The 132,500-nt window shown below is 42.7% G+C and overlaps 2 protein-coding genes across 3 annotated transcripts; both read left to right on the top strand.

Annotated features, from left to right (window-relative positions):
* The first annotated feature begins 25,912 nt into the window (after nucleotides 1-25,912).
* On the top strand, nucleotides 25,913-36,129 carry fgf8a (fibroblast growth factor 8a). Its single transcript, XM_085476812.1, has 5 exons — nucleotides 25,913-26,515; nucleotides 26,619-26,655; nucleotides 27,381-27,561; nucleotides 29,335-29,441; nucleotides 35,033-36,129. Exons 1-5 carry the CDS (start codon nucleotides 26,484-26,486, stop codon nucleotides 35,297-35,299), a joined length of 624 nt encoding a protein of 207 aa, XP_085332938.1. The 5' UTR covers nucleotides 25,913-26,483; the 3' UTR covers nucleotides 35,300-36,129.
* Nucleotides 36,130-48,994: 12,865 nt separating this feature from the next.
* Nucleotides 48,995-91,506, top strand: fbxw4 (F-box and WD repeat domain containing 4). Of its 2 annotated transcripts, none has more exons than XM_085476814.1 (9): nucleotides 48,995-49,116; nucleotides 52,226-52,321; nucleotides 52,557-52,742; nucleotides 53,321-53,453; nucleotides 55,073-55,158; nucleotides 71,453-71,518; nucleotides 80,344-80,484; nucleotides 90,670-90,811; nucleotides 91,278-91,506. In XM_085476814.1, exons 1-9 carry the CDS (start codon nucleotides 49,010-49,012, stop codon nucleotides 91,410-91,412), a joined length of 1,092 nt encoding a protein of 363 aa, XP_085332940.1. In that variant the 5' UTR covers nucleotides 48,995-49,009; the 3' UTR covers nucleotides 91,413-91,506. The 2 variants fall into 2 exon arrangements, with proteins under 2 accessions (XP_085332940.1, XP_085332939.1); XM_085476813.1 differs by having other exon boundaries at nucleotides 49,049-49,380.
* The last annotated feature ends 40,994 nt before the right edge of the window (nucleotides 91,507-132,500 follow it).

Here is a 132,500-nt window from a genome sequence, read left to right on the forward strand (position 1 = left end):
GATCACTAGACTAATATTACGTTACTTGCTCTTCAAGTGAATCAACAAATGGCGAAATGAAAAGCCGAACAAATGCTATTTTTTTAGAGATTCTTAGCTTACGTGTGTTTATTTCATATTCTCAGTTCTTACCCTCCCCGACTAAATCGGTTTCAGTTATGTACTGAAATATAAGAATGGACATTAGAGGCTTCTTTCAAAGAAAAACTCAGGTAAATGTTATTTTATATATTATGCTTTGTATGTTGTTCAGTATATTTCTATGCAAAACAAGGCTATGTCCACACGTACACGGGTATTTTTGAAAACGCAGATTTTTCTATGTGTTTGAACCTTTCGTCCACACGTAAACGGCGTTTTTGGTCACTGAAAACGGAGATTTTTAAAAACTCCGGGCAGGGTGGATATTTTCTAAAACTCAGTTTTTGCATTTACGTGTGGACGAGAAAAATGGAGAAAACGCAGCGTCAAAGATGTGCGCCTTTTTTGACGTCACACTGCGCCACGTTATTGTTTCGGTGAAATGAATTTCTACAATACTGTTACTGTTAATTCTACTCTCTGCATTGTTTAAATGCTTACATATACACACAGTTACTGTCCCTCCACACGGTTCTGCTTCTATGCCCCAGCTTTGTTTACTTTTTCCCGCCGACTTCTGATTGGCCAACATTTCTACACAGTTAGGAATATAGCGCCACCTGCTGCTTTGGCATGTTCCTAGCAGCGTTTTCCTTCATTTCTGCCTTTACGTGTGGACGGGATTATTTTTTTAAACGGAAGCGGAAAATCTCCGTTTTCAAAAATACCCGTGTACGTGTGGATGTAGCCCAAGAGGGGTTTCAGTACACAGCAGGATATTCACATTTGTAACCAGATATTTACACTTTAGGGAGAAAACATAAAACATTTTTACTGCACAACATCAATTTAGAGTAAACTTTTGTTTTAGATAAATATTGAAACATCTTTTGAATTAGTTAAATGTCAGAATAAAGAGAGACAGAGCTTCTATTTATTATCACTTTGATCCAATTTAGGAGCACATATACACTAAGTTTGTTAATTAATAAGAAACTCCAGACGATTCCATTCTGAGCTGAAGAAGCTTCTGATAGGTTAGTAGAGTCCATGTGAGTAAATCGGTGGCACAGCTGTGGATGCATATAAGGCAAAACACAGAGCCTGTTTCTGTGACATGGGAACATCAAGAGATGTCAACAAAACACCAGGAGAAGAATTGTGGAGCTGCATAAGTGTGGCTCAATTTGAATACAATTTGGTGCCATTTACAATTAAGAAATACAGACAGTTTCTCTCTTTACGCTTAAAGTTAACAAATATGTTTTTTATATTTATCAATCTAAAGAAATAAACATTTAGTCTGATTTGATGTTACAATTTTTTTTTTTTTTTTTGTGTCCCGTTTGGATCTTTAGCATCAGAATTGTTGTCTTAAGGCCAAGAAAGATGCCAAGCGGATTTATTTTACCAAGTGGATCATCATGGCCTTGCCATATTGGTCCATTTGATTGACCTTTATTATAATTATGAATTTGTTTTATTTTCAGTTGCTACAAACGGGACAGACATGACTGGGGGACAGGGAGAGAGAATGAAAGAAAGAGGGGGAGAGAAAGAAAACCAAAGGGGAGAAGAGACGGTGAGAAGGGGGGGAAGAAAGAAAAAAAAAAACCCAAACAAAACACCTGGATCACCTGTATGGAGAAAAAAAACAGAAGAGAAAGCAAACAGCAAAGAGCAACATAATAAAAAAAACGGCACAATCACAATAAACTAGCTAGCAGTAGATAACAGTAGATACTAAATAATAAACGATATTGTGCAGCACGCAAGATAGACAGCGTACAATGTGCTTTGAGGCAGCAGCCAAGAAAGGTGTAGTCCGCGTCTGTGAATACCCGTGTGTACACCTGTGTGCATACCTGTGTGGATCAGCATGCTTGCATTCCAAAGGTTTCTCCATGTAACGATCTGCTAGGGAGTGTGGGGGGGCCACAGCCCCGTCCTCCAGGGCATGAAGCAGGTATGGAGGAGATCAAAACTCCAGACATCCAGAGGCCCCCAGAACACAAGAGACCAAGGAAGACCAACAGAGGGGCAGCCGCGCCACTGTCCCAGAAAGAGCTGAGGAGAGTCCCAGATGAGGGCTCACTCAGCAGCCGCGGAGCAGAAGCCAGGGGGAGTTGCAGTGACGCGCCCGTGAGCTCCGCCGGCAGCCAGCTGTGCCTGAGTGACCGAGCCCCAGGCCGAGAGGCCGGGGGCACCCCACCTCCGAAGTGGCCCGAGCGAGCCCCAGGCTTGATGTTACAATTAAAAAAGTGTTTTTATCTGAAGAGTTTGTAAATATCTGGTTTCAACTGTATATTTGATGATTGTCAGCACAAAGAGGGAGAGAGAGGGAGATGGAGAATGAGGACAGAACAGAGATGAACAAGAGCAGGTGAGACACACCTGTTAGTCAAATGGTTGTTTACCAAAAGTATCAGCGTATCACAGGTCCTCATGTATCTCGTACCCAGTGTTTCTTTTTAGGTTTGTTATTTTTCAAATTCTACATTTATTAAGTTATGCAGGCTTGTTTGCACAACAAGGCTAAATAATTATATAAACTTTTCTCAATCTAAATATTGTACTTTGGTAGAATTAAAAAAAATAGTGTAGTGCAGGTCTATGATGATTTTTAGTGCTGCTATCATCTAGTTCTGATTCTGGTTCTGTCTTGGTTAAGTCCTCAGTAGTCCTGATTTAATTCTGGATCAGTTCTGGGTCTGGTTGAATTGGGGTTTAGTCCTCGTGTCTTGATGCAGCCCTGACTTTGTTCTTTCTTGCTGCTTAATTAAAAAACTAGTTTAAGGTGTCCTGCACATGTGATATATATTTTTCCCTATATGAAGTCATTCTTTTTTGAACAAAACTCAAAACAGAGCCTATTAATCTTTCAGTCATTTCTTACCCCCCCCCCCCCCCCCCCCCCCAAAAAAAACAAAAAACAAAAAAAAACCAACCAAATCCCACATGCATACTACCCTTTTGGGCTAAGCCCCGGGCGTTTCAAATGTCTGGCTCCGCCGCTGGTTCCCAGTAGTGCTGATTCCCAGTAGTGCTGATTCCCTTTCTCTTTCTCTCATCTATATGTCAGTAATCATTTGAATAAGAAAATATTTTATTTAATTACAGTGTTTAATCGGATAGTTTATATTGGTCTTCACACGCCACAGTGAAAATAAATGAGATGGAGATTTAAATGTCTGTGACTCTCCACCATTTGGTTTTAGACCTAAGGAAGCTTCTCTGATGTGACGTGAAATGATACTTGAAGTCCAGAACTTCAAGTTGTTTCCAAGTTCCTCAGGCTGATACCAAAACATTAATTTGGCAATTACAAGGCCCCGCCCAAAGATGACTAAATGAGTGGTGTATAAACACTTAGTCTTAATGCTCAGTGCATTAAGGGAAGCCCCGAGCAGTTAGGCCTATTGCAGCCTAAAATGATTCAGGGTCACCTGGTCCAGCCCTAAGACATGTTTTAACTAAAAGGGAGGTTCTTAGACTAATCGTAAAAGTGGAGAGGGTGTCTCTCTCCCAAATCCAAACTGCGAGCTAGTCCCACAGGAGAGTGTCCTGAAAGGTGAAGGCTCTGCCTGCCCACTTACTTTTAAACATCCTCGGAACAATAATTAAGCCGTTACGTTATAATTAAGCCCCCCCATCCTTCTTACACACAAACCCCAAGGTCATCTAGCACAAACCAGCTCCTCCAGAGGCCTGTTGTTAGAATCATTTCAATATTCGGAATATATTTGCTTATTCATTATCTTGCTTAACCTATATTAGATTATTGTCTGATTAGTTTCAATGTAAAGAATGATTCTGTGCTTCATGCATGATGATTGGCTAGAGACACGTTTCTTATCTTCCACATTCCTACAGCCAGTCTGACACACACAGACACTGATCGGCCAGCTTTAAGGTGAATCACAGCAGTACTCACAAATCCAGATATAAAATCTTTTACAACTGCTCTTAACCACAAACCACAACATGATGTTGACCTGCTAAGAACTGTAACTATATGTGAGCTAAGAGAGGGTTTCCGGTTGTGTTTGTAGATTTGCTGCTATTGGGAGCCTGGAATTGTTCAAAACGTCTTAGCAACATTTACTGGATATAAGGGGCCAAACTCCTGATAAACACCATAATGATGTGATTTGGTTTATCTGCTTAAATTTTCATCCTATTAAAGAATTAATAATTAAAGAAGACCTCTGCTCAAAATCTGTCATTTTTGCAAAATTAACAACACCTCAATTTCTAATATAAAACCAGCTCACAGAAACAAACAAAGGGGGGGGGGGCACACTGAGGGAGATACTTACGAAAAGTTATTATAGTAAATAATGCGACTTTTTACAAGACTTCTCAGTTCTTTCATCCTTTCTTATACTTGGTGGATACCTGATTGATTTTAAGCTGCTGTCAACTAAATTTACCATTTCATTATATTTTTCACCGTCAAAGCTCAACAGCAAAGGAAGGTTTGTAACCTTCACATTTAAAATGAAAAGAGTTCGGATTGAGGCTTGTACGCATCATCAAGAGAAGAAGAACAGCTTTTTCTTTTTAAAAGAAACAACAAAGCTTACAGGGTAACATGCTGCATTTCAGAAAGAAACATCGACATAAATAAAAGGCCAGTTCCCTCTGTTGTGTGTCACAGATCTGCAGTGAGAGAAGCAATATTGGAATTGAACCTATTAAGTGGATGAAAAGATGCGCTTGTATGCAAATAACAACAAGAAAAAACCTAAACTGAAGGCACGGTGTAATAGTTTGCAACAGTTTCACTGCACTGGAAACAAGGGCAGGTGTCACGATGAAAGAAGTGCACACTGCCAGTTACAACACGTTACAACACATACATGTTGGTCTGTACGTTACAGGTGCTGTTCTGCAAACCTGTGCAGTGCATCGGATCTACAGCGAAGGCCAGATTGTGTTACCTTTGTGTTAACTGGTCCTGGTTCAGTTTTCAATGATAATCTGCACCGCCTTTGCCCTGGGGCCACAGACAGGCTGACATGTTAACAAGGCTTCCCAATAAACATCTGAGGGCTGACTCCTTCACTGCTCGCATGTTTATTCTCCTGCGTCATCAAAGGCAGTCGTATATTGACCGTAGCCTTTCATTCCTCAATGTGTATGTGTTAGGGCCTTGTTCTACCTGTTAGCTTTGATGTCTAGTGTTGTGAGAGTGAAGATGTAAAGTTATTGTCAGGGTCAGTTTAATGATTAACCATTTACTGGTTTCCCAAAAAAACTGATGTGCTTTCAAGCATTTCATTTGTCAGTTGTATAAAACTGCTAATAAATATTTTACATAGAAATATTTGCAGGCCATAAAAATTGGCATCATAATTTAGTTTAATGAATAAACTATTTCAGAACTAGTCCTAGATCACATAATTGGTCTTGTCAGTCAAAATCAAGTCATATCCCTATTTGTTTTTATATTGCAGCTGCAGTGTTCTGTAGAAGGCTTTGTTAATTTCATTATATTTGCTAATCTAAAACGAATATACAAATATTTCCAAACATAAGCTCTCCAAGTGTCCAATGACTCTGTGGTTCAGCAGTGCAGAGTTGTAGGAAAGTCCAAGGTGCAATTCAAGAAATCCTCCATCTGGCAAACAGCATTTCCTGTTAGCGATATCAACATGTGGAATTCCTTACCTATAAAGCTGGACCCTGAACGAAGGGGAGATTTTCTTTAACCCGGTCATGAAAAAACTGCTGTAACTTGTTTGATTGCACTCCAATCAGTGTCCTGTGCTAGTGTGTCTGCATGTTTGTATTTGTTATATAGACTGAAACTAAGAAAAGTAGCTTAGAGTATGAATGCTGCCGAATGTGGCATGGTTCATTCAACACGTGTCCCTAAACAAATCAAGCGTAAGAGTGAAGATGTTGTAGATATAAGTATTCAGGCCAACAATGACGACATATTTTATAAAATACATACTCTGTATTTTGACCAACACACGTTTTTTCCAAATGCAAATAATTCAGTTCACAATAAGTAGTCCCCATTAAACACAGTATTTTTGTAACAATCATACTGGAGCTACTTCAGGTAATTACTGAGAAAACTCTATATATGAGCCACAACATTAAAGAGAGTGCTATTTATCCGAACTTAGTCATCACCACAAACATAATTACATTATATATCCACCCTGTATGTAGTGGTGTAATGACTGGAGACAGATGAAGAGGTGACTTGTCCTGAACTACACTTCACTGCCACTAGAGGCCGTTAATGACACAGTGTGTGCTGCGAGGACAAAAGAGCAGCAGGTGGAAATGAAACGTGTGACAGCATCTTTACAGTTCAGTCACACTGCTGCTAACTGCACCAGGCTCTCAGGCAGCTTCCCAGCATTATTCACGTCGTTATTGTTCTGCAGGGTCACAAAAACATCACCAGAGCCACCTCCATTCACTCTCCTTTCACTAGTAAATGTGGCACAGACGTGCTATTATTTTGTTCGTTTACAACATTAAAAACCCAGAGAACAACAAATCATCAATATACAGTTCAATACCTAAAGCGGCTCAGTGTCTGTGACTTGAAGTGCCTCAGCCCTCCTATTGTGCAAGGGGAGTTTGCTTTAAAGTGTATTTGAAGTCATTGTGCCCTTCAGCACTTCATTGTATTCTAAGTTCTCATCTCAACAAGTAGTAGTTCACAACTACCTGTAATGTTGGATCCCCCAACAGCCCTCAAAAAGAAGACCTGAGTGTCAGCCTCTTTGAATAACAATGCAGTTTCACAGTTGTGACCCCGTGTAAGGAATCCAGCAGTGGGTCTATTGGGCCCTCTGAGAGCTCTTTATGGTCACTAATGCACAAAACACAACAATAGCAGCCTCTCTAGTTTCTCCTATGATGGATGTAAAAGTACACTTCCCTCCTTGGGTTGATTGGCTGTTAACAGCGGCTTCTTTACATGTTTAAGGCTAACATCTAAATGTTTGATATCACATTCAAACTCAACAACCTTCAAAGCAGATATAGTTCCAGATTTGTTTACACTCGTGCACTGCAGCCTCAAAACGTTCAAACGTTACCTGACAGATAAGCCTGTCAACATGTTCATGACATTTACATAGTGAATGGTCTTCAGAGTACAAGTCTGTGTGAAGGAAAATTACAACAATTTCCACTGATGGGAGACAATTGCAGGTGGTAGTATGTTCAGTTGACAGCTAGAAGGTGGTGATGTTCTCAGTAGCTATAATGGTGTTTGACAGCTCTCACAAACAAAAACACGAGCTGGGGGACACTGCATTCAATGACACACAACAGTTTGTTCTTTTAATTCTGTTTGTCTAGAGAGAAATAGTCAAATATAATGTGGATATTTGAATAGCACTGAAGAAACTGCACAGCAGAGGACATCAAAGCTCGAATGAGTAAACATGTTGAAGATCAAAAGGTTATTTTGCTCTTTTTCCAAGAGTTTTAGTTGAGACTCCCGAGACAAGTTATCAAAACTTTAAAATGATCAAATAATTTATTAACTTGTGTTTGTGGATGACATGGTCTGTACAACAGCACAACAAAGGCAAAAGCAGTTAGTGTGGGTTTGGCCCAAAGCGCTGCGGTCAGAGGTGTGTCCGACCTTGTTGGGTGCAGCTCGGTCCACGTAAAGGCCAGCACAAACTGACCAGGTCTAACCTATGATTTCAACAATGGCCACATTCTGAACCTGGCCAAGACGATCTGTGAGGTTGACCTAGGTGAACTCTGAAGCCAGGATTCTATCATAAAAAACAACGTTTTTCTGGATGAGGTCCCAATGTATGCTTTGAGAAATGTGTAACATGAAATGAGGAACACAAACACAGGGTCAGAAGCTCAGAAACAAATCAAATACACTGCTGTGGACATCGGACTTGGCTGTAGCTCGTTTTGTCCAACTCACTTGGATTTAATACCAATGACTTCCTTAATAAAAACATTAAATACAGTAAAGTAACTGAGTCGGATCCATCCAGGTGACTGGTTAGGAGACTTTTTATGATTATGTATTCAAGAGTTGGGAGTTCGCCTTGTAATCGGAAGGTTGCCGTTTCGAGCCCCGGCCGATGGTGCGATATGGCAGCCTGGCTTCTGTCAGTCTGCCCCAGGGCAGCTGTGGCTACAACTGTAGCTGCCTCCACCAGTGTGTGAATGGGTGGATGACTGAGTGTGTAAAGTGCTTTGGGGTCCCCAGGGGGGACGGGCCATTTACCATTTACCATAAAAAGTCTCAGTCAAGTACTGAGACTTGACTCAGTCAATAAAAATAAAAACACCAAAGTGTTCAACACAACTTCCATTAATTGGATGTTTGTTCATTAGTTGACTTTGAAGTCTTTGAATGGAGCTTATTTCTTCTTACCTCACACACACACACACACACACACACACACCACACACACACACACACCACACACACACACACACACACACACACACACACACACACACACACACACACACACACACACAGGTATTCAGGCAACACCCTGTCACATGGCTGCACTTCAGCATGAATATCCAAAAATAAGGGCCTAAGTCTAAAACGACATTCTCTTCCCTTTCTAGTCTATATTCTTTTTTCCTGATCCAGCTTCGTGTGTTCCAACCAGTGTTTTTTACCCTTGGAAAAGAGAAGACATCTCATCACAATTTGTCCAAATCACAGCTCAGCCCTTGCGTAATGAGCAGGCCACCACAGCTATGATGATTACAGCACCAGCAGTGGCCAGGAGGCCACAATAATGACTGGTGGGAGCTGGCAGGATTGGTAGGAGGAAAATGAGAGCAGAAGAGAATATGAAAGCTCAATGTGTGGACGAATATAATAAATGTGCTGCTTGTCACTGTATTTTCTATACTTTTGTGATAAAAATCCAGTGACATCATTGTTGATGTCATCAAGGTTAATGCAAGCAGGAAACCAAAGGTTACCACATGAGGCCAGACGTGATGGCGTTTCAAAGGGACAGCAGAGGGAAGATAAAGAACTGTATTAATGCAAAATTCTTGTTTTCTGGTGCTGGAACCAATTCTTAGAAATCAGGGCCTCTGTGGCTTTGACCACGTTTAATCTGTCTTGTGCTTAGACTGCAATATGATGTCAGTCCAGTTTTCATGTCCTTTGTGAAAGCAGTAACAGCCAGCACTAAGTAGCAGTACTTCTTAATTGTACAGAAGTGACATTACCAATAAGTGTGATGTGTCACATGACCCTCTTCCTATTGAAAAGACAAAAGTTGTATCCAAGATGGCTGACTTCTAAATGGCCACCATGGTCACCACCCATCTTGAGGAGTTTGCCCCCTCACATATACTAATGTGCCACAAACAGGACTTTAGAATAGAATAAAATAGAATAGAATAGAATAATTCTTTAATTGTCCCACGAGGGGAAATTTGGTTGTAACAGCAGCCAGAAAGACACATATACCAACCATTAATATCACCAACCATTCCCATGTTATTACGGTGTATCCACATAAACGGCCCACCCTGTACAATGAAATTCTAAGGCATAATTTAATTTTCCTCAAAATGTTTTTGACTGATTCATAATTGTTGCAAATAAATCGATAAAACTGGCCAAAGTTGAAATACTGAAGGGACACAGCTGGAGAGAGAACGCCTGAGAGGCTGGCAGGGCTCTGCAGATGATGGCGGGGATCCACAGACTGGAGACAAACAGCACAGTGCGGCTGCAGAGCAACACAAACACATGACCACACACACATGTGTCTATGCAGCGTTTCCGACTCTACAAAAACTGACATCACCTATTTCAACTATGTTGCTATGCTGAACCTCTCCTTCCTCTCACAGTCACACACAAACACACACTTTCTGCTCGTTGATTTTCCTTTGCACCGATTCACAATCCACTTTGTTGACACACTGTGGCAATTCAATTCACTTTTATAAGCTATTGAAAAACCTTTTTCTCGCCATCAGAGGTGGATCTGCTGTGTTTCAGAGCTTGTCCTGCTGTCCGACCGCACTCCTGCAGCAAGGAGTAGAGACAACAAAGGTGCATGAATTTAAATACTTGGGGTCAACCATTTAAAACGACTGACAGTAAATGAACCAATACTTATATAGCACCTTTGTACTCAATCGAAGCTCTCACAGCACTTGCTACCACAGCAGTGTTATCTAACATTCACTCATACTCCAGTGGGGTCATTTTCTTGCCCAAGGATACGGGCATCAATCCACCAACCTTTTGACTACTATACAACCCGCTCTACAACCTGAGCCGCAGCTGCCAGAAAGTTCACACGTGTGTAGACAACTTAAAGTAGCTGGAGACAAGTGTCAGGGGTGCTTTGTTACAGAAGGGTAGCAGTGAGACTGAAAGTGTGGTTTACAAGATTGTGGTGAGACCTGCTATGATGTATAATTTGGAGATGACGGCACTGACAAAAAGGAGGCTGAGCTGTAAGTGGCAAATCTGACGATGTTAAGATTTTCACTGGGAGTGAAACGATGGACAGCAATCAGAAATGAGGATATCAGACACAAAGCTCATGTTGAGTGTTTGGAGACAGTTAGAGAGGCAAGGCTGAGGTGGTTGGGACATGTACAGAGGAAGGGTACTGGCCATACTGGACAAACAATATTAGATATGGAGCAGCCAGGCAGGTGGAAAAGAGAAAGACCAAGTGGACTTGGAAAGGGGTTGCTGTGACAGAAGAAGACAGGGGGATATGGTGAGATGGGTACAATCATGAAAATGTTATGATCCACTGTGGTGACACTAAAGCGAGCAGCTGTAAAAGGACGAAGAATCGTTTAAAAAAACTGAACAGAATTCATTGAAATACAAAGTCTTCAATGATGGCAGGAAGTGGGACCCTGATGGTGGCAGAGGTGAAGTAGATAACTGCTGTAAGGCCAGGACTAGGTAGATGGGAAGGGAAGGAGGCAACATGCATCGTTCTGTTAGCTTCATCCAAGCCGACTGATCCATAAACATCCCTCAAATATAGACCTTTACTAGATCCTGGTTGTCCCTTAGAAGACCACTGTGTGTGTCTTTGTGTGTGTGTGTGTCTTTGTGTGTGTGTGTGTGTGTGTGTGTGTGTGTCTTTGTGTGTGTGTGTCTTTGTGTGTGTGTGTGTGTGTGTGTGTGTGTGTGTGTGTGTCTTTGTGTGTGTGTGTGTGTGTGTGTGTCTTTGTGTGTGTGTGCGTGTGTGTGTGTGTGTGTGCGTGTGTGTGTGTGCGTGTGTGTGTGCGTGTGTGTGTGTGTGTGTGCGTGCGTGTGTGTGTGTGTGTGTGTGTGTGTGTGTGGGGGAGTCAGCACAGACTCTGCTGGGGTTCTTTCAGTTCTCTGATGAGGCCTTTTTTACATATTCATTCTGCTGCAGTTCAACAAAAGGAATAGTTTGCCTTTCTCTCTGTTACTGTAGTGCAGTGTGTGTGTGTGTGTGTGTGTGTGTGTGTGTGTGTGTGTGTGTGTGTGTGTGTGAAAGAGAGACACACTGTGTAACACATTTTTAAAAACTGTGCAGTGTAACCAATTTTAGCGCTATGACCTCAATGAAGAGTAAAATTTTCTCAAACCTGTCCTGCAACGATAACGATCCTTGTGTGCATTATTCCAGTGAAAAGAGATTCTAAACGTTTCTTTTGTTAATTCTATCATGACTTTGGGAACGAGCAAAACGAAATATTGCCAAATATTGTGAGAGGGTTCAGGTCAATTTAATTCTACTGTTTGTAAATATGTATGCACACAGATGAAGGAAACAGCCCAAAGATATATTCATGTTGGCTTCTCCTTTAAACAGCCATGCAGCTTCATGCACCGTCTCAGTGTCTGAGGGGTCTCTAATGAGATATGGTGGGAAAATAAAACTTTTCCCAGTTTAACAGTTTCACATTTAGATTCATAACGCTGAGAACAAAAAGACACATTTATTATGTCAGGCCCAGAGGGACGCTGTCCCATCCCTGACTCATTTGCATCATTCTTCATGTTGGGCAGAGAGAGGGCTGACAGCTGTGTAGATAACAGGTCCCTAGTTGCTGTAGTCAGGGGATTTGATTGGCAGCTAGGGGGAGGGTTGATTGATAAGGACTATCCCCTGCTATTCCTGTGACAGCTGCTGTCAGAGGCGACTCATCCCAAATCAAATGTATCAACTAGTACAGCCCACTTCCTACCCCCAACAAACACACATGAACACACACACACCAAGAGAACAGCCAAAACATTTAGCTTACCATCACATAGCAAATCCTTTATCTTGGTCTGTCTTACAGTTACAGAAAGATCAGTGAAATAATTCCTTCCTGTTAGTACTGGATAGGAGGCATATGCTCTGGCACGATCTGATATCCTCGTGTTGGTGTTGTTCCCAGATCATCATACTAAATGTTGTTCCAGGATCAACACTGCAAGTGACCAATCAAGAATGTTGTGACGTCATACTTTTGCGACTTTGGGAAAAACCAGCGTAAAACAAAAAACTGTACTTAAGCTGCGAGAAACCGCCTCTGTCCGCCGATCAACGGACCCTGACCCTGACCCTTTAATAAACAGTAAGCAGAACTGATATTGTCCTTGCAACATTGGAATTTCATAAATGCACGAATGGCTTGGCGCGCAAAAGAATAACGTCACAACAATGTGATTGGTCACTTGCAATGTTGAACCTGGAACAACATTTTCATGATGGTCTGGGAACAACACCAACACGAGGATATCAGATCATCCTATGCTCTGCATTACACATTTGGTTCATAAATAAATAAATTTTAAAAATTAAATATTCGTTTTTTGTTTTAAAGCATACGTAGAAATCAATATTGTAATCCTCACGTTTCTTTAACAGTACTGGTCACTTTAGATTCCTTTGGTAGATTTTTTAAAATGAAGAAGACGTGTTTGCAACTTCAGAGTTTTCACTTCTCAGCCTCGTTGGGAAGGTCTGTGCCAGAGCTCTGGTGTCAAACCGTGGATCAGGGAGGAACAGTGTGGAACACTGCACCAGTTCTTTGTTTAATATGGGGGTCAGGCCCCTTGTTGAATAGTACCAGGTCCACACACAGGCACTGAGAGCTCGGTCCACATTTCATCCACCATTTATTACTTATTTATTACCATTCTTTGTCACCAATTCTTAGTCGTAATCATTTTTAGCCATAGCTGTAAAACCTGAAAGGTTTGGTGGTCTTAGCATCTCGTCTTTTTGATGATCTGATTTTTGTCTGCCTCACCGAGGAACATCTTTCAGCTCATACCAAGAGTTTGTAACCAAGCATGAAGCAGTTTAGATGAGAATTAGAACCTCAAGGTCTGAAGCCATGGCTTTCAGTTGGAAAAGGGTGAAGTGTCCACTTGAGATTGGGAGAGATGTTGTACAGGTTTGTTGTGGTGAACAGAGAGCTTAGTGTAAAAGTAAAGCATAGCGTAAAGTATAGCGCTTTTCTAGTCCCTAAGGACCCCAAAGCGCTTCACACTACATTCAGTCATCCACCCATTCACACACACATTCACACACTGGTGATGGCAGCTACATTGTAGCCACAGCCACCCTGGGGCGCACTGACAGAGGCGAGGCTGCCGGACACTGGCGCCACCGGGCCCTCTGACCATCATCAGTAGGCAACGGGTGAAGTGTCTTGCCCAAGGATATTTGGCATGCAGCCAGGAAGCAGCCTGGGATCGAACCACCGACCTTCTGATTCGACATCGCATACTCGCCATGTCACCATGAAGGGCCCTTGCCCATGGAGGCCTGGGGCAACCTCCTGCACTGCAAACCACAGAGGGCATAACCAGCGATCCCAATTGCGTTCATCCTTGTGAATGATCTTGACCCCAAAGACCACATTTCGGCCACAAGAAAAAAGACAACTATCAGACAACACACTATGTGCAAGCACATGGTGACAGTGGGAAGGAAAAACTCCCTTTTAACAGGAAGCAACCCATGGCAGAACCAGGGTTCTGCCCTTACTATAATATTATCATAAAAGAAAGTTTGAACCTAATCTTAAAAACTGAGGGGTTGGTACTCCCCCTAATCAAATTGGTTCCACAGATGATGGGTGTGGAACCCAAAGGCTCTGCCTCACGTACTACTTTTAGGAACCACAAGTGAACCAACAGTCTGAGAGTGAATTGCTCTTTTGGGGTACTATAAGATGTTTAAGATAAGATGGGATGTTATCTCAAGAGCTTGTAATTGAGGAATTGAAGGATTTTAAATTTGATTCAGTGCAGAGCCAGTGACGAGAGGCCAGTATGTAATGAATATAGTCTCTGTTTCCTGCTCAGTACCACTTTGGCTCAAGTGACGGTTTTTCAGGGATTTTGTAGGACACATGATGAAAATGAATTACAATAGTCTAGCCCAGAAATAATAAACACATGAAGTAATTTTTCAGCCACACTCAGAATTTTTCTAAGTTTGCAAGAAAACAATGCAATATATTTGTTTAATATGCACATGGAAGGACATATGCTCACAGTGTTCCTGGAGGCCAAAGTAATGCCATACAGGGTAAGTATTTGGGTAGTCACCGTATTACACAGAGCAGTTTGACTAATTGGCTTGTTATCTGGTTTCATGGTAGGATTTCTGAATTTCAGCCACCTCCTCTATCTGCCGGTGGTACATACCGTGCAGCGGCCTGTCCTTCCATGATGGTTCCTCCTCTCCCTACTCTTTCTTGGGTTTCTGCTGCCTGAGCCCCCAGGCTCCTTCCTTCCGCTTAGTGCACAGCCTCAGGGTGCTGGACTTGGGGTGAAACCCTCCATGCATGGTTAGGAGCTTTCTTGTCTTGATGTCCGTGGCTTCTATTTCCTCCTTTGGCCAGCTTATTGTCCCAGCAGGGTACCTGATCACGGGCAGGGCGTAGGTGTTGATGGCCCGGATCTTGTTCTTACCGTTCAGCTGACTCCTCAGGACTTGCCTGACCCTCTGCAGGTACTTGGTGGTTGCAGCTTTCCTAGCGGCCTCTTCATGGTTCCCATTCGCCTGCGGGATCCCCAAGTACTTGTAACTGTCCTCTATGTCTGCAATGTTGCCTTCTGGTAGTTCAGTCCCCTCAGTTCTGACTACCTTCCCTCTCTTTGTTACCATCCGACTACACTTCTCCAGTCTGAACAACATTCCAATGTCATTGCTGTATATCCTGGTGGTGTGGATCAATGAATCGATGTCTCGTTCACTCTTGGCATACAGCTTGATGTCATCCATGTACAGGAGGTGGCTGACAACTGGTCTGTAAAGTTCAGTATGACTGTGGTACATAATACAAAGGAATAAAAATTTGTGAATAACTTTACTTAAATGTAAATGGCCTGCATTTGTATAGCGCTTTTCTAGTCCCTAAGGACCCCAAAGCGCTTCACACTACATTCAGTCATTCACCCATTCACACACACATTCACACACTGGTGATGGCAGCTACATTGTAGCCACAGCTGCCCTGGGGCGCACTGACAGAGGGGAGGCTGCCGGACACTGGCGCCACCGGGCCCTCTGACCACCACCAGTAGGCAAACACGGGGTTAGTATCTTGCCCAAGGATATTTGGCATGCAGCCAGGAGGCAGCCTGGGATCGAACCACCGACCTTCTGATTAGTGGCTGACCTGCTCTGCCACCTGAGCTACAGCCACCCATCAAATGTAACTTATAAAACAAATAAAAGTACAAGTTACAGACTTCCTAAGTAAATTCTCTCCCATATGAAGTCCAAGTGCTGGTTTTCCTGTGTGGCTGTCTGATGCCACAAAGCTGACTCAGAGCTGTGACCATGACTGTGGTATGGAACGGATGTGGGTGTGTCCTCATCTCCCAGAGGAGTCCAAACTATCATCAAACAGACCTACAGACACACAAACACATTTAAAAATGTTTAAGTGTTTTAAAACAACCAGATTATCGGCAGTGATTTTTAGACCTCTATGAAAATTATTTCAACAAAATCCTTTTTTCTATTTGGAATACAAAAATGGTTTTTGGGATTGTGTTTTTATTGAGAATTTGTGAAGTATTTATTGATGTAGAATTCATTTTGAAAAATTTACTTAAAAATTGTGTTTTTATTTTAAATTAAATTATTAAATAATACATTTATTAAGTAATGTTTGAACAAATAAAATAAGTTAATAAATACATTTGTAAATTTATTTACATATACATCATTTATTTTACAATTCATTATTTAAGCACCAAATTCGAACCATGTGGTCCTCCATACAGATGAGCCTGGGACAACAGAATTCATTGCTGAAATGGCTACAAGTAGTTGCTGCTGCAAGGTGGTTGGTACCTGTTGAGGTGACAATCCTTGAACTAGGGGACACAGGGCATGAAGATGGTCATCAAGCTGAAGAAAAAGCTAAACAATCGCTGTTTGCGTCTGGGAAACCAGAGGTGTGGGAGCTTGGTTTGTATTGCTGGTAGGAAGTTACAATAATTCCCAGTACACTTCCAGCTGGAGCCAATTATAAACGGAAGTTTTAGGTGCTCCTCTCTGCTATTTGCAGATTATGTGGTGATTTTGGCTTCATCAGGCAGTAACCTCCAGCTCACACTGTGTCAGATGCAGCTGAGTGTGAAACAGTGGGAATGAGAATTAGCACTTCCAAGTTTGAGGCCATAGTTCTGAGCAGGGAAAGGGTGGAGCAGCCACTCCAGGTTGGAATTGTCCCAAGTGGAGTAGTTTAAGTCAAGTCTTGTTCAGAAGTAAGGGGAGATTGGAATGGGACATTTACAGGATCACTGTAGATTTACTGGTTAATTCCTGCCCTCACCTGTGACCACAAGCTTTGACAAGACAAAACCTCTTTGGAATAGCTGCAGGTGGTTGAAAAGGCTGAATAAGTCTTCAGACTACTCACATGTTACACTTATTTAGCTACACTGCCTCCCCATTAACATCCACTGTTAGAGCCCTGTGTGGACACGTACCGAAATCCGTAAATTTAACATCCATGCAATTCCAGCTTTTGTTGTTACTTTAAGGAGGTCCTTAAAGTTGAGTAACAACTTATGCATATCACTAGTGTGTTGCTGCAGTAGGGTTAGCTACACAGAGGGTTAATTTGATTGTTTTCATGTTTTGAATATATTAACAACTTGTGTTTTTCTTATTCAGAAGCCGAAGACCTAAAGTGGAAGTGATTGGGTGTCTTGGTGTTGGGATCTTCCATGTCCTTGTCTTCATCTGGCTTCCCATTTGCACACTGGTAAACCACAGCTCTGAATCAAGGAACAGTATATGTGCAGCTGAATTAATGGCTCTTTTAGTTTAATGTCTGTTTTAAATTGATGTCAATAAAGTAAGAGAGCTGTTGTCACTCCCTACTCTTAAGGGATTAATTGAACGATCGAGAAGCTCAAACTCTGTGCACGATATCCTTCTGTCCCACATTATCAAGGAAGGTTTTGTGGAAATTGGGCCTTGCATCTTATTTTTAATGAATTTATCATTGTTAGTGGGCTGTGTCCAGACTGCTTTTAAACATGCGGCAGTGCACCCTGTGCTTAAAAAAAGTAACCTCGATCAGAAAGACCCTGCAAATTATAGGCCAATCTCTAAACTTCCGTTCGTATCAAAAATTTTAGAGAAAGTCGTCTTTCTCCAAATACAGGCCTACTTAGTAGCAAATAATATCACTGACAAATTTCAGTCACACCATAGTACTGAAACGGCCCTGCTAAGCGTCTACAATGATCTTCTTGTATTTGCTGACTCAGGTCGCCCTGCCATTCTCTAATTAACCTGGGTGTCTATTTGGACAGCTCCTTTAAGCTCGATGAGCAAGTGTCATCTGCAGTTAAATCTGGCTTCTTTCAATTGTGCCAGATTTCTAAAGCTAAGCATTATATACCACACAGGGACCTTGAAAAACTTATCCACGCTTTTGTGATCCAATTGATGTAATGACACCCAATTACGCCAATCGGAGGTCACTAAAATCAATATTGAATCGGTGTGCAACTTTGCCAAAACAATGTTGGGACTTTTAACAGTGTAGTTTTCTCTGGTCCCCTCCCCAATCAGACCAGGAGTGACATGTTTAGCTGCATGTTCTCCTTAAATTGCTGGCTGTCTGAGTGGTGTCCCAGAAACGATGTGGGCTTCATAGATAATTGGGGACCCCCAGCTCCCAAACACACTACAAACAAACTAAAAATCTGAAATAAACAACTTAAACATAAAAAAATAAAATAAAAACACAAAGAAAGAACAATACAGTATCCACATCTGAACCAAAGAGTAACACAGTGAAATGTGGATTATTAAATATTAGGTCTCTCTCCTCCAAGTCTCTGTTAGTACATGACTTAATAATTGATCAACAAATTGATTTACTCTGCCTTACAGAAACCTGGTTGCAGCAGGATGATTATGTTAGTTTAAATGAATCAACACCCCCGAGTCATTCTAACTACAAGAAACCTCGAAGCACAGGCCGAGGGGGAGGTGTGGCAGCAATTTTTCACACCAGCCTGTTAATCAACCAAAGACCCAGACAGACTTTTAATTCATTTGAAAGCCTGATGCTTAGCCTCGTCCACCCCAGCTGTAAACTCAGAAACCAGTCTTACTTGTTATCATCTATCGTCCACCTGGGCCTTACACAGAGTTTCTCTCTGATTTCTCAGACTTTATATCTAATTTAGTTCTGAGCTCAGATAAAATAATTATTGTGGGTGATTTTAACATCCATGTAGATGCTAAAAATGACAGCCTCAACATGGCATTTAATCTGTTATTAGACTCAATTGGTTTCTCTCAAAATGTAAAAGAACCCACCCACCACTGTAATCACACTCTAGATCTTGTTTTAACATATGGCATAGAAACTGAACATTTAACAGTGTTTCCTGAAAACCCTCTCCTGTCTGATCATTTCCTGATAACATTTACATTTACAATAATTGATTACACAGCGGTGGAGAGTAGACTTTATCACAGTAGATGTCTTTCTGAAAGCGCTGTAACTAAGTTTAAGAATATAATCCACCCACTGTTATCATCTTCAATGCCCTGTACCAACACAGAGCAGAGCAGCTATCTGAACGCTGCCCCAACAGAGGTCGATCATCTTGTTAATAATTTCACCTCCTCACTACGTACGACTCTGGATACTGTAGCTCCTGTGAAAACTAAGGTCTCTAATCAGAAGTACCTGACTCAATTAGAACATGCTGTAGGTATTACAGGTACTGCACTGCAGTGGTTTGTATCATATCTATCTAATAGACTCCAATTTGTGCATGTAAATGGAGAGTCCTCTTCACACACTGAGGTTAATTATGGAGTTCCACAGGGTTCAAAAGCTTACTTCAAGGTTCCTCACAGCGTTACTGGAGGCCAAGGTAATGCCATCCAGTAACGCTGTGAGGAACCTTGGAGTCATGTTTGACCAGGACATGTCCTTCAAAGCACATATTAAACAAATATGTAAGACTGCTTTCTTCCATTTGTGCAACATCTCTAAAGTTAGAAATATCCTGTCTCAGAGTGACGCTGAAAAACTAGTTCATGCATTTATTACTTCCAAGTGATGCAGGACTCGAGACTTTCACAATTAGAAGTGCGTTTATTGACAGTGCAACCACCAGGTTGGCTCCGGGGATCCAGGTAACCGTTAACAAACATCCAGTCTCCAGCACTCTTCACCCTCACAGAACACACGCTCACCACAGTCCAAGAGGGAAGGGAATAATCCAGGGAGAGGAAAAATGCGTTAGCACACAGAAGCACGACAATGAAAGCACGAGGTGGTTACTGGCTACACTAACTACAGGGAGTGCAGAATTATTAGGCAAGTTGTATTTTTGAGGAATAATTTTATTATTGAACAACAACCATGTTCTCAATGAACCCAAAAACTCATTAATATCAAAGCCGAATGTTTTTGGAAGTAGTTTTAGTTTGTTTGTAGTTTCAGCTATTTTAGGGGGATATCTGTGTGTGCAGGTGACTATTACTGTGCATAATTATTAGGCAACTTAACAAAAAACAAATATATACCCATTTCAATTATTGATTTTTACCAGTGACACCAATATAACATCTCCACATTCACAAATATACATTTCTGACATTCAAAAACAAAAGAAAAATAAATCAGCGACCAATATAGCCACCTTTCTTTGCAAGGACACTCAAAAGCCTGCCATCCATGGATTCTGTCAGTGTTTTGATCTGTTCACCATCAACATTGCGTGCAGCAGCAACCACAGCCTCCCAGACACTGTTCAGAGAGGTGTACTGTTTTCCCTCCTTGTAAATCTCACATTTGATGATGGACCACAGGTTCTCAATGGGGTTCAGATCAGGTGAACAAGGAGGCCATGTCATTAGTTTTTCTTCTTTTATACCCTTTCTTGCCAGCCACGCTGTGGAGTACTTGGACGCGTGTGATGGAGCATTGTCCTGCATGAAAATCATGTTTTTCTTGAAGGATGCAGACTTCTTCCTGTACCACTGCTTGAAGAAGGTGTCTTCCAGAAACTGGCAGTAGGACTGGGAGTTGAGCTTGACTCCATCCTCAACCCGAAAAGGCCCCACAAGCTCATCTTTGATGATACCAGCCCAAACCAGTACTCCACCTCCACCTTGCTGGCGTCTGAGTGGGACTGGAGCTCTCTGCCCTTTACCAATACAGCCACGGGCCCATCCATCTGGCCCATCAAGACTCACTCTCATTTCATCAGTCCATAAAACCTTAGAAAAACCAGTCTTGAGATATTTCTTGGCCCAGTCTTGACGTTTCAGCTTGTGTGTCTTGTTCAGTGGTGGTCGTCTTTCAGCCTTTCTTACCTTGGCCATGTCTCTGAGTATTGCACACCTTGTGCTTTTGGGCACTCCAGTGATGTTGCAGCTCTGAAATATGGCCAAACTGGTGGCAAGTGGCATCTTGGCAGCTGCACGCTTGACTTCTCTCAGTTCATGGGCAGTTATTTTGCGCCTTGGTTTTTCCACACGCTTCTTGCGACCCTGTTGACTATTTTGAATGAAACGCTTGATTGTTCGATGATCACGCTTCAGAAGCTTTGCAATTTTGAGACTGCTGCATCCCTCTGCAAGATATCTCACTATTTTTGACTTTTCTGAGCCGGTCAAGTCCTTCTTTTGACCCATTTTGCCAAAGGAAAGGACGTTGCCTAATAATTATGCACACCTGATATAGGGTGTTGATGTCATTAGACCACACCCCTTCTCATTACAGAGATGCACATCACCGAATATGCTTAATTGGTAGTAGGCTTTCGAGCCTATACAGCTTGGAGTAAGACAACATGCATGAAGAGGATGATGTGGACAAAATACTCATTTGCCTAATAATTCTGCACTCCCTGTAGAGTGAGTACAATGATGCAGCAAAGACTGCAGCTCAGCCATCACCTAAAGTAGTGGCAGCAGTGATGAGGTCAGGTGTCAGTTGCAGGTGGCTAATTGTCAGCAGGGCCCTGTTTCAGGAAGCCGGTTTAGAGCAAACTCTGAGTAAGTATACCCTGAGTTAACGAAAACTCTGGGTTTTCGGTTTCACAAAGCGAGTTCAGATTAATTCTGAGCGAGTTACTATGACGACACACTCCGTGAAGCTAACCTGCCCCCTAGCAGGTTAGCTTCAACTAACCCTGACTTTCTCCGCCTCTTTGTCAGAAACCTGACTGTAGGAAGTGTCAGACATGGCGTGCCCCTTCCTTGAAGAGCCAGTAGATGTTGAAGCCCAAATTCTCCGCAGAGCTCTCCGCCGGGAGAGAGTGATCAGAGCGCGTTCGGACATTTTATCATTTCCTGATGATTTCCTGTGTGAACGTTACCGTTTTTCAGCACAATCTATAATTTATTTGAATAACATCCTCAGGCCTAATATTGCTCATGTGACACATCGCGGACATCCTCTCAGTTCTGTACATATTATTTGTATCGCACTTCGGTTTCTTGCAAACGGGAGCTTTCTGTATAATATTGGTGACGCTGAGCACGTTTCCAAGGCTACCGTCTGTCGGGCAGTCAGGAATGTTACAGTTGCACTGAAACGTCTCCTGTACTCGTCTGTGGTGTTCCCCGGTCATAGACCCACAAGATTTATCAAAGAGGGATGCCACAAAATTGCAGGTATCAGGATGAACGAAACTTAATTCATGATGTGGTGATACTTGAACTACTACTTAAATTTTACATTTATTCTCACGGTTCCCAGGCGTGATTGGCTGTATAGATGGCGCTCACATTCCAATCATTGCTCCTTCAGTAAATGAAGGAGACTATGTGAACAGGAAGTCTTTCCACAGCATTAATGTACAGGTACATAGTTCCCTGTAGCATTTCAAACTAACAAATTATTTCATTATAGTAATGGATGCTAATTTGTGTTCTCTGCACTGTGAAGATCATATGTGATGCTGCCAACATTATCACAAATGTGGAAGCCAACTGCTCAGCCTCTGTGAGTGGTGGTGGTGGAGGACCCCCACCTGTTTTTCGGGCCTCCGCTTTTTTTTTTCTGTTGGCTATAACGGGTCACATTTGAGCATACAGAGTAAGCAAATATGTACTTGTAATGTGCTCAGATAATTTCAATAAGTGCTTACAGAGGGGAAATTAATGTAGCCTCTAACTGCAATTGATTTACATCGGACAAACAGACCAAGCACTATGGCTCATAATACAATTACACCACCTGTTTGGACTATATTTTTATATTTCATCTTTACTTGCTGCCAGGAACGTTTGGGGCCTGTTGGGTTGCACCTGCGCTCACATCACATCACAAAATCAAATGTATGAAATAAAAAATAAAATAATATAATAAAATAACGTGTTAAATGGGTGGAAATCCCTCGATCAATGTTTAAATTAACACTCACGCATTGACTCTGTCGGCTATGTTTTGCCGTGCATGCTCCCTTTCTTTTGCAGCTGAGGCTGTGTTACTTTTTTTCCGTGGAATTTGCATGTTATCAGCATATGCTGCCATCAGAATTTCGGCCTCAAGCGCTGTAAAATACATTGACCGCGCCTTCTTTCCCTCTGTCTCCATGGTGACTCGCTTAATCTGTGCTCCACTAATCAGGGCTTTATGTATCCTCGTGCGCGCGTTTAACTTGGGGTTAAAGCAACTCCGCGTTGACTGAACTAATTGTTATCAGCCTTTCTGAAACCGAATATTCCGAGTTGGACAGTTCGGGGTTACTCAACCCTGAGTATCATTTTTCACTCTGAGTTTTCTAAACCGGCTTCCTGAAATAGGACCCAGGTGTCTTGGCCAAAGGCCAGACAGAGAGAACAAAAAATAAACAAAGAGAAGACCAAGAGGGAGAGAGAAGCAAAAGGACCAAACTCCAGCAGGGAGCCAGGGAGGACCATGAAACTGTAGGCCAATTGCAGCATAACTAAGGGAGGATTCAGGGTCACCTGGTCCAGCCCTAACTATATGCTTTAGCAAAAAGGAAAGTTTGAAGCCTAATCTTGAAAGTAGAGATAGTGTCTGTCTCCTGAATCCAAACTGGAAGCTGGTTCCACAGAAGAGGGGCCTGAAAACTGAAGGCTCTGCCTCCCATTCTACTTTTAAATACTCTAGGAACAACAAGTAGGCCTGCTGTGAGAGACTGGCGTAATCCATTATTGTAAATTTAAATTTAATTAGTAAATAATCAGACAAAAGAGGGTTTTTGTGGAATACTGTTAAATGTTTCTATGCCACTTGTTAATTGTGACAGTTGGTAGGACTCAGGGGTAACCTGCTGTAAGGCAGAGTGAATCCATACGTTGATCAACTATTAATTCACGTTCTAACAAGGACTTACCTAATGTTAATGATTGGTTTGTTTTGTTTTGTTTGTGGTTTTGACTGATCTTTTTTTGTAACTGATCCTGATCGCCAATGTTAGGGGAAGTGAATCTACATAACAGAAAGATACCCTGCATATGTTGAACACAGACACTGATCTGATTACTGGAAGATGCTTAGGAAGGCACTCATCTGTCAAGGCTGGTTAAATGTTGAAGGAACGAAGAAAAAGTGATACCACAAACAAGCACATAAACTTTGGCAAATAACAGACTAAAGTTAACAACATCTAATAAAGGCAAATGTTTAGTAGTGAAAAGGATAGAGGGGGTGATAGGGGGTCCCTGAAAAGCCTGAGACTTCGTCATCTTCTTTTTTTGGCTGTCTTCAGGGGTCACCACAGCATCCGCTGCCATCCCAGCATCCTCCTCAGTCAGACCAACTCTTTGCAAGTTCTGCACTACCAGTTTTCCTCCTTTCTTCTTGGCCAGCAGCTCCATATTTCACTTTCTCTGACCAAAATATTTGCTATCCCACCTTTGTACATGTTCAACCCATCTTCACCTCGGCTTTCTAATTTTGTCTCCAAACTCCTCAACCTGACCTGTCCCTCCAATATACTCATTTTTTTATCCTGTCGTCTCCGGTCTCTCCCAATAAAACTCCTAGCATTTCCACCGTCTTCAAACCACAGCGCTTTCATAAATGCAATGGTGTGTCTGTGATCACAAGTGGAAGAAGAGGAGAGAGAGGAAGAGAAAAGGGGGAAGGGTGTTTGCCCCCTGCAGGGCTGCTGATGGATGCAGGGCCCCCAGGGTTAAGGGGAGGGCAACAGGACCCTGAGCCAGGACACAGAATAGCAGCTACCTGCCACTCATCTAACACAAATACTGACACAAATACACATAAGGACACATGCAAAAAGTTTTATTACAGTTTTCAGCCACAATACACACATTACCTCACACACTGACCCATGTAATGTTTCAACTGAGGTTACATGTTTAACTTGTCGCTGCACACAGATGTATATCCACATGTGCGCACATCCACGGAGCAGAGGAGGCTAATGAGAGGGAGGGGAGGAAACAGAAAAACAAACTATGTGCCAACATGAAGCCTGTCAGTAGAGCAGATAATAGATGAAATGTCACTCTCTTTTTAAACTGTCATTCAGTATACTGTCACTACGAACACTGGGGGCAACCAGTGTTTTCCTACACCTAATAATTTCTGCTGCAGCACCCACTGGTGGCTTCAGTCTGTATGACATGCTTCACTGAAACCATCTTCTTTCAGTGGCTGGGGGGCTTTGGTCTAATGAGGTTTAAGGGTGTTCTTAACAAAAACTCATCAGAGCAAACCTGGACATTACTTATAATCTAAAAAAAAGAGGAATGACTCCACCTGATCTAATTAACCCGCACCTCCTCATCCAACCGCCTCACACATCAAAGCAATATAAAGTTCTCACTGGCCATTTTAAGTCTTTAAGGGCTTTCTTAAATATAACTCGGGAGGCTGTGAGGTGCGAAGGTCACATGCTGCTGTCTGCTTTGCCTTAATGAACCAATGTCTCCCTCTGCCATGAGATTAAGGCTTTAAAAGCCAGATAGTCACTGCAGTCTAGTTAAATGTTGCAGGAAAGAGAGGCTGTGGTCTTTATCAGATTTTGTTTTCTTTTTTAATTGTTTGTATTTGTATTTGGGTGTTTTTGTTTTGGTTTGTTTGTTCAATGTTTGCATCCCAGAACTGATCAACGCGAGCGTCTGCGGGGTCATCAAATCGCCTTTGTGACAAACAGGTAAAGCCCGCAGAAAAGTGTTCATCACCCTGATGCCTTATTGTAATTTACTGTATTTGTTTGGTGGTTTTAATTTTTCATGCAGTCCCTAGGGCAGCCAGGGCTCCTCCTCGCCTCTTTGTTCCTCAACAAAGTCCGGAGCGCTACTCAGGTAAAGAGATGTTTCGCATCAAGGCAAGGGAGGAAAGAGTGGGGCTGGGGGTGTGGGGGGTCGCTTTTGTTCTGTAGAAAAAGGGGGCTTGTTCTCAGTCTGCCATTTTTACCGGGGGTGTGTGAGCACTGAGCGAGAGGCTTGACACGGGAGCTTTGCGGGATGAGAGCAGAGAGAGGAGAGTCCTGTCTGTAGTCCAGCCATAGCCGAGCGGAGCTGCAGCATCGAGCCAGTGCAACAACACCGAGTAAGCTCACTCTGCAAACACACCTGAAGGCCGTAGAGGACCCACGAGGATTTATAAAGCAGGAGGAATATAGTGACGGGCTGTACGTAGAAACAAGAAAGAAACTTCATCGCAGAGCTTTTCTTCTCCAAGTGCACTTTGGGTAGCTCTGTGACAGACGCGGGCAGCTATACCTTAGTGACACATTATGAGCACTAACTGCCGTTTCAACTGAGCAAGATTTTGTCGGCGAAGGTCACAGATGTAATGAAGAATGTGTCCCTTGTGCTTTTTTAAACCTGTCTGTCAGCGCATCTGACCGTTTTCTGGATCCCTTTGAAATCTTTGGACTTGGTTGCTTATTTTGTAGATTGTGTGCTCTTATTAACGGATCCTAGTAAAAATTGACTTCATCCAACATGCGACCCATCCCATCCAGGTTCAGCTGTGTGTGAGTGCTGTCCTGCTTAACCTCGACTCTTTACGCACTATTAATGTTTTTCCACGCAGCCCCGTATTAAGTCACTGAATGCACGGTATTCTTTCTTTTGCAGGTTCCTGCACTTATTTGCATTGTTCTACTACGCGCAGGTATGTCATTACTACAATTTGTCTTTAAAATACTGCAAATTATTTTAGTTGCAAAAATAAGAATTAGGTTAAAAACCGTCAGTCCAAGCGAGCGATGCGCAGCAATCATAAAGAGAGGGGGAAAGGTAACATAACATGTTGTAATACGGCAGTATCGAATGGCTCCCACGGCGCGCGGCCTGCTGACAGGTTGCTGATGAACATATTGGCCCTGGCACAAGATGCTCGGGCACAGATTGGGGGTTGAAAGATCCAACGTTTCCGTTACTTCCACTCATTCCATCACAGCGGAACGCGACGGAGAGAGAGTGCAGTGAAAGAAAAACACATTAAGAACGAAGTTAAAGTAGTTTCATAATATTTCACACCATGATGAATGAGTAGTGGAGCTTTTATTTCAATCATACGACGTCTTTTTTTCTTCTTCTTCTGGGCATTGCGGCGCGCATTCTCCTGTATGCACAACCTGTTATCACACCGTGCGTCTTTTTGGAACCTGTTAATTTCATCTGGCAGCCGCTCTTCTGGAACTTGTTACAGTTACCCCCCACCACCACCCCAAAACACAAACAAACAAAAAACCCAAAGAAAGAAAGAAAGAAGTGAGAAAAACAAACGGACGCGTTTTCTCTCTGCGCTTCAGTCCCGTCAACGACCCGAAGCCGCGCGACCGACCTTGTAAATTTTAAATAAATAAGTAAGTAATGCCGTCTAATTTCTGACAGGTAACCAATCAGTCCCCGCCTAATTTCACGCAGCATGTAAGCGAACAGAGCAAAGTGACGGACCGCACGAGCCGCAGGTTGATCCGGATCTACCAGCTTTACAGCCGGACCAGCGGCAAACATGTACAGGTCCTGCCCAACAAGAAGATCAACGCCATGGCCGAGGATGGAGATGCGCACGGTAAGAGAAATCCAGTAACTCCTGCTGTAATAACTGCACCGACAACTCTCTAAAATCGCTTTCACACAGCGCAGAGGCCGCGGAACCTGATTTATCTGCGTTCATTTAGGTAGATTTCAGTTACTTTTAAACATTACCATAATTTGTGCTTATCAAACTATAGTCTTACAAATGAAACCTGGTTCATTCTTTTTTAAGCTTCCGAAGTATTTGACATATTTCACAATTGTTTGTTTGGTTTTGTTTCTCACTGTAATTCAACCATGTTAACAGTGAAAGGTGGGCCACTGTACTATATGGAAATTAAGAGAGAACATTAACATAGTTGCAAAATCACCTTTTGTATTTAAATGTCTGAAATTATTTTAAAAGAGTAAGATCCTTTAAACATCGTCAAGTACATTACGTGCATTATAAATGTGTCAGTTCGTTTCAATCATTAATCCCGGAGCCGTGTGTTTCTGTCTTGTCTGAAGATGCTTAAATTTCCCAAGAAAGGCAATGATATCAACATTATCTTCTTTTTTTACTCAATACTAAGTATTATTTACTTAGTATTGAGTTACTTACTTGTAGCCTCTTTGCACTCTATCTGAATTCAGTCTGTACTATTCGAGGGGAAGAGGCCTAGAAAAATTGTCCAGTTGGCTGTGGATGGTGCTGGAGGCGATCCTCTAGAGATCATGCAGATCTGGAAGAGCTATTAGAAGCCATCCTACTTATGCCTCCTGAACATTTCCTGCATAGTTCTTGCTCCCATGTCAGCCCCCACCTTTAACCCTTCTCTGTCCTGCCTCAGAATCTAATGGGCCTCATCGAGCTTTACACTCTTTGTTTTATTTCGAGTCTTCCATGGAGCTAATCTACTTATTCTTTAAGCATCAATAGTGTTTAGTGTCCTTCTTACTACTGTCTGTACAGGAGTCTAAAATGTTGCTGCTGCAGAATGTGTGTGTGTGTGTGTGTGTGTGTGTGTGTGTGTGTGTGTGTGTGTGTGTGTGTGTGTGTGTGTGTGTGTGTCCGAACTAGGATCACCTGAAGTACATTTTTGAATGAAAGAGAAAGTGAGAAAGGGGAAGTCTGTGTGCTTTCTACATTCTCTCTGCCCATCGTTCAGCTCAGCTGTAACTGTTGCTTCTCAATAGTTAATCTATTTAAAACAATGTGACTGTTGAAACATTGATTATTTAATGTTATAGACAATCTGCTGTTGTCTTAAGGTGCTCTGAAATAATATGTGTGTGAATGTCAGAGGAATGCACTGCAAACCCAGGAGATATAGAAATACGGTGCACTATTTCAACAGGAGAATTTACTAATATTTTTTGTATTTGGGTAAAAAAGTAACATAAACATGAAAATCCTGTATTTCCTATGTCTTTCAGTACTTTTCAGGATATAGAGATAAATGTGCCGCTCTATGCATGAGGTCAGTGCTGAATTATTTGAAAAGGGAGTCTTAATGAGACTGCCAGGATCGCCTCTTTAGGTTTCAAAGGCTCAGGAGACACGTGGTTTTATCATTTTGCAAAAATTCCAACTTGCATGAATCCCCAGGAATGGTCCCATAGGCTTCCCTGTGAATGAGAGTGTGTATGCTTGGAAATACATGCAAGCGTTTTTGTGTGTGTTTTTGATTCATTTTTTCTGGTTGCATAGTCTGCAAAGTCATTTATTCAGAATTTAATGTTTACGCAAAATGTCTAACAAAAGGCACAGAAACCATCTCTGTGTTGTAGTTGCTGACTGAACTCTTTTGTCTGATCTCTGTAGCTAAACTCATTGTGGAAACAGATACTTTTGGAAGTCGAGTGCGCATCAGGGGAGCTGAGACTGACCTATACATCTGCATGAACAAGAGAGGGAAGCTCATTGGCAAGGTGAGGCTCAAAGCTGATTTCAGCCAGCTCATGCTCCAACGACTCACTAGCTGATTCTAAATGATAATGGATGGAGCAGTACAGCTCAAGAAAATACTGCTCCATCCACTGCTTTAAGCAGACCTCAAGAGAAATTTGCAGAGATCAGAGAAATAAAATAGATTTCTTTGATATAAAAGAATAAGACTTTGACCATATGACTGAAAGGGTCATGTATCCAGGGTCCAAATGGCCTAGCATGTCAGAGAACAAGTCATTTGTTTGTCACATTAAAGAAAATTATTCCATATTAGTGATGCTTTTAATCAATAACATCAGCAACAGTCATTTTTGATTTACTCGTTTTATTTCATTATTTTTTCTGTGAATAAATCGCATTAAAAGCAAAACAAAGACTAAACCTGGAAACAGCTTCTTCCTCACACTAAATGTCAGAGTGACTATTATCCTGGTCAAAAAAAAAAAATCATAAAATTAATGGCGCATTAGAAAAAATAATAATACTAATTGATTAATTCTATCAATCAAGCTAATCTATAACATTATTTTATTAAGTTCAGTGCAATCCCATTTCATTTCACATTCATATATTATACAGTAAAGATCCCACAATATTAGAGAGACAACCCTAACAACCCCATGAGCAAGCAGGAAGGAAAGTTTCCTGTAACAAAGAGAAACAGGCAGAACGAGGCTGCCTGTGGGGGTGAGGGGAAAGAGACCCATGGTTTAAAATTAATTACTAATGATTACATACAGTAGTGGTGTCCAAACACATGAAGAGTGAAAAAGAAACACTGCATCATGGGAAGCCCCAGCAGCCAAGTCCCATTGCAGCATCACCTCATCCAGCCCCGACTGCGAGCTTCATCAAAAGGAAAACCTTTAAGTGTACTCTTAAAAGTAGGGATGTCAACCCAGTCCAAACTGGGAGCTGGTTCCACTGGTTGGTTTAGGGAAAAGTTTAATAATCTGAGTTTTGATCAAACAGTGGTCAACATTATTTAATGCAACAGGACGAGCACAGAACCAAACACTTTATCAAGTCTAGTAATAGTGGGAAAGTAATTATCGACGTTTACTCAGAAAGCTTAATCACAGAGACGTGTCGATATCAATACGAGGAGTTTTTTAAAGTTGCTGTACAGAAAGATAAATCTGTGGGACAACTATGAATATGTTTTTAAAAACTGGTTAAAAGAAATTCATGGACTCATTGATAACTGAAGCTGACTTTATGTGATCCTGACTAAACTTATTTTAAAGTAAATAAGATGTCCAAGCTTTACAAAAGGCTTTTTTCATAGACAATGAATTATCTAAATATATACATTAATGTTAAATTATCATTATTGCATTTTTACAGGTAATTTATTGTCAATACAGAGTTATAATGACACTGGCACTGAAAATAGTCCAGACTGAATACACTCCCACAGTTTTGACAAAACATACGCTGTGTGGCCGGAAGTGTACACACAATTATTATAAATGTTATGGTAAATTTGCTTTTAACAGTTTCTTTGAACTGTTGATTTTCCAAAGTGGAATGAATGTACAGAACACACCTTCAATCATTTTAAAAAACAAGAATTGGGTTTGAATTTATTTGGGATTTTCTCCAATCCACACATGGCCAAAAGTAATCGTATGGACTCAAATATAGATGCACACTCACTTATGTCTTTTAATTTGACAAGGCCCAGGCCTTTTAAAATCACATTAGTGATCAGGACTGACTACAGCTGGTAGTTTCTCTTTGCAACATAAAAATAACTTGCTTGAGAGCAACGCTTGTAACAATGTGTCTAAGGAGCTCAGTGAAGATTTGCACAAAGTGGGAGGGTCTCTTGGAGCCATTTCTAAACAGTTGCAGATTCCATGATCATCTGTTCAAGCAGTTATATGTAATTAGTGATTTAGATGTGTCATCTTTCTGGAAGTCCCAGGAGAAACCCAAACTTTTGTCCTCAGATAGAAAAGAATTTGCCCAGGATATTCAGGAACAACCAGGACTCAAGCCTGCCATAAGTGAAAGCTGCTGCAATGCCAGCATCACCGCCCATAATGAAACCAGCTTTACATTGCCATGGACGGAGACTGTGACAACACCTTCAAGCTTAACTTGAAGCAGGATTCACTGGGGCTGTTTTACTGCCAGTGATACTGGTACGTGGCACAAAATGGGTGAAATAAAGGAGAAAGAGGATTACCTCCTAATTCTTTAACTTTACATCATATCGACAGATGTTGGAAACTCAGACACAGCTGGGTATTCCAACAGGACAATGATCCCAAACACACATAAAAACTGGTTTTGGAATAAATAAACTAGGCTGACATTAACATGGGCTATACATGGGCATGTGGACTATACTTAAAAGTCAGGTTCATACCAGTAAACCAGCCAGATAAGAAAAGTGGTCAAATATCCAACCAGAATTATGTTAGAAGCTTGCTGATGGGTATCAAAAGCATTTTGGTCCTATTCCAGGAAACAGGTTTAGCTAACGACCCGAGATGAGGGGAATTCTGGGTTCTCAGTTCCAGAACGAGAGTTAACTTTAACCCTGAGTCACTTACCAGGGTAACAGACGCTGCGACGTAACCTGCTCGCGGGCAGGTTCTCTTCTACGAACCGAGTTTCTCTCTGACTCCTCCCCTCCTGCTGCACCTGCACCAGCTGGTGTGAAGTTGAGACTGAAGTGATTTCAAAACTTTAAAACTGAACTAAATGTATTAAAGTGAGTTTTTAGTAGACTGATTAGAACACAGATCTGGCGGTGGTACATGCCGTGTAGGGGCCTGTCCTTCCATGATGGTTCCTCCTCTAACTCCTCTTCTTTCTGGGGTCTTGGGAGGTGTCAGTAACTTCTTTGTCCTGCTTTGGCCAGTTTATTACCCCAGCAGGGTATCTGATGACCAGCAGTCAGTGTTGATTGCCCAGATTGTTTTCTTCCCATTCAGCTGACTCCTCAGGACTTGCCTGACTCTCTGCAGGTTTTTGGTGGTTGTGGCTTTCCTCTTCATGGTTTCCATTTCCCCGTGGGATTCCCAGCTACTTGTAGCTGTCCTCAGTGTATGCTTTCTGGTAGTGCAATCCACTCAGTTCTGATTACCTTCCCTCTCCTTGTTGTTCTCCGATCCGAATGACATTCCGATGTTGTTGCTGTAGATCCTAGTTTGATCCATACAGCTTGATGTCATTCATGTAGAGAAGGCAGCTAACGATTGCACCATTCCATAGTCAGTATCCATAATGATCTCACTGAGGCAGAACAGGCCTATGCAGAACAGCAGTGGGGACAGGGCTCCTCCTTTGTAAATCCTGCACTTGATGGTGACCTGTGCAATTGTCTTGAACTTGGCCTGTAGTGTTGTTCACCACATTGAATTCCTGATGAAGGTTCTTAGGGCCCTGTTGGTCTTGTACAGTTCAAGCCATTCCAGGATCCCCGTGTCAGGGATTGAATCAAAGGCTTTCTTGTAGTAAATCTCGGTGGTGCAGCGACTGGTCTTCTCTGCTCTGTCTTGATGAGTCAGCTGAATTGGAAAAGCAACAACCGGGCAATCAGCACCAATGCCCTGATGGTCATCAGATACTTTGCTGGAATAATAAGCTGGTCAGAGGAAGCGATAGCACCCTGTGACATTAAGACAAGAAAGCTCCTTACCATGCAAGGAGGGTTTCTCCCCAAGTCCATCACCCTGAGGCTGTACATTAAGTGGAAGGAAGGAGGTCGAGGACTAGTGAGTGTCAAAACCACTAGGATAAAACAACAAAGACCAATGAGTACACCAGGAAGATGGCCACAACTGATCGTGTGCTTAGTGAATATGTCAGGCAGCAAAAACCAGAGAAAGAAGAGAAGCAAGAACAGGAACCATCATAGAAGGACGAGCCCCTGCACGGCACGTACTACTGGCTGATACCGAAACATGCTACTAATGGCTGAAGAAAGCTGGACTGAAAGACAGCACAGAGGCACGAATCAAAACAGCACAAGAACGAACTGTAAGCACAAGATCTATAGACGCTGGACCCTAACTCACCAGACAAGAGCCCAGGAGCAGGCTGTGCAGATACCCCGGAGACAATCCAGCACACAACCACAGGATGCAAGACGCTAGCACACAGGGCACATACGCATAACCCAGTGGCCGGTATAGTAGACAGGAACATCTGGGTTCTTTTTTTTCCTGATTCTGAAGGACATGGCGTTCATCTGCTCATGTTTTGCAGATATTTTTACATGTGCCACTTCTTCTTTTATCCTCCACTTGTCCAGTTTCTTCAACTATTTCTTCACACCATGCTGAGATATGCCAACATTTCACTTAATAGCTCTTTGGGAATCATCTTGTTGGTGCACAACTATTACTTTATGGTTCTTAAATTGTTATCTTTGGCATTTAGATTCAACAAAAGACATGGAAACAAACTATGTGTTTTTGTAAATGGTTGCTAGTAACAACATGCTTAAAGATACAACTGAAAAACTGGTTCTTTTTGAAGCTGGCCGTTATTTGTAGATACAACGCTGGTTTAGCCTTTTTTATGCTCGTATTATTCATAGGTCAGTGTTAGGTGGCCTAACAGACAGACTGAAAATGACTGAAGAAGACCTTCGGAAAGCCCATAGAGTTATTACTAAGGACCACTTTTAAAAGTTACAAAAGTCTGGCTCTTTGGAAGGGTTAGAAATAAAGAAATGCAGGCTGGCTCAGGACTCTTCCACAATACTGCATTTAACGTTGTCATGTGAGATGTGTCTTAGTGGGTGACTGCCTGACCTCTCTCACTGTGATGGCTAATAAACAGAGCTGCCAGCCTTTCTGTAACCCTACCACACACACACACGCTCCACCCACCCAGCACCCTACCTTGAACACCATCTGCCCCAAGCTACCGGCCCAGTCACCACCTACCTCACCCGCAGTATATGTGTGCGTGCATATGCGTGTGTGTGCTTGTGTTGAAGAATTGACAGAAAGTGTGTGTTTTCAGTGTGTGTACAGGAGTGTGCCAGGACTATTTTTAACACACTCTGTACAGTAGGCCAGGACTGCGTGCTAGTGCAGTTTCAGAGAACTACACTGTACACTTTGTCTCATCTTTTTTTACTTTATGATGTTACCAACTGGACATCACACGTTCATCCATACGTCACCCATCTTTCATAGCCTGCCTTTTATTGTCGTAAAGACCTGATGTAACCTGGAACTTAAATTCAATGGGATTCACTGAACTCTGCAGACCTGGGGGTGATGTGTGTTTAAGCATCTACTGATTGTTATTCTGGCTGACCAGAGCTGTTAAATTTAACCACAAATGCAACAGGAAGTCAAACCTGGAATGAAAGTGACACTTAGGGTCTGATTAAGGCTTCATGACAGGAAGGTGTGCGCTGCTGCAACTGACCCACAAGGGTTGCTGGAGGTCTGTTGAAGGGGGAGAATAGTGATCTTCCTCTGTTTGATTTGTAATGACTGTAGCATACGCTGCACATTTGAGGGGAAGGTTTTCATTCTGCAAATCTTTAACATCTTTTGTGAATATCCTCTTTTTTCTGTCATTTGTGATTTTGCAGAAAAACGGACAAGGCCGTGACTGTATCTTCACCGAAATCGTTCTGGAGAACAACTACACGGCGCTGAAGAACGTCCGTTATGAGGGCTGGTACATGGCTTTCACTCGTCGGGGGCGTCCACGGAAGGGCTCACGGACACGCCAGCACCAACGTGAAGTCCACTTCATGAAGAGGCTGCCAAAGGGGCACCAGCCCACCCATCCGAGCCACCACCGGCCTTTTGACTTCATCCACTACCCTTTCAGTCAAAGGACTAAGCGTACGTGATACCCGTCAGAGAATAAAACGGAAAAGTCAGAGAAAAAGGAGAACCTGACTGGATTTCTCTTCTCTCCCCAAAAACCTCTGGAGACAGTTTTATACTGATAAATATGATACCTTGATGAGTAGTTTATTTTTTGTAAAGTAAAAAAAGCCACACAAAGACAAAAAACATATATTTTTGTACTCCGGATTTTTAGTACTGACTTGTGTAAAAAAGTAAAGGAAAAGAAAAGTTTGTTTTTAATCCTCATGACTCAGTGTTTGACTTTTTGAGGATATCGTTTTAGTAGAGTGCCCTGTGTTGATTATTGTTCGTTGTTTTTATCAGTGGAGTCACTTCTTGGACTCTTGCCTGCTGCTCAAGGAGACTTGAAGGACCCTGATTGACCTCACTGCCAGGGAACGCTATATTCAGACACACAAACTGTCTCGTAGTGTACAGGAGGCAACAAGGACTATAATCAGAATTATTTGTTGGTAACACTGCAGTCCACACTTTTTGCTGGGCGCTGCGTCCTGACTGGGATTGCTCATTATCTCGCTCACACAGTTCAACCAAACAGACATTCACTAGCATTGAATGGAACAACATGGCAGCTATACTTGATATTCACAGGCTTGTGTTCTGACTGTTTTGTCTCGATGTGTACAAAATGCATTGAAGTGTAAGTGTAATCCACGGACACATCCCCTAACCCTTTGTCTTCTCGTTGCTCGCTGAATGTCTGTTTTTATACATATATAAATATATTTTTATTTGAGGATGTGTAAAATAATTTTACGGATGATTTATTTATTTAAAACGTGTAATAAATGCACATTAGAATACCGAAGCTCGTGTTTGGTACGTGCTTGCTTGGGATCCATTTGTGAAACTTCGGAAAGTCAGACATGTTGCTGACTGGCCTCATCCCCCTACAGCCACACACTGTAATGAGTAATGAAGCTGACCGATTGCAGAGTGTGTGCGAGTGGTGTCTTCCAATGTCTCCGTACGTATGGCATTAGAGTTCACTGGTTGATGAGGATAACACCAATTTGCCTTCACAGGAAGCAGAACTCCTCTGTTTTGTACCTGCTTGCATGTTGCACAGTGCTTTCCTCCACTTATTAGAATACAAAATGACAGAAGCTCTGTACATCCCCATAGTCGTCCTGTCTATGTTTATTCAATTTTATTTTCCTTAAGCAAAACACGTAGATAAGTCAAATAATAGACCGATAAGTCATACCCAAGTAACACACTCTACTGTAGCGAGGGTAACATTGCTGCTCATGTTGGGTAAACATCACAGTTTGGCTCATTCTGCTGGTCTGTAGGTGTATTTCATTTCCTTTTCTTATTCATTTCCAGACATCTTACAGGAGAAAGAGCTTGAGGAGGTTTTTTGGGGACTGGGAAACTTATGGCCCTGGTTGAGTTGAAGGAGTAAGCCACGACAGCTCACTTTCAATAACTAGAACCAAAAAGATTCAGTTTCTCTTCACCCATCTCCCCCACCCACCCTGGATATCACTTAGCCTCCCCACATTATACTGTTATGGTTTGGCAGAACTGTGGAGAGGTTTTGTTTCTCTCTGTCTTCCACGTCTTTGTTAATTACTCTTAGGTGAAATGGTTGGGCTCATTTACACCTCAGCCTTCTAGGGCGGAGCCATCCTTCCTACACCTTTCTGCATTAAGTAGCAAGTTTATGAAGGTCATGTAGTGCCGCCAGACTGTCCCTGCAAACACGTTAATGCTTAAGCATCCTTTTAATCTGTTTTGAATAAATTAGTGAGCTTAATTTGTGCATCTCTAGTACGTGTCTTTATCCCTGCAGCAGCATTGCAACCACAAAAACAACTCTTTATTTCAGTTGAAATAGGGTGGTATTTTCCAGATTTGCACAGTTTCAATGAAAAAATGTCTTCTCACAACAAAAGTATCCATCAGTACTTGACAAAAAAGTCAATAAATAGAAATAAATAACGTAAGGTTTGAGTAAAGATCAGAGCTGCCACCAGTTGAAGTGCACATTTTAGAATCTTGATAACAAACAGAAGTAATGAAAAATATTCAAAATGGGCCCCACCTGCACCCTCAAACACACACACACACACACACACACACACACACACACACACACACACACACACACACGCAAAGTAATTGATTTGTTAGATTGTAATATTAAGTCATGCAGATTTTCAGCTTTTATTCAACAGCTTTAACAAAACTGTTGTGCAGGGATTACTGACGATTCTATTCAAATTATTTTCAGAGGCTCAGTATTTGGCTGAAGAGCTCAATAATGATGTTTTCACGGAGCAAAAGATTAAGAACCACATCTGGGTGCAGTTCCCCCCTCCAGGGGCGGGGGCACCTAGACCCGGTTTGTAGAGTACGCTTGGGGAGTGTGATCGTGTGTACAGCGTCTCTTTATGTCTGTCTCCACGTTGGTTGAGTGTGGAGTAAGTGCATATGAGAGCATGAGGGTGGGAATGGATGTTTGTGTCTGTGTGTGCCTGTATGTCTGTGTCTATATGTCAGGTTGGGTGTCAGGCACCACCTCTCTGGGGACATCTCAGGCCCTCCAAGGTTTGGAGGCCTATCTCCCCCCACCACCACTTCCCCTACCAGTGGCGGACTCCCTCAGACATCGGTGCGTTGGTGGTTCTTTGTGTCCGGGGATGGGCGTCCAGGTACACACCGGCTCACTCCTTGGCGGCCGCTTATCGGGGCCTGGAGCCTGGGGCTCGCTCGGGCCACTTCGGAGGTGGGGTGCCCCCGGCCTCTCGGCCTGGGGCTCGGTCACTCAGGCGCAGCTGGCTGCCGGCGGAGCTCACGGGCGCGTCACTGCAACCCCCCCTGGCTTCTGCTCCGCGGCTGCTGAGTGAGCCCTCATCTGGGACTCTCCTCAGCTCTTTCTGGGACAGTGGCGCAGCTGCCCCTCTGTTGGTCTTCCATGGTCTCTTGTGTTCTGGGGGCCTCTGGATGTCTGGAGTTTTGATCTCCTCCACACCTGCTTCATGCCCTGGAGGACGGGGCTGTGGCCCCCCCACACCCTCTAGCAGATCATTACATGAAGGAACCTTTTAAAAAAACAAGCGCGTCCATGCTCACAGGTGTACACACGGGTGATCACACCCACAAACTACACCCTTTTTGGCTCCTACCTCAAAGCACACTGTGTTCTGTTGATCTTACGTGCTGCACAATAATGTTTAATATTTAGTATTTACTGTCATATTCCCATATATCATTGTGATGTTGTTTATTCTATTACTCTTGTTCTCTTCTGCTTGTTTTCTTTTTTCTTTCTCAGCAGGTGACCCAGGTGATTGATATATGCATTTTTTTTCTCTGCCCGTTCTGTTGGTTTTTGTCTTTTGCCCTTCTCCCCCGTCCCTCTTCTCAGCTGTTTCTCTTTCCCTCTTTCTTTCTCCCCTTCTTTCCCCCAGTCAAGTCTGTCCCGTATTCAGTAAGTGAAAATAAAATAAACAATAAAAGGTGAATCAAATGGACCATTATGGCAAGGCTGGGATGGTCAATTTGGTAAAGTAAATCCGTTGGGCATCTTTCTTTGCCTTTAGACAACAATTCTGATGCAAAAGAGCCAAACGGGACAGGCAAAAAAGAAAAAAAAAAAAAAAAAGAACCACATCATACTGCAAAAGCAAAGCAGAGAGACATACGACAAAAGATCTTGTAAAGATCTGACATATTAAACTTGAGACTTTAGCTAGTAAGTAACTGGAGGTTGTTAATCAGTTTCAGGTGTTTTGATGTTAATGACATTAACAACAGTTACAGTGGAGGGGCAACAATGACACAACCCCCAAACAGGAAGGCCACTGACAGTTTTTTCCTCCTCATCTTTTCTGACGGTTTGTTTTTTTCCACTGATTTTACTTGGCAATGGTCAGGTCACCACTAGCTGCATAAAGCCATACTCTACAGAGGTTTCACAGGTAGTCCAACTCCTCCAGGATGGTACATCGATACATGTCAGAAAGTTTACTGTCTCCCATGACACCTTTGCAAGGCCATGGGAAATATGGGTGCTGGGGATGCTGCAGCGCCCTCTGTTGCAAGAGGCACACATCACAGCACCTCCGGCCAAACGTAACAAAACAGATAAATATGTTGAAACACTTTAAATGCTATTCTTGTCATACAAGAAATGTGTGATTTAGAAAGTTGTGTTAAATAAGAAAAGATACTTTTTTTTTCGTAATTAGCACTGTGTTCAAATGACATCACATAGTCACCAATAAAATAGAAGTGGTGCATTTTTTCCAAGTCACGTTTGGAGCATTGGGATGCAGGATGCTGTGGTAGCCATGCTGGTCAGGTCTGTCTTCAGTTTTAACTAAATCCCCAACAGTGTCACCAGCAAAGCCCGCCCACACCATCAAACCTCCTCCTCCATGCTTCACGGTGGGAACCGTACATGTAGAGACCATTGTTAAAGTTTTCTGTGTCACACAAAGACCGAGCAGGTGGAACCAAAGATCTCAGACTTGGACTCGTCAGACCAAAGCACAGATGTCCACTGGTCTAATGTCCGTTCCTTGTGTTTCTTGGCCCAAACAAATCTGCTCTGCTTGTTGCTTTTCCTTAGGCCTGGTTTCTCTGCAGCTATTTGACCATAAAGGCCTGATTCACTTCCACTGTGTCCCAAAACGTCGGCTGCATCCTCTGGAGGCCGCATTTGAAGGCCGATTACCAGGCGACGAAGGCTGTCCCAATTCGTCGACTCCTTCAAATGCGTCCTTCATTTTCCCGAATTTGAAGGATGGGTCGGGTGTGTCCTTCATGGCCCACCATATCCCAGAATTCATAGCGCGGCCCAGCCAAATTTAAGCTGCCAACAATGGCGGCTGCTACTAAGTTTTAAAATTAGGCCTAAGTTGCTTGTGTAGTGCTCTCCTGATCCTCTCTGAACACTCTCCCTCAGTAAATGCTTTCCATGTAATGCTGATATATGTTCAGCCCTCTAAGGCAGGTGGCTTATCCATCAACACAGAAAGAAGGTTGGGGTTTTGGCCAAACACAAGTTGATGTGGACTATAACCATGTATATTAAGCATACTGTTTTGGCCATAAGGGCCCAGTCTAGCGCAGTGTGCCAGTCACATCCTCGTTCCTTTTTTCCCTTCAGGAGGATTTCTGTAAGTGTCATGTTATGTCTCTCCAGTAGTCCGTTGCTCCAGGGACTATACCCCGCCGTTGTCTTTACCTCAATGTTGAGGTTTTCAGCCATGTCCAGAATCTCTGTGTTGTCGAACTCTCCGCCGTTATCCGTGTAGAGCTGCCTGGGGGCACCATGAAAACTTATCCAGGTGTGAATGAAGAAGTTGATGATCTCTGCAGCTTTCTTTGTCTTTACGATGCTGCCGGCACTGAAGCGTGTGAAGTGGTCGATGATGTGAAGGTACCACACGTCGGGCTCCAGCTCATGTAGATTCATCGCTACTGTCTCATTATACTCAGAAGCCAGGGGTAGACCAACAGCAGGTCTCGGCTTGGTTTTGCAATATCTCTGACAAATGTCACAGTCACGGACTATCTCTTGTAGAATAACTACTCATTGTTTGTCCTCTCCGTGAATCGCTATACAACCCTTGCAAGAGCTTGGTTCGCATTGCCGGCAATAAATCGGACTCGTTCCTGGTGGGTGATGGGCTCCGCCAGGGCTGGCCTTTGTCACCGGAGTGCTTTCACTTCAGTGGCCTCAGAATCTCATTTCTGCTTTTTGTGGATGATGTGGTTCTGTTGGCTTCATCGGGTGAGGGCCTCCAGCTCGCACTGGAACGGTTCACAGCCGAGTCTGAAGCAGCGGGAATGAGAATCAGCACCTCCAAATCTGAGGCCATGGTTCTCAGCCGGAAAAGGGTGGAGTGCCCACTCCGGGTCGGGGATGAGTTCCTGCCCCAAGTGGAGGAGTTCAAGTATCTCGGGGTCTTGTTCGCGAGTGATGGGAGAAGGGAGCCGGAGATCGACAGACGGATTGGGGCTGCAGCTGCAGTAATGCGGACGCTGCACCGGTCCGTCGTGGTGAAGAGGGAGCTGAGTGTAAAAGCGAAGCTCTCAATTTACCGGTCGATCTACGTCCCTACCCTCACCTATGGCCACGAGCTGTGGGTAGTGACCGAAAGAACGAGATCGCGGATACAAGCGGCAGAAATGAGCTTCCTCCGAAGGGTGGCTGGCCTCTCCCTTAGAGATAGGGTGAGAAGTTCGGCCATCCGGGAGGGGCTCAGAGTAGAGGAGTGGCCCGAGTTTTGCCTTAATCGTGTGCCACGGACCGGTTTATGTCCGACAATATTTTTATGGACCGGCCTTTAAGGTGTCGCGGATAAATACAACAAAATAAAATGAGTACCGGCACCAAAAATAAATAAATAAAATGTATTCATAGCATACGGGAAAAGACACAGGGAAACCAAGGTAACGATAAAAACAATAAATATTAACAATAAAATGAAGAAAAAAAACCCTGTAAACCATAAATTTCACACCTGAACCTCGGTACTAAACAACTCACAGACCGGTACAGGTGCATGGCCCGGGGGTTGGGGACCGCTGGTCTAAATTACCGAGCTAACAAAGCTACGTAAACAGAGCGAACATGAGAGCACCTGACCGCAGACGTCATTAATGCAGCGTAATTGATTAATCTCCCGATCCTCACTAAAGTTATAAACTGCCTCTGGAACCCAGTTGAGGTACAAAAAAATCTATTCAACAAAAATAGTGATGTAGTGGTTGTCGCTGTCCACTCCGCGATGAAGTACCGTTGTTTCGTTTGCATTTAGGACCTTTTTGCTCTGTAAGGAAAACTGCATCTTGATTCAGTTGAAAACGCCGGCTACTTTCCCTCCGAAAACCCGTTTCAGTGCAGACTTCATAGACGCAAACGTTAAGTCCGTGCACGCTGTCGACTTTTCTCATCAAACAAGCTGCATCTAGAAGCTTAAATGCTAAAACAGCGTCGGGCAGCGTCATGTTGTACTTTTTCATCCGGTTATAGCACTGTTCAAAGGCTATAATGTAGTCTGCCATGGACACGCTGTGGTCCTTTGCAATGGAGTCAAAACACGAGTAAGCGTCATACGGTCTTTCTCTTCGCTCTGAAACACCGCGTCCAGTAGTGTTTCCATACCGCCATCTTTGTTCAGATCTCCCGCTGGGATCTCCATGGCCGTTTCTCTGGCTCTCCGCTCGAGCCCCAGCGACACCGCGAGTGCCGGCTTCTTTTATCCAGCTCCGTAACTCGTCTCCAGATATTAACTTCATTCTTCCAGCACTCGTATGGCCTGGCTTCATCAAGCTTTGGTGGTACTTTATAATTGGAAACCATCCTCTGCTACCAATGTAAACTCAAAAGACACGACGTCGTAGTCTCACTCCAAGCGCTTTACATGTTTTACCACTCACACACAATAACAACAGCTCACCGCGGGCAACAGTACTCTTGCAATATAACAGAAAATTACATGTTAACAAGCCCAATTAATGTTTGATCTATGGTTTTTTATGTCTATTGTGGAGTCTTTAACTTAACTCCCTTGAGGGAACTGTTGCTGTGATTTGGCGCTACATAAATAAAATTGAACTGAATTGAGCCACATGTAACCAAGTGGAGCTGAGGAGATATGAAGTCACATACTGTTAATGGCTGGCACAGTCTGATAGGTAATTGTAACGAGGATGTGTCTGTTCAGAGCTGAGGCTGCGATGGGAATGGGGTGTGTCTGTGCAGGAATGTTTAGTTGTGTGCTGAGGAGATTCTGCTCCGCCCCCAAATCGACCCGAGTTTGCAGGAGAAAAGAATCATGACAACAACAGATGACAGCGCAGAGAGTGAGCCAAGAAACACTGCTTGTGATGAGCCACTGACCAGTATCTGCATCGTTCCTGGCAGGCAGCAGGTTCTTTTGGCCACACCAGTTAGGCTGCAATGAAATGTCCCGCTTTTCCCAAGTAACTATAATCTTTACAGAACATAATCCCGTCACTTCTGTGGGGCCCGGGCTGACAGCTGGAGCAGGCTGCGTCTCCATATCTTCCGGAGTTGCACGAACGAAGGGCCGGGAATGTGTGGCATCTGAGGATGAAGCAGGAAGCAGGTTTTTTGTGAACTCCATCAACTAACCAACACACACATTCAAAACACTGGTTTGTAATTACAAGTTGAGCACTACTTTGTTTTCAAGAAGACAGTTACTGTTGGAGGGTAAGCAGGAGGACAGAAGACGAGGAGCAACAATGCGTAATAAAGAGATCGCCCTGAAGGTAAGACCATCTGGGAAAAACAGGTTGTGCACTTCAGCTTCCTCCGAAAGATGTACTATATGTTAGGTTATTGGTTACTCTAAATTGTGCACTGATATGTAAGAATGTGGGTAAATATGATTTGTCCAGTCCAGTTTCCATTTAATGCCTGAGAATATTATGAGATTGGTGACAGCTAAGAGGGAAAAGTAAAGGGCTGCCCTCAGATATCAATAACATCTTGTTTACTTTGTCACTTCACCTGTTGACAAAAAAAATACTTAAAAAAACTGTTGTCCTGTCACTAGCAAAAAATGAAATAATAATAATAATAATAATGGATTGCATTTATACAGCGCTTTATAATTCCACTGTTCATCCACTCTCACACTCACACACTGGTGGAGGCAGCTACAGGTGTAGCCACAGCTGCCCTGAGGCAGGCTGACAGGAATAAAATAAGATAAAATAAAATATATAGAAATACAAAAACTGCCAGTTCATTTCTATGAATCAGCTGATTTCTTAAATGGTTAAAAATCCACGTGAATTAATTTCATGTTTCAAATCAGATGTTTCCTCTGGTGGTGTGGCCTGCTTGAAAGAGGACGCGATCCTCTTTAATATAAAAGTTGTAAGTTTGCCTGGGGTCTGCAGGGCTGAGCAGGTGACCCCGTTACCAAAGGACAGGTGCACTGGCCCAGCTTTGAATCTGACCCCAGGCTCTTTGCTGCTCTTTGTCTTTCCCACTCACTTTATGTTTTTCTGTATCCTGTTCACTAAAACACCTACTTCAGGTGAGAAAAGTCAGGAAAAATATTAACAGAGATTACTAGATCTCCCCGCTAAAAACTCCACATGTATATTTTAACCACCCCATCAAAGTTAAGTTTGCAAAAAACAATATATTCAGTGTCAATGACCTGTCACGTCTTCAAGTACTTATAAAGTCAAGTACTTCGCTCTCTGCTGGTTTACTTGTGGTTCCCGTGATATTTAAGAGTAGAGTAGGAGACAGACACTCTCTCTACTTTTAACACTGGGCTTAAAACGGACCTTTTCCTACAAAGCTATAGTCAGAGCAGGACCAGGTGACCCTGAGTCCTCCCTTAGTTATGCTGCAGCAGTCTACTATGTTCCTTATTCACTCACTGTGTTTATGCACCACTCAGCATTTAATCATTAGTTATAACCTCTGGCTCTCTTCCACAGTGTGTCTTTTATCCTTTTTATCCTCCCCTCACCTCCACCCGGTCACAGCAGATGGCCCCGCCCCTCTCTGAGCCTGGTTCTGGTGCAGGTTTTGTCCTGTTAAAAGGGAGTTTTTCCTTCCCACTGTCACCAAATAGTTGCCCTATGGGAGTTATCTGATTGTTGTGATTTGGTGCTATGTAAAGAAAATTGAACTGAATTGAAAACTGAATGTGAAGCAGTACTAATGCATAAAAATAGGGTAATATCGTCAGGTAAGATTTATGGAGACATCATCACCCATCATGCTTGTTGCAGATGATGTGGTTCTGTTGGCTTCATCGGGCGATGGCCTCCAGCTCACACTGGAGCAGTTCGCAGCCGAGTGTGAAGCAGCAGGAATGAAAATCAGCACCTCCAAATCTGAGGCCATGGTCCTCCACCAGAAAAGGGTGGAGTGCCCACTCCGGGTCAGGGAGGAATTCCTGCCCTGGAGTGGAGGAGTTTGAGTATCTCGGGGTCTTGTTGGCGAGTGATGGGAGTAGAGTCGCTGCTCCTCCACAGCGAAAGGAGCCAGCTGAGGTGGCTCGGGCATCTGACTTGGATGCCTCCCGGGCGCCTCCTGGCTGAGGTGTTCCAGGCATGTCGGACCGGGAGGAGTCCCCGGGGCAGACCCAGGACACGCTGGAGAGATTATATCTCTCTGCTGGCCTGGGAACATTTGGTGTTCCCCTAAACAGGCTGAAGGAGGTGGCTGGGGAGAGGGAGGTCTGGTCTTCTCTAGTTAGGCTGCTGCCCCCGCCATCCAGCACTGGATAAGTGGAAGAAAATGGATGGATGGATGGATCATCATCCATGACCCTAAATAAACAAACAGAGCTACTTTCTTAATTTGTGTGAGCACCAGTTTAACCCCTGCCTCGATCTCCCCTATGTAGGCTGTAAAATAGCAGGGGTGATCATGCAATGTCATCCTGTCCTTCTAAGCAGCCTCAAATGCCACAAGCCAGTACACTCAATAAGACGAGGATTATCCCAGTGAGGAAACAGCCCTTTTTCTCTGGGCTAGAATGTTGCAACTTGCAAGTCTAATTTCAACTAAAAAGGCTATTTAGAGATACTGGAAATGTGGTAGGGCAATAAATCCTATTTTTATTCTGTTTAAAACATTTAACTAGTTCTTTTTTGACACCCTTATTTATTGTGAAAATTCACTAAATGCTGAAGCATTTGGAGAATGCTTCAGCCACAGGAACTGCATGTCTTTAGGAGGAAGCTGGAGTACTTGAGTACTCACCCAGATGTGGAGAGAGTGTGCATACCTGACACAGAAAGGCCCTGGCCAGATGCTGGCTACATACTCTGTGAGGCACAGTGCTAACCACCATGCCCGGGTTTTCTGTCTTTCTGTGCCCTGTGACACTGGCGACCTGTGTGTTCCCGTCCTCCTGCAGCTTGATTTTTAATGGCTTAGCAAATCAGAGTAACATAAATATATTTAAACAGGCCTCTGTCTGAACTGTGAACCAATACAGAATCAGGAAAATGGATTTGAAAAATAAAAAACAGATACGTTGAAAAAGTTCTCAGGACTCTGTTAGTGACACCCTGGAGACTTCCTAAACATGTCAGCCTATTTTCAACAAGGATACGCTGTCGGTCCCAAAGGCCACTCTCAGTTTCCTGAGATTTCTCTCTATTTGCTGAGTAAACTGTTTTACAATATTACAACGTGTAATGGTCCAAATTTAAAAATGAGTTCATTTGAAAAATGCATCTGTGAGATGTTGATTTCCTGTAATTAGGTGACTACAGACAACTCAAGAAGTCTGATTAGTTTCATACTGTAATGTATATGTATTATGCAATGAGCACAAACGCAATAAGGTGGATTTCCTTCAGAAATGGCAGGTTTTAAATGGCTTTAAATTGCTAAAAGTTAGTTAGACCAGTGTGGATAACTGAAACGCACTCAGCTGATCACAGTAACGCTCTAGCTCAGCAGTTTTATTGCTTATGTACAGGCTTTACACAGGACCTGTTGACTTTTCCAACTGGAGCTGTAAACCTTTGTTTGTCTGTGCATTTCTAACACAGATTGTCAGTATAATCTGAACAATTACCAGCTAAATGTGTTTGCCAGCTTTGGCAAAGCTCCCTCGCTCTTTTCCGCCCTTTTGCTATCAAAGATCAAAAGAAAAGGACTCCCCCTCACCCTTCAAACACCCCCACTGCAAACCCCATACATCCTTTCCACTCCATGTATCCCTCCTCCCAACCTCTTCTCTTTTTTAGCCATGATAGTTCAGCTGGAAAGCCAGCCGTAAATGATCTTTTGGCAGCGTAGTGTTTGGTTCATCCTTTAGAGTGCAAAGCTTTGAACACACATTTTTATGATGCATGTTTTAATTACAAACAGTTCAGCTGATCAAAGAGCAACTTGTAAAATAATGTGAATGAGCACAAACTGATGCTACTGATGCTAAACAGCTAAGGTCAATGAAGCTTTGGTAGTCATGTGACCATAACACAGCCTTGACAGTTTTAGTGGCGAAACTGTCCCAGGGTCTGCAGGCCAGGAGAGAACAGCAGTAAAGACGTTCAAACCAAACCTTGTGTTGCTCTGAAGTTATGTATCATATACTTTAGATGTATCGGCCTCTAATTTATGGACCTGAATTCACCTGCGTGAGAAACTGAACATAGTGAAATAAAAAAGTAACTACAAAGTTTCTAAAGCTTCCATCCAAAACTCTCCCACAGAGGAGTGTTTTAATGTAACTGCAGATGAACAGTGAAGATGACTGAAGCTCACACATGTCTGCTGTTATGATAAAAAACGAGTTCTCAAAACGCATTTACACAAGCATCATTCACCCCATTCTTAAGGTGTTGTATTTTAAACATTAAACTTTTTACCATGTAACACCCGTACAGCAGCGAGCGCATCAGTGGGTAACGTGGAGTTTACTTCCACTGATACATGTGAACCAGAGGACTTGCAGACAGAATAACTGACCTCCTGCCAGGATGTATAGTTGTATAGTTTGACAACTGTAGCTTTATGGAAATGGAATTTTTTTGCAAATTGTAAATTTATTGAAATTGTAAATTTGTAAATATTTGTTAGAAGATAAAGATGATTTGTTTGAAATAAATTAACTGTTGGTTATAGCAAGAAATTTTCTGGACAAAAGCTGATCCTGAAAAGGAAAAGTAACACATTTGCTTGTTTTTAATTTAGGTTTTTAGCAAAAACAAGTAGGCAGAAACAAGAACACGTAGTTAGAAGTTACAAAAAGTCAAAGTAAACTTATTCAGCTTGTAGTTGGATTATCAGCTGTATTTAGACAGTGGCACAATGTGCACATTCACAGATCAAATCCGTTCAGTTTAATAGGGAACAGCTGTCTGTCAATAAGCCACACACAGACTTGAAGTATCTTGTTAATATTATTCATAATATTAATATTAAATATTTTTTCTTAAGCGATGTGGGATGTGATCCAACTCTGAGCACAGTTTCAGTGCTGGAGCCTGCACCACTATTCTCCAGTACACAAACTGAAATCAGCTGACTGTGGAACCAATAAGCAAACAGACTAAAAATTCCAAGAAATTGAACCACTGGGTACCAGTTCTCGATTCCCGTCCCCAATTAGCTATTCTTAATTTGGTTATTAGTGTGTATCGTTTTCTCCTAGCTCTGTGATTGACACAGAGTTAACTGGGGGAAATATTCCATTGATGCAGTGAAAAGTATGAAAGGCTGGGCAAAAACGTGGCTTACTTGCGAGCTGGAGTGAGTTACTCCTAGGAGGAGGTTGCCGAGAGAGTGTTTGAGCAGGAAATGTATCCAGCAGGTTCATTTACTGAGTCCAACAGAGAACAGAGTCGAGGAGGGCGGGCTGGTAGGTGACTCAGACAAGGACAAACCAAGGTTAATGCAGAGGAGCTAAAGGAGCAGGGGTCTCAAACTTAAATATTTTTTATAAAAATATACATATTTCCGAAAATGTAATTTAGTTTTTTACTTCAAATATTGTAGAACAACACTCGAATGTAATTTTCTTTTAACTGAAGCCCTTCATTGAACTCCCAAATAAACACTGTCTGTGCACACACGCATGCGCTGTTTTGCTGCTTTTTAACCTCTTTTTTTCTCTTTCAAGAACAACGTGATGTCATTAGAAATCTGACTTTTGCAGTGGAGGCCAACAACGTGTCGAGCCTAAAACGGGAAAGCAACACGTGACGTCATGACGTACAGACACGTTGCGTGTCGTCATCAGGCGGTGGTTCACTGCAAGAATGGCTTCCTGTCTCATCTCTGCCCCTGCTCTGTGAGCGATGAAACTTTACCGCTGTGCGTAATACACAAAGTAAACACGCAGAACCGGACATAGAGGCTTCGAGAGCGGCGCAGCGGTGCCCGAGGGCTCGCCATGCTGCTGTCTCAGCTGCCAGAGGATCTACTCTATTACATCTTATCTTATTTGGACTACAGATCTCTCAGTCGCCTCTCTCAAGTTTGTAGAAGCTTTTACCGCTTTGTAAACCGGGACGCTGTTTGGAAGAAGATTGCTAAAGCTCTTTTAAACACGGGCATTACTCGGGAGGGGAAGGACATGTAAGAAAACAGTCGCACACTTCTGAGCAAGCTGCTGGGTGTTTCTAGCTTAGCGTTAGCCTAACATGCAGCGTCCATTGGCCCGTGCTGCTGCCGCACCGTCTCACGCTGACAGCAGCTGACTCCGCACCTGTGGCCGTGGCATGTTGTTGTGTGTAACCGTAAACGCTGTGGTCCCAGTGCATCATTTTACAGAAACCAGTGAACAGACTTCCTTTTACTTTAAATAAAAGTGATGCACTTTAAATCACTTTCAGCACTTTTGATTGAATGACAGCGATAAACGCGACTAAGTAGCTTTTCATAAAATGCGATGTGAAATTCAGGCTGCAGCATCACCTGCTTTGGCTTAAACGTACACGTGTTGCTATGAGGGAGTAAGTGTTCCACATCTGTGACCACGAACACTGAGACAGCTGCCCTGATACTGCTTCTCAGTCAGCAGTGTTTGAACCAAAGGTTCCACACCTGACCTCAGGTCCTGATCCTAGTATTCAGTTTAAGGTGCGAGCACTGTAAAGTCAGGAACCAGAGTAGGACTCGTGGTGTTGTCTGTCAGTTATTTTGTGTGTTTTTCACCCTTATCATGTTCAGCTTTTACATCGTTCCAGTCAGTTAGAAAACTGCAGTTTCAGACCTCTGATTGTCTGGCTTTTCAAAATAAAGTGCATCACTGAGAGTACGCCGAGCAGTAAAATGCATATACCAGCCATTTATGCAAATATCGAATTAGCCAATTATATGACAAGGTCAAGTATCATAACGGAGAAGAGAGTTAAACGTAAATGTTTGGTGACAGAGAGCTGCTCTGCGTTTTTCAAAAGATGCTAGCTTTTATAGAGAACGACCCAAAGAAGTCTGTCAGTGTGGACCCATTGATGCACACTGGGTCCTGGGTTCACCGGGCAGTTCCTGGATCAGTCTGTTGATTGCTCCCTACACTTGCCTCACGCGGGAGCACAGAGCACATCTTGAGTTGCTGCAATGAAATTTGGACCGGCCTCCCTCGTTTTTTCACTTTGTTTTTGCAGGTCTATGTATTCAGCCCCGTATGATTTTCATTTCTAACTAACGATGCTGCATCCTTTCAGTCCTAACACACTGTCCAGCCCATATGCAGGATGATTTGAGTTCCCATTGAGATCTGACGTCTTCCTTTCATTGTTTTTGAACTTTAGATGCACTTTCTTCCCTCACCTGTATGTGAGCAAGCACAGTTCTTAAAGAGGACAGCCTGCATGAACAACTAAGATGAAAACCACTGTCGTCATAGTGATCTCCAATTGTTCAGGCTAACATTAACTAGACCTGACCGTGCTGAATTTTCTTTGCAGTAAAATATCACCAAAACCGTTTGCATAGAGACAGAGTCGCAGTAGGAAGCTGAAAGAAAAAATCATTTGTGTAAACTCAGGCTGCAGCTCTCTATTTGTAATCTATCAACGAATCGAAATACTTTAGTTTTATTCATGAGCAATAACAAATATTCAAAAGAGAAAAATCAGGTCTTTTAAAGTGAATGCTCACTGCTTTCAATTGTAGAAATGTCGGTGCTTTTAAATGTAACTGCATACTAGACGAAACCCTTTGACTGTAAGTGCCAGATTAAAACTACATTTTTAAAAGAAAACATGAATCATCTCCAGTACAGTCAAAAAGTCTTCCCTCTGTATTCTTGGCAGGCTCTCTCGTTAATACGAGGCAGATGTTTGTGCTGCTGGAAGCAGAACCTTTATCATGGTGTGGACATTATTTAATAATAATAACAATTCAGGGTCCAAGCTGACACCCCTCAGCTCAGGGTTTAATGGCCCACGTACGTTTTTGTGTTTTTAATTATGAATGCATTTTTATTAATGCAATATTTTATATCACTTTTAATCTGAGAAATGTTACAAAAGAATTGAAATAATGTGGTCTGGTCCCCCCACGTCCCTTTAGACTCACCCACGTTTGCAGGTATCATGTCCTGCTGGCGTCAGCCTTCATTAAGCTGGATGTAAACATGCATCAACAACAACAACAACAACAATCAGACCAAGTCAACAGTTTGTCTGCATAGTATAATGGAACATGTGCAGGCTGAGGGTGGAGCAGCTGCACCCGTCACAGCTTGTTGATCAGGTGCTTTGATGGACTCCTGCTAACGTCGTCCCAGTAAAGGTTTTGTGGTGGTTACAGGAACAGCGCTGGTGTTTCTTTCACGCTCGCTGAGCTCAGCGTGCCGGTAACGGCTCCGCCTCTTCACGGTGTGTCAGCAGACTCTGTGCCAGGGTCATCATCACTGCTGCTGTGGTGTCGTCAGTGGGCTGTCAGACTTTGTATTCATTCTGTTGCAGGTCTGTTTTTAGTGGCACATGTGGGTGAAACGCTGGTGTTGACATCGTTTAACACAGCGGCGCGCTACAGAGCGTTTATAATCGAATTCCTCGCTGAAGCCGTAGGGTCAGGTGACCCTCTCAACAAGCTGATTCAAATGTATTGTGGGGTTATATGTAAGTTCAGTAAACAGCTCCTAAGATTATTGATGCAGTATTATTGTAGCGTCTTTATTTTAATATTAAGAGCCTTTAGGTGACTGTTGCTGTGATTTGGTGCTATCTAAATAAAATTGAAATTGTAACCATAGTCTTTGACAGATGTTTGAGAAGTTCTGAACAACAGTTTGCACGTCACAGTTTTTCTGTGACAAAACATTTTATTTCATAAAAATGTTCACGTGTCATCTGAAAATGTATAGATTGATGAAAGGGTCAGATGTGCATTGTTTTCATGGATAATGCCACCAGCATTCAAACCCACACAGATCAAAGTGTAGTCATCTCGGTTGCTGCTGTCCCTGCAGATATCCTCTCATACGCCTGAAGGACAGAGTGAAGATTGCTCAAAACTGGTACAGCGGGATCTGCAGAAGAAGAATTCCTCTGAGATGGAAAACTAAGTAAGTCCCCTGTTGCACCTTATTTCAGTTCACATCATGCACACATGTCCAGATGTACAACGAGAGTTTGGATTTCAGCGCCGTCAAAGATTAAACTTGTGATCGGTTTCACAGAAGAACTGTTCATCATATCTCTGCCTGATAAAGAGCCAGTTTACCTCATTATCTGCATACTTTAAAGACGTTCAGGTGTGACGTTGAAATCGCTCACATTTTATTTGTATCTCATTGTCAGACTGTTACCATGGTTACAGCTGGACGGGGACACTCTTTTTCTGTCTCAGGCTGCTGACATAAAGGTGTACCATATCCACAAAGACTCGGGGAGACTCCAGCGTAGTCCGTTTGAAGTCTACTCGGGCCACAAGGGTGACGTCTGTCGCTTCGTTCTCACAGATTCTCTCCTGATCAGCGGTGGAAGGTAGCTGAAGGAAAACTGTTGGTTGTTCTAATCTGAAGGAAACGTGAAGTTTGGAGGTCTGTAGAGATTGACACGTCTGCACACCTCAGCATCCGATACAGCCTTAATGCTTAGCCTTATTTTGGCGTATTTGATCCTGATTTCCTTACACGGGGTCTATATAAGCTTTAAACAGTGTCTCAGAAGGGTCCGCATTCAAAACGCACTCTGCAACTCCTTTATGGGCAATAATCTAGACCCAAAAACACGAGTACATCCAGCTCGGATTCAAAAGGTTTTACAGTTGCTAAATTTGAATACATGTGAAATGTGATGTGATGAGTGAGCAAAGAGAGCTTGAGACCGTGGCTCAGACTTACTGTCACGCTTCCATACATCTGGCTGGTTGAACGAAGCGCTGGTTTACACTGATGTAAAGACATTTACTGTGCTCCTGTCAGCATAAGAGAGGTCAAGACTTGTGATTTGTGGGTTCCAGCCGATCAAACAACTTCAGAGCTTCTGTTTATGTGAGTACAGATTTACTTTGGACGGCTGAAATGTAAAGAAAGTCTAATGCTCTTCTTTATCGGTGTCAGTGACGGGAAGATCGTCGTCCACAGCAGGAGAAGTGATGTGCCAGTGGAGTTCTCAGGTCATAACCAGGAGGTGAACTGTGTGGATGCTAAAGACGGACTCATCATCAGCGGCTCCAGAGACCGGACAGCCCGGGTCAGAACGACTCTACGCTTCGGGTTCATTATGTGATGCACAGTAGCAGAGTGTTTACAGTCCTACTTCTAAGATGCTGTGTAAAATGTCATATCAATGATTTGCAAATCACTTTTGAACTGTGAGCCAATCACAAGTCAAACAGGCCAAATCACCGGGGGTGGCACAGCAGCAGTCGTGGGTTCTGATCCAGTCTGAGGCCTTTCTGTGTACAGCTTGCATGTTCTCCCTGTGCCTGCATTGGCTTGCTAGGTTAACTAGTGCAGTGCAGATGTGAGATTGAATGGTTGTTATTTGTATTAGCCCTGCAGTAGACTGGCAGCATGTCCAGGATGTGCCTCACGTCTTCACAGCTCCTGAGCTGCATCAGAGGAATAGAAATGGACGATGGACAGACTGGCAGACGGCCTTAGGCCAGCTGAAAAGCACCGAGTCTGTTTTTATTTTTAAGCATCAAGTTGTGATGCTTTCCTGACGTTATATAGCTTAGATAAATACCTGCTTCTTTGCAGTTTCTTAAACGGCGGAGCTCTTTGCACAACTTCCTGAAACTCAGGAACCTGCCCAATCATACACCGAGCTGGTTACAGTTAGCTCCATACATATTTGGACACTGACACAAGTCTTTTATCTGTTTACTGAAACATATTTGGTTATATATAGTTGTATAATGGACAGCAGCTGCAGTAAAGACCTGGCAGAGCATTAAACAGGAGCAAACCAGCACCTGGTGACTTCACGCTGTCAGTCCAGCAAAGGGATTTATACCGAGTATTAGAGACGAACATTTCATCTTCACGTATTTAATTTGTCCAATTATTTATGAGCTGCTGACATGAAGGGACGGTGTTAAACATGCTTTAGTTCATCACATTTTTATGTAATCTTTTTGTTCAACCCACTGAGTCAAAGCTGAAACTCTGCACTTCAGCTACATCTGAGGTTTTATTTAAAATTCATTGTGATGATGTACAGGACGAAATGAGGAAAAAGTTGTCCAAATATTTAAGGACATAACTGTAGTTTTTACACGTAACAGTGAAATCACTGGCAAGCATGTTCAAACACAGAGGATACAGCTGGATGGAAATCTGCAAAAAAGCTTTTTAATATAGTTGAATTCAACAGGAAAGCTTTCATATGCTGTATATTCAAAATGAAATACTTGTAATCTTTGTTTTAATCTGGATGATTGTGGTGCACAGCTCATGAAATTGTGGATGTAGTAGAATAATCATTGATAAGCATTACAGAAGAACTTCACCAGATTTATGTCCCATTATAAAGTAACACGCTCCCTGTTTGCGTACCGAACACATGAAGGTAGACAAAAGTTAATTCTCTGACTTTTCTGATATCCGTCCTGTCCTTGCTGTGTCCCCGCCCCCACTGCTCACATGAAACACAGAGCATCCTGACCTGTACACAGAGGCTGTCCGCTCCATGTTTATAAGACTGAAGTTAACGAAACATTTACTCATATTTTAACTAAACAAATGCTACATTTCACTCTATATCTAAATCATCACGTGTTCAGTTATTGGTATTACAATAATAATGTCATGTAATTTAATTTGTCATGTAATACATAGATGATCTAATAAGGTTTTTTTCTTTAGATTTGGAGTTTGACTTCCACCGCTCCCAGAGATACAATTCCCATGTGTGACAGAGTGTGGTCCGTGGCTATTAATCCCACACTGAGGTAAGAGTCACCCACTCACTTGTGTTTTCTCTTATCGTTATTTAAAGCACTTTTTCATAGTAGCTGCTGGACGTGCTGGCACCTCACCAGGACCTGGGGGCTGTTGCAGCTCTAAGAACCCAGTTTTTCAGCCCTTGTTAAAGAGGAGCAGCTTTCCTGCATCGTTTATGCATAAAAGTGACGTTAATAAGTTGAATGTGTGAATGCAGCATTGGCAACTAACTTTAACTCTTTGTTGCCATTGTTCAGTCATAATTTTTACAAGAGCACATAACTGGAACACTGACCCACAGTGGTGCTAAAAGAAAGACATGAAAGAAAGAAACTAATGATAAGTAAACAGTGAGGAACCATGAGTCATGCAGGTGTCAGTGCCATGTTATACCTACATGTGGCGCAGGAACATCATCACGGTTCAGTGTTTTAGTTTCATTCCAGCCGTGTGCAGTGGCTCAGTAGCACGGTGCTACACAGCGAATAACAGGAATCACCAGACTAAAAACCTTTGACTGCAGCTCATCTTAATTTTGTTGTAGGAAATCTGGGCGATACAAAAAGGATTCCACGAAAAAAGGTTAAATGTGTTAAATAAAAGCTAATAAAGTAAAATAAATACCAATAAAAAAGGATAAGTGTGAACAAATATGGATGTTAACAGCAGCATTAACACTGTGGCCCGGCTTGTTTCTTCTTTTGTTACATTCAATGCAAACTAATTTCTGTCATGCCTACATTTGCATCATTTTTAGGTATATTTCATTTAAACCTAGTTTGTAATAAAGCAGCTGGCAGATTTCTGCTGATTTTCAGACGTTGGCTGGTCACAGACTGTGCGTGAAACAGCAGAAGCAGATTCTTTGTGGCGGCGCTTTAGAAGTGCCTTTGATTTCTCAACCATGTTTTGGCTCAGAAACCTAATAACACAGACTTACACACACTCACAGCTCTGCTGACTGCACAGACAGATGCAGACGTTTGTAACAGTATCCACTTCATCACCTGCTGGTCTGAGAGGCAGGTGATTGTCCGTCCACAGAGACGCTTCATCTGCCGGACATGGTTTATAAGGCGTGCCACTTGTTCTTTGTCCTCAAAGTTTTAAGTTTCCTCAATTTTTTTAAAGACACGCTGTAAACCACGTCAGGAAATGCCCAGAATTTGTCATGTCTGTGGTCGGTGCAGAAATGCACTTTTGTGCCCCTTAAACTGAATTATCTGTTTTTCATAGATTCAGCTAAAGAAACCAAATGTTGTTTTGCTATTAACATCTGTGTACAAACACAGTTTAAAATAGGTTCTTTAGTTGTAGACACAGCACTGGTTCATATATGGAATAATTCAATTACAGCTTACAGAAGGAAAAAATGTCCTCTGACCGTTTTTCTCTGGAAATGCTCCGATGCAAGAACCGAACTGAGAATGTGTGAAAAAGCAGTGAAAGGAAAAGTGAGACAGACCTTCAGAGTAGACTATTTCTCAAGAACATTTCCCATTTATTTGACTGTAGCTGAGGCCATAGTTAATAAAAGACTATGAAAATGATCACTGAAACCATGAACTCATCAGGAAAGTGTCTCCCAGGGTGGGCAGCATGATGGTGTACTGGTCAGCTTTGTCGTGTAGTCTCCATTATCTCCCAGTACCTATTCATGCAGGTTTTCAAGCTTCCTTCCATAGTAAAGTAAGTAATTGATGAGGTGCTTAAAGTGTATAGAATAATAATGTATCAATAAATGTGGCTTGTAGTCCAAAAAACTGTCTACAGCTGTCAGAACTGTGGACATGGCTTCTACATTCAACACAGACGCTCTCACACTCCCGACACCAACGTCGTCATCGGTTTTGAATACATTTATTCTTTTAAAGTAAATGTATGTGTGCTGTATGCATTTTGTTGTCGACACCAACCAAAATACTGTTTTTGGTAATTAACATTTGAAATGATGAAGGCACTTGAAAAGTAACACAAAATGATCCGCCTTCCCAGAAAAACACACAAACTTTTCAGAAGTACTTTTTTCCTCCCAGGCTTCTAGACTTCTGATTGGCCAACATTTCTACATGGCTAGGATTTGGCATGTTCTTAGGCAACATACTGAATGCCAAACTGGATTCTAATCTTATTGCTTGCTTTGAAATCAGTGACGCCGTATCGTGTGTGATGGAAAGATTCACTTCTCTACGCAAATACAGCTGTCACTGGATTACTTCATGTCCTGAAGCGGGTGATCTCCACATCCATGTAGATGCTAAAAATGACAGCCTCAACATGGCATTTAATCTGTTATTAGACTCAATTGGCTTCTGTCAAAATGTAAAAGAACCCACCCACCACTTTAATCACACTCTAGATCTTGTTTTAACATATGGCATCGAACCTGAACATTTAACAGTGTTTCCTGAAAACCCTCTCCTGTCTGATCATTTCCTGATAACATTTACATTTACAATAATTGATTACACAGCAGTGGAGAGTAGACTTTATCAAAGTAGATGTCTTTCTGAAAGCGCTGTAACTAAGTTTAAGAATATAATCCACCCACTGTTATCATCTTCAATGCCCTGTACCAACACAGAGCAGAGCAGCTATCTGAATGCTACCCCAACAGAGGTCGATCATCTTGTTAATAATTTTCCTGCTTCGTCAGAAGTACTTGACTGCCTGGTATAACTCTCAAACGTGCACCTTAAAGCAGATAACTCGTAAGCTGGAGAGGAAATGATCTTTCACAAATTTAGAAGATCATCATTTAGCCTGTATATGTATTTTAATTTATTTATTTTCTACCATTTTTAAATCCAGAAATGGTTATGTAGCCAAATCTCAGTATATGTGCAGTTTCTGAAATGCTCGTCTGGGACCATCAACCATTCTGTGCTCAGAGTCACTCTCCCATTCTGATACGCACTGATAAACAACTTCTATTGTAGCTCTCTCTCTCACTGCTGTATGTGTGTATGGGGCTAGGCAGTGGCATTTCAGTTAGTTAGTAGGTGAATAGATGACCAGGTATTTCCTGCAGTAACTGGTCTCAACCAAAGTGATGCTGATTAATATGACATGTTTTGTTTTTGTTTACATTTTTATTAGCCCTGCACATAAAAATAGATATATAAAGAATCCATGTTACCTCTTTGTAATGATCAAAATTCTGATTAATGACTTTAAATGAATTACAGTCAACAGAACCTGAGCTGAACTTGAGCTGAAATAGCAGGTAAACACTGGTGTTAATGCAGTTCTTTCTGTTTAGGTGCACAGCTGTGATTAATGTGAATACACTTATTTCTACTAATGTTTCATTGAAGTCACTTCACACAGTCAGTTAAATGTATTTAAATTAATTTCAGCACAGCATAAGTTAATAAACTGAAAATGTTTCATTTTACAGTTTTGGATCAGAATTGTTTGTTATTATAAAACATTTTTTAAATTTAAAGTAGTTTTAACATTTAACAAGCATTATGACCACTCCTGCATGACACGCTTTCACTCCTGCTCCAGCTCCAGTACAGGCATGGATCCTACAAAACATCTAAAGGTTGTCATCAGTATTTGGCACCAAGAACGGGTTATTTTGGTTGTATAAATTACCCCTAACCCTTCATAGATCAGACAGAGATACTTGTAAAATAATGAATTATTTGGATGATCTCTAAGTGCTCATTGGCCCTGACACTTACACATTTGTGTGCGTGTGCAGTCTTGCTATGTCTATATAAAGAAAAAAAGAGTAACTTTAAAATTCCCACCAAGAAGCAGAGAGCCAGAAATGTCTTTACACTAAATCTTTACGGCCATGTGGTGGGGTTTGGCATGGAGGGTATGCCACACTGATCACTAATGTAGAGAAGAGGGGGTTGGCAGAACCTAATGAAGAAAGCAGCTACCCTGAAGAGAAGTGAGAACAGGCGGGTGGGGGGGTTTGAGTTGTTTTGTGTAGGATTCCTCAAGCACAACTACAAAGATGTTGCAGAGACCAAAAGCGCCTTTGAACGTTTCAAAAAGAGGAACATGATTGTTGGGTAAACCATCTCTTCAACACTTCTCACCACCACCAGGGAAGGAGGACCTTTGACCTCCAGTAAGTACAGGGTTAAGCCACAGCAGCCACCTAGCCATCCTGAACTGGCCCTCTCTAACTACTGCCCACCACTGCCACCCAACCTCAGACACTCCAATTTCACTCCCACTGCTCTGCCTTACTCAACTACAAGAAAAAGCTCGAAATTCAAGTCTTTCTCTTTGGTCTCTTCTGAGCCGTTCCTGTGGCTCAGGAGTCAAGAATTCAATTAGTTAAAAAAAGAGAAGAAAAGATCGAAGCTGCAACAATACAGCGATAAGGGGGCAGAATGTGCGTTCCCACACACTAAATACAGAGCGCTTTTTCTGGGGCCCACAGAGCCAGAGAACCTACACCGCAGGAGGCGAGAATAATCACAGCTCGTTCCAAACCCCCTCATTACAGACGCGCATGCACACACACACACATGCACGCACCTTGCATTCCTGACGCACACAGATAGTTTCATTCAGACACGTATTACAAGCAGACATTCCACCTAAGAGCGACACACCTTGCAGATCCCCCACACTTACCATGGATAAACATACACTCTGAGAAACAAACACACAAGTATTCCCATCAAAAACACACTTGGCACGTGAAAGCCTGCTGCACTCGTACAGGTGTTCTCCTGTCTTGAGTTTACAGCAAGTAGTGTTTTAGAGCTACACTTAAACTGGCAACTTTGTAAACAGTTTCCAAGCAATTGATACTTAATAATTACTAGAGCGATGCATAATTGAAATAGGTAGACAGAGTATATCTGTAACGGCAAACAGTGTGTTGATGGTTATTAAGGATCGTTGTTTTGTCTATAGATTTTTCTTTTGTGGAAGTCCAGTGGTTAGCACTGTTGTCTCAAAGCAAGAAGGATTTTGGAAAAACACTATATAAATGGCAGTCCATGTCTGTTTCCATCAGGAGGGGCATATTTTGGGTGAATATATGCACTATAGTATCAATCAAACTTTCATTTTTATAGCAACATTCATGCAGATTATCAAACTTTTTGACAGATGACTGACAAGCTGATAACGAGGAAATAAAAATTGAAATGGCCTATAAGAAGAATAAAAGTTGATCAAATACAATTAATAAAAATTAGAAAATACATTCAGTAATATCCATATCTCAATCATTTTCTTCCCTTTATCTGGGGTTCGGTCGCGGGAGAAGCAGCCTAAGTAAGAACGCCCAGCCACTTCTTCTAGCTTATCTGGTTCTACTATGAGCACCTGTCGGATTGCTCAACTCCTCACCCTATATCTAAGGGAGAGGCCTGCCACCCTTTGGAGAAAGCTAATTTCTGCCACTTGTATCCACAATCTTATAATTTCAGTCACTATCCAGAGCTTGTGACCATAGGTAACAGGAAGGGACTGGTAAAGCAAGAGCATCATTGCAGGTGTGGTCCCAATCCATCTGCTCCCTTCACCCCTCACTCACATGAACAAGACCCTGAGAGTCTTAAACTACTCCCCTGGGGGGCAGTAACCTGTCCCTGACCCAGAGTAGGCAGTTCACTCTTTTCTTGGCTTAGGACCATGACTTGGAGGTGACTTGAAGGTGCTCTTCACATTCCACTGCAACCCTCTAATAAAACCAACAGAAACACATCGTCTACAAAAAGCCTTCCACCACCTGAGTAGAGCTAGAAATTTTGTCCATAAAAACTATGAGCCGCATCGGTGATAAGGGGCACCCCTGAGTCCAGCATTTACCGAAAAGAGTCCGAAATATCGCCACCAATCATGCTCCTGTAACGGTTATACAGGGATTGAATGGCTGGTAGGAATGGGTCAGACATCCTATACTCCCAAAGCAATTCCCCACAGGATAGTCTGAGGAACGCAGTTGAATGCTTTCTTCAAAAACAACCACATGTAGACTGGTTGGGTAAACTCCCATGCACCCTCAAATATCATTGTAAGGATAAAGAGCTGGGGCACAAAAACCACAACCACATTGTTGCTCTTGCTTCCAAGGTTCGACTAAAGACAGACAAACTGTCCTCTCCAGTACCCTTCAATAGGCCTTACCCGGGAGGCTTAGGAGTGTAATCCCCCTGTAGTCAAAACACATCCTCTGGGCCTCCCTCTGGGATCGCCACCACAGTGTGCCAGTCTAGAGGTTCCGCCCTAGATCTCCATGTGGTGTTGTAGAGGCGTGTCAACCATTATAGCCCTATAAAATCCAGGACCTTTAGGAACTCGGAGTGAACATCCACCCTAGGGTTCCGGCCACCAAGGAGTTGTTTAATTGCCTCACTGACCTCTCCCCTTGTGATGGGAGAGTCATCCCCTCGTTCCCAGACTCTGCTTCCTCTCCAGAAGATGTGTCAGTAGGATTAAGGAGGTCCACCCCCACTATCCAACATCTGAGTAGAGTACTACCTCGTCCCCAAGTCGCCTGACAATTTGCCAGAATCACTTTGAGGCATACTGAAAGTCTTTTTCCATTGCCTCACCAAACTCCTCCCACAACTGAGTTTTTGCTTCAGCTACCACCTGAGCTGCATTCCACTTGGCCTGCTGCTATTCTTCAGCTGCTTTTAAAGTCCCATAGGCTAACCAGGACTTCAGCCTCATGGCACCTTTCACCTGTCCACTACCTTTCTTGAGGACTACCACCGTATCAGGCACCAACCACACTGTAGCCATAGCTCCTTGCTGCAGCCTTAGAAATGGAGGTGCGGAACATGGTCCATTAGAACTTAATGTCCCCAGTCTCCCTCCAAATGCTGTCAAAGTTCTGCCAGAGATGGGAGTTGAACATCTCATGGATCAGGGCCTCTGTCAGGCATTCCCAGCACACCCTCCCAATACATTTAGATGTGCCAGGTCGTCCAGCATCCTCCTCCACCACCTGATCCAACCTACCATGAGGTCGTGATCAGTTGATAGCTGGGCTTCTCTTTTTAACCGAGTGTTTAGAACATATGATCACAGATCCATTGATATGTTTTCAAAATCGACCACTGACCTATGACCTAGGGTGTCCTGGTGCCATTTGCACATCTTTATGTTAAAAAGTGGTGTTTGTTATAGACAAACTGTTATTTGCACAGAAGTCCAATAGCAGAACTGCACTCTCTGTCACTTGATGCATTGCTCATGTGAATTGAAGTCTCCCAATAGGACAATGGAGTCATCAGATGGAGGACCCTGAAGCACCCCATCCAGTGACTCTCAAAAGGCAGTCATATTGTCAGGACCCATTCCCCGAAGACGCAGGGAAACAACCCTTTGTCCAGTGGCAAAGCCTCCACATGTACAGGTAGCAAACCAAGGGATACAAGAATACCCACCCCTCTTCACTGCCTCTTATTGAGGACAGCTCCAAACTGGAAGAAAGTCCAGCCCCTCTTCAGGAGACTGGTTCCAGAGCCCGACCTGTGTATTGAGGTGAGCCCAACTATATCTAGTCGGGATCTGTCAACATTACACACAAGCTCGGGCTCCTTCCACACCAGAGAGGTGAAATTCCATGTCCCAGTAGTCAGCCTCAATAGCCTGGGATTGGACCGACATGGCCCCCATGCTTGACTGCTGCTTGATGCACAATGTACCCGACCTCTACAGCTCCTCCTGCGGGTGGTGGGCCTACAGGAGGGAAGGACAATGTAGCATCTTTGCACCCAGCTAGGTACCTATGGTACTTTGTAATGTTTGACTTTTTGGATTACATGATATTTGCGTTATGGTCTGGCAGTTACTTGTTATATATGCAAAATGATCTTAAGTGTACAATCTCTCATCTTGTTACAGAGTAATTTAAGCAGAGTTCCGTTATGTTTAAACATTGCAACATCTTGATTTGTTTGTTTTTTAGATATTCGGTTGTAGATTTGCTGCTGTGCTTGGGATCATTGTCCTGTTGCATCACCCAGTTTTGGCCATGATTTAGTTGTTAGACAGGTGGGCTCACATTTGTCTCTAGAATTATTTGGTATACCCAGGAGTTTATGGTTTACTCAATAATTACAAGGTGCCCAGGTCCTGTGGCCTTCGTCAGCCGTCCACCAGTGGTTGATAGTTGGTATGAGGGGTTTGAAGCTAAATATAGTGCTGTGTATTATGGCCAATCCCACTTTGGGATTGTCTGTCCACAGTTTTGTTGTTTGTTATCATTAGGGGTTTTTTTTTTTTAATTCAACATCATTATTATTATTATTACATTTGCAGCTTTGAAAATCTAAGAATCCTAGAGATCAGATATGATAGGCAGGCAGGATACCTGATGGATAACTGCCCAGCCTGACGTTGGGCAAATACAGAGACATTTGCTCTCACATTGACACCTGGGCAGTTTAGATTCACATTTAACCCAACCTTGATGAAGCCGGAGTATCCGGAGAGAAGCCACGCAACCACGGGGAGAACATGCAAACACAGAGTCTTTGTGTCTTGGTGTGAGGCAACAGTGCTAACCACCACACTACCAAGCTGCCCGTTTGTGTTATTATTATTCTTAGTTTGGCAGCTTTGAAAATCTAAGAATCGTAGAGATCATAAAGCTATGATAATTAGTTCATTTTTGTTTTTAATCATATTTTCTTACACAACAATCTGCAAGTCAGTTATCCAGAATGTCGAGATATTTTAGCATGTGGTAGTTAGAAGTACAGATCTCTGTAATTTCTTTGGTGGTTCAACAAGTCTGTGTTAGATATAAGCTTAATAATAATGAGAAATATAATAACCTCAGATCACCGAAATGAAAGACAAAGTGATATAATATTCCTTGTTATGTTTAAGAAAATCTATCACAATGATCTTTTCTCCTAATCCTATTTGCTGTTGCAAATTTGTTGCCAACGCAGTTTGTATACAGCAGAGTTCTTCCACGCTGATGTCCAGTGTGGGACATCGCGTTAGGTCCTGGTCTATTCCACCCGGCTGAGCAGCCCCAGCTGAGGAATGTCCTGCTGACCCCACAGACATGAGACACAAACAGAAGCCAAAAGGGCCACAGGGGGTGGTGATGGGACAACAGGGTCCAGGCATGCGCGTGTGTGTGTCCCCATGCATAAGAGTGTCTATTTGTGAGAGAAAAAAGTGCATGCTTGTAGGCAGGCAAATGTTTGTCCATGCATGTCGTTGTGTAAAGGGGTAGGGGGCGAGGGAGAGAACCCTGGGAGTGAAAGAAAGAGAGGGAGTGTGCATAGGGGGTTTGGGGGTCAGCACTTGCACCCTTTGAGCATTGTTTCCCTCCCTGGCAATATAAAAGCATCATAACCCTTTGAGCCCAGACATATTTAGAAACCACATAAAAGCACTTTTTACAAACTAGATACACGTCGGTCACAAAGCCCGGGGTCAAGCGCAACAAATTAACAGCCCTATTTCTGACAGGGGGTGGGGGTGAGAGCTGGAAGCTTGGTGACAGGCTGGAGCTGAAATGCTGGAGCCCAGCTTCCCAGGGTGGTGAAGAGGGCTGCTTTCTTGCATTCATGTGTAATTGGTCTGAGAGGCTGAGTGAATGCTGACTTACTTTTGTTTCTATTATAATCCTCTTTATAGAAGACTTGCCTACCGTAACTCGAACAAAAGTCAAGACGGCTACTATGAAAGGCAAGAATCTTATTTGTCGCTTATTTGTTTCACACATTGAAACCCCCGTCGCGATTTTTAGCATCTTAGAGAAGCCTTTATCAAATGCTGATGCATCTCCAAAAAGGTAGGTCATCATGAAAACCTTATGTAATTCAGAAAGTTCAAATGCAATTAGTTTTCATTATTTAAGCATTTTCATACTCTTTCATATTACCACCCACTCTTCCTTCAGGTTTTCCTTTAAAATCTCACATATGCTTCTTTCTTCCACCTTGATGAGATTCCCAGCTCTAGATGCACCCCCCCCCCCCTGCATAATACAGCCACACACAGTGTTCTTTGGGTTGTACACTCCCTCCTTTCTCTCCATATGTAGGCAGCATCTCTGTGGCGCACACGTTCTAGTTTCTACCAAAGGTCCAGTGTCCATAATCTTTCTCCAGGTTGTCCTTAACATCCTTCTGTCTGTCTTCCACAGAAGAGGAGTTCCTGTTGAACTCTTGTGCAGGGTTCTAGTGATTGTCCTCATTGAGACTACAGACCAGGTTCAGTCCTTCACTCGTGTCCTGGCAGTCATTCTCTCACTTGTTGTTTTTCCATAGTCTTTAAAATCTTTTGCTTTCTCTACCTCTGCCAGGCTTGTTCTGTGCTGTTTGGCTCACTTTACATTTCTAGATGAGACGCCTCACTCCAGACACTTGGAAATGCTCTAAACAAATTTCTTTCATTTTTGGCATGGGCTGTGCTCTGGCTCAATTAAAAGCTCAGTTTTTCAGGGGCCAATAATATCCTCCCTGGTCATTTTTGTTTTTTCTGAAATAGTTCTGTTATCGTGTCCAAATAAAAATAATTTGTTAATTCTAAAGAAAACTAGTACCATAATTGTCGGGCTATAAGCCGCTACTTTTTGCACCAGCTTTGAACCCTGTGGCTTTTAGTCAGGTGCGGCTTTTCTATGGATTGTCCATGATTTTTGTGATATCGTAAGACGATTTGTTTTTTGTTCCGCTGTTGTACGGCACTACGTTGCCTGGCGGAAGGATCGGGGTTCAAGATTGGTATGTTGGTCACATGTCCGTCCGCCAGGCAACATAGTGCCGTACAAGTAGCGCGAAAAACAAACTTCAAAGTAGCGCTACGCGTTCAGCGGGAGGCGTGGATGACGAGCGGCGATAAACTTGCGAAAAGCAAGTTATGCCCAACTCCACCGGTGGAATCTGACAGCGTGGAAAAGTGCGAAAACATCCACGATCACCAACGGATTTGAAGGGCTGGACTGCTGCATGATGGAGAGGAGGACACCACGGCCCTTCAGAGGGTGTTCGACTCTGACAACGAGGATTTCTTTGGTTTTGAAAGTGACAACGAAGGAGAGAAGCGGAGAGTGGATGACGAAGCCACCCTGAGCCTGTTTGTATCCGACACTGGAGAAGAGGACTTTGGTGGTTTTAGTGCGCAGGAAGAAGAGAAAGATGGTGAATGACTGACTTTTCTTCTTGTTAAAGCTGTGTCACTGCACCTGAGCCTAAAAGGTAGTCCGGATCTATTTTTCTGGTGTGCTGTAGGTTATTGTTATGTACTACATTAGTTACTCGTTTATGAAGCACAGCGCATGTGCAAATATGTACCCATAACTTGTTTTTCAAAATATTAATAAAAGGGGTGTGTCTCCAAACAGCCATCTCTTTCCTGACAATTCCCTTTGTGCATATTCTCTTACATATGATAAGTCAACATTGAAACACCTGCGGCTTTTAGTCAGGTGCGGCTAATGTATGTACAAAACAGGATTTTCCCCTGATTTTAGCTTGTGCGGCTAATATTCGGGTGCGCTTTGTAGTCCGGGAAATACGGTATGTGTAGAAAATAAACATCATAACAATAATGGGATGGCTAATCATTTTGTCTTCAACGATATTTACATACTGGCCTTCCTCTTAACTACACCCGCTCTAGAATTCAGGTCAATCAGGGCTTGCTAATCAACCACAGTCAACACACTGTTTTGGAGTAGTTTTGGCACTGTGGGCAGAAATACATTATAAATAATCACAGACTGCAGAAACTTGACACTAAACTTAAAACACTATGAATTCTGTGGACATCTATCATGGCAGCAGTCTCCTCCATGATTGTGATTGCATGTAATGAACTGGATAGAGACTTTTTCCCTCATTTGCCCACATTTGTAAGGAAAATGCATTTGTGGGTTGAGCAGCAGATGCGTATGTGAAAAACACCCATGTCAAATGTTCTGCCAGCCAGTCCACATAGTAGGGGATGTCAGACACAAGCTCCGAAGACAACATCTCAAGAAGATGGTTTAAACACACCCTATCATCACTCATCATTTTTCCAATAAAGTTCGTTCCAACCGTGTGAACTGGATAGATGTGACTCTGATCAGCTGTTTGGGCTGCGTTTTATGGGCTCGGTCTTTGAAAATGTGATAAAAAATGAAGCTACCTCTTGGTGCTTTCACAAAATTGGGACAGTAGAAAACTACTATGTGAACTCCATGAATTTAAGGTTTTCCTACATGATATTCAGCTTGTGTTGTTCCTGTTGAAAGCAGCAGAGGACATGCTCTCACAGTTACCCCAAGATAAAAAAAGGCCGATGTTGTGACGTCGGAGTTCACATGAATGCAGCTCGTGCGCTGCACATAGAAAGCAACCTTCTTGCTGTGAGGCAACAGTGCTAACCACCGCGTCACCGTGCTGCCTCAGATTATGTCATCAAGTACAAATGACTTCTGCACATTTTTAAGTATAAATTCAACACGATGTAGCAAAGTTTGCAGGTGTATTAACACCAGTTTTAGTAACATACATGCATAAATTAAACAGCAAAGGTGACATACTAAGATTAGCAGCAGAAAACCTGAGCAAGACTGTCATCATCACCGCTATGGCTGCTAATTTATTTGGACAGTGGAAATGGTGAGAAGCATCAGTAGTTTTAAGCACAGTGCCAAATGAGACTTGTACAGCAGCGTTTCACTGACCTGATTAATCATCAGAGATCAACAGAGCGCCACATATTCGTGGCAGAAATACACACACACACACATATATTGTTGCACAATCCGAGTGTGTTTACATTTCGATTTTGCGTTTTATATAAGAACGTTAGCAGTGCAATGAAATACAAGTACTGCTCCCCCTGGTGGTTACATTTTACATTACCACTGGTTTTTCTAAATGCTGCTTAGCGGTGTTACCACTCGTGGTTGCATCATCCACGTCGCAGGTGGGGGATATCCTTACGGTCGACCGTCGGTCACGATTCCATCAGGGATCAATCATGATCCTGTCACTGATGAGACCATTTTAAGTGTCTGTGTCTGGTGCTGCCTGTGTTTTTGTATCAGTGTGTATGAATGTGTGTTTGGAGAGATGAAAAATTGTTGTTTCTTTTTGACCTGCTGATATGACTGGTTCCCACCGAACACACATGGGCCTTCAGATGATACAGCCAGCTGTTGAGGTTGGCCAGGGTGTTGCTAATGAGAGGTGATGTGATGGGGAGCCACTGACTGAGCAGAAGAGAAGGAGTCTGGTCAGAGATGTGGCTGCGTGTTTGTTTGCATGTGTTTAGGTAAAATTAGGCACGATAGAGGCTTTGACCTTAACAGCTATAATATCAGTCCATTGTTCTGACTCCAGATCAGATCTGGTTGGTGATTCAGTTGGCTTAGGAAGCAGAAGAAATAAGAAGGAGTCATTCTTTGTGTAGGTGGTGTCCCCCTCCTCTCCTCTTGCTGTGATACAGCCAAGTCAGGGGTGAGTAATGTGAGTAATGGAGAGTAATAGGGTCCAGATAGCAAGTGTGACTATAACCCTATTGTATCCTGTGTCAGGAAGGTCAGAGGTCACCCACTGTGCCTACTGGTCCCAGACCCATCTGGGTCATAAATGAGTTTACCCAACACTAATTACTGGGAACCTGCCAAAGGTCTGTGCTATGTGACGGGGCTGACAGCTGCCCGCATTACTGAGCGTGTGTTTTCCTGCAAACATGCACGTTCTTCGTTGCTCCAGTTCAAAGTACATACACGCCAACAGCATGGCTCAGTCGCAGCTCTGCTTGGTATGCTTTGCACCGCTGCAAGGCCTTTGTAAGGCCAAGTCCTGTTAGGTTTGGCAGCACAGCCTCCAGGATGATAAATGCTCAGTCAAGCCAGTGCATGTGATTCCACCACAGTGCCATTACTGTTCACAAGCAGCTTGTTTGTCTGTGGAGCTAAAAGTATATGCTGATTCAACTTGAGCTGTGTCAAGCAGAGGAGAGGGGAAGAAGGTCAGACAGAGCATGTGGCCCTTTCAACATAAGAGAGTCTGGTCCTGAGGAGGAACATGTAGGCTGGAGTACAGCTGCATCCTCGACATCTCACAGAACCTTGTAGGTTTTGTTCTACAAATGTTTGTCAAGATTATGGACTTGACTCTTTATAGAAATACGGCATGAACAATATGCCATATAAAAAAAAATGTAATAAAGAACAAGATGATGGTTATGGTGCTGGTTGGGTTCCAGTCCCGCTTTGTGTCTTTCTGTTCCCGCCTCAGTTTTCTCTTGTTTCCCCTCAATTCTTTAATACAGGTGTGGGCAACTCCAGGCCTCGAGGGCGCCTGTCCTGCAGGCTTTAGATGTGTCCTTGATCCAACACAGCTGATGAACTAATCGTGCGATTCAGGTGTGCTGACCCAGGGTGAGATCTAAAACCTGCAGGACAGCGGCCCTCGAGGCCTGGAGTTGGACACCCCTGATCTAATACATTCAATCTAGAAATATCTTCTATTAAAAGCTAGTTTGAGATAAAGTTCTCCCCATGTACCGTGCTACCTCATCACTTGCTCAAAATCTTGCTTTGAAGTTTTAGTTGGTTCTGCTTTTATGTAATTTGATGACACTGAAGTTCAAAGTTAGCAGTGAGCTTCCTATCTTACCACAGATTAAAAACTAGGACATTAATAATCTTGGGAATTTACTCTGAATTATAACAAACAATGCCATGCAGTGAGTTTCATCAGTAATACACAAAAAGAGAGCAGATTCAACTTCTGTCAGCTTGGAACAGAAATCTGAACTCTGATGCTGGAAGGAGACTTTTTATTTCTACGTAGGCTGCAAATTCACAAATGCACAGACTTAGCCAGCGTTAGCATGACTCCGTGGAGCCAGAATCTGTCTAATCTCGTACCTGTAAGCGGTGCCTGAATGGGAGGTTGAAAGCATGACAAGTGTAACTGACAAGTCTGTGGAAATGATGCAGTGTGATGTTTTCCAAATAACATCTCCACCTACTGCAGTACAGACTTGAGTCCTCATTATTTTGACATAAGCATCTGTCAGTAGCTACCTCTGCATGTAAAAGGCGGGTCCTCCCCCTGTCTGTCAACCCTGTAGGAGGGCACTAAGCTCTGAGTCTCCACATCCAGTTCAGCCCTCCTAGTCAGCCTTCTCCCACAGTGCTCCTCCCCTCACCTTTTCCTCTCCCTAACCTCCCCACATGCGTGACATTCACTGTGCATACCGAGGCTGCTAATTCCAACCTGCCTCTTGAGTCAAAGGCTCGAGCGGTCTTTTCTTGTCTTTTATTCTGCTGGGAAACAACATGTGCTGAATGTAAGACCAGAAGAGAATCTGGTTATTTGTGATAATGAACATTTTCCTACCAGACTCCCCATTTCTCTCCATTCTGGTCAGACAAACCCTGCATGTGCTGTCTACACGTACTGTATGCATGCAGCTGTGCTACGCTGGCCCCAGAGACAAACATTCTTATTCAAAATGAACCTTTTATGTGATGAGAGAACATTTTTATAACAATTGCTAAATGAGGTCAAGAAATCAAGTGCAAAGTGGGCCTCGATGAATCCTCTAAGGTGCTGCCGCTGGTGCTCTGTACAGACAGCAGTCTCGAACCTGCGCTCACAGTTTTGTTCCTTTAGCAGTGCAAAACTGTCTTTTTCAGAAACACTTTCTATGCTGTGCACTCACATGTGCTCCCACAGAGAAAGGAGACTATAGACAGTCTTCTGACTCTGAGACAGCAGAGCTAGCACAAACTGTCAAACTGTATTAAATCACTTTTAATTTCACTCAAAGTAAACACTTCAAATGTTTTTAAAAGGGAGTTTTTGTGTATCTTTTGCTACTTTGCAATATGTGATGCAGGCGTTCTGGGATAATCTCTTTATGCACTTTTAGAGCATCTTGAGCCCAGCAGCTAAATCCTGCCGGCTCCTCATACTTGTCCCTTTCTGATTCGTGCTGGATCCACTGTTTCAAACTGTGTCTGTTCATCTGGATGTTCAGATGAAGCCACAGGGAAGCAAATCTAAAAAAGAATAATGATTTGAAATAATAAGATTTCCAGATCTCAGCATCATTTATAAAATGTCTTCTGTGCATTTTGGAAAGTACGCTGGTTAAACAGGAAACGTTGGAATGACCGCTTCCTTTTACATATGTGGACATAAGGGTCATTTTCATCCACTGCAATTGTTTTTAATATATTTTTCCATATAGGACAATAAGCCAGCTGATAAAAATGAAAAGTAAAAATTAAATCAATCATTTTGGGTAGATTCCTACCTTGTTTTCTTGTGTCAGTACATGTTTGTTCACCTTGTTTAAGGACATGTTCTGCCTCTCTGTGTGCAGCTCCTTCGTCACAGGCACTGCATGCTGCGAGAACTTCTCCCCTCTCTGCATCTGGGATGTTGAACGGTGAGTCAGGAAGCTCCTCGCTATAACAACGTTGTGTTGAGCAACATATCGTTAAAGTATTGTTAGTCACACAACACATGCTTCCATACACCCTGCTTTGTTTTTTGTCATGTAAATGTTTCAATAATTATTAGCTCAGCTAGAAACTTTTTGATAATGAGCAGCGGCAGCTTTGGCTGTAATCCACATGACAGAAGTGCAACGCGATGAGCTGTGTACGGTGTTTCTGTACAACACAATATACAACACGCACAAGTTCAGTCTTCTAAATCGTCATGTGTTCCTGTGAAAGGTTACACAGTCCTGAAACGAGAACAATGAGCATGTTTTATGTTATTGTGAGACTCGAAGCAAAGATTCAGCATGTGTGATGAGCTGGAATCAAAACTCCTCAACAGTCTTAATTCACCGGATCTCTGCCTATTTCGACTTTTGTTGATTTTCCATCTTACTAACAAATCTGCATCAGCTTGAAAACTCCATGGAGCAAGTCTTTGTCAGTCCAAAGTGAGGACCTGAAGCTCCTGTCATTGAGCCAGTGAGAACAGACTGACGGCGCACGACGACCGGAGGCTGTTGTTGTGCTGTTGGGTTTTTCTCCCGGCTGAACAGGAAACACTACCCTGACATGAAATGAATTTGATTATTTAAAGAGAGATGGCCCTTGAACGGCATTTATATATTTGAATGATATTGAAATGTTATGGCAGCAGCCCTGTTTCCCAAAATGTTTGGACCTTAGAAAAAACCTCTAAATAATTTCAAATATGACAGAAGGAGCTGACATCAGGCCGGACCAAGCGCAGAGGATGGAAGTCTAAGTAGTGAAGAGCAGAGCATCCAGCCTTCAGAGCTTAGTCCACGTGGATGGACGTTCACTCCTCACACCTGACAACCTTCTGCAGCCTTTGAGAGGGAGAGCAGCTGAGAAACACTGACAGCAACATTTTCTGAACAAATATTATCAGTGAACTCGACCGTGCGAAGAAGACACGAGTGTCAAAAGTGGCAGTGCTCTACACGCTCGGTGACCTTGCCAGCATCAGGATCACATTACAGGGAAATACTTTGTTACTGTACTTAAGTAGGATTTTTCAGGTACTCGAGTATTTATTTTTCTGACACCTTTTTACTTTTAAATACCAGGTTACACGTTTAATCCGCGCATACATGAGATGTAAGAGGCAAAACCACATCATTTATTATCTATATTTTTTATTATATATTTTCAGTTTTTCTATAGTTCTATAATAATAACTAATCCATGTCGGTGTAAGCCAATAGAAAGGAGCCAAATCGTTTGAAGTTATACTCCAACAGGAAACCGTCAAATCCTTGGAGGTTCCAACACGGCACAAAAAATAGAAATGCAATATAAAGCATGATTAACTGTTAGTAAAATCACATATAAATAAACTGTTTTAACACTCTTTATCACTTTAGCCATAAACGACGGGATGTTAAGTCCTTTTATTCAAATTTTGGATAAAGGTTAGCCGAGCGATCTCAGTCTCTGTTCATCTGGACTGACTGTAAACTACATCCAGATAAACAGAAACAACTTTTTGGGATTTGCTCACCTGGATGATTTTGCAGGCATCAAGACGGTTTCTGTGTTATTTATTTATCTCATGTAAATTTCTTTATTTTACAGCTAAACACGGGTATGCAGGCATTTTTTAATTCCTCATTTCTGAGGAAATAATGTGCAAATACACTTTACCTGGAATTTTGTGAATACTTTCAGTGCATCAAACACTCTCCAGCATCAAACTCTGTACATATCAGAACAAAAGCCATCACACCAAACCGAACATCAGCTGCTGCAGCCAGTTTAGAGAAGAACAAACCACAAGCTTCCACAAGGAAGCTTCCTTTGGCTTTGCTTTGGGTTTAACCGTTTTTCTTTCTCACCCTCTACAAGTCGATTTTGTCTTTTTTCTCATCTCAGAGGGACAAAGAAGTCTTATGATCACCCATATAGAGGTGCATCCCACACAAGGGGCAACCCAACATTTCACACTGTCTTCACTCATGGTTAAACACAGAGAAGGGGAAAAACACATCAAAGAAAAACCACCCCGACCATCGCTCCCAACACCCAACGTTACCCTCGGCTCCTTCCCAAAGGAGGCGCTCCTTTTAACAATCAAACGGTCGGGCTGGGATTCCTCACATTCCTGAATCTGAAAGGAGCGCGGTGAAATGACTGAATCGGAGCAGAAGCTCTGTTATACAAATGGCAGACGCACATGTGTATGTGACATTGATGTGGTCCCAACACCCACCTCCGCTGACTCTGCCAGGAGACGTGCAGTTGTGGAGCAGCGAGCGCAGAGGTGTGGGTAAATTGGGTGGATGCACGGCTCCCCTCTGTTTGTTTTAGTGGCTAAAAACCTCAGCGTGGCTCCTTTTCTCTACCTGTGTGATTGCTTTTGACAGGAGGCCTGTTTCCCAGCACATCCCCAGGATCCAGTTTTGGAGCCTTCAACCCCTCCTGTCACCAAAACACACAAATATACACACACTACTATTCTACAGCTGCCACATACTGAAGGATAATCAGCCTTTCTTAGTGTTTTTTTCAACATTGTCAATTCATTAGTAAGTCCTTTCACTGCTTGCTTGTGTGTGGCCCACTAAAGCCAACCTGACTCCTACAATAAGGCCAGACAGGCTTAAATCAAGACAGACGCTGTGTGTCACGCAGCCAGAAGTCTCTTCATAACAAATACTAAGCCTGTAGCCCCCCCCCACATACCCACCCCACACCCAGCCAGGGCACCAGGCTGCCCATCTCATAAAATAACTTCCCAAGTGCAGCTCGGATCGCTTCATCTGAAGAAATGGATTATTTTTCCAACAAAGTTGCATTTACGTGTGAATCTTTAGCATCAGCCAGTTTCATGTCCTGATCAACCAAGTCTGATAAAACTGCAAAGTTTGAACATATTTAGTGCTGTGAAATTTTCATATAGAAAATCACTTTTCGGTCAATGTTTGAACATGGATACGTCAAAAAACCTGATATTTTCACTGGTCTGTCAAACCATCAAAATAAACCAGAGTCTGTAATCTGGAAGCGCAGAGTGAGTGCACGCTGCGTAAAACATGAAGAAATAACAAATGTATTCAAGCTGTCTCATAAACTCGCATATTAGGGAGCACACCAATATAAAAAAGACAAGTAGTGCCAGTTTCTGAACTGTATATAAATATATCCGGTTGTTCAGTGATGACGTGACGAATCCTACTTCCGGGTCTAAAGTAGTCTGCGTTTAATATGGCTTTTGTGTTGTTAACATGTTTAATGTTTTGTATTTTCTTCTATTTGATCTCAAAAAGCTCCTAAAACAGTCAGCGATCACTGTTGACCTCCCTCGGCTTTTATTACCACTAATCATTTATTTAAGCTCAGTTTTTAAAACCTTAGGATGTAACTACAGCCCAGCCCATGCAGCAGTATATGAATGACTAACCTCGTATTGTGGATGGATTATCTCAGTTGTCCTCCTGGCTGAAGTTTGGTCCTTTTACAGCATCCTGCCATGCGATTACATTTGTTCCTGACCACCGAGAACACTCACGTTAACTTTTATCGAGTGGAAAAAAAGTTAGCTTGTTTATATTATGCTAACATAGCTGTGTCGCTAGCGGTCACGTAGCACATCATTATATAGCAGCTAGCCCAACTTCAGTAACCCTACAAACGTCACTGCTGTTTAGTTTTCTGTCTTCATTTATGCTGGAAGTGATAGCAGAGCTGTACGTTTTAATTTGTTTCCAAAACCCCGCAGTCAGGACATGCTATATTGTATTTAGCTAGAAGCTAGCGAGCTAACTCCCTGCTAACTTCTAACTCCGTTAAATGTCATAAATTCCGTTTTCATGGATGCCTGGATGTTAAACTCAGTTGTTACACCTGGTAGAGCAGAACGCTGATCATTTTATTAAAGATGAAAGACTTTAGACAGTTTTTCAACTCTCAGTAATGCCATAGTGATCGTTTGATATATGGACCTGCAGCGGAGTTTAGGCCCAGACACGGCTAGTGACGTCAGACTTAACAACCGGATTTCACAATAATTCAAAACTAGCCCGAATACTTTACAACTAGAATTTGTTAGTAACAAAATGAACAAAATGTGATTTTCGTTCAACTTTAATGCTGGATCGAGCAAACAAAAGTATCACAAAAACAAAAATATCAGTAGAAAGTTCTGTTAACTATATGCACGTTTTGCCTCTCAGTATATTTTAAGTCTTCCGGGTCAATAGGTCTCAAAATAGTAGGTCTAGAAAATAAAAAATATTCACTTATTTAACAAAATGATTTCCTCGGTTATCATTAGCGTATGATCTGGAAACTCCAGAATTTCCTTCCACTCAGGACAGACTTTCAGTTCAACATGAACGCTGAATGAAAATGGCTCTTTCCTGATTTTTGTGGCTAATTTCATGTTAGAAAGTTTTCTACGTGCTTTATTTTACAGCATTGTGAATTTCAGAAATCACCACTATTTAGTGATTTTGCAGTTTGCTTGTTTGGGACTTTGCAGGGTTTTGTTTCATGTTTTAACTTACCGACACTATTGTGGACGTATCTGTGGCAAATGACCGATTCTGAATCATTTAATGGTGACAAAGTTCAAGCTTTTGTCTTTAATATTCTGTTCATGTTAAATCCTCCAGCCTATAAGTGGGTTGACCGACCTCTTTTAATGATCTTGAAAAGTATTTGATATATGAAGTTACATTTCACAGCAATCATTATAAACGTTACACAAATCGGAGACGGCTGAGCAGAAGCCGTGGTTGGTGCGATAAGTTTAGCGCACATCTGTCTTTTCTTTTTCAGGGATGTGTGTGGATATGTCTCGGTTTCTTTGGTGGCATCTGTATAACAGTTTAGGTTATTGAGATCTTGGTAAGTAATAACAGAAGATTCTGCTGGTCACATGAGAGCAGATTTTGACAGATTGCATGGTTCTGCCTCTGTTCTGTGAACACACACCAGTAAAAGCCAGTGGCCTGCCAGTTTGAGATTTCCTGCTGTTTCTTGCTGTGCTTCAGTTCATTTCATGGTGCTGTTACTGCCTTTAAGATCGCTGCACAAATATCAGCTCTTTGATGAAAGTTGTTTTTCTTTTCCTCTCACATTTGGATGCTTTGTGTTTTATTAGCTCGTTTTTAGGAATAACATCGTGTCAACAGGATTTCAATAGCTGGGGTTATGAATTGTTGATCTCTTTTTAGTTAGTGGTAGTGCTGTGATGGAGACATCATTATTTAGTTATGAATAGACAGGCTTGTATCCCTTTGGCTTAAATGAGTTTCCTTTTGTGGCATATGCTAAGCTCCTTGGTTTTGGTGGTAAGGGGAAAATGAGGGGTCACTACCTCACAACCACCTCACAGAGACACAAACTCTTAGTCATGAGACCCGAGCAATGAGAAAGCTCTCACCCAATAAGGCACCCTGTAGGGAAAGCCCTGGCCCAATAAAAAGGTTCCCTGAGGTAAGGCTAGGGGATTACCATCCCAAGGCTATGGATAGAGCTCCAGGTTTAGGGAGGGGGACATTAGCTGAGGCGTAGGGCTGCTCGGTTGCTATGGCCGGCAGTCTCCTTTAAATGGTTGCTACGAGACAGGTATCAAACATGCGAGAGTCGCACACAGTCACGGTCATGGAGGGTATTAAATGGCAACAATGAGACAGTTATTCTCTAATAATCCGTCCTGCTGAGTGCAAGTTATTCTTCAGTAATCAAGAGCTGAGGAGCAAGTGGAATGGAGCTGTGATCATAAGAGCGTGGTGCACCGAGGTAGACTGCAGGGACACACTACATCTGCTCGGAAACACAAACTTTATTTTTCAGTCGCTCATTCTGATAATTTAGCTGTCTCGCTGCCCCCACGCTCAGAGAGACACTGGAGGGACAAGGTATCAGTCCACACCTCTTAATCTCTGAATCCAGGTGTTTTTAGTCCCACAGGTATGGAAACTCAAGCACCTGCTCGTGTAGTCTGCCCTTACAAAGATTTGTGGCAGAATGCGTTACACTCACCTTCTGATATTTTATCAGAGCTTTTAACTTTCTGTCTTCAAACGCAGATTCTGTTAACCACAAAACAGAGAACATTAAAGTTACCTCAGAGAACACAAGGTTGCTGTGAAACTCTGTTTGATACCTTGACAGTAAAATCCCAGTCATTTGGCTCCATGCTGTGATGTTAGCACATTTACTCTACATGCAAAAGACTCGTGGTGCAACGGATCAAAACTCTCACGGTTTGGATCGGATCAATCTTCCGATCAGCAAAAAAGGAAAAAAGACAAAAAAATGTAACATTTACTACTTCACTTATTGAAGTATTTTTTGCCTGTTAAAAACATTCAACTCAAGACTCAATTATTAAAAAAAATTATGGTTCAATATAGGGCAGTACAGTCTTTGTATCTACCACTCAATTCAATTCAGTTTTATTTACACAGCACCAAATCACAACAACAGTCGCCTCAAGGCTCATTATATCGCACTCCGCTGCGACATAATGAGCTGTCACGGTCACGAAGCTTTCCGTTGCCCTGGAGCTCCACCCATTTGTAGCTGGGGCAACAGAAGATGCCTGGGACAGTTCAGCCACAACTTAAATCCTTTGCTGCTCAGACATGCTTGGAACGATCTTGCCACTAAAGTGGACGCGCAAACGAGATATCGTAGCGTGGCTGAAGCACGTTCATCGTAGTTTAAACCCCTTGTTTTGCACAACAGAATACGGCCTCCCGTCTGCAGCTAAACACCCCAACAGCTTCTGTAATAGCTTTAGCCCGGTCGGACTGGGCAGCAAACTCCTCTGCTCCTGCACTTGGACCGCTAGCGCTGGCCATAACTATCACTTGACAGACTCACCACGCATACTTTTTTTCCTTCTTTTTCGAATCTTTGTGCGTGCCGAACCGTGGAGTGGGATCGGTTCGGATTACGGATCAACCGTGATCCGTTGCACCAATACAAAAGACCATTAGTTCAAGAGTAAGAGCCACTAACCCAGCCTCAGGTGGTCACAAGCTGGTCATCTACTTATCTGTAGGTTGGAAGCTTGGCTGTTGGGCAAGATACTGAATCCATGGTTGATCTACAATACATTAACTGCAGTGTGAATGTTAGATAGAAAAGCACATAGGCATAGGAAAAGAGGTGCTTGTATGAATGGGTGAAAGAGGCAAGTCGTATAAAGCGCTTACTCCAGTAGTGTAGAAAAGTGCTATATAAGAACCAGTCCATTTACCAGTTAGTCCCAGTGCTGGTCCCATGCCTGGATAAATGGGGAGGGTTAAATCAGGAAGGGCTTTCGGCATTTGGGGCAGGGATAGCTCAGTAGGTAAAGTGGTCGCCCCATGATCGGAAGGTCGGCGGTTCGAATCCACTTAACGGCTACCCTGAGGTACCCCTGAGCAAGGTACCGTCCCTACACACTGCTCCCCGGGCGCCTGCTTAGTGGGCTGCCCACTGCTTCACAGAGTGAATGGGTCAAATGCAGAGAAAAACAAGTAATTTCCCCATGGGGATCAATAAAGTATCCATTATTATTATTATTATTATTATTATTATTATTATTAAAGCTGTGCTAAATCAAAACATGATTCAGACATGATCCTGAGTGATTGCTCAGGAAATATGGGAGCAGCTGAAAGTACCAACATTCTTTCTTCTTAAACTTCCACAAAGTAATCTTTGGGTCTTGCTTCTTTTTCTTGACTTTTAGTCACCCTCCATCCAACCATCTAACACTGCCTAGCAACATTCTCCCCTGACACCACATGTTGGGTTGCAGCGTCTAAAGATAGTCCACGGCATGTTCCTCTACTGCTTTATCTCTTCTCTTCTCTTCCCGTCACCTCCACTGAAGTCCATTCTCGTCACCTCTTATCTGGGCACGCTTTCTACCACTTCATCCAACTTACTCCAGAATAACTCTTTCACTTCTAACATTAAATTGACAACATTCAGTATTAGTCCGTTGATTCCCAGCTTCAAACTCAACATCCTCTTCATCTGCACAACACTTTTCATATATTCTATTCCTCTTCCTATCTTCACTATGGTAGAATAGTTTGAATTCCCTCTTATGCCCCTGTGTTTCAAATTTTTACCCTCACATATACACTCATAATCTTCTTTCTCTCTCACGGCCTCAAAACATGCGTTCTCCTCCTCTTCTTTCAACGCCTCCGTCTTCAGCCAACAGTAGCACCGTTTCCACCGGCACCATCCTGGCCAACAGCACCGGTGGCAGTCGTTGTTAACCTGGGCCACGCCCATTCCAGTACGGACGTTTTGTTGATGATCTTCATGTTTAATCTGGCAAAGATTTTATGTTGGTTCCCTTTCCCGATGCAGTCCTCTGCACTCATCCATGCTTGGGGCTGGCAGAATACTGTGGCTTGACACTCTGGCTCTTGCCTTTATTAAAGCAATGACAGATGTGGAGTGAGACGTAGCTTTTATTCGTAAATACTGAAACTGTGACTAACATGTATTAAATAACAGTTGTGTATCGCCCTATACTGTATTCATATTATTATAAAGCTCTCCAATAGCCCCTTAGAGCACCACTAGTTAAGCATTAATTTGTCTAATTATTCAACCTACTGTGCATATTAGCATAGGAATGACTCAGCAATGTCATGCTGGCGAACAAAACACAAAACCACAAAAAAATAACTTTCAGTTTCTTTTTTTCAGTTTTTAAACTCTGTTTAATTTCATATGTGGAATAAAAAAACTCAATAAATACATTTACCACTCCTGTCTTCACTAGATCGATATTCTTAGGCACTCTGGGCTCAGACTTTCGTCGTGGTGCCGGTGTGCTGGATATCAGGTTTGAGTCTCCGTTCCAGCTCTTCACCTGTGGTTATGATACCTTTATTCGACTGTGGGACCTTCGACTCTGCCCAAGGTATGCCACCATTTTCCTCTTGCCAGGTTTGGTTTTAAAGTCAGTGTTTCTCTGGAGTTTGTTTCCTTAAAAGTTGTGTTGCTGTATGAATGTAAATAAACACTGAATTCAGTGAATCATAAATTGGTTGAACTGGTTTGATTCCAGTTAGAGACACAGAGACACAAGTCAAACACGGAGTCCCGCTAGCAAAGCTTCATCTTTGATGGCGCTTCAACAATGTTAAAAATGCCAGTTCGACTGGGTCAAAGCCAAAACTGCCGTTCTTGTGTAGTAATTCTGTCCTGCCGTGGTGTGCATCTATCAGAACTGGTCCAAGGAACAAACAGTAGTGAACCAGCAACAGGGTCATTGACCCATCCATCCATCCATCTTCATCCGCTTTATCCGGGGCCGGGTCGCGGGGGCAGCAGCCTAAGCAAAGAGGCCCAGACCTCCCTCTCCCCAGCCACCTCCTCCAGCTTATCCGGGGGAACACCAAGGCGTTCCCAGGCCAGCCGAGAGATATAATCTCTCCAGCGTGTCCTGGGTCTGCCCCGGGGCCTCCTCCCGGTGGGACATGCCTGGAACACCTCACCCAGGAGGCGCCCAGGGGGCATCCTTGTCAGATGCCCGAACCACCTCAGCTGGCTCCTTTCGATGTGGAGCAGCAGCTGCTCTACTCTGAGCCCCTCCCGGATGGCCGAACTTCTCACCCTATCTCTAAGGGAAAGGCCAGCCACCCTTCGGAGGAAGCTCATTTCTGCCGCTTGTATCCGCGATCTCGTTCTTTCGGTCACTACCCACAGCTCGTGGCCATAGGTGAGGGTAGGGACGTAGATCGACCGGTAAATTGAGAGCTTCGCTTTTACACTCAGCTCCCTCTTCACCACGACGGACCGGTGCAGCGTCCGCATTACTGCAGCTGCAGCCCCAATCCGTCTGTCGATCTCCGGCTCCCTTCTCCCATCACTCGCGAACAAGACCCCGAGATACTTGAACTCCTCCACTTGGGGCAGGAACTCATCCCCGACCCGGAGTGGGCACTCCACCCTTTTCCGGCTGAGAACCATGGCCTCAGATTTGGAGGTGCTGATCCTCATTGCCGCTGCTTCAGACTCTGCTGTGAACCGTTCCAGTGCGAGCTGGAGGCCCTCACCCGATGAAGCCAACAGAACCACATCATCTGCAAAAATCAGAGATGAGATTCTGAGGCCACCAAAGCGAAAGCCCTCCGCCACTTGGCTGCGCCTAGAAATCCTGTCCATAAAAATTATGAACAGAACCGGAGACAAAGGCGGAGCCCATCACCCACCGGGAACGAGTCCGACTTATTGCCGGCAATGCGAACCAAGCTCTTGCAACGGTTATATAGGGATCGAATGGCCCGTAGCAATGGGCCAGACACCCCATATTCCCGCAACACCTCCCACAGGACACCCCGAGGGACACGGTCGAATGCCTTCTCCAAGTCCACAAAACACATGTAGACTGGTTGGGCAAACTCCCATGCACCCTCAAGTATCCTGGAGAGGATAAAGAGCTGGTCCAGTGTTCCGCGACCAGGACAAAAACCGCATTGTTCCTCCTGTATCCGAGGTTCAACTAGCGGACGAACTCTCCTTTCCAGCACCCTGGCATAGACTTTCCCAGGGAGGCTGAGGAGTGTGATCCCCCTGTAGTTGGAACACACCCTCCGGTCCCCCTTCTTAAAGATGGGGACCACCACCCCGGTCTGCCAGTCCACAGGTACTGCCCCTGATCTCCACGCAACATTGCAGAGGCGTGTCAACCAGGACAGCCCTACAACGTCCAGAGCCTTCAGGAACTCGGGGCGGACCTCATCAACACCAGGGGCTCTGCCACCAAGGAGTTGTTTAACTGCCTCAGTGACCTCGCCCCCGGAAATTGGCGGGTCATTCCCCTCATCCCCAGACTCTGCTTCCTCCTCGGAAGACGTGTCAGTGGGATTGAGGAGGTCCTCGAAGTATTCCTTCCACCGCCTGACAATTTTCTCAGTCGACGTCAGCAGCGCTCCACCAGCACTATACACAGTGCAGGTAGAGCACCGCTTTCCCCTCCTGAGACGTCTGACGGTTTGCCAGAATCTCTTCGAGGCATTGACCACCAAGGCATATTGATGCATATGGGGACCAAAGATTGGCCCTTGTCATCTGATCTAACGGACAAGCTCCTGAAGCTCAAATTGCAGAAAAAGTTCAAGCTGGTTTTGAATGGAACGCGTCAGAATACACAGTGCAGTACAGTTTGTTGTGTATGGACTGCATAACTACAGATTACAGGGTGCACATGCTGACCCCTCTTCACCGTCAAAAGCACCAACAATGGGCATGTGAGCATCAAAACTGCAGCAATGGAAGAAGATGACGTAGTCTGAGGAATCACATTTTCTTTTATGTCACGTGGATGGCCGGGTACATGTGTGTGAGACTTTCCTGGGGATCACCTGGAATCAGGATGCCCTTTGAGAAGAGAGCAACTGTGCTAAGGCAGAGTGATGCTTTGGGCTTCTGTTGGGAAACCTTAGGTCCTGCTTGACTCGTACAAGCAAGCAGTCGTGCAGATGATGCACACAGTGTCATTGAAACAGTTATCTTTTATGGCTTTCATCAGGACATTTCATCTTGCCGTAACGTAAAACTGTTTCAGGATCAGTTTGAAGAGTACAATAAGGTTTGGGTGTTGACTTGGCCTTCAAATTCCCAAGATCTCAATCCCCTCAACGATCTGTGGGATATGCTGGGGAAACTATTTTGATTCATGGAGGCCCCATCTCACAACTTACAGGAATTATTGCTAACATCTTGCAAGATACTACAGCACTGCTACTGACGTCTAGTGGAGTCCAATCCCCGATGGGTCAATGCTGTTTTGACTGGAAAAGGGGGCTCAACACAATATCAGGCAGGTGGTCATAATGTAAGCCTGATTCATGCATATTGTAGATGATGAAATATTCAAAGTTTTTGCAATTGACAAACAAATTTGACAAACCTCTGCCTATCTTTACTTTTGAGAAAAGCTGGCTCATATAGACGGTCTTTTTTATACCCAGTCATGTTACCAAAACGAAACCTAATTCAGCTGCAAATTGTTCTTCTTGGTGTTTTGTTTCTGTTGTTTTTTTTTGCTCCGAGTCTGCCAGGGCTCTGAGTCTGCCTGGGCTCCGAGTCTGCCTGGGCTCTGAGTCTGCATGGCTCCTTCCACACTCCAAAGACATGAATGATGCTGTAGATGTGAGTGTGATGGTTGTCAGTCTCTACGTGTTAGCCCTGAGATACACTGGCGACCTGTCCAGAATGTACTCTGCCTCTATGACAGCAGGCTCCACCCCACCCCACCCCCTCCTCCCACAACCTTGAAGTGGATAAGCAGAAGAAAACAGGTTCTTGCAGTATGTGCATTACAAACTGCCATCAAAGTTGGAATGCTTGCATGAAGTTGGCACAATTTCTTTGAAGCAGGGGATGCTCTTACAGAAAGGCAAACACGCCTCACACCGATTCTCGCCGATCAGTGTAAAGTCACAGAACAGCGCTTCGTCCAGAGTGTGTCCTCATAAATCACGAGATACAAGCTGCTGGCCTCTCAGCTTCCTCAGCTGCAGTCATTGTCAATGGGAGATGAACATGCCCTCAGAGACAGACCAGACTTTGCTACGAGATGAAATAAGCGCAGGTTTCAGCGACAATAGACGACTGTGGCCACAAGATGGCAGTAGTGTAAAAGCTGGATGCACACATTGACATGCGAGGGGCTTTATGACAGCGCTGTCTTAGATGAAAAGAGAGAGATAACTTAATTTGGAACATTTTATATCAATTTTTAGCTTTTAAAAGGCAAACACTGCTTGCCTTGCTTGTCCTGACAGAACACCATTATTCTATGACCAGTGCAGGCAGCTAACCAGCAATTCTCTATATAACGACATTATTTTGGATCAAAAGGGTTACAAGGAGTTTCAGTCTCTGTTTCTCAGGGATCAGTCAAGTAAGACAAATCTGATCTGATTGGCTGATCTCTCTAGGGACTATGAAAGGAGTTGGGTTTGGAGAATGGCTGGCACAGGAGGGGGTCCCTCTTTAGATATCAATAATTCATATGCACAAACCTAACAAGACTTAAAAGACTTCTGTGACCATGCTGAAGCTGCACTTTGTCAGAGGTTCAGCAGAAAATGCACTGTGATCACTCAAGAAATAAAACAAAAGAACAAAACTAATACACATTTTACATGATGCCATGGTGCTTATACGGTCCAGTGTGGAATCAGTACCCTCAGTTACTAACAGTGCATACACTCACACGTCTGCATAAATCATGCTGACCATGTGTGCCAACAAATGAAGGTCTGGTCGTTTTAAGAAAATTTACAATAACTATAATCATTATTATCACTCCTAATGTCAGTCCAAAGCCGGGGTGAACAGGGAGGTTTGGAGTGACCTACAGACTCCAGACTTGGCCATATTAATATTATGTACCACGGTTCTTATGTAGGGCTTTTCTGTTCTATCTGAGCACTCAAAGCACATGCACAACATGCCTCATTCATAGAAGCATCCTATGCATTGGTGTTTGTATCTAACATTCATATACATTCACACTCCGATGGATGCCTTTGGGAATAACTTGGAGTTATCTTGCCCAAGAATATTTGGCATACAGACTGGAGCAGCCAAGGATTGAACCACCAACCTTCCGATTAGTAGATGACCTGCTTTACCTCTTCTCCTATGCTCCAGCCACCCCTACATCATATTGGTTTATGGACCATGACTAGTAAGGGAGGGAGCTGGTTGATATGAGGAGAGAAGTAACATTGTGTGTGCCCAAGACCAGGTTGAGCAGACCTGGAAGAGCATGTGTTGTGTAGATGAAGGGAGTGTTAAACAGGATCATTAATTTGAATCTGAAAGTCAAAGTTGTGATGTTGAAGGTTTTCAGTGTTGGATGTCAGAAAAGAAAGATAAACTGCAGTGAGCTGGTTCAAGTTGGTTCAAGTGGTAGAGAGTGAGTGGTGAATGGAGCAGACGTTAATAGTCAAGTAGGTGAAGAGGAGGTATTGGGTAGGAATGGTGTTAAGGAGAGAGACACAGAAGGACAGATGGTGTGGATTTTGCAAACAGGATGAATATTGCTGGGATGAAGACATTTAAAATACAGGAAGTCCCCTCTGAAGGTCTCCTAGAAGATGTGAATGCAGCATTACGGACAATCCTCAGTCACCTCCTCTACGTGGATGACATCAAGCTGTGTGCCAGGAGTGAACGAGACATCGATTCACTGATCCACACCACCAGGATCTACAGCAAGGAATGCCATTGGATTGGAGAAGTGTAGTCGGATTGTAACGAAGAAAGGGAAGGTAGTCAGAACCGAGGGGACCGAGCTACCAGAAGGCAACATTGCAGATATCGAAGACATCTACAAGTACCTGGGAATCCCCGTATTCGGTATCCGTAGCCAGTCTTGACAATAATCTCATTGAGGGGGTTCATGCCTATGCTTGATGGTCCCCATAACCACTTAAGGGCAACCTAGAATAGACACAGTATCAATAAGTAAAGTTGCTGTGAGGAAATTTGACAAGCAAGACATGTAAAATAAAAAAAGAGCCTGTTTTTTACTCATTTGACAAGAATTCCAATCACCTCAAATTTATCTTTATAATTATTCACCTGAAGATCATAAACTTTCAGGATACTTCACAGTGCCTCCGATATCTTCCCAGTGTGTGCTGCCTTCTGTCTGTATGGGGTCACAAGTCGTGGTCGTGTCTGTCAAGTGCAGCGTAGAACTGGTTCCATAGGTTGATGTTTGTGCCTCGCTAGAACTCCACACTTCATTGAGAAATCGTATTTTTTAAAGAGGAATTTCCCCATTTGTGTGCAGTCTACTTTTCTATTGTCCTATTAACATTTTTAAGAATGGGTGCTGAACCTTTGCAGCACTACCTGTATCTCAAAGCTGAAATCTATTTTTCAGCCTTCATTTATTCCAGTGGGTTCCATCAACCTTTTCAACATAGTTCAGTGTGATAAGGATGTGTCGTGATTAAAAAAGACAATTTTCTTCCAACCTACAAATTGTAGGTTACAAATATTTAATTGGGCTCACGGAGAGGAGCCCAAAGTGCACCAACCTGGAAAAACGGTCAATTATGGTAAGGATGGTTGTGTTACCTGATGAAGGCGGGAGGCCAGTGACAAAGTCCAAGGCAATGTGAGACCACGGCCTCTTTGGAGTAGGCAGAGGTCGAATCAGGCCAGCGGGACGAGTATTTGGCACCTTGTTTTGTGCGCAAACCAAGCAGGTCGTCACATATTCATGTGTGTCTCTCACTAAAGAAGGCCAACAAAACAGATGCTGAAGAAACTGACGTGTGATTCTGACCTGGGTGAGAAGCGTCCACTTCCACCATGAAGAGTTTGTTGAGGTCCCCTTGAACCAGGATAGAAGTGGAGAAGAACAGCTTCTTAATCTGGTCGAAAGCCTGTTGAGCAGAGGGAGACCACTGAAATGACACTTCAGTGGTCAAGTTGTGTGAGGGATGTTACCACTGTGTCGAAGTCCCTGATAAACCGCCTGTAAAAGTTTGTGAATCTCTCAACATCTGCAACTACAGTGGGATGCAAAAGTTTGGGCAGCCTTGTTGATAGTCATTATTTTCCTGTATAAATTGTTGGTTGTTACAATAAAAAATGTCAGTTAAATATATCATACAGGAGACACACACAGTGATATTTGAGAAGTGAAATGAAGTTCATTGGATTTACAGGAAGTGTGCAAGAATTGTTTAAACAAAATCAGGCAGGTGCATAAATCTGTTGTCATTTTAATGATTCCAAAACCTTCAGAACTAATTGTTGGAACTCAAATTGGCTCGGTAAGCTCAGTGACCCCTGACCTACATACACAGGTGAATCCAATAATGAGAAAGAGTATTTAAGGGGGTCAATTGTAAGTCTCCCTCCTCTTTTAATTTTATCTGAAGAATTGGGGGTCTCAAAACAACTCTCAGATGACCTGAAGATAAAGATTGTTCACCATCATGGTGGGAAGGACACAGAAAGCTGTCTCAGAGATTAAAGCCGTTTGTTGTCACAGTTAGGAACATATTGAGACAATGAAAGACCACAGGCTCAGTTCAAGTTAAGGCTTGAAGTGTCAGACCGAAAAAAATCTCGGATAGACAGAAGCGGCGGTGAGAACAGTCAGAGTCGACCCACAGACCAGCACCAAAGACCTACAACATCATGTTGCAGCAGATGGAGTCGCTGTGCATCGTTCAACCTTTCGGTGCACTTTACACAAGGAGTTGCTGCATGTGAGAGTGATGCAGAAGCCTTTGCTCCGCCCACAGCACAAACAGAGCCGCTAAAGCACATTTGGACAAGCCAGCTTCATTCTGGAATAAGCTGCTGTGGACTGATGAAACTAAAATTGAGTTATTTGGGCATAACAAGGAGCGTAATGCATGGAGGAAACAGAACACAGCAGTCCAAGAAACACATCTGCTGCCTCCAGTTATATATGGTGGTGGTTCCATCACGCTGTGGGGCTGTGTGGCCAGTGCAGGGACTGGGAATCCTGTCAAAGTTGAGGGACACATGGATTCCACTCAGTATCAGCAGATTCTGGAGAATCAGTGACAAAGCTGAAGCTGCGCCGGGATGGATCTTTCAACAAGACAACGACCGAAACACTGCTGAAAATCCACTAAAGCTTTCATGCAGAGGAACAAGAACAACGTTCTGGAACGTTCATCTCAGTCCAGACCTGAATATTATTGAACATCTGTGCTGTGAGTTAAAGAGAGCTGTTGATGCTCGGAAGCCATCAAACCTGAAGGAACGAGAGATGTTTTGTAGAGGAAGGATCCAAAATGCCTTCAACCACAATCCAGACTCTCATTGGAACCGACAGGTAGCGTTTAGAGGCTGTCATTTCTGCAGAAGGCGGATCTACTAAATATTGATTTCATTTCTTTGTGGTGCCCAAATTTATGCACCTGCCTGATTTTGTTTAAATAATCATTGCACACTTTCTGTAAATCCAATAAACTTCATTTCACTTCTCAAATATCACTGTGTGTGTCTCCTATATGATATATTTAACTGACAATTTTTATTGTAACAACCAACAAGGAAAATAATGACTATTAACAAGGTTGCCCAAACTTTTGCATCCCACTGTATTTCTGATTCTTCGGCTTGGGCCACTTCAAGCCAAAGCTGCCCCTTTTCCACTATGAAACCCTGGAAGGACACTGTTTACACGTGTAATTCACATTTTTGGTGGGAAACCTCGTCAAAAACAGCAACAATTTAGCCAAAAAGTCATTACATGTGATTTCAGGGTGCGTTCTCAGTACCACTTGTGCCCACTTCAGCATTCGCCCCGCTTCCATGACAAACTCCGATCCCAACTCCTGGTGAAGAAACACACATTTGTCAACTAGGCAATCCAAACACACGCAAAGTTTTCATAAGCTATCAACCGCTGTGCTGACGAGTAAACTCAACGATGCAGCGTCGACTGAAGCTCAGCCGCACAATTAAGTAGGGAGGCTGCTGACGATGAGCAGCAGGTGTGGCCGGCTTCAGCACAGGAACACTTCCAGGTCAGATGACACGTGAAACCGGACTTTTGGAAACACACACACATCATCACACAGAAACACGCCTTGAGGCGACTGGTGTTGTGATTTGGCGCTATATAAATAAAATTGAATTGAATTGAAACACACAAACAGGAAAATAGGAGACTGGGAGAGGAGGCGAGACAAAAACACAACACACGGAAACAACGGCCAGGTCGACCGGTGAGGACTGGCAGACTGTGACAAAACTTAATACAGTCCTGATCAAAAGTTTAAGACTGCTTGAAAAATTGCAAAAAATCATATTTTGCATGGTTGAATCTTCACAAGTTTCCAACTCGAGCTTCAACATGTAAAAAAGAAGAAACGGGACCAAACGTCGTTTTGAGCATGCAGTTTATTGAAAACCAGCTGAAACAGGCTGTAGTACCTGTAGATAATATTAGCAGCTGGTGATGGAGCCATTGTGACCAAATCATTTCCTTTGGGGTTAATAAAGTCTTTCTGATTGTGGTTTCCATTGTTTATGTGTCTCACTTTCAGAGTCTAGCAGGTCAGCTCCCCGTAGAGGTTAGCTCTGTGTGTGTGCATGCACACTTCCTTACACCAATGTCTGTCCCGGTGTCGCTCCATCACTTATTGATGAGGCTGCACTAATGGAGGATTGATGTCTATTGACAGAAAAATCGTATCCCCACAGCATGTAAGAATCACTCTGCTGCTTAACAACCCAAGAACACACCTTTGACACACTTGTGTGTCCAATTGTGTTTACATCACGTGTGAGGACATTATCCCGACTTGCATTCTTAATTTCAGGATATTAAATTACGAATTTAATGTTGACAAATTCACCATAACCACAAATTCATGTTTATTATATCCTGGCATTAAATATATGAGCTGTGCTAACAGGTCTATGTCTGTGTAACTTGAGAAATACACTTGAACACATGAATTTAATGGAAATGGAAAGAAACAATTAGTTCCACAAGGACTGTGATGTGCCATAAATTTTAGACGCCCACCATGTTCGACTGTGTTGTTTAACTTCATCCTAAGTTGTCAGATGTTGGCAAAGATGAAGAAGGGAAGACTATGACTCGAACCGTGTCACGCTTGCTCACTGCGACGTTATTGTAGTTAAATGATTGTTTTTGGATAACGAACAAGTTGGGACAAAGCCCAAACAACAGTTTTGACGTGAGGTTGTTAAGATATGGTCCTAAGTGTTAGTCTGCTGCATAATCACTGAATTTTATTGGCTGGCTCATCATAGGGTGCTTTGAAGTTGGCTTAGTACAAGAAATCCAACAGTATATCATTTTTGAAAAATGGTACATATGATTTAAACGCTGTGGGCACTAACACCTCAGTAAGCTTGTCGAAAGGTTTGACATGTTTTTGCCATATTTTGGGACAAGCAGAGAATCTGACATGAAGAGTAAACTACAATTATGCTTTTATAAATCCAGCTTACAAACATATATTTACAAGTCATACAAATTATTATATTTACAAATTTAATAATAATAATCTTTCTTTCATATCAGCATGCATTAAGTCATCCTTTCTTACAGGAAGTGTGCAATGGAGTGGGAGGAGCCTCATGATAGCGCGCTGTACTGCATCCAGACAGATGGAAACCACATGATAGCCAGCGGTTCCTCATATTACGGTGTTGTACGTCTTTGGGACAAACGGCAGACTGAATGTCTGCAGGTAAGGACAGAAACAGGACTGAACTGAAATATGCCAAACACAGCGTCTGACACGCCTAAAAGAACACAAAACTATTCATCCCAAAAGTTGGGCAATTATATGTTACAGCAACCAACAAAGTTTAAAGAAAAGTGAGTTTTTTGTTCAATAAATCTAAATATTATACAATAAAAAGGTTCAAATTCATGTAGGTGTAGCGCTATGTGATGCCAGTGGCACAGAAAGTTTTCAGCTGCGTGTCCAATATGTGCTGGAGGAGGTGGTGGTGAGGATCCATTAATTCTACACAGTCATGTGGAGGACCTCTTTGTCAGATGATTGAGGAATTATCTAACAAATGCATCTCAATCCTCAGGCCACAGAAAAACCTCCACACAGCAACATGTCCAGGATCTGATGTGATGGATTATAAATGTCGTGGCACTCGATGCTGTTCCTTACATCTGGAGTTTTGTCTTTTCTGCAGTTTTTCCAGTTGAGCTCGGACCCTGTGAGCAGCCCGGTGTACTGCCTGAGGTTCAACAGCTCCCACCTGTATGCAGCCTTGGCCACTGCTGTGCATTCGCTGGACTTCAGACAGAATGGCACCCAGATTAGATGATACACACAGACGCTGCTTGTAGTTTCATCATTTCCATAAATATAATATCTATTTTCTGACTATTACAAATGTGTAATAAAATAAGATCAAATGAAAGAGCACATGACTCTATTCTTTTAACACTGGTGTCAAATCGGTCAGTTAGGCAAAGTGCTGTGCTGCGAGTGAGTGGTGTAGAGGGTGGTTAGGATTACTCACCATGAAGAACAAGTGACTTCAGTGTTCACTGACTTCCTCCAAGTTTCTGGTTTGCAGCCAATCACAGAGCCAGTGTTCCTAATCATGTATTCAGCCTGTTGGTGTCACCACGTAACAAAGGATGTAATCAGGAGGTAGAGCAGGTCACCTAGTTTCATGTTTTATTGTCATGTACAGATAAACCGTGCATCCACATTCATCCATAATTAAATTCTTTGGCCCGTGCTCCTCAGCTTTACATGAGCATGTAGAGAGTGTGCAGTTATATTAAGAGGAAAATAACAGAATTTAGCTGTAGAATAATAATAATAATAATAATAATAATGAAAAGGAGAGAAATAAAGTATTAAACATTAGAGAATTGAAGACGAGTTGGTATTTACAAGTTTGTGCAACGAGCATTTAAGTGGCATTTGTTGAAGTGACAGTGTACAGTGTGTAGCGGTGTGTATGGGATGTCAGCAGTTCAAAGGTCTGATGGCTTGTGGGTAAAAACTGTCCCTGTGTCTGGTAGTGCAGGTCTGGATGCTCCTGAACCGCCTGCTGGACGGCAGGAGTGAGAAAAGTCTGTGGCTGGGATCAGAGAGGATCCGCTGCGTCTTCCTCATGCGGCGCTGTCTGTAGAGATGCTGCATGGCTGCCAGTTCAGTCCTGGTGATGCGCTGATCTCAACTCCCTCTGCAGAGCTTTGCAGTCCAGAGCGTTACAGCTGCCGTACCAGGTGGTGATGCAGCCAGTCAGAATACTTTCAATGGTGCATTGATAGAAGTTTGTAAGTATTCTGGGGTTCATGCTGAATCTTCTCAGGCGCCGCAGGAAGAAGAATCTGAAGCGCCTGACTCTCTCCACCTCTGCTCCTTCGAAGTGGATGGGGGTGTGGCCTCCTCCTGTAATCCACACAGAGCTCCTTGGTTTTGCTGACGTTGAGCAGCAGGTTGTTGTCGCGGCACCGTGATGTCAGGGCTTTCACCTCTGCCCTGTATGCCGTCTCATCTCCATCAGAAATGCAGCCGATGATGGCGGTGTCATCTGCAAATTTGATGATGGTGTTAGAGCTGTGTGTTGCTGTACAGTCGTGGGTGAATAGGGTGTACAGCAGGGGGCTGAGCACACATCCCTGGGGGGCACCTGTGCTGAGTGGAAGTGTGGATGAGGTGATGTCTGTCAGGACGTTCAGGATCCAGCTGCACAGGGAGGAGCCAATGTTCAGGTCACGGAGTTTCATGGCGAGTCTGGATGGTATGATGGTGTTGAAGGCGGAGCTAGTCTATGAACAGCATCGGCACATATGTGTTTTTCAGGTCCATAGATTAGATTCTACATTAGATTTATAACTATTTCAAAATTTAAGAAAGTTGGTTATTGTTATCTTTAGCCCTCATTTTCACTATAATACATATCAGTGCTCAGATTACGATTCAATTCAGTTTTATTTATATTGTCCCAAATCACAACAACAGTCGCCTCAAGGCGCTTTATATTGTACTGTACAATAATACAAAGAAACCAGAGAAAATCCCAACAATCATATGACCCAGTGCTTTGGGGACAGTGGGAAGGAAAATCTTCATTTTAACAGGAAGAAACCTCCAACAGGACCAGGCTCAGGGAGGGGCGGGGCCATCAGCCGCAACCAGTTTGGGGTAATAGAAGGAAGACAGGATAAAGACATGCTGTGGAAGAGAGCCAGAGATTAATAATTAACCATTAAATGCAGAGTGCTATATAAATACATAGTGAGGGAAAAAAGTGACTTAAGAAGAAACCCCCAGTGCATCATGGGAATCCCCGGCAGCCTACGTCTATTGCAGCATAACTAAGGGAGGATTCAGGGTCACCTGGTCCAGCCCTAACTATATGCTTTAGCAAAAAGGAAAGTTTGAAGCCTAATCTTGAAAGTAGAGATAGTGTCTGTCTCCTGAATCCAAACTGGAAGCTGGTTCCACAGAAGAGGGGCCTGAAAACTGAAGGCTCTGCCTCCCATTCTACTTTTAAATACTCTAGGAACAACAAGTAGGCCTGCAGAGCGAGAGCGAAGTGCTCTAATAGGGTGATATGGTACTACAAGGTCATTGAGATAAGATGGGGCCTGATTATTTAAGACCTTGTATGTGAGGAGCAGGATTTTGAATTCTGGATTTAACAGGAAGCCAAAACAGGAGAAATCTGCTCTCTCTTTCTAGTCCCTGTCAGGACTCTTGCTGCAGCATTTTGGATTAGCTGAAGGCTTTTCAGGGAGTTTTTAGGACTTCCTGATAATAATGAATTACAGTCGTCCAGCCTGGAAGTAATAAATGCATGAACTAGTTTTTCAGCGTCACTCTGAGACAGGATATTTCTAACTTTAGAGATGTTGCACAAATGGAAGAAAGCAGTCTTACATATTTGTTTAATATGTGCGTTGAAGGACATGTCCTGGTCAAACATGACTCCAAGGTTCCTCACAGCGTTACTGGATGGCATTACCTTGGCCTCCAGTAACGCTGTGAGGAACCTTGAAGTAAGCTTTTGAACCCTGTGGAACTCCATAATTAACCTCAGTGTGTGAAGAGGACTCTCCATTTACATGCACAAATTGGAGTCTATTAGATAGATATGATACAAACCACTGCAGCACAGTACCTGTAATACCTACAGCATGTTCTAATCGAGTCAGGTACTTCTGATTAGAGACCTTAGTTTTCACAGGAGCTACAGTATCCAGAGTCGTACGCAGTGAGGAGGTGAAATTATTAACAAGATGATCGACCTCTGTTGGAGCAGCGTTCAGATAGCTGCTCTGCTCTGTGTTGGTACAGGGCATTGGAGATGATAACAGTGGGTGGATTATATTCTTAAACTTAGTTACAGCGCTTTCAGAAAGACATCTACTGTGATAAAGTCTACTCTCCACCGCTGTGTAATCAATTATTGTAAATGTAAATGTTATCAGGAAATGATCAGACAGGAGAGGGTTTTCAGGAAACACTGTTAAATGTTCAGTTTCTATGCCATATGTTAAAACAAGATCTAGAGTGTGATTACAGTGGTGGGTGGGTTCTTTTACATCTTGAGAGGAGAAGTCTAATAACAGATTAAATGCCATGTTGAGGCTGTCATTTTTAGCATCCATCCATCTAGAGCTGATCACGAAAATAGATAAAGAGTCTGAAAAATCAGAAACTCGGGGTGAGGCCTGGGTGAATGATAGACGACAACAAATAAAACTTATTTTTAAGTTTTCAAGTTATGTGGATGCTAATGACCAAAAACATGTGAAGATAATATAAAATAGTAAAAGCAAACCAAACCAAACTACCTTGTTGGACATAGAAAGCATGCCTGAGCCTGCCAGTAAATTCCTTATCCATTAGCTTGAGACATGTGCAGACAAATGCTCAACACATACAATCATGTGCAAACACTGTCTCTGGAGACTAAGTCCAAAGAAGGAAACACAGCTCGTCCTTTGCTCCCAACAACATGAAATAGCAGCTTGGATCCAGACGCTGAAGGGATTAAAGTCTGTGGCATCACTGGAGGAATGCAGTGTTTTATCTCCTAAGTCCACTTTGTACAATATGAGGATCCATTTGATAAACAGAGATCAATTTTTTAACCACACATCTGGAAATGTCAAAACCTCCCATACAGTCCAGCAGGTGTTTCAACAGGAGAAGAGTAAAGTTTGAGCGTCATGTGCCAGTGGAGTCTTAACTTTATATGTGTGCATTTAAAGAGGTGTTTGGAAAGTGAGGTCTTACAAGGACTACTTGAGACTGCAGGTCATATTTGGATAAAACAATATATCATAATAATAACAATAATAATAATAATAATAAATTATGATACCCCCCCCACACACACACACACACACACACACACACAAATTGCCACCTTATCATTGTGGAGGGGTTTGTGTGTCCCAGTGATTCCAGGGGCTATTTTGTCATAGTCGAAAGGCCATTCAGCCAACCCCTACGAACCTAGGAACTAACCCAAAGGAAAAAGTCTACTCTGCCCAGAATAGAGCCCCACCCTGGAGCCAGACCAAGGGAGGGAGCTCGAGGAGCCTTAGCCTGGAGCAGCCAGGAGAGGCCTGCCATAGAAGTCGGGTGTAATGTGTGTCAGGTGATGGTCAGGGGCGGCAGTCCTGGCGGTCTTATTAGTCGGATTCAGCTCAACTCAAAAGCTCCAGTCCAGAAGATCTTCAGCTCCCAACTCCTGCAGGGTTTTGACACCATTCTGAAGGAGGCTGGGTATATTGAATCCTAATGGGCCATGCTCTGCACTTTCATTGCTGAGGCTGCTGCAAGTAGCTGCAGCTGCCCCGATCTACACATACGGTATATATCGTGGGTTGGGTGCTGTTGTTCTCAACTGAGGATATAATCTGGCAGTGGAAGGAATACTCCTTAATCCCACTGACACATGTTCTGTAGAGGAAGCAGAGTCTGGAAACAATGGGGTGAACTCAGGTCACTCAGGTATTTAAACAACTCCTTGGTGGCCAGGCCCCTCAGGTGGACTAGGCTTGACTTGTGTTCTTAAAGGCTCTGGATTTTGTAGGAGTGGCTTGGTTGGCATGCCTCTGTAACACTGTGCTGCAGAATCACACCCCAGCTCCCCAGCAGTGCTTGTGTAGTGGGTTAGATTTTGTAGGAGATGTTCTGTTCCTGCATGGTGTCTGTGAACACAGCATGAACATTCACCCCTCCCCTAGCTCTCTCATCAGAGGCTGGTTATAGGGAGCAGCTGTGGCCTACTCCCTGACTCTTGAAGGGTGGTAGGATCCCCACAGGAGGTCTGCAATTTGCTTTATAGTAGGGTGAACCCCAGATAACTGTTTTTCTCTCTTTTGTTGCAGGCCTACCCTGCGGCTGTCTTCTTGTCTTGTTGACTTGTGTTGTTTGGTTATTCTTTGTGTTTTGTGGTGTTTTGTGTTAACTTTATATTATATTTTAATCATGCTGTGTACCATTTGTGTGCGCGTCTCTGCTACACCTCACTTTGTTGGTGTCCAGCTTGGGTGTGCCTGATGGTGCTTTTAACTGGAGTTCTATTTTGGTGTTGGGATTTGGTGGGATTCTTTCTTATGCATGTGAGTGTAAAGACTGGGAAACAAGTATAAAGCTCCCTTTAAGCTGCAGTGAGAGTGGCTGTGAGGACTGCAGTGAGACATCACAGGTGAGTGGTGGTGGCACCCCTGGGCACTCCTCCCTGCAGGTTGCCTTCACAGGTGGCCGGTCTTTAGCTACATTAAAGGTTTGGTGTTACAAGTCCTGCCACTTAATTTGCCAGTTTTGTTTCTGCAGCTCTGTAGGATTTGCAGTTGTTTAATAAACTTTTTTTATTAACTTGATTGGCCACACCTCTGCTTTGTTAATAATGAACCTTCATGCCTTTGTAGCTGTTAAAACCTTTGCACTGGTTAATGTAATATTTCATGGGGTTAGATCCACTTCTAGGTGGCGTGGTCAGTACAATTTAGTTACCTTTATTGGTTTTCCTCTTTCACACCGCCACATTTGCACCTGGTGCAAACCAAACAGTAAGGGTTAGGTATAAGTACCTTGTGAAGCAAGTATTAATTTATGGTGACAGGGTAATTTAAAAAATAAAATCACAGAATCCGACTAATTGATTGTTTGACTGTTTTCTAGGGCACCTGTCAGTCATGGGCCCTTAGATTTGTCATCACTTTTGTCCCTATTATGTGGCCTCTGCCTGAACCCACTGCACCACCCCTGCACCTGAGGGTACAGCCCACAACCGCCACATATCTCCACCAACCGACTTAGGCCGTGGAACATCTGGCCTGCCTTGAGTGGGAGAGGAAATCTGGCACGACCATATTCTGCTTATCTGGGGGCGCACATGCCCACCTCCCAAGTGGTACCCCAGATAGTGTACGGTCCTCCATCCGACTGCAAGGCAAGGCAGATTTATTTAAGTCAACTCAAAGGGCTTTAGATTAACATTAAAATCATTACATTAAAAACAAGGTACATTAACAGGGCTGGGCTGGTAATCTGGCATACTGGTATTTGCCCTGTAGGCCGATCCACTTGAGCCAATGAGTAAATAGAATTTAGTTAAATAGAATTTTTGATTGTTGTTATTTTTGGTCACTTATTTGGGCTACAGGTTAGCTTGAAGGGCCGCTGTGAACCGACCCTACAAGCACAGACAGCTGTCCATTGGTATTACTATCAATTCTGTTGACACAACTGGCCCCTCCCCTACCTCCGAACTTAAGGTCAGGGGTTCGACTCCCAATCAAGGCTTCTTTATCAGTAAGGGTCCCAAGGTTGCATCCCCCATTCTAACCAAACCTACCTCGGATATGAGCGAGAGAGACATCAGTGAAACCATACCGCCTCACCAGGATTAACAAGGTCCATGTCAGGACCTTGTCTCATACTAATGAGAAGTGGGCTACTGGAATAAGAAGGCATAAGTGGGCAAGGGATGAGAACAGGGGCGCTTTTAGAATGCTACTGCGCATGTAACCCCACAGGAAGTGGCTACATGAAGAGAATGTGGGATGTGATACCCAACATCGGACTGACAGTGAAAAAAGTAGTAGCTCCTTGACCTATACACCCCCAAAGAGAGCACTCAGTGGCTCTTAGTGCAACCAATGTCCCGACGGAAGACTAGGGGGGATCATGCATTTGCCGCACCTAAACTTTGGAATAGCCTGCCGATTGATGTCCGTGCATCGGAACCCATTCAATCCTTCAAATCACGTTTAAAAAGCCACCTGTTTAAGCTAGCCTTTTAACAAATTATATTTTAACTTGTGCCATGCCACTTATCTGAAACTTTCCAGTAATAATAACTGTATTTTCTTTTTTTTTTCTATTGTTGTAACCCTGCAAATTTGGTTCTTGTGTGAAGCACTTTGATGTACCTTGGTCTTTTAAATGTGCTATAGAAATAAAATTGAAACTGAAACTCAGTGTTCCAACATTTGGAAGAACAACTGCTATCACAACTGGAGATTGATGAGGTACAGTACAAATGCTACAACAAGGGGGAGCCAGGACGTTAGGTCAGGGGGAAGACATCATCACAGGGAACTCAAGATTGGGTACCAAGCCCCAAGTACAATTGAAGGAGCATTGAGTGAAATGACTTGAAAGATGTAATCATGGCAAAGTTGGAAACCTGGACCCTCCGTGGCCAATTAACATGAGTATGTGAAGTACTCTCTGAAGGGTTCCTGGGAGATGTGAATGCAGCATTACAGACAATTCCTTCTGCGACCATCGCAGAGGCTAATCAGTTGAGCTACACTACACCAGCAGTGATCAGGAGATGCTTGGCTACAAGATGAACAACCACAAGGAGCAGTACTCTCCATGGAAAAAGAGACTAGAGGCCAAGATCAAGCCAATAGCAAAAGTCACCATCAAGTGCGGTATCTACCAAGGAAATGCCTGGTCCTCCTACTGTTCTGCACAGGCATGAATCCCCTCAGTGAGATCATTGACAAGACTGGCTACGGTTACTGGCTACGGTTACCGACTACACAGTGGATCATCAGCTACTTCCACTATATGGGTGACATCAAGCTGTATGCCAGGAGTGAACAAGGAATCGATTCACTGATCCACACCAATAGAATCTACAGCAACAACAGAATCTCATTCAGACTGGGGAAGTATAGTCGGATGGTAACAAAGAGAGGGAAGGTAATCAGAACTGAGTGTATTGTACTACCAGAAGGCAACATTACAGTCATCAAAGACATCTAGTATCTGGGAATCCTACAGGCAAATGGGACCATGAGCTACAGCCACCTGCAGAGAGTAAGGCAAGTCCTGATGAGTTAGCTGAATAGGAAGAACAAGATTTTGGCAATCGACCTCTATACCCTGCGTGATCAAGGCATAGGTGTTGATTTACCCCTTTACCTGATCAGTGATCAGTTACGCTGCTGGGATAATCAGCTGGCCAAAGGAGGAGATAGCAGCCACTGATATCAAGACAAAGAAGGATGGAGGACTTCAAGCCAAATACAGCATCCTGAGATTGTACGCTAAGCAAATGAAAGGAGGCCGAGGACTAGTAAGTGTCAGAGTGTCAGTTGTACAGTCTGCTGTGCAGGACTATACAACAAACAGAAGGATGGATACAACTGACTGACTTAGTGAGTACCTCATGCAGAAGAAACCTGAGAAGAAAGAGGAGCAAAGAGAAGAATCTATCATGCAAGGACAAGCTCTGAGCACCAGATCCATAGCAGAATTATACTGCCGTATTTTTTTGGTCAATGACGTTTCAGTTTTCGTACATCGGATAATAAAGCACAATAAGCAAAACAAAACAGTCAGATATGTTGTTGCAGTATATTAATGTGTATTGTGTATTGTATTGTGGATGGATTAGCATCCTGCCTCCAGCTTCACTGTGTTTATGTTATGCTAACATAGCTGTATTGCTAGCGATCACGTAGCACATCATTATATACCAGCTAGCCCAACTTCAGTAACCCTACAAACTTTACTGCTGTTTAGTTTTCTGTCTTTATTTATGTTGGAAGTGATAGCAGAGCTGTACGTTTAAATTTGTTTCAGAAATCTCTGTCAGAACATGCTATGCCATGTTTAGGTGGAAGCTAGCAAGCTAACTTCCTGCTAACTTCCAACTCTGTTAAATTTAATAAATCCTGTTTTCATGGATGCCTGGATGTTAAACTTAATTGTTACACCTGGTAAAGCAGCAACGCTGATCATTTTATTACAGGTGAAAGAATTTAGACAGTTTTTAACTCTCAGGGATAATGCTCTGACAATCCATCAAGCGGTGCAGCTTCGTAACTCACCAAAGTCGTACTAAAACATTTTTGACAGATTTCTGAGCGCCGTGTACGACATAAAATTGGTTGAGGTCAGTAAGCACAACCAGAATTCATACATAAGGCGCACTGACGATTTTTGAGAAAATTAAAGGATTTTAAGTGTGCCTTATAGTGCGGAAAATACGGTATAAAATTTATTTTTATTACATTTGCTAACTTGCCAAAAAAGACACAGAGGCTGCCTCATAATTTTAAAAAAATCTCCATGTCCTTAAGGAGCCTAAGGTTGGCTGAGCCAAGGTGTTTTCTTCTATAGAAAAAAAGAATCAGCAGAGATGTGCAATTAGACATTTGTGATGACCCACTCCACGTGGTTTCCCTTCCAGCCTGTTTATATAAATATTTATATTAGAAATATATAATATAATTATATCATATAATATATAAAAGACCTCAGAGCTCGTCTGTCATGTGCCTCTCCTCCCTGAGATGCCCTTCTTGGATTTTGGCTTGGGTATGCAAACAACATTGCATTTCATTTCTGCACTCATCTACACTGCTGAGTGTACTGACCTGCACAGCCCATGGCCTGTTTGAATTCCTCTTTTGCTTTCTTTTTAATTAAAATAAACAGTTTCTTTTTTTAATTGGCATTTTGTGTGTACATCTCCCGAGCTGATTAAACAAGACAGAAATAGAGATGGACTGTTACAAAAAACAAAAAACGATGTTGTGCTTGTGTGTCAGCACACATATGGCAAGGTGTCTGCTGAGAGTCTGTGCCTTAATGGCATATATTAGAACATATGCTGTCCAATAAATAATGTACCAGGGCCGTAAGAGCCATGACCAGGGTGTGTGCAGACATTACATGCAGGAGACGTAACACCCAGGGACTTCTGACAGTTGAATTAATCATACAGGCCAGGAGGAGACTTTTGCTGTGATTTGGTGCTGTATAAATAAGACTGAATTGAACGGGGACAGTTACAACAGCAACATATCTTTTCTGGGTCACAAAAAATATCACTATTGTTATTACTAGGACTAGTATTCTGCCTAAAATAAAACTCACCCATAAATGGAGATTAAATGCAAGAAATAAATAACTGGAAAAGGTTCAATTTAATTTGATTTCATGACATGATAATTCTTGTCTTCCTCTTTCTTTTATAAATGCAGTAGATTTGAAATGTAGATCTAGATGGATAGATGTACAAGAGCAACATGTGGAACCCTGTGGCTACAACAAAAATGTAGATTCAAATAGAAGTACAGTGCCATTTTGAAGATGTTCAAAGCAACCCACTCCTTATACACAGGTCAATTAAAGGAATAGTTTTAAGTACAGCATCAAGTCAGTTAAACCTCTCGGATACTTGGAGGTTTGTTCATCAGTTTCAGCCGCTCTGATAATAATGGAATTACCAGCAGGTGCAATAGAGGGGCAACAACGAGGCAACACCAAAACTGGACTGGTTTTACAGGTGGAGGCCTTTTTCCTTTATATTATATTAAATTGTGTGTGATTTGTTTGTGTATGAATGCAGTTATGTTACGTGGACATGCCTCATGTGTCATGGTTGTGGGTCTTTCACCCAGCTTTTGAGTTTACTTTGTGATTTTTGATTCTTTGCTTTATTTATATGTCGTTGAGTTTATGTGTTATGCCGTGTTTGCTGGCCAGCTGCGTGTCTTGTCTCCTTTAGTTGTGTCCATGCTTCCCTCGTCTCCCCTGTCTGCCATGTGTGTTCTCTCCCAGCCCATCATGTCTCTCGCCCTCTCTGTCCCTCTGATCCCTGGGTTTTGCAGGTCTGTGTCTCAGTGTGTGTCGTGTTCCGTTTAGCTCCCCTCTTGCTCATTAGTTGATTTTGCTCACCTGTGCCTTGTTTTCCCCAGCTGTGTCCTGATGATCTTGTGTGTATTTCAGCCCTTTATTTTCCTCAGTTCTTTGTCGTGATCTCCCTCATTTCCCAGCTGTGTGCGCTGCCTGTTTGTTTAGTTCCACTTTTTCCTAGTTTGGTTTTTTGTAACACTTTAGTTTTTTTTGACAGTCTGTGTTTTGGGTCCTCTATCCTGCCCACTTTACATTGCTTTATGACATCATGTGGCTACATCTGACTACAACACACTATCCCAAGCCTCCTGTAATTCATTTAGATGCTAACTATTTCCTCGACAGGCCAGGTGTACCGAGGCACGCAATCAGCTGGCAAAGTAGATGTTTGCAAAACGCCATCACTGCTATTTTAGGCAATAAAATCATTTCTTTTTTTCCAAGCACAACCAAACAGTTACTACGTGAACATCACACCACAAACACAACTGTTTCTTATCGAAACACAATTGAAAACTGACCATGACGCCAGCCCAACAGTGCTTTAGTGTAAATGTGCCGCTGACCATGACACTATAAATTCTGCATAAATTACATGTTTTTGCCTTTTTCATCTCTTTGTATGCAATAACCTGGTGATATGCCAGTAGGATTGTTTTTCATGTGTTACTGTTTTGACTTCTATCGTTTGATGTTTGAAGGCACACAGTGGCGACAAACAACTCCCCTCAAATGTCTTAAACCAAAAGTAATATTTTTGGTAATGTTTTGAAAATGTAAGTAGTACAACTACAGATATGTGTTTAATAATTTAGGAAGTAAAAGTAAAAGGGTGTTAAACAAATACTTGAGTAATGTATAGATAGCTGAAAAGTCTACCTAAGTACAGTAACTGCCAACTCTGGCCATTACAATTTTCTAATTTAGTGAATATGAGATCTTAAAAGAGTTAACCTCCTACTGAAAACAGTGCAACAGTTTCAACTAAACATAACATGCTCAAGCACTAAATCTAGACCCCGACTCCTCTGGTGGAAATCAAAATCAGTGATGCAAGTTTGTCTTTTCTTTGTTCCTTAAGTGAGTTTTGTTATTGTTTGATTCACCTGGGAGACAGTTTAGTCAAAAATCATAACCAGGTCATTTAGTGAATGAAGCCACACTTTCTCATACAGATAATCCTACAAGGATTCATTTTTCTGTGGAAAGAACAACAAAAACAAATGCCTATAAACTGTTAACACATGACCTATTGAACCTGCCAGATGGTTTCATGTTGTAACCTTTTAAAAACTCACAGAGTCCTGCCAGAAAGAGGACTGAAAATGAGGAAGTCACATGACCATTGCTTCTATGTGTCCTAATATGAGCTGTGTCCCAAAACGTAGGCTTCATCCTTCAGAGGACCCGGCATTCGCGGTCTACGTGGGCCGGGTCCTTCGAAGACCGAGAAGGCCGGAAGTGCGAGGCTGTGAAATGGGACGGTCTAACCTTCAGATCTGCGTCACCGCTAGGGATGGGTACCGGTATCGGTTCTGTCATAAACGGTAGTAACCAGACCGAAAAGCAGCGCACATTTCGGTGCTTTATTTCGGTGCTTTTGTTTTTTCCTGAGCTGTGATACACTTTAGATTCTAGCCAATCATTTTACGTTTCCGAGGATAGTAGGCGGGTCCAGGTACGTACGTTCTTTTAGAGCAGAGCTAGAGGTCAAAGTCTGGCTGTACTTCACAGCAAAAGATGCAAACTCAGCAGCAACAAGTGCTTTAAGCTGATACTGTGATGCTGTCAAAGGAGGTAACACCAAGAATCCGATGAAACACCTGGCGACGCATAGCGTTTTTTAAAAGCCGAGAAATGCGCCGTATTTGATAGCTTGCTGCGAGACCTCACACCGAGCACATCTACTGCGGGTGTGGTGCCTGTTATCGGACCCGGAGTTAGCAACATCCCCCAAGAACCCGAAGAGGAGAGTCCTGGCCCCTAGCCCTGCCAGTGTAGCAGAAATGATGAGGATGATGATGCAGCAGCAGCCGTTCTTCTCTGCGTGAGTAGCTTCATGTTGTTCGTGTGTAATTTACGTTGAGTAGGCTAACCACGTTATTACATTAATGCATGTAAGGTGAACTAGCAAACACCGTCGTAGCTACATGCGGCTGTCTTCTTGTTGCAAAGTTACAAAATATAACAAAATCTCTATAATATATACAAATAGCACAGTTATAAATATCCCAGTATATAACACAAATTAAATCTGTATGGTTGAAATTGAGGCAGCTCTCTTATCAAACTGTAAAACTTTGTTATTTCTCTGTAGTGGATATGCAGATATTAACTGTGTACAACTACTGCAGTTTGTACTGTGTATTAGAGGGACGAATTGTGCAGTGACATATCCACAGGCAGGAGTGATTTCCTGTGTGGTTCAGTGGTGCCTTTGGGTAATCTCAGTGTCTCACTGAGTGTGCTCCTGTGACTGGCCAACATGTCACGGGGCGATAATTCTGTCTTAGAATTATCTAAGATCGTGGCTCAGGAGTTGGGCGTTCGTCTTGTAATCGGAAGGTTGCCGGTTCGAGCCCCGGCTCCGACAGTCTTGGCCGTTGTGTCCTTGGGCAAGACACTTCACCCGTGGCCTACTGGTGGTGGTCAGAGGGCCTGGTGGCGCCAGTGTCCGGCAGCCTCGCCTCTGTCAGTGCGCCCCAGGGTGGCTGTGGCTACAATGTAGCTGCCATCACCAGTGTGTGAATGGGTGGATGATTGTGTATAGTGTAAAGCGCTTTGGGGTCCTTAGGACCAAGTAAAGCGCTATACAAATACAGACCATTTACCATTCTTCTGTTGGTGCTGCAGGTGCATCTCCATCTACCTCTGTGATCAAAAGGTCTGGAAAAGGATGCACACAAACACACAATAATGCTATAAAACTGTGATAATAAGTGCAACAACAATAACAATAGATAATTATTATCATACAGCCACCTATTAATCACTTTTTAAGGTCATCTCTGAACCTCCTCAGTGCTGGTCCGGTTTCACCATTTTGGACATCTAAATCTACCCAGGTCAGTCCTAACTGGGGGTCGAGCACGGTGGCAAGGAAGTAGATCTGATGGCTAAACGGCTCTTCTGGATCCTTTTTGTCTGTGCAAATCTGCCAGAAAATTCCAGAGAACCGTTTCTCTAAGGATCTTTTCAGTGCCCTGACTATAGTTACGACCTGGGGCATTGCACTACCATCTTTATAAGATGATTCTTCAAGTCCAGAACAGTGGGGACCACCGTGCTAATAGTCACCTGATGATCACCTTCTGTAAGGTCTGTTGCCTCAGAAAAAGGCTCAAGCAAATCACAAAGGTCTTTCAGCTGAGCCCACTCTCGGGTTGAAAACACTAAATTCTCTGTATCGCTGCACATTTCAGGGATGGCCCTGTGGTCTAGTGTGATCAGAGCCTTTAACTGTCTGTAGGTGCTATTCCAGCGGGTGTTGTTTGCTGCTGGGATGGACTTATTGGAGCCAAAGTGTGACTCACACAAGTCTTTGTGGTTACTACTGCTGTGCAGCAGGGTTGTAAACTAACTGGCTTTGGCAATGGCTCTAGCTATTGCCTTTACCTATATCATCCCATCATTGATTATGAGCTGCAGCGAGTGGGCGAAGCAAGAAAGACGTTCACCCGTTGACCATGGATCAGAATCTTCTGCTTTGTTTCATCATCGAGGTTATCACTGCTGTCACCTTCAGGGTGCTCTACTTCTGGCATCCTGACTTTAAAGGCCTGCTTCATATTGGATGCATTATCCGTCAGAATGTAGCTTATTTTATGGCCAATGCCATACTCCTCCACTATGTTGTCAAATGCTGAGGCGATTCGTTCTTCCCTGTGAAACGCCTACATCCGTCCATCCATCTTCATCCACTTTATCCGGGGCCGGGTCGCGGGGCCAGCAGCCCAAGCAGAGATGCCCAGGCCTCCCTCTCCCCAGCCACCTCCTCCAGCTTATCTGGGGGAACACCAAGGTGTTCCCAGGCCAGCCGAGAGACATAATCTCTCCAGCGTGTCCTGGGTCTGCCCCGGGGCCTCCTCCCGGTGGGACATGCCCGGAACACCTCACCCAGGAGGTGCCCAGGAGGCATCCTTGTCAGATGCCCGAACCACCTCAGCTGGCTCCTTTTGATGTGGAGGAGCAGCGGCTCTACTCTGAGCCCCTCCCGGATGGCCGAACTTCTCACCCTACAGTCTACAGTCAAGCAAAAATGATTGTAAACTGTAAGAGTCCTTCTTCTTGCAGGCAACATGAGCGGTAACTCCCAGAAAAGACCGAAGCCTCCAGTCACACCAGAGGTCTGTTGTTATTGCTACATTTAGCTGGATTTCCAGGGCTTTGATTATGTCACCCTTCACTTTGGTGACAAGGTGATGTATCAGCTTCTCTGTCAAGGTGGTCCTAGACACAGGAGTGTATTTGCTATCCAGGACATTCAGGAAGTGTCTAAAATGTGGATTCTCAACGATAGACAGGGGGAGAGAGCATCCAACTATAAGGTCCTGGAGGGGAAAATAAGTGGATGCTTGGAGCAAACAATGATAATTGAGGCTGTGTGGGATTGACCGCTATCATTGATGTTGCAGATCCTGCTTTGTACTCCAAGTACCTACAAGACAGGGAAATAGGAATCTGTAAGATATGTGTTTCTATTCAACCACAACAAACTACTGTATCTTACAAGCACAGTAATTTTAAACCTAGGGCAGGTCTTTGCATACAAAATAACCTAATCCAATCCAGTGTGACACATTTATAGATCATTAGGCATAGCAATAATGAAAATACTGGAGTGTTCATAGTTGCAAGACCTTAAATAACAAGAACAAAAAAACAGTTGAATGAAATCTACAAAAAAAAAAATGTCTGTGCATTAACTTTGCATATTGCATTAAACCTCCTCATGCCAGTCAGCTATCAGACACAGCTGTATTGACAAGAAATGAACTACACCAATACAAAATAACTGTGTCTAATAATGACATGCTGCAGTGGCCCCTACACACTGGACTGGTTTAGTAGGACAACATAGTAGAAAACACCTAAACCGTGATAACCACATCAAACATGATCAATTTGTCGAATCAGTCAAAGATAGTCATAGTCAAAGATCCATAAGTTCAATTTTAGAACTTTAGGACTCAGTTTTGCCATCCATGGTATCTGGACCAGAGCCATAGACCGCTCTGATCTGGGCTTCACTGTCGAGAATGCTGCTGTTAGCCTAGCAATGTTATGGGGCACTCTTGAAACACCCGTCCTTCCTTACGAGTCAGCAACCACATAAATATGCCCATTAAAGTCGATAACAAACCACACCATACCAGCCCTTAAAGTGCTCACTGAAATGGTTTCAATATATTTCTGCTCAATGAATTCACCAAAATACCTAAAGTGAAAACTGTTTAAGTAGCTGATAGCCACTGCTAGCGCTAGCTACCTGTACTTAGCATGTAACGTTAGTTACAATCTTCACAAGTTAAATCTGCAGAGACGGTTGCAAAAAATCTGTCCCTAAACAATTTATACCGCTTGAAGAACACATTATAAATAACAATATTGTGGTGATGTGTGGGTGTTCATGTGCCAATGGGGTTTTGCCAGTAGGGGGCGCTGTATTTGAGAGGGCTCATGAATGCCTCTATGAAAGAAGACTGATTTGTGAATGACATAATAAAATGTTTGGAGCAGACGCTCGCGAAACACAAGTGGATGCTGTGTAATTATTCAAAGCTATACGAAGACAACACATGGTACCAGGAGTGGGGTGGGTGAGCGCAAGCGATAGTAGCTCAAAGTTCTGTTTGAGATGGAAAGTTTGAAGCCTCCGGAAGGACTGAAACTGGTGGGGAATGTGGACAGCAACTGGCGGTGTTTTAAGCAGCAGTTTGAGCTGTACATGGCTGCCATGGGACTGGACTCTAAACCCGATGCCAGGAAAATTGCATTGCTGCTCACGGTAGCTGGTCCTCAAGCCATTGAAGTCTTCAACACGTTTGAGTTTGAGGAAGTTGGTGACAGGAATAAGTATGACAGAGTGATTGAAAAGTTTGATGCACACTGTTCACCACAGAAGAACACAGTATATGAAAGGTATGTTTTCCGATCTCGGATGCAGCAACCAGAAGAGACTTTTGATTGCTTTGTGACTGATTTGAAGCTGAAGGCACAGTCATGTGATTTTGGAGAGCTGAAAGATTCTATGGTTCGTGATCAAATTGTGTATGGGATCCATGATAAACGGACTAGGAACGGCTGCTCAGAGATTCCAAGTTAACTCTGGATGAAGCAGAAAGACTGTGTCATGCAAGTGAGTTAGCCCTGCAGCATGCAAAGACATTTAATGAGACGAGTGTCGCTGCAGTACCTGATAGTGCAAGAATAGCTGTGGTTAAGAAGAAAATGAGGAAGAATATGTCGCAGAAGCCCAGCAAAGAGGATACAGTGTACTCCTGTAAGCGATGTGGTAGCAGACATGAACCTAGACAGTGTCCAGCTTATGGCAAAAGATGTTTGAAATGCGATGGAAAAAATCATTTTGCCAAACAATGTCTGTCGAAAGCCAAACCCAAATCAGTGCATGTAGTTGAAGAGACTGACTTAAGCGAGACTTTCTTTGTGGGCATAGTGTCACTTGAGGATGTAAAAAGTGAGCATAACGAAGCAGAGGACAGTGAGCGATGCTCAGATTATGAAGACACGTGGATTGTTTCACTCCCAATACAAGGAGCTTTGGTGGCACTAAGGATTGATACAGGTGCGCAGGCGAACCTAATCAGCATGGCAGAGATCCATGCTATGAAACCAAAGCCCAAAATAATAAAGAAAAGAGTACCTCTAAAAGACTACAATGGAAAGTATATTGAGAGCAGTGGTCAATGCAGGCTTAAAGTGACAATAAAACATAAAGATTATGATGTATTGTTTAATGTTGTTCCAGAAGGTCGTGAATCACTGCTGGGTGGCGTGACATCCAAAAGATTGAACCTAGTAGAAAGAGTGTATCACATCAGCTGTCCAGAAACAGAAAGTGGACAGCGAGGAGCAGTTGACTCCATTGTACAGCATTATGAGGATATCTTCAAAGGTTTGGGATGTCTACCATGCAATTACAGTATCCAGCTGAAAGAGGATGCAAAGCCAGTGATCCATGCACCACGTAGAGTCCCCGCTCCACTGAAGGACCGTTTAAAGAAAGAACTGGACAGGATGTTACAGTTGCAGGTCATTACAAAAGTGGAAGAACCGACTGCGTGGGTAAACTCAATGGTGTGTGTGGATAAAAGGAATAAAAACAATGATTTGAGAATATGCATGGACCCTGGCGATTTAAATCAAGCCATAAAACGTGAGCACTACCAGATACCAAAGCGTGAAGAGATTGCAAGTGAAATGGCAGGCGCCAAATACTTTTCAAAGCTAGATGCAGCACAGGGTTTTTGGCAAATAAAGCTGGACGAGAAAAGTTCAAAATACTGTACTTTCAATACACCTTTTGGCAGGTATAGATTCCTCAGAATGCCATTTGGCATAATCTCAGCATCTGAGATTTTTCATCGTGCCATGGACAACATGTTAGAGGGTTTACAAGGTGTTCGCTGTTATGTTGATGATGTGGTTATATGGGGCTCCACCCTACAGGAACATAATGAAAGACTGGTGAAGGTGCTGCAGCGGATGAGGGAGAATGGATTAAAGCTAAATCGTGACAAGTGTCATTTTGGTGTGAAGGAAATAACATTTCTGGGAGACAAATTCTCTGCTGGAGGTATTGAGCCAGATGAAAGAAAAGTAAAAGCCATCGCAACAATGCCACGCCCGACAGATAAGAGAGGTGTGCTCAGAGTGATGGGAATGATAAACTTTGTAGGAAAATTCATACCTAACTTGTCAGTGAGAACATCAGCACTAAGGGAGTTACTTCGTGATTCCATAGAATTTAAATGGTCAGCGAGGCATGAGCAAGAATGGAATGATTTAAAAACCACACTGACAACGCGCCCAGTGCTTGCATATTATGATCCAACTAAGAGTCTGAAAATCTCGACAGATGCCTCAAAGGATGGGCTTGGAGCTGTTTTACTTCAAGCTGAAGAGGGGAGTTGGAAACCAGTTGCTTATGCTTCTAGATCCATGACTAAGTCTGAAACCAGATATGCTCAGATTGAGAAAGAATGTCTCGGGCTGGCATATGGACTTGATATTTTTCACTGTTATGTTTATGGTCTTCCTACCTTTACAGTTGAGACAGATCATCGTCCTTTGGTGTCAATCATTAAGAAACATCTGAACGAGATGTCGCCGAGGATTTAACGTCTCATGATGAAACTGCAAAGGTACAGCTTTGACTTGATATACACACCAGGAAAGCATTTAGCTTTAGCGGATGCACTGTCGCGAGCATCAGAGGTGTGTCACGCAAGCTCCACTGAGAAAGAAGTAGACGATCATGTTAATATGATAGTGGAGTCTCTGCCAGTGTCTGACGCAAAGATAAAACAAATATGCGAGGAGACAGCTGCAGACAGGGAGCTGCAAACGGTGATGGAAAATATCCAAGGAGACTGGCCCAAAGGGTCTTGTTCAAAGTATTATCATGTTAGATCAGAGCTCAATGTGGTAGATGGACTGCTGTTGAGAGGCAATAGGATTGTGATACCACATAGTCTGAGACAGCTGATACTTCAAAGAATACATGAGGGACATCTGGGAATAGAAAAGTGTAAAAGGAGAGCTAGAGACACTGTGTACTGGCCTGGCATTAATAAAGACATTGAGACCATGGTCGGAAAGTGTGAAACATGTAACAAGTTTCAGAGCAGACAGGCAAGAGAACCCATGATGATTCCTGAACTTCCTACAGCGCCTTGGAGGAAAGTCGGAACAGATTTATTTCATTTTAATGGGAAAGACTATCTGTTGGTGATAGATTATTACTCTAACTTTCCTGAGATTGCTCTGCTTACAAGTACAACTGCTAATAATGTGATCACACATGTGAAGTCTATCTTTTCCAGGCATGGAATACCTGAAACTGTCATTAGTGACAATGGTCCTTGCTATAATTGCAAAGAATGGCAGAATTTCGCAAGAGAATACGGCTTTAAACATGTCACATCAAGTCCTCAACATCCACAGGCAAATGGCAAGGCTGAAAAAGGAGTGCATATCATCAAGCAGCTTCTGAAGAAGGCTACAGACAGTCGATCAGATCCTTATTTAGCTATGCTGAGCTACAGGACTGCTCCTCTTCACTGTGGTTTATCCCCTGCAGAATTGCTGATGAGTCGTAAGCTACACACAACTTTGCCCTGCTATGCAGAAAGCAAGCAGAGTGAAGAAATTATAAAAAAGCAAGAATATCTGAAATGGAAGCAAAAACTGCAATACGACAAGGGAACAAGAGCACTTGGATTGCTTGCAAAGGATGATGTAGTGAGAATCCAAGATCAGAATGCATGGAGCAGGAAAGCCATTGTTCTTCAGGAAGCAGGTCCGAGATCATATGACGTAAGAACTGAAGAAGGTCATGTGTTCAGAAGGAACCGTCGTAACTTGCTGAAGACTAAAGAGACATTTCAGGAGGAACAATATGGTGAGGAAGATGAAAATGTTGATGTGTCACATGCAGAGACAGTGTCTGGTTTAAAACCACTGGATGGACATGAGCATGTGGAGAAAAGTGCAGTTGTTTCAGAACCTGTATTGAGGAGGAAAGAGCGTAAGGTCAAGAGACCAGTTAGGCTTAATCTGTAAAGCTATGACTGGATTTGTTTTTATCTTATATTCTGATGGTGTTGAGAGAAAAAAAAAATTGTTGTAATACAAATATGTGTATATGTTGATTCGTGGGACCTATGTTGTCAGAGAAAGGGGGATGTGGTGATGTGTGGGTGTTCATGTGCCAATGGGGTTTTGCCAGTAGGGGGCGCTGTATTTGAGAGGGCTCATGAATGCCTCTATGAAAGAAGACTGATTTGTGAATGAGATAATAAAATGTTTGGAGCAGACGCTCGCGAAACACAAGTGGATGCTGTGTAATTATTCAAAGCTATACGAAGACAACACAAATATTACATAAACATGACCTGGTCATCTGAGGTTGGAAAGGTGGGTAGAAGAGTTTGAAGATGCATAGATGGCTACTGGCTAGCTTACCTTTGAGGGTGTTTGCGCTCCAGGTGCCTGGTGAAGGTTGAGGTAGTCCCGGCTCGGTCAAGGAGACTTTTGCATTTGCCGAAAACTCTTTGTGTTCTATGAACGCAAACTTTATGAAAGACGAAGTCGCTGACATTTCTGTAACTTACTGACCGGGCATACTGCTCAATCTAATGGGTTGCATTTAGTTGTGTTTGAAGGGTGCGAAAGGCGAAATAATAATATCCCACAATGTGGAGGGATTTGAGCATGGCTGAGCCACTGTGTGTCGCTGTGTGAGAGCTGAGCAGCAAAAGGAAATTAAGTGAGGAGCCAGCTCTCGCTCAATGGGAGTCGACTATTCTGATTCACTGCAAAGCACTCTCTAAGCACGGCTAAAGCTTTTGCGCATGACACATTATCGAACGTTACGCTGTGTGTCATGGATACTGTTGACTCCAAATCTCCCGACCACTATGTTGATATAAGACAGCAAGACCGAGACAGCGAGACCATGTAAAAGTGGACCGGTCTCGAGACATCCAACTGGCAACGTCAGATTGTGTATGATTATTCAGAAAAAAGTTAAAGGCTTTTAAGGAGAAAGAATAAAATATTAGGATGCTTTGAAATATGAAACAGTGGTCTTGGTGGGTATTTTCATCAGGAACAAAGTGCTAGTCACTCAGAATGTCTCTGTCAGGCACCCCTGAGTTTCTCAGGCCCCTAGTTTACCATTTGATTAACCCTGACCTCTGAGAATAAACCTTCAGTCAGAATTTCCACACTAACAACTGGGAGTGCTGCTCCATCTAGCCTAAACAAACACAGAGTAACCACTGCAGGCACCTGTCACTCATGAAATGCCACCATCCTCTAACCTGTAGTTTACCTCCAGTACTTAAGAAAACCGTGACTGTAATACGAGGAGATGTGAGAAGTCAGCTGCTGTTCTCTTGGCCAAGTCCAGTGGAGCTAAACGGAACCTGTTTTCACTGGATGAGCGACTAGTCTCCCTCAATTCTGAAGCCAAAAGCCGCACCTAAGTTTCTGCTGTCCTACGTTATTGACAGCACCTCAGTGTTTCAATTATCAAGGTCTGTGTGCAGCGTTTTATCTCTGACCTGACCACAGAGAGGTCTCTTACTGTGAAGGATCCTGCTAAGGACATACTTGTGCTGATGGGGCCCTCTGGTGTCAATGAGGCGAAAGTCCCATGTTGATCACAGCAGTTAAAAAGTGCAACAAGCGACATTATAGTGTTTTTATTTGCACATTGGTTCTATATTTTTCTTTGTTTTTTCATTATTTCTTTCTTATTCAAATGCACAATCAGAGGCAGAACATGCAAACATAGAAAACCCTTTGCTATCTAACAAGGTTATTATAGCTGACTAAAACAACACTATGAAATAAAACTAAATGTTAGTTAACTAAAATACAAATAAAAACTAACTGAAATGATTTTGTGAAGTAAAATAAAATACAAATAGAGAGGAAATATCTTTCGTCTTTGTAGTTTTTGTTTGTCTGTTAAAAACAAACATGCCTGATCAGGCACTGATGAAATAAAACTAGTTAGAAAAAACTATAATAACTCTTCTGACCACTTCCTGCACCACCACCATTTTTTCCGAGTCCATAACAATGAAAGCAGAAGCAACTAATAAAAAAATGTCCCAAGCTGAATGTAGTAAAACCTGTGTCAGCACTCGCCTCCCAGGTGGTCTGTCTGACAATCACTGCTTAAACTGCTGGCGTATTTCCAGAGGCTCGATGCATACATACACATCTCACACCCTCCTCGCTTTTATCTCTCACCTGTCAGTCATCCATGGCTCCTGGTGCTTCAGGGGCTACAGACCTGTCAGAACTCCAACGCCCCATCAAAGAAAAATCCTCACTTCCATCCCAACCCCTACATTACCCCATCCTTCTTAGACCTGCCAAACAAAAATAAAGTAACAATGAAGAAAGAGTGGCCAGTGCTCCTGCTTTGCAGAACAGTCAGTGGATATCCAATTGTCACTCACAGTGTTGGGCCTTTAATCCTATTGTTTCTCTGACAGGATTACTCTCTGTGGTCCCTCTCTCCCTGTGGCTGCACACAGGAGAAAGGCCAGATTAAGGAGATTAGTGTCTATCCTCCTGACTTGTCAAACCAGGATGTAAGGAACCATTGACTCTCTTAGAAACCCTGAATGAGCAGAGGCATAGAGTTGCCTAAAGAAGTCATGAAAGGCAGTGAACAAGCCAAAATCCCTGAAAGGACGATGTGATTTGTTTGCTTTTGTTCCCTTCAACTGAACTGAAAGGTTCAAAGAGATGGCCATGGGGAGAACAGCAAGCCAGCAGAGAAGGAAGGACACAGAGGAGGAAATTCAGAGTTTGACCAATTAGACTATGTCGCTCTAAAGAAAATTATGATGGTCAGTTGAAGCAGGGTTATTCTGTTGACAGGGCCTATTATACTGGATCAAGGTCTACACTTAGCACTGCATATTATAGAGAAGACTATTTCTCCATTCATTCGCAGTCAGAACTAAACTGAGGCCAGTGTGTCCAAGTCTTTATTCAGAGAGAACTGACATTTTCTTTGAAACTTTGATTGAAATCATACCGGACTAAAGGTGACATGTGTATTACACAATCTTTAATGGTCTACGTGCATTCAAGCCTTTCTTTTTCTTGCTTATTTACGTGGTGTAGTGGTGGTTGGGGGCGGGGCTCGGAAGTTAATATGTGAAACCTTTTTTTTTTCATTTTCACATATGGTGGAATTTTAATGCCGATGCAAATCTTGGAAATGCTTCAGCTATGTGCCCTTTGATATTTCTATGCTCAAAATGAATGGGACCTATACTATGAGAGAAATGATGCAACTCTCCCACCTTGCAACACTGGCGACAGAAGTCGCGAACAGCAAGGAAAGTGACTAAACAAAGATCCAATCCCGGTTAGGAAAACAGGGGCAGACCAATGGCATCATGTAGGACCACTCTATGGAACAAATCGCTGAAGCTGGGCTGAGCTTGTTTCGTTTTGGCTAACCCTACTGGGCGACGCTTTGTTGACAAGGCCACTGTTAAGAGGCAGTTCAGTTATTAATAATACGGAAGGTGATGGGGTCACTGAAGCGCAACGCTGGACAGAAAAGGCCACCAACGTCCATCACAGTGACAGAGGTAGTAGCCAACATAAAGTCAACTGACTTTTTTCAACAGCTTTAATGTTAATGTTAGTTAGCATGAGTTTATTGTGTAGCTAAAACGATGAAGAACGGCTAGCCTCAAGTTAGTCGTTCGTTTTGAAAACTGTATCCTTTGAAGGCTAGTTTTTGTAACGATGGCACTAACAGTGCTGTTAAAGTACAATTAGTTCAGACTTACTTGCGAAATATTTGCAGATAAAAGCAGTAGCAGTAGTAATCATCGCGGCACAAGGAGTTATCTGATGGTCTATCTTATGTCTCATTTAAAAAAGTGAAAATAGTTGACATTCCTTATCGTGTGAGCAGGCGTAAAGTCAGGAAGAGCGTTATTGTTGCTTTCATTTCCTTGAAGCATTTTTCACTCATGGTGTCTGCAGCGTGACCATATTTGTCCTGACGGATCAGTCAGCGTCACACAAATAAAATAAAAGTACACATTGGGATCTGAATATACCACCTGATTTAGCTGTATTAAATATTATAGAAGACTGCAGCCTATAATCTATATTTGCTGATTTTTAGCAAAACAAAGTTTGGGAACAAACAGACAGAAATGAGGCAGGTCAAATCGTCTTGGGTTTCACACATGTGCAGTACTGGAACATAAGCGTTTTCAGCCGTTTCAATGTGGACGCACAACTCTGTGAAAATGACTGAAAACGACAGTGTGGACTAAAAACTAAATAGAAATAATACATGAACTATCACAAGGCTAACTTGAGACGAATACCAAATTATACTCAGTGCGCTGGGTCAGAGACCCAGCCTGTGACAATTATTTTGTGTAGTTTTGTTTTTACTGTCTAAGAATATTCTATAAAGCCATTTTTCAAAAAATGCCTCTCTGTGCAAAATGGGTTTAAACATGAACAGCTGTGGGATGCTGTTTATCCATGATTCGGACAGCCCAACACGTGCTCCCGACGCTGGGAAAACAAATTCTGTCGGGGAGGCCTACCTTGGCACCACCGTTGTGCAGGTGAAGCGAAAGGCAAGATATGCTTCATCATATTTTCTAGTCTTTGGCTTGGAAGGATATTTGGCAATGCTTCATCTTCTCCTTTGCGTTTGTTTGGAAGACCCGTCAAAAAGCCTGTCCATTATGCTAGCAGTGTCCAAGCAATCTTCTTTTTAATTCACACTGCGCCCCCGCAGTGATCAGCTGCACCACAGACACTTCATACCTCATCTCAGGAGAAAAACTGAAAGAACAACATAAAAAAGGAGAAAACGTACCTCAGAAACATGGCCAACATCTGTTTGATTAGACTAAGAAATAATGGTTGACCATTTTCAGGTGCTCGCCTAACCTTCAGTAGTTGTTCGAGGTCATCGAAACGCTTTGGTTTTATATATCGAGTTTCCTTCGATTGATAATCTGTCTCGTATTGAAATTGGTCTTTGGTCAGTTTTGCCTGTTGCAGAATTTCAGGGTCGCTCTTGTTGACTTTAATAGCCACGATCTGTCTGTTTGCTCTGTGAATTGGTTAGAAACAAAACTGAACTTGTTTTGGTTTCTTTTGTAAAATGCTCTGAAAACATCTCGAAAGGGTTTGGGTTGGTGTCAGGTCAACGTCCGTTATGCCATAAAGTATAATGGGTGAGCGCTCGTATTATGGGTTTTGGGATCAAAGCAAAGCTACCGCGTCACAAGGGATCAAAGTGATTCTAATGTATGCACAGGCGCACACACACGTTTGTTTGTGTAATATTGTTCACACTAAATTTGACCATAGGCAATTTAATATGAGTCAATCAAAGAAAATGTTAGTTTTGGAGAATTTTGAAATTACGAAACTGACAATTACGAGAATTTTTGTTCGTGTATTTTTTTTCTTTTGCATAACATGTCAAGCTTTTCTGTATATAGCCATGTCGTAGATTTCGGAGCAAACAAGAAATTGATGAAAATGTTCTATTGTATTTTAACAATCATCAACTTCATATGCAGGTTTCGTACAGGTGCTTGAAATCCTTGAAAAACCTTGGATATATTGTAGTGCACGGGTGTGGGGCGTGTCTCATGGGTGTGGTAGATGATAAATGTGGTTGCACTCACCTGTTCACAGCACCTGATGTTGATGAGCAGAAAGGTAGGGTGAGCATGAGGCAAAACTTTCTGTTGACCGCAGCTTGAATGATTTTGATGTATTTTAACTGTAACTTGATGGTTTTTGTATATTTGTGCACTAATTGATGCCATAGACCAGGTTGTAATTTGACATAGTAGTTAGTGCAGTTATTTGTTTGTGCAGTCTGTGCATTTGTTTAATAGTTAATCCCATGTGCTGATTTGTATATTGGACAGTTGCATGTGGAATATAAGGAGCAAATGGTACAGAAGTGTATTTTATGCGTTTATTGTTGCGCGTCATCTGTGTCCTCATGTTTAGCCTGCTGCGGCCATTGGTTGGTTGAGCCACAACACTTATAAAGCAGAGGAAGAAAGTTAATCACGTCACCTTAAATTGGTCATGTGATGTGGACACACCGGTACATCTGTCAGCAGCATCAACATGTTTTTAAACAGAAGTTTTTATTCTGCTGATACTCAGTGTTTCTCCAGAAGAGTAAATACTTTGTTATGCTGCTGTTTGTGTGTTTTCAGGTCAACGTGGCGACACCAGACGAAATCATCGTCCTGTCAGACTCCGATTGACCTTTAACCTCTGAACTCTGATTAGCTTCTCACCTCCTCTCTTTGGTCAACTTCCAGAGGTTACACATCCTCCTCTTCCAGCTCGTGTTCGATGCAGAGACTTCATTTTCTTCCGTTTCTGCAAACTATTTTGACAAAGTCCACCAGAGCCATTTACAGCAGAAGAAGTCTGAGAGGTTTGGAGCATGTTTGTGATTACAGGATAGTTATACCATGACAGTCTGCCTCTGGAGGGAGGCAGCCGTTTACAACTTGAACGTGGGAGACCACATCAGCCTCTCCCACATGAAGTGGAGCCAGTCCTCGTATGACTTACAGCTGCACAGCACAGCATTTACAAGGATTGTAAACAAATGTTTAGAAATAGATTTTCAGATTTGACATAATATTATATATCATCATCATTGTTGTGGCCACAACAGAAATGCCAAGCCAGCTGGAGGTTTTGCTGGAGAATGGACAAAGCCTGTACATTGACAGTGAGCTGTGGAGTCCCTTTGATAAGGAACTAGAGGCAATAGTCAAAGTTAATGTTAAAATAAAGGGGAAGCAAATTGTACAGATTCAAAAAAAAGCAGTGTGAATAATTTAAACCAAATGTACTGTTCCTATGTTCAGTTTCTTCGAAAATATGACAGATTGTATTTTATAAATGAAAAAGAATGACATTCAGTATTTATAATTTTTAATGACATTTTGCTAAGTTCTGTACCGTAGTTAACAGAGTATTCTCCAATGTTAAGTATTTATTTTTTTAAAATTCTAATAATCTTATATTTGTGTTTGTTTTTAATTTTTTAGAACACTGGAAGGCTAGAAATGTTTTTCTTTTGAAAAGAAGAATAACAGAACAGATCAAGGCTTAATGTTTTATTTTGTAGATAATAAAGGGGGCAGGTCTATCAACAATATTTTATTTGTACCTTTTGAAAAAGCCAACAAATTCCTTTTATTATTAATTTTAACATTCCTGCTGTTTTAATTTTTAATTCAAATGATTGTGGAAGGGCAAAATGATGAACTCGAGATTTCTGGGTGGATATGATATCAGAACAGGACACAGAACAGAAAGATGATTTTTACATCATGGACAATAGTTACCAAAGCAGAGTACAGCACAGTTGTTAAAATTAGAGTACAAACAGTGCAGGATACTGAAAAATGTTTAAATAGTTAGGAATATTTAGAATAATTAGCAAAAGGCAGACTTTGTATCGTACCTGTGCATTAAAAAGTAGACATGTCTGGTTTAGTGATGGGATTTCCGGCTCTTTTTAGTGAGCCCGAACCGGCTCTTCAGGTTGTTTTGTTGCTTTCATTAATTTATTATTAACAATAATATAAAATTATGCATAAAAGGAATTACTAATGTGCCAAAAAAAAGTGGTTTTATTTGTATATGTTTATATATAAATATATACGGTGGCCCCTAGAGACAAAACACGTACAAACTCCAAAACACATTTCTAGCATGAACTGAACTTCCAAAACAGAGCTACCTAGATCACTTAAATTACACAATTGAAAGCATATGTGTATTGTTTGTGTATTTATACACAAGCAACATATTCATATATAGTCAAATAATTTAAAATATATATATTTTTTAAAAAGTTCATTTACCTGTTACTACCACACACCAAATCCGGTCGTTGGTACTTGCTGGCTTGTGTAGCCACTGGGTAACAAAAGCTCAACACTGCCACTAGCATCCTGGAGCACTTCTGTTGTCTTTTGTACGTGTTTTGAGTTTTTATGTGCTTCAGAGTTCGTACGTGATTTGAAGTTTGTATGTGCTTTGTCTCTAGCGGCCACCGTAAATATACTTTTATTTATTCACTCCACATAAAATGTAATAAATAAATCATATAATACAAAAATCAACTATTCACATTTCAACTTTTAACTATTTAAATTTTCAGCTTTTTCCTTTTAGAAATTTAAAGTGAAACCCACTGGGCTCTGTGGGTTTTTGCAGCAGCTCTACCTGTACTAGATGCACCTGCTCCTTGTCTTTTCTATCTCTGACTTTATGTCCTCTACAAGAGTTTTTTTTTGCTGGTTCTTCAAATGTTCAATAAAAACATGTATGCTAATTCATAACGAAGAAAGCTTTGTAATGAAGACTGTCATTTCCTTACATAACAAGATGGCGCCAGTGTTCACGGCAAGCCGTCTCCTCCGTTTTTGTTTGTTGTTTATTGTCCTTCTCTCTATGTGCTGCCCTGATGTCTCCACGTTACTTGTCTATGATCGCCAAACTCTTTTGAATCTCCGCCCTTTGGACTACCAGACACAAGATTTTAAATGGAGATCTGACGATCCTCCTCCGCTTTCGAAGGACTTTCCTGATTACCTCCGCCACTTACCATCTACCTTCTCTCAAAGGAAATGTTCACGGAGACGGGGTAAACGTGGCGGCATCCGTGTTCATATCAAGGCCCTTTTAAAGTCCTATGTTGCAATAAATGATCGCTATTCTACAAACATTTTGTCATGTATTTCTGCCCTCCGAGACCATGCTAACTTCAGACTGTTCTGTCATCGCTGGATTCGCCCTGTCGGACCTTATGGTTACCTGGACCTCCCAGCTGATCTTCCACCCGGTCGGTGCTGGGTGCGGTCCTCCAGAGGAGGCGCGAATCTCGGCAACCTTCGCCTGCTGCGGCGTTCTCCTACCAGTAACAGTGTGACCACTCTCCGTATGGCCTTATTAAATACAAGGTCACTGACGAATAAGACTTTTATTTTAAATGACCTTATCCTATCGTCGGGACTGGATTTCTTATTCCTGACGGAAGCTTGGCTTCGCCCCGGCGAACTTTTTCCCTTCTCGGAGCTGCTCCTACCTGACCACGCTTTTATTAGCTCACCCCGGACCACTGGAAGAGGTGGAGGGCTAGCTTCAGTTTTTAAAAACAAACTTCGATGTCGGCAGCTGCCACCTGTTCTGTACCGCAGTTTCGAGGTGCAGTTATTGGAAGTGAACTGCGTCCCCTCCATCCTCTGCGCTGTGGTGTATCGTCCCCCGAAACTTATTAAGGATTTTCTTCCAGAATTTGCTGATCTACTGGGGAGCCTAGTGCCACGTTATGACCGTATATTAATTGTTGGTGACTTCAACATTCATGTTTGCTGTGAGGACAGTTCGCTAGCTAAGGATTTCCTCGCTCTTATTAGCACCCTCAATCTCACCCAGTGGGTAAGTGAACCAACTCACACTAAAGGTCATATACTTGATTTGGTACTATCTTATGGTCTGGATATTTGCATCACGGACATAGAGGACTCTGGGATTTCAGATCACTTTCCGGTTTTGTTTGATACTGTAGCGAGCGATGTGGATTTGAACAGTGATGGTCCTGTGCGGCAATCGCGCACGATTAACTCCCAGTCAATCGCCCACTTCATTGATGCTTTCCTTGACTGTCCCCTCTCTGATGCTAACTGTAATGGGGTTTTATCAGCGGATGAGCTTGCTAACCTCTTTTATACTACATGCGCTGACATCCTTAATTCTGTGGCACCTCTGAGAATTAAACGTGCCAAATCCTCACAACCCTGGCTAAATCATACTACTCGCGCCCTTAGGCGTGAATGTCGTCGTGCTGAAAGAAAATGGAGGAAAGACAAACTCCACGTCTCTCTGGACATCCTCCATAATTGTCTATCTAAGTATCAAAAGTCTGTTAAAGCTGCCAAATCTGCCTTTTTGTCTAGCATTATTATGACTAATAGCCACAACCCCCGAGCACTTTTTAATACTTTTAATTCTGTGATAAACCCTAGCACTACCACTTATAGGGATGCCTCCCCTGCTCTTTGTGATAAATTCTTAAAGTATTTCTCTGATAAAATCTCAGCTCTAAGGGCTTCTCATCCATCTCACCCATCATCAGTTTTAGACCCAGTTCCAGCTTCTGAATGCTTGACTGTCTTTCAACAGTTTGAGCCAGTGTCTTATTCTGCTTTAAAAGATATAATTGATCATCTCAAAATCTCTGGTTCCCCACATGATATTCTTCCTTCTCGTTTCTTTAAGGAAGCTTTACATGTTATTGGGTGGCTGTAGCTCAGGTGGTAGAGCAGGTCATCTACTGATCGGAAGGTTGGTGGTTCGATTCCCGGCTTCCCCTAGTCTGCATGCCAAATATCCTTGGGCAAGATACTAACCCGAAATTGCTCTCCGATGCATTCATCGGAGTATGAATGTGTGTGAATGTCAGTTGTGTGAATGGGTGAATGCACAAGTTGTGTAAAGTGCTTTGAGTGCTCAGAAGAGTGGAAAAGCGCTATATAAGAACCAGTCCATTTACCATTGGTCCTTGTATCTTATCTCTGCTGAATGCATCATTGTCATCAGGTTGTGTACCGTCTCTCCAAGCATGCTGTTGTGCAACCTATTATGAAAAAGAAAAATCTTGACCCTAATGCTCTCACTAACTACAGGCCGATCTCCAAACTCCCTTTTATTTCCAAAATATTGGAAAAGGTAGTTCTAAAACAACTTCAGGCCTTTTTAGATGCAAATGGTATTAATGACAAGTTTCAGTCTGGTTTGAAACCTCGCCACAGCACAGAGACAGCCTTACTTAGAGTTTTTAATGATCTTCTTTTAACTGTAGATTCTGGATATTCTGTGGTCTTAGTTTTATTTGACTTGACTGCTGCTTTGACACGGTTAACCACAACATTCTTCTATCAAGATTGGAACATGTTGTTGGTCTCAAAGGTTTTATCTTGGTTTAAATCCTATCTCTCAGAGAGGTCGTTCTCTGTTGCTATGGGGCAACACTCCTCGGCTTCTGCCCCTATTTATTGTGGTGTGCCTCAAGGGTCCGTGCTCGGTCCTGCTCTTTTCTCTTTGTACATGTTGCCGTTGGGATTAATTTTTAGAAAACATAACATCTCCTTTCACTGTTATGCCGATGATATCCAGATTTATTTACCTTTGAAATCCGATGTGTCTGCTTCTTTGCAACCTCTGTTCAACTGTTTGCATGAAGTAAAAATTTGGTTATCACATAATTTTCTTACATTGAACGAGAATAAGACCGAAATCATAGTCTTTGGTAGTCACACTCCGCTAGACCAGTTAGCTGACGCCCTAGGCCCTCTCGCTAGCCATCTCTCGCTCACTGTAAGAAACCTCGGAGTGTTCCTGGATGGCTCTTTTAAACTCGAGAAACAGGTGTCCACTGTGGTAAAAAACAGCTTTTACCAGTTTCCAAAGCAAAGCCGTTCCTTCCTTTAAAAGATCTTGAAAAGCTTGTCCACGCATTTATTACATCCAGATTGGACGACTGTAACTCCCTCTACTCGGGCCTCCAACACTCCTCTCTTTGCCGGCTCCAGTTAATTCAAAATGCAGCTGCGCGTCTTTTAACAGGTACGAGAATTCATGAACACATAACTCCAATTTTAGCCAAATTACATTGGCTCCCTGTTAAATATCGTATAGATTTTAAAATTCTTTTGTTCACTTTTAATATTTTGAATAATTTAGCGCCCAGTTATCTTTCTGATTTACTCCATTCATACAATCCCAACAGGGCACTTAGATCATCCAACCACAGGCTCCTAGCACAACCTAGGACTCGAATGAAGTCGAGAGGCGACCGGGCCTTTGCATCCGTGGCACCCAGACTCTGGAATAACCTCCCCGTTCATATTCGCACTGCCGAGTCTATCCAGTCTTTTAAATTACGTCTTAAAACTTATTTTTTTACTTTGGCTTTTGATTCTGTCTAGTTGGCTGTTTTAGCTTGTTGCGTTGTTACCTATTGTTTGTTGTCCTCTTCTATTGTTTGTTTTAACTGTCTCATGTTTTTATTGACTGTGAAGCACTATGGTCAACACTGTTGTTTTTAATATGTGCTATATAAATAAATTTTGATTTGATTTGATTTGTCATTTCCAAAACACTGCCCCCCCCCCCCGCGTCCGCAGCGCTGTTGAAAAGGCTGTGGAAGTCCCTGTATTAAACACGTAGACCTGTGACACAAAAATCACCAAACTCGGACGACCACAGACTGTTTTCCTTCGTGGTGATGAAGGAAAACTTGCAGGGTTTTTTTTTCTAAGTCCACACACAAATCTTTTTTACGCACACACAAATCTTTTTTACAAGTACAAAATATTTATGACCACATTTTGAGCCCATACTTGACCTCTTGCAAGGCAAGCGGGTCAGTCACACCCTTTACTGAGATACTGGGCTGGGCAGACATCTCCGAAATCATCAAAGATTTTGGCAAATAGGCTCTATCTTGGCAAACTGACCGGATATCTAAAATGAAACCACAAATATCCAAAGTGTATTTGGTGACACACAAACAGGGCTTTTCATAATGTATAGTTTAGTTTAGTTAGTTTCCACATGTCCGTTGTTGTGTTGGGAAAATTCTCACCGAAAGCATAGCCACATGAAAATGTTAATTAAGTATTCAATAGCGCATTTAAGTAATTTCTTTAATTTTAGCACGCCTGGCCCTCCATACTCACTGAAACTCGCACTAAGACACGTAAATTTCCAACTGCAACTCGGGATAAACAAACATACAAACAGTGTGATAAATTTTACTTAAGTACTAGAAACTTAGTGTTCCCTTTTGAGAGTATCTTCTTTAGGTCTTTATACATTAGCGCCTCACAAGTTTCTAGTTAATTTAACAGACATCCATTTCACCTTGTAGTCCTGTTTTGATTATGGATCAGTTCTGGGTCTGGTTGAATTGGGTTTTAGTCCCTGTCTTGATACAGCCCTGATTTTGTTCTGCCATGCTGCTTAATTTAAAAAACAAACAAACTAGTTTACAATGTCCTGCATAGAGATGGACCGATCCGATATTACGTATCGGTATCGGTCCGATACTGACCTAAATTACTGGATCGGATATCGGAGAAAAATAAAAAATGTAATCCGATCCATTAAATATCACGAAAGCACCTCACAAAACTTGCAACACGCCGTAACTCACCTCAGAACGTTAGCACGTCGGAGCAGTATGCATCACGTGATAGAGCAGCTGTGGCATGCGGGACCTGTCGGTGGTCTGGATAGCATGTGGAGCTTCGCTAGCAACCCGGCATTTCATCTCCGACAAAGTTATCCCCGAGAGAAGTAAAGCAAGTGTGTAAGTCCATCTCTGAATGTTTGTAAAGCATTCCTGCGTTAAGCTTAACAAGCGACTGCCTCTTCCTGCTGCTACTTCAATCGTGAAACTGCTTAAATCAGCTGATCGGCTTTTCTGTCGCGAGTCTGTCTCTCGTTTGTTTTTGGTCCACTTTGCGCCAGAAAGAGCAAACCAGCGGCTGAACAACAGCAGCACGTTTAAGCTTGATAAGCTGTTGTTAGAATGTATTTAATATTACTTTCTACTCCAGGATCTTTTTCTACGTAGCTGACGCTGGTAACTGTGCAGGGGTGGATCTAGCAAAGTTTAGCCAGGGGGGCCGATAGGGCATTAACTGGGAAAAGGGGGCACAAAGACATACTTTTCTTTCTTATTCTCATTTAAAATGTCTAGCTTTTAATAAATAATTATCTGACACCCAAAGTTTTAATTTGATGTAAAATGAATAGAAGTCAATTACTGTATATAGTGACTATTAAGTCTAATATATATACCCTAGTAAGCTATAGTACTTTTTACTTTGGGAAGGTACCATCTGTGCAGTCTGCAATTTTGTTGAAGAAAGATGTTGAATCTATTTAATATTTCTTGAAAAATAATTGATTTCTGTGCATTTTTTTTCACACTGCATCAAATTAAGGTTGATTACGTCGATTAAGCATCATGAGGTGGCGCGTGAGGGGTGGTTCCCTATTTTTTATTTATTTAATTTTGTTGTTGCTGGGAGTTGGAACCCTATTAGTTAGGTTGCTTAAGATTTATGCTAAGTACTCTTTAAAATACCAGAATAGGGAGGATGGTGTAGGTCTAAGTTTATTAGATTGATCAGTATTGCTGAACTATGAAATATTTTTTTTGTATACAGGTATAACAGAATAGCTTTAGTGTAGTTGTTGTTTTAAACTTGAGTATGAACTTGCAGACTTGCAAAATGCAGCAAGATATTTTAAAAAACAGTTTTGTTGATTAAAAAACACTATATCGGATTCATATCGGTATCGGCAGATATCCAAATTTATGATATTGGTATCGGTATCGGACATAAAAAAGTGGTATCGTGCCATCTCTAGTCCTGCATATGTGATATATTTTTTCTTATATTAAGTTATTCTTTTTCAAACAAAACTCAAAACACAGCCTAATAAATCTTCAACTTCACAGCATGAAGGATGCATTTGAGGGCCGCATTTCGAGCAGCCTTCAAGTCGGGGGTGAGCGCACTAACGTGCCTGGAGGCCGTTTTAATGAGTGTTTGCTGGAAAACGAAAAATACAAGAAGGAGTCTGCAAGAAGGATTTGTAAGTTTTCACTGTGGAGGAGTTTGCGTAAGTCCTAGTAAATCATTTTCTCGAGTGTGTACGTTACACATGCTAATTTTTAAAATCGTTTTTATTATTTTGCTAGCTAGCAAACTCGCGGGATAAATGATTGAAATGCACGCAGTGTGATGTAATACGGTGCCGCTATTCTAACAGTTAGTTATTGCAGGGTAATTTATGGAATATGCTCTGAATTTAACCAAGATTACACAGCAGTAGCAGTAATGCGAGTTATTTCCCCAAAGTGAAAGCTTTAAACGTTAGCCCGATGCTCAACTAGCCAACTCAAGCTTTCTGATTGAAGGCTAAAAGCAGCGTTGTCACTAGGGCTGCCACAAACGATTATTTTGATAGTCGACTAGTCAGCGATTACTTTTGCGATTAGTCGACTAATCAGATCATCATCCATTGAACATAAACCATACAGCTTATTGCACCAGCAGCATCTGCTCTTATGTAACTATCATTAGCTTTCAGCTTTAAGTGTTTAAGGTCTGTGCTAACTAAAAATAAAGACAAGATGATAGTTTATTAAATTTAAATGACATTTGCAGATTGTTTCGGTGAAGTTTAATAAACTCCTTGCTATCTAAAATATAACAGGACACCGGAGTAAATTCTGGAGCATCTCACACTTCTGATAATCAGCTGTCTGCTTGACGTTTATTCAGCTGTGTAAAAACTATAACTTTAATCTCAGCCAAACCGATTTACTCAGGAACAAATAAAACACTGAAAAAAGCCAAACAATAACATTTTAAGTTATCTAAGTGACTTATATATCATGTTTAACCTGAGTAGCGAAAGACGGCGGTGGGTTTGAAAACAATTTGCCGGGAGTCCGGTGTTCTCACGGCTCTAGTGACCTAGCCCCCGGCTAGCTATCGAGCTAGTGGGTAACAGATGCCTCCGAAAACGTCGGAGCGCTTTTGAAAATATGTGGTGTCCTGATAAACTGAGCAGATATTTGAGGTTTACACAGCTACATTCTCGCCTGAAAATATGTTAAACGTTTATTTTGTGACCCAGAAAGAATAATAAGAGTAATATTAAAACTAACTAGCTGCCGCCATTGTTGGAAACTAAGCAGGGCCGCGATGGGCCGCGCTATGAATTCTGGGACACAGTTTCTTCTTCTTCGGGGTTTAACGGCAGCTGGCATCCTTGTACATGCAGTGCTGCCATCTTCTGTTTCAGTCCGTTATTACACTCTTAAATCCTGCTACTTATTCCTGCGTCTTTCAGGATCTTACAAAGCTTCAAACGACGCGTCGACTATTAAATCAGTCGTCGACGATTTTGATAGTCGACGTAATCGTGACTAGTCGACTAATCGTGGCAGCCCTAGTTGTCACCAAGTAAACAGAATATTGATTATATTTTGGTGTATTGCTGCAGTTTTTTCAAGTATTAACTTGGTGCTTTTGGCAACCTCAGGGGGAATTAATGGTAATATGACTGATCCTTATGGACACAAAGAATATAGACTTTTTTATGCCACCGAAGTTCCGTGGCTTTCATTCAAAATCTGTTTATCGTTAAACAACTTGAACATTATAATGGCTTCAAACTCACATTGAGGCCTGTGGGGCACTATCAGCCACTGAAACAGTAGACAAATGAATATTTCATACCTTAAGGCTGCCTGTTTATTTAAGGGAGATGAACAATACATTATAATTGTATATAATAATATCACAGATGATAGATTAAATAGGTTTTTGATAGATGCTTGTGCATTGTTAAAGTCTTATATGTTGAATGGATCTGAGTATGTCATCTGTTCAAAGCCTCTCCCAGTCAGTGCTGTTCTCTATGCCTGTCTTACTCTACATGATATTTTTTAACATCAGCATGCTAAAGGACTTGTTTGGAAGAGACTGCAATTTTATATGCTAAAATGTGTTTTTCTTCTGGGCCAAGTTGGTGAAAACACTTTATTATCCTCTAATAGATTTTTTTAAATGCTTGGTGATGGTAGTACCCAAAACTAGCTGCATCAGGTACTTCCCTGTGTATTTGGAGAGGATCAGAAGTCCCAGGAATAAAAAAAAAAAAGCCCCCAAAGCAAAAACGGCAACTAATTATTTATCTGCACAGCCGTACAAGTGGCTGACTGCTAGTTTGGTCCTCTGAGGCCGTGTCCTAGTCAGTGTGTTCTCTCTCTTCTGTTAATTGAGCGTTTTTGTTTGTTTTGTGCAGTTCTGGCTAATAAGTGAAATTAATAAAAGCCGCAGAAATATTTTCATTGCATTTCTGTTTGTTCTGTACTTGCTAACTGTCAGTTCAGAAGAAAATATAGCTGCTGTTTGCCAACAAACTCAGTTCCTTTGCCCGATAATTTACTTCAAAAAAATGCCTACATATATATTTATAAGCTGAGTTATTATATAGCTGAATAATTATATCTTTCAATTAATAACTAATAATGTTTCATTTTAAATTTGTGTCTTTTAGCTTCTTCTGCTTATTATTGTTATCCATCCATTTTCTTCTGCTTATCAAGGACTGGTTTACCCGGGCTGCAGCCTAAGCAGAGAAGCCCACATCTCCCTCTCCCCAGCCACCTCCTCCACTTCTTCTGGGATAACACCAAGACATCCTCAGGCCAGCTGAGAGATATAGCCTCTCCAGAGTGTCCTAGGTCTGCCCTGGGGCCTCTTTCTCCTTTTCTCATCAGAAAACTTGCTACAGGCTCCTCCACCCCTGCTAGCCCTTCTGTCCTGCCCAGGATGGCGCCCCTGGTGCCCCCTCATAAGGTCCAGCAGTCCTACCGTCCATCCAACAGCTCCTTCTCCCCTCTTACAGCCCCTATGGGAGCTCCATCTGTGGTGGCTATAGGCCTTACAGCTACAGCTACGGTGGCGGCTACAGCCTGGGAGGATACAGACACACACCTCACCTTGAGGACGTCCCCCAGCATGTTTGTGCAGCAGGCTGAAGAGATGGAACAGCAAGCACTCACATATTCATGGTTCAGATCCCTCCAATCTAAATAATTTCAGGCCAATTTCAAATCTGCCTTTCTCAGCCAACATTCTGGAAAAGATAGTGGCTGCACAGGTTCATCGTCATCGCACTGTAAATAACCTGTACGAACAGTTTCAGTCCGGCTTCCGTTCATGTCACAGTACAGAAACATCTCTAGTAAAAATCACCATTGATCTTCTGCTTGCAGCTGAGTCTGGACTTATATCCATCCTCATTCTCCTCGACATTACAGCAGCTTTTGACACAATCTCCCACCACGTCCTCCTTCACAGATTAGCATCTATTGGCATCAGTGGTACAGCACTCGCCTGGTTTACTCTGGCCGCTCACAGTTTGTTCAATTACTCCCTCACAGATCAGTATCTACTCCACTTAATTCTGGTGTACCCCAAGGCTCTGTCCTGGGTCCTTTACTTTTTATCATCTATCTCCTACCCCTTGGTAATATTTTCAGGAAGCCTAACATCCAGTTTCACTGCTACGCAGATGACACCCAGCTCCAAACCCACAGCTACTCTCCCACCCACATCCATTTCTGACTGTTTAAGTGAAATCAAGGTCTGGTTTACTCACAACTTTCTTAAATTTAATAAAACAGAATTCATTTTAATAGGCACCAAATCAAAACTGACCAAAGTCCCAACCAGTCTTTCATTATCCATCGATGACTGTTGTCACACCCTCCCCTCAGGTTAAGAGTCTTGGTGTCATCAGCACTCTGTCCTTCACAGCACATATTTTCATCTCTGTAATATTAACCGCCTTCGTCCTTCACTCACTTCAAACAGTACCGACATACTTGTCGATGCTCTTGTCACATCTCGTTTAGCTTACTGTGAATCCCTTTCTTTGTGGTCTACCTCATAAATCTCTCCATAAATTGCAGTTAGTTCAAAATACAGCTGCTCGTATTATTTCCAGAATTAGATCCACTGAACATATAACACCAGTTCTTAAACAGCTCCATTGGCTTCCAGTTCACCTCCATGTCAACTTCAAGATCCTGCTTCTCACTTTCAAAGCGCTTCATAACCTCGCTCCTCCATATTTATCTGATCTTCATACGTACTCACTCCATCGTACACTCCGCTCTTCTTCCCTTCTGTCTGTTCCACCTGCTCGCCTGACTACCATTGGACTCAGAGCCTTTAGTTGTTCTGCCCGGAGACTTTGGATGCACTTCCACCAGATCTCCAGACCACAAACTCTCTCACCACTTTTAAATCATGTCTCAAACCTCATCTATTCAGCACTGCATACAGCTGATCTGTCTTAGTCCATTTTTACCTTGCTCAGCTTTTATACTTTCATACTTGTTTTTGTTTTTTTCTTAGATACCTTATGTCTAAATTTTATTTTGCCAGGTTTTATTATTTTGTATTGTTGCCATTGTTCTTGTGCTATTGTAAGGTGACCTTGAGGGTCTTAAAGGCACCTATAAATAAATGTATTATTAGTAGTAGTAGTATTAGTATTATTATTAAGGTGGCAAAGACCAAGGAATTGCTCGTGGACTTTAGGAGGACCACTGTGACCCCTGTTTCAGTCCAGGGGGGTGATGTAAAGGACTATAAATACCTCAGAGTGCACACAGATAATAAACTGGACTGGGTTAAAAACACCACTGTGCTCTACAGGAAGGGCCAGATTCATCTCTGAGGTCTTTTAACGTCTGTCAGACAATGCTCAGGATTTTTTATGAGTCTGTTGTGGCCAGTGCTATCCTCTGTGCTGTTGCATGCTGGGACAGCAGGTTGAGGGTCACAGATGCCGACAGATTCAATAAACTGACACAAGGCCAGTAATGTTGTGGGGATGGAGCTGGACTCCCTTAGGGGGGTGTCTGAGAGGTGGACGTTGTCCAAGATAAGGACAATGGTGGATAACACCTCCCGCCCACACCACAGCGTGCTGGCCAATCACTGGAGCACGCTCAGTGAGAGATTGAGATTACCCATAATGCATCACTGAACGACACAGGAAGTCATTCCTACCTGTGTCAATCATGTGTATTTAATTTCTGTAAACTTCTGGAGATTTATAATTGAGCTATTTCTTATATCTATAACTTTGTAATATTTAGTTCAATCTGTTGCTGTTATCGTCACAGCATTTCCTTAGAGATTAATAAAATATTCTGATTCAGAGCCACAACTCCCAGAAACTGAAGTGGGATCCAGAATCAGAACCACGTCAGCTGAACAGCTCCTCTTCCTCCTGTCCCTGCTGAGCAGGATGAAGAACACAAGCGGTGTGATCACGGAGATGGTGAGTTTGTTGAAATCAAATATTTTCCTGAGTGATGCTCGTTTCTGTGTCGTGGGTTTGGAGGTGAAGCTTAAGATCAGATTTCATGATTTCTTTCTGATCTATGTGAATTTGTTTGTAGTCTCCATCATCACAGTTTGTTTTTAATGGATTTGCTTTGTTTTCATTATAAATCTTCAGAATTTTTAATTTAACACTAAAACTTTATAAAACACACAAGTCAGTGTTTTCCTTTTAAGCAAGTAACCTATAAAAACTGAGCCTTTAAAATTGATTTCTTTATCAGTTGTGACACGGAGAGCAGCTACGCAGTGAGCCGGCGCCCCCTGCTGGAGCAACTGCATCAGTACCATTCACTCCAGTTACTAAAAGCTTTGCACTCATGGATTTATCCAAGCATGCGTTTACCATTGTGAACACTTTCCTCTGATAATCACGACGTTTGTGGGATTTGAGGTTATCTCTCATGCTGCGGGCCTGAAGATCAATGACAGCC

Source organism: Copadichromis virginalis, linkage group LG13, assembly GCF_057382275.1.
Source record: "Copadichromis virginalis isolate Kocher_CV1m ecotype Utaka linkage group LG13, C_Virginalis_male_GT1.1, whole genome shotgun sequence".
NCBI classification, from domain to species: Eukaryota; Metazoa; Chordata; class Actinopteri; order Cichliformes; family Cichlidae; genus Copadichromis; species Copadichromis virginalis.

Bases quoted from the DNA above. Each gene is read 5' to 3' on its own strand.
- fgf8a (XM_085476812.1), top strand. From the start codon at position 26,484: ATGCGACCCATCCCATCCAGGTTCAGCTGTGT. The intron at 26,656-27,380 runs GTATGTCATTAC...AATTTCTGACAG, and splicing joins CATTGTTCTACTACGCGCAG to GTAACCAATCAGTCCCCGCC. The intron at 27,562-29,334 runs GTAAGAGAAATC...TGATCTCTGTAG, and splicing joins CGAGGATGGAGATGCGCACG to CTAAACTCATTGTGGAAACA.
- fbxw4 (XM_085476813.1), top strand. From the start codon at position 49,196: ATGCTGCTGTCTCAGCTGCCAGAGGATCTACTCTATTACATCTTATCT. The intron at 52,322-52,556 runs GTAAGTCCCCTG...TCTCATTGTCAG, and splicing joins CCTCTGAGATGGAAAACTAA to ACTGTTACCATGGTTACAGC. The intron at 71,519-80,343 runs GTGAGTCAGGAA...TGTCTTCACTAG, and splicing joins TGCATCTGGGATGTTGAACG to ATCGATATTCTTAGGCACTC.